The 144,179-nt window shown below is 37.7% G+C and overlaps 1 protein-coding gene across 4 annotated transcripts; it reads right to left on the reverse strand.

Moving 5' to 3' along the window:
* Positions 1 to 39,013: 39,013 nt before the first annotated feature.
* Pkia (cAMP-dependent protein kinase inhibitor alpha) lies at positions 39,014 to 116,086 on the reverse strand. 4 transcript variants are annotated; one of them, XM_034516722.2, is made up of 7 exons: positions 115,927 to 116,078; positions 104,249 to 104,345; positions 100,667 to 100,745; positions 67,936 to 68,050; positions 63,613 to 63,733; positions 46,444 to 46,621; positions 39,014 to 42,392 (listed from the first exon to the last, which is right to left on the reverse strand). In XM_034516722.2, exons 6-7 carry the CDS (start codon positions 46,592 to 46,594, stop codon positions 42,313 to 42,315), a joined length of 231 nt encoding a protein of 76 aa, XP_034372613.1. In that variant the 5' UTR covers positions 46,595 to 46,621; positions 63,613 to 63,733; positions 67,936 to 68,050; positions 100,667 to 100,745; positions 104,249 to 104,345; positions 115,927 to 116,078; the 3' UTR covers positions 39,014 to 42,312. The 4 variants fall into 4 exon arrangements, with proteins under 4 accessions (XP_034372613.1, XP_034372612.1, XP_034372611.1 ...); XM_034516721.2 differs by lacking the exon at positions 100,667 to 100,745; XM_034516720.2 differs by lacking the exons at positions 100,667 to 100,745; positions 104,249 to 104,345 and having other exon boundaries at positions 115,927 to 116,086.
* Positions 116,087 to 144,179: the final 28,093 nt, after the last annotated feature.

Consider the following 144,179-nt stretch of genomic DNA (forward strand, 5'->3'; position numbering starts at 1 on the left):
TGTGGTAAAATGTCTTCACCTGTGTTTTCCTGCTTGTGCTTATAAATACTCAGAATTTTCTTGTAATACATCAATAGGAGGTCAATAGTAGAAAGTGAATATAGTTTATGGGAGACAGTAAACGAGACTTGACTACAGACCCTCTGCTTTGTCTCTATTCTTCATGTCTCTTCCCCTTCTTCCCTCATTCTCTCTCTTGCTAGACCCTGACCAGAGGAGCAGAGCAGTCTGGGACATTCTGATCCCCAGAGTGGGGCAGAGTGGTCCTCAACATTTTGGCCCCCAAGCGTGGAGCAGTTGTCAACACTAGTGGTGCCCAGTGTGAAGGTCCAGTAAGCGGGATACAGTGAAGGACACCACAGGAATTGTAAGCGGCCATCCTTGCTCCTGCACTGGAGAACCAGTCGACTGACAGAGCTGGCTGAATTCAGAAGTGAAACAAAGGTGATTGCAGTGAGACCAGTAAGTTATAGTAATGAAAATGGGGCAAGAAATAAGTGAGCAGAAACAGATGAAAAGGCTTTAAAGATGCAAGGAGTAAATTGCAGGCTGCTCTAAGTCAAGAGAGCCAAACAGATAAACAGACAAATAAATAAATAGAAGGCTGCTTTAGGCAGAGAACTGAACAGAAAGATAGTGTTAATCAGTTGTATTAAATTGATTTAACTTTCAAAATGGGTGTGATTCTGAGTTGTGTAGTTATATTTTTCCTCTGGATCAAAACTCAATGTAAAGGTTTTTCTGGTTACTGGCTTAAGGAAAGGCTGATTTGGGAAAAAAGGTTTTTCTATGTGTTTTCTGAAGAGGTCATTAAGGTAGAAGTTATATCTTCCAGAATCATATGGATCAGACATGACAGAAGTAGGCCACCAGAAGACTAGATTCCAGAGAATCCAACAAAATAATTATCTTGATACTAAAATTTGTTTTGAGATTTGTATATTACAGAATACACAGCTTTGGTGAATGAATCTTCTTATCACCTGCATGTTCACTGATGCCCTGGACTTCCAGCTGGATGCAGTTAAGACAGACATCAGAGGCTTATCCATTTACCCTTCCCCTCACCTCTCTTCTAATATCTCATATTCAGCTTGAAGAAGTTAATGAAGAGTTGGCACCCCAATTCCTTGGACTTGGGGACTGAAGTGGTTAATATTAGGCTTTCTTTCTAGGGAAAAGTAATGGTTTTATTGGAGCAGGGAAGAAAAGCTAAAATCAATTACACAGCCATAAACTATTGGTAGAAATCTGTATAATTGTTCCTAAGCTGATGTAAATTCAAGGATTTCATTGGTATAATTTCTTCTATAGAAAATTTGTGGGTACAAGGCTTAGACCTTTTACTTCTCCAACAGGGGAGTTGTGTGCTGCCCTTAAAAAAGAGTGTTGTTTTTATACTGACTATTCAGGCATTGTTAAGTCTCTTGTCTCAAGGGTTCATGTTGTTCAGCAAACTGATGGCTTTTGTACAGCAACAGATAGATGCTATTCAAATGAAACCCATACAGGTTCCTATTACAGGTTGGAAGTAGGGGACTCTGAAACCTCTGTCATCAAGACTGACGAGGATTAACCCCTAACTTACAAGCTAAGCCAGATAGTCAATGATGGGTAAGAGAACATATCGAGACCCTTGCCCCTAAAAAGGAAGGCCTCACCATCCTAAGACAGGAGCTCAACCAATGGCTGTTGAGTATCCAAGGATGGGAAAGGGAGGCTGGGGTCCTTTGTTCTGACCTAAGGCAGGCAAGGTTTCTGTAAGTTTTCCCAGCCTTCCCTTTTGAAAAAAATTTAAAAGGGGGGGGGCCTCTTGGGAGCCGACTTTAAGCAGAAAGTGGCTAGAAAGCAGCTATCAACTTTGCAGCCATCTCAAACTATATACGCTGATAGAGACTTGTTTTTCAACAGCCTACAACAGCTGAAGCACACTCTGACAAACATCTTGTTTATCCCACATAGCTTGTTTTACTGTTTAGTGACCCCAGCTGCATGGTGCCTGTGGTAAAATGTCTTCACCTGTGTTTTCCTGCTTGTGCTTATAAATACCCAGAATTTCCTTGTAATATGTCAATAGGAGGTCAATAGTGTAGGAAGCCACGGTTAGCAGTGATACATTCCACCATTCCAAGATGGCGCAGGCATCCTGTCCTCCCACTAGTAAACAAAAGGCAAAAAGCGCTCCAAAAGTCACTGCCCATCCCGGGTCGTATTATGGGTAATGAGTGAACAGCCAATCAGAAGTGAACACGTCACTCTAGGGTGTATTTAAGCTGTGCCTCTTCCGGGCTTTCCGTCGTTTCCTCTTCTGCTTATACAAGAAGTAAAGCCTCACTGTGGTAACCACCCGAACACTGCCTCACGTGTCCTTTTTCGTGGGTGAAGGGGACTTGGAGGGGCTCGGAACACAATAGTAGAAGGTGAATATAATCTATGGGAGACGGTAAGTGAGACTTGGCCACATACCCTGTCTTGTCTCCATTCTTTGAGTCTCTTGCCCCTCCATCCCCACTCTCTCTCTTGACCAGAGCACTTAGCCCCAAAGCATGGGGCAGTGTGGACAGCAACATAGTAGCCCCAAAGTGTGGGGCAGTGCGGTCCTCAATAAAAAACAATAAAGAAATCACAAAGGGAGACAACCCTGGAAATACAAAACCTAGAAAAGAGATCAAGAATCATAGACGCAAGCATCACCAACAGGATAGAAGAGATAAAACAGAGAGTCTCAGGTGCAGAAGATACCATAAAAAACAATGACACAACAGTCAAAGAAAATGCAAGATGCAAAAAGCTCCTAACCCAAAACATCCAGGAAATCCAGGAAACAATGAGATGTCCAAACCTAAGGATAACAGGTATAGAAGAGAGTGAAGATTCCCAACTTAAAGGACCATTAAATGTATCCAACAAAAGTTTAAAAGAAAACTCCCCTAATCTAAAGAAAGAGATGCCTATGAACATACAAGAAGCCTGCAGAACACCAAATAGATGGGACCAGAAAAGAAATTCTTCTCATCATATAATAATCAAAACATCAAATGCACAAAACAAAGAATATTAAAATCATTAAGGGAAAAAGGTCAAGTAACATATAAAGGCATACCTATCAGAATTATACCAGACTTCTCACTAGATACTCTAAAAGCCAGAAGATCCTGGGTAGAGGTCATATAGACTCTAAGAGAACACAAATGCCAGCCTAGGCTGATATACCCAGCAAAACTCCCAATTACCATGATGGAGATACCAAGATATTCCATGACAAAATTAAATTGGAACAATATTTTTTCACAAGTCCAGACCTACAAAGATTAATAGATAGAAAAATCCAACACAAGGAGGGAAACTATACCCTAGAAAAAGCAAGAAATTAATCTTCTTTCAACAAACCCAAAAGAAGATAGCCACAGAAACATAATTTCACCTCTAATAATAAAAATAACAGGAAGCAACAATCACTGGTCCTTAATATCTCTTAACACCAAGGGACTCAATTCCCCAATAAAAAGACATAGACTAGCAGACTGGATACGTAAACAGGACCCAGCATTTTGCTGAATATAGGAAATGCACCTCAGTGACAAACACAAACACTACCTTGAAGTAAATGGCTGGAAAAAATCCAAGCAAATGTTTCCAGGAAATAAGCTGGAGTAACCATTCCAATATCGAATAAAATTGACTTTCTACCAAAAGTTATCAAAAAAAAAAAAAATGAGGAAGGACACTTCAAACTTATCAAAGGAAAAATCTACCAAGATGAACTCTCAATAATGAACATCTATGCTCCAAATGCAAAGGCACCCACATTCATAAAAGAAACTGTACTAAAACTCAAAGCACACATTAATTCTCATACAATAATAGTAGGGGGCTTCAACACCCCATTCTCACCATTGGACAAATCATGGAAACAGAAACTAAACAGAAACTCAGTCAAACTAACAGAAGTTATAAATCAAATGGATTTAACAGATATTTATAGAATACCTCATTCTAAAAAAAAAAAAAAAAAAAAAAAAAAAAAAAGAATATACCTTCTTCTTGGCACCTCATGGTACCTTCTCCACAATAAACCATATAATTGGTCATAGAACAAGCCTTGATAAATACAAGAAGACTGAAATAATCCAATGCATCCTATCAGATCACCACAGACTAAGGCTGGTCTTCAATAACTAAAAAATAACAGAAAGCCCACATACACATGGAAGCTGAACAATATTCTACTCAATGATAACTTAGTCATAGAAGAAATAAAGTAATAAATTAAAGACTTTTTAGAATTTAATAAAAATGAAGACACAACATATCCAAACTTATGGAACACAGTGAAAGCAGTGCTAAGAGGAAAACTCATACCTCTGAGTGCCTCAAAAAAAAAAAAAAAAAAAAAAAAAACTGGAGACAGCATACACTAGCAGCTTGACAGCGCATCTGAAAGCTCTAGGACAAAAAAAAGGCAAGTATTCCCAAGAGGAGTAGATGGCAAGAAATGCTCAAACTCAAGGCTGAAATCAACCAAGTAGAAACAAAGAGAACTATACAAAGAATAATAATAATAAAATAACCAGGAGAAGGTTCTTTGAGAAAATCAATAAGATAGATAAACCCTTAGCCAGACTAACCAGAAAGCATAGAGACAGTATCCAAATTAGCAAAATCAAAAATGAAAAGCGGGACATAACAACATAAAATAAAGAAATTCAAATAATCATCAGATCATACTACAAAAGCATATACTCAACCAAACTGGAAAATCTAGATGAAATGAATAAATTTCTAAATAGGTTACAAAGTTAAATCAGGATCATATAAACCATCAAAGGTCCCAAAATCCTTAGGAAATAGAAGCACTCATTAAAAGTCTCCCAACCACAAAAACACCCAGTTCCAGATGGTTTTAGTGCACAATTATATCAAACATTAAAAGAAGACCTAATTGTAGGTTGCTGACCCGACTCGGCTGGTCAAGATGGCGCCCGCTTCTGGTATGATCTACTGGTAAACAAGTGCACTGCGCATTCGATCACCCTTGGGCCAACTCAGTTTGGCACCAACCCCTCCCAAGCGGGATATGTTAATGAAGCACTGCAATTCCGACCAATCGAGCACCTCCATGTGCATCCCCCACCACCACTACCAGGGCTATGTATATAAGCAGCTTGCTCAGGGTGTTCGGGGTCCCCTGCAAGAATGATGAAGCGCTTCTGCAATAAAGGCTGTTGAGAAGGATTCGGTTGTTCGCGTCTTCCTTGCTGGTCGAGTGGGGTGCGACACCTAATACCAATACTCTTCAAACTATTGCACAAAATAGAAACAGAAGGAACACTGTCCAATTCATTCTATAAAGCCACAGTTACGCTAATACCAAAACTACACAAAGATCCAACAAGGAAAAAGAACTTCAGACCAATCTCTCTTATGAATATCAATGCAAATATACTCAACAAGATTCTCATAAACAGAATCAAGAACACATCAAAACGATCATTCACCATGATCAAGTAGGCTTTATTTCAAGGATGCAGGGTGGTTCAATACATGGAAATCCATCAACATAATTCACTACATAAACAAACTCAAAGGAAAAAAAAACACATGATCATTTCATTAGATGCTGAAAAAGCATTTGACAAAATTCAACATCCTGTCATGTTAAAAGTCTTGGAAAGCCGGGCAGTGGTGGCGCACGCCTTTAATCCCAGCACTTGGGAGGCAGAGGAAGGCAGATTTCTGAGTTCGAGGCCAGCCTGGTCTACAGAGTGAGTTCCAGGACAGCCAAAGCTATACAGAGAAACCCTGTCTCGAAAAAAACAAAAAACAAACAAACAAACAAAAAGTCTTGGAAAGATCAGGAATTCAAGGCTTTAGTCTCACTAAAATCAGGGACTAGACAAGGCTGCCCACTTTCTCTCTGTCTACTCAACATAGCAATTGAAGTTCTCGCTAGAACAATTAGACAACAAAAGGAGATCAAGGGATACAAATAGGAAAAGAAGTCAAAATATCACAATTTGCAGATGATAGTATACTTAAGTGACCCCCAAAAAATCCACCAGAGAACTCCTTCAGCAGATAAACAACTTCAGCAAAGTGGCTGGATAGAAAATTAATTCAAACAATGAGTAGCCTGCCTTTATTCAAAGGATTAATGGGGTGAGAAAGAAATTACAGAAATGAACCCCTTCATAATAGTCACAAATAATATAAAATATATTGGTCTAACCAGACAAGTGAAAGAGCTGTATGGCAAGAACTTCAAGTCTCTGAAGAAAGAAGTCGAAGAAAACCTCAGAAGATAGTAAGATCTTCTATGCTAATCAACTGGCAGGATTAATATAGTAAAAATGGTCAATCAACAGATTCAATATAGTAAAAAAGCAATCAACAGATTCAATCCCCATCAAAATTCCAACTCAATTCTTCATAGAATTAGGAAGAACAATTCTCAAATTCATTTGGAATAACCAAAAACCTAGTATACTGAAAACTATTCTCAGCAATAAAAAACTCTGGGGCAATCACCATTCCTGACCTCAAGTTGTACTACAGAGCAATAGTGATAAAGACTACATAGTATTGGTACAGAAACAGGCATGAAGATCAATGGAATAGAATTGAAGACCAAGAAATGAACCCACACACCTATGGTCACTTGATCTTTGACAAAGAAGCTAAAACCATCCAGTGGAAAAAAGAGAGCATTTTTAACAAATGGTGCTGGTTCAACTGGTGGTCAACATGTAGAAGAATGCAAATTGATTCATTCTTATCTCCTTGTACAAAGCTCAAGTCCAAGTGGATCAAGGACCTCTACATAAAACCAGATACACTGAATTTAATAGAAGAGAAAGTTGGGAAGAGCCTCAAACACATTGGTACAGGGGCACTGGAGCAAATTTCCTGAACAGAACAATAATGGCTTATTGTTCTAAGATCAACAACTGACAAATGGGACCTTATACAGAAAAAAAAAAAAAAAAAAAAAAAGCTTGAGTAACACAAGGACACTGTCAATGGGACAAAATGGCAACCAAGAGATTGGGAAAAGATCTTTACCAACCCTACATCTGATAGAGGCCTAATATCCAATATATACAAAGAACTCAAGAAGCTAGACTCCAGAGAACCAAATAATCCTATTAACAATGTGGTACAGAGCTCAACAAAAAATTCTCAACTGAGGAATATTGAATGGCCAAGAAGCACCTAAAGAAAACATCCTTAGTCATCAGGGAAATGTAAATCAAAACAACACTGAGATTCCACCTCACACCAGTCAGAATGGCTAAGATCAAAAACTCAGGTGATAGCAAATGCTGGCATGGATGTGGAGAAAGAGGAATATTCCTTCATTACTGGTGGGATTGTAAGCTGGTACCACCACCACTCCGGAAATCAGTCTGGAGGTTCCTCAGAAAATTGGACATAGCACTACATGAGAACCCAGCTATACCACTCCTGGGTACATACCCAAAAGGTGCTTCAACATATAACAAGGACATATGCTCCACTATGTTCATAGCAGTCTTATATGTAATAGCCAGAAGGTGGAAAGAACCCAGATATCCCTCAACAGAGAAATGGATACAGAAAATGTGGTACATTTACACAATGGAGTACTTCTCACCTATTAAAAACAATGAATTCATGAAATTCTTAGGCAAATGGATGAAAACTAGAAAATATCATCCTGAGTAAGGCACCCAGTCACAAAAGAACACACATAGTCTGTAAACACTGATATTAGACAAGAAGCGCAGAGTACCCACAATACAGTTCACAGACCACATGAAGCTCAAGAAGAAAGAAGACCAAAGTGCGGATGCTTCAGTCCTGCTTAGAAGGGGGATCAAAATAATTATAGAAGGTATAGGGTAGGTAGAACTTGAGGGGAAGTGAGGATGGGAGGGGAAAGGGGGTACCATCAGGCAGGGAAAGAGACATGGGAGACTTAACAGATGGTCAGGAAATTGAAGAGAGGTGTGTAGCAATGGAGGATGGGGAACTGGGGTTAGCTACCCAAAAGTCCCAGATGCCAGGAAAGCAAGAATCTCCCAGGACACAATAGGGATGACATTAGCTGAAATACCCAGCAAAGGGGAGAAAGAACCCGTAGAGACCATATCCAGAGGTTTGGCACAACCCCTATTTGAGGGATGAAGCCTCCCATTCATCTGAAAATATTTAACCTCAAATTCCTCCTATTTAAAGGAAATACAGAGACAAAGAGTGGAGCAGAGACTGAAGGAAAGAACATCCAGAGACTGTCCTACCCGGGGATCCAACCTATTTGCAGACACCAAACCCAGACAGTATTGTTGATGTCAAGAAGTGCTTGCTGACAGAAGCCCGATATAGCTGTCTCCTGAGAGGCTCCAAGCCTGACCAATACAGATGTTGATGCTGGCAGCCAACCATAGGACTGAGTTCAGGAACCTCAATGACAGAGTTAGGAGAATTACTGAAAGAGCTGAAGGAAGTTGCAACCTCATAGGAAGAACAACAATATCAACCAACCCCAGAGTTCCCAGGGACTTAAACCACCAACCAAGAATGCACATGGTGGAGCCAATAGCTCCAGCTCCATATGTAGCACAGGATGGCCTTATCTGGAATCAATGGGAGGGGAGGCCCTTGGTCCTGTGAAGGCTCGATGCTCCCATGTAGAGGAATGCTACGCCCATGAGGGGGAGTGGGTGCATGGGGTCGGGGAGTACCCTCATAGAAGTGGGGGGTGGGAGGATGGGATAGGGGGTTTTCAGAATGGAAACCAGGAAAGGGGATATTATTTGAAATGTAAATAATAAAATGTCCAATTGAAAAAAAAGAAAATGAAGGAAATAATAACATATTTTCTAGTGTTTTTTTAATATTGGTGGTTAAGTAACCACTTGAATAGGTACCAATACCCAAACTGATTTGAAATTGTGAATCTTGACTTTATCTCACTTTGTTCCCTGTCTTTTAGAAAAGTTTTTAAATATTCTTTTACTACCAATATAAAAAGGAAACAGGGAAAAAGAGAAAAATCTACACACTCCTCTTTATGTGCTATTATTAATCATAATGTCTTTCTATAGCCTATAAAACTTGCTTGTCAGAAGGATTAAGTGATGGTGCTGCTGCTGATGGTGCTGCTGCTGATGGTGCTGATGATGACGGTGCTGATGGATGATGGTGCTGCTGCTGATGGTGCTGATGATGATGGTGCTGCTGCTGATGGTGCTGATGATGATGGTGCTGATGGATGACGGTGCTGATGGATGATGGTGCTGATGATGGTGGTGCTGATGATGATGGTGCTGATGATGATGGTGCTGATGATGATGGTGCTGATGGATGATGGTGGGTCTTTTTTTTTAAACTAATGCCAAAGAAGCAAAGCTCTCTGTAGTTAAACCATTTAAATAAACAGGCATGTCTTTGTGATTTTAAAAATCTGTGACTCTTTTGTAAAAAGGACAACTCTTTTTATTTTGTTTTTGTTTTTGTTTTTTTTCGAGACAGGGTTTCTCTGTGTAGCCCTGGCTGTCCTAGAACTCACTCTGTAGACCAGGCTAGCCTCGAACTCAGAAATCTGCCTGCCTCTACCTCCCAAATGCTGGGATTAAAGGTGTGTGCCACCTCCGCCCGGCTAAAAAGGACAACTCTTAAATAACATAGTTTTAGTAGCTGTTTTTTTAATAGAAATGAATATGTGAAAATTCACCCTAAAAACATATGAGAATTTCTAATATAAATGATTACTTGGATTTGCTTCAGATTAGAATAAGTGAAAGTGAAAAGTCTATATTTAAATAAAAGCATATGCCATTAAATAGCTACACAAATGTTACCATCTGAAGCCCATGGTTGTAAGAAACTTGTCGGCTGCATTTTACCATAACAATACCCTGCTCTATTTACTTATTTCTGATTTAGAAGTATACCGCAAGTAAGCATTTGGCACATTGCCTGTTTTAGATCACATGAATCAGTTGTTTGTTGTTTCTAAGAAACCTGAGATTCCTTGAGCCCATGTATATTTGTGTTTCTTAGGAGCTAAAAGATAAACAAAGCAGAAATAAAAAAATCTTTATCTATGTGCTCTGAATACATGAGTATCAACACAAGAAAGAATTCTAGATAATAGACATTGTTACAGAAATTTAATTTACCCATAACTTATTGAACAAACATCAATTTTCAAAACTAAATTAGAATAATTTTCAAGTTTTGAAAATTAGTTGAAATTTTTTGATAGTGAGAATGCCTCTGTTATTATGAGAATCAATTACCTTTAGTAGTCAAGGTTATTATCGCCTCTAATGCCCCTGACTCAAAGGTGTAACCTCAGTTTTGATTAATGATCAATGGCTGCCTTTTCGCTAAAGAGCTGTCCTTGTCATAAAGTGTAGAGCCAAGCTGGGAGGGCATTGCACCCCAATGAAATTGAAGTCATCGAGCAATGGCTAACTGACTAGCTAGTTACCCAGACTCAGGTGGATTGAACACAGTCTTTAAGAAGGCTACATCCTCACACATTTTTCTCCTACGCTAATGACTGAACTTACTGTTAACTTTCACAAGAAAGTGGTCTGGTAACTATTACCAAACACGTATGTGCACGCGCGCACACACACACACAAAAGCATGCACACACACACACACACACACACACAGAAGCATGTACGAACACACACATGCATGCATGCAATTAGGATGGTGAAGTGTCCACCATTCGTTTTTGCTTGCTTGTTTGACAGCATCTTATTATCCTAAAATTACTGAGACCATCCTTGACTCACTGTTCTCATCCCTCAGCTTTCCAAGTGCTAGGAAGAGATGTGTTGCGATGTTATTACATGCTATTATGGCCTATGAGCAGCTTTTGTCTGGGCATTAGATGGACAAAGTTTGCTGTAATGTGTGATGATACTTTGCATTATAACCTTTTGCTCCTAGATTTTTCATTACTGGTTGACTGTATGTAATATACCAGCTCTCTATTCAATCATGATTGACAAGACTTCTCCACTTATTTAGGTCCATTATGATTGGTGAATTTCAGTTCATGACAGTAAATATTTGCTAAAATGATGAATAAATATGAATAAATTGCATTCCTTTTAAACTTTTTTTAAGCAATGAGATTTTATTTAATACATAATGGCTAAAGTATATATAACGTCATGTATGCCATACCCTACATAATTTCACACAATTCTTACAACCTATTATCAGTCTCATTCTTTTTTTAAGAGTTAAAGAAAATGATCTTATTACAATTTTTTTTCACTTGAATTCCACATTTTTTATTATATATTAGAAACAGATTTATTTTTTACATAATATATCCTACCCACAGTTTCCCCTCCCAATTCTTCCCCACCTCAACACCTGTTTAGATCCACTCCTTCATTAGAAAATAATATGATTCTATGGAATAATAACAAAACATAATAAGACAAAGCAAAATCTATCACAATGGAATTGGAGAAGACAAGCAAACAGAAGAAAAAGAGACCAACAGAAGGCACAAGAATCAGAGACCTCCTCATTTGCACATGCAGAGATCCCATTAAAAACACTGAACTGGAACCCATAATATATTCTCAGAGGACTTGCTGAAGACACATGCAGGGCCCATGCATGCTGCTTCTGTCTTTGTTAGTTCATACAATCTTTGATTGTGTTGATTTAGAAGGCATTTTTTTCTTGGTGTTCTCCATCCCTTCCGGCTTTTACACTCTGCCTCTCATCAACTGAGCCCTAAGCAAAGGGATTTAATAGAGAAATCTCATTCGGGGATGAGTGTTTCAAGGTCTCTCACTATTTGCATAATGTCTGGCTGTGAGTCTCTGTATTTTTTCCCATCTTCTGGAGGAGAAAGCTTCTCTCATGCTGGAGGAGAAGGGCACTGATCTATGATCATAGCAGAATGTCATCAGGAATCATTTTATTGCTACATTTTCTAGACCAGTTTTATTTGGGTTTACCTCAGGTTCATGGGCTATCTAGTCTCTGGTTCTTGGCCACCCAAGCACTGTTCGGTATGGATTCTATCACAGAGTGGACATTGAGTCAAGTTGGATATTGGTTACTTATTCCCACTCTTGTGCCACCATTGTCCTAGCTTATCTTGTAGGGAGGACACACTGAAGTTCACAGGGTTTTTGGCTGGGTTAGTGTCTGTTTTTCTTTTAGCAACATGCAGATTACCTCTCTGTACCAAAGACAAAAACATCTAGGGATGAAGGCTCTATGTGGGCACCAGCTAGACTTCTTCATGTTTAGTGTGCTGCTTAGGTATTATCTTTATCAACAGAACTTGTCGACAGTTTGTCGAGCAACTTCCACAACGTGTGTTGCCAACCAGTCTTGGCAACAGCTTGGGTTGTTTGGGGGATTTCTATGGAACCCTGTTGGCCAACAACTCAATTAGATGTAACCCAATTCCAGCAGTGGAAGCTTATTTTGGTGACAACAAATGGCAAGTTGGGAGTTGGTCTTTCTCAGTATTTGATGATTTCATTAGCTCGACTTCACATATGCATATATTTTAGGAAGCTTCTATTTGGTTTGCATACCAGCCCTCAAATGGTCCTTAATTTTAGTTGTCTTTACCCATATTTCAAAGACCTCAATCAAGATCTTCAAAATTTTTCATCATATGGGTCTTTCACTTGCTTGGTTTGCAATTCCCCAAGATATTTTTTTAATACTATTTGACACTATTGTGAAAGGTACTGTTTTCCTGAATTTTTTGTCTTGTTTCTCTACACAAGGTTTCTCCATGTAGCCCTGACTGTCCTGGAACTTGCTCTGTAGTCCAGACTGGCCTGGAACTGAGATATCCACCTTCCTCTGCTTTCCAGGTACTTCGATTAAAGGTGTGTGCCACTGCCACCCTGTATTTTCCTAATTTCTTTTTCAGGATGTTTGTTTGTTTGTTTTGTATATAGGAGAGTTATTTGTCTTGTGAGTTAATTTTGTACCCAGCTCCGTTGTAGAGTGTTTATCAGCTGGAGGAGTTTGGAGTAGACTATTTAGGATCACTTATGTATACTATCACTTCATCTGCAAACCAAGGGACTTTGATTTCTTCCTTTAAAGTTCCCTTCCTTTGATCCCTTGCACTTGTCTTATCGTTCTAGCTAACATGTCAAGAACTACGCTGATTAGGTATATGAATCAAAAACTGTACATATCAGAGATTACATAATAAAGAAAATAATACTGCAATACATATTATGAGATTCGTAGGAAAAATTATTTACATGTCACAATATGTGACTTGAAACAGGAGCATTCAAAACAAAAATATTTACCTAAAATTAATTCTCATGGCTACAAAGTTAGCAGTGAAAGCTAGTTAGAACTTTAAGCAGTAGCTTTGTTTTATTTGTTTCTTTAAAATAAAAGCCATTTCATTTGATTAACAAAAAGTAAATATATATATGTATAAATATACATACACAAACAGACACACACACACATACACACACACACATATGTATACACATTAGTGGTTAAAGTCTTAAACAGAGATGAGGCAAGTGTGACCACAAAAAGTAATGGTTAGAGGGTTGATTAACCAAAACTATGAATGTATTAAAAAATCCTTATGGATCAAGCCAATAAAATCATTCAACATTCCAACAGGCAGCACTGATTGGACTTTGTATGTTAAAAAAAAAATAAACCTGTTCTTCCTGCATGTAGAAGAGTGCAAACAGAACCATCTTTATCACCCTGTACAAAGCTCAAGTTCAAGTGGATCAAGAACCTCAACATAAAACTGGATACACTGAATCCAATAGAAGAGAAAGTGGGAAATAGCCTTGAATGCATTGGTACAGGAGAGAATTTCCTGTCAGGACAGCAATGACTCAGGGATAGGGGCATGGGCGGAATCTCTAGGAAGTCCCAGTGACCTGGGTTGGGGGAGGCTCCCAGGAGTCAATGTGGATGATCTTAGCCAAGTTGCTTAACTATGGGGACATAAAATCCTAAGAGGCCACCTTCTGTAGCCAGGTAGGACCCCCAGTGGAGTGATAAGGACACCAACCAACCAACCCACAAAACCTTTGACCCCAAATTTGTGCTGTCTAGAAAGAATGACAGAGATGAAGCAGAGACTGAAGGAACAGCCAACCATTAACACCCCCCCCCCTTGAGACCCATCCCATGGGCAAGCACCAATCTCTGATGCTATTAATGATACTCTGTTATGCAGGCAGATAAGAGCCTAGCACAACTGTCTTCTGAGAGGCTCCACCCAGCATCTGACTGAAACAGATGCAGAGAGCAAACATTGGATGGAGGTTGAGGACACTCATGGGAGGGTTGAAGGAAGGATGGCGACACCTGAAAGGAATTGAAACTCCACAGGAAGACCAACAGAGTCAACTAACCTGAGATCTCTCATAGACTGAGCCACCAACCGAAGAGCATACATGGGCTGGACTGAGGTCTGCAGCCATGCAGCTCCATTTCCATGGCTTCCTTGTCTAGCCCCAGTCGGAGAGGATTCGCAAAGGTGGGGGATAACCATGGAGGACCCACCATCTCAGAGTAGAAAAAGAGGGGGTGGGGGAGGGACTCTGTGAGGGGAGAACAGGAAGAGGGTAGCATTGGGGGTGTAAACAAATAAATAAGTGAATTTTTCAAAAAGTAATATAGGCCAAAAGGGAGGAAAGGCATGAAGGTGAGAGGGAGGTTGTCCTGGGAAGTAAGAAGGGTATGTGTGGATGATAGATATGGTCAATGTGTATATATCTGTATAGATATGAACTATCAAAATAAATAGTTAAGTCAGGATTAAAAGATAATCTAAATATTTTGTTTGAGTATTTAGTCTATAAACTTTTCTTATCAGTTTGACAAGATGTGTTAGCTCAAGGCTCTCTACCTCCCTGCCACCTCTTCTCCTGAAACATTTACTGAAATAGTCTCTCATTTTTTCCCAATTGCTCATTACATTCTTTGCCGAGGCTTGTTGATTCTGGCAGCAAAAGTATTTTTAAGTAGAGTTCAAATAGTATAACATTAACATTTTCTGTTTTCAGATTGCAAAAGAGTAATCATGCTTGGATCTAGGCTAGGGTGCGGAGAATGTTTACCCAGAGTCTTAATATCAGGAACTTCAAGCACTTCATCTATTCCTAAAATACCTTAATCCTTCTAACATAGGAAGAAATTTAAAGTGAGTTAAATTTTTATATCAAATTAAAAAAATATTTATCACATACATGTGGACATAAAAAAAGCTAAATTGGAAAGCTATTAACTTCTAACTTCTGTTATTAATATCTAACTTCTGTTAGAGTATGTGCTTTATTTCTTCATATGGAGTGAAGCTGTTCTAAGCACTTCATGGTTCTTTATAATCAACAGGAGGAAATAAAATTGCTTTCACTTTCCAGCTGAGTAATAGTGTTCTCTCTTTTACAACTTGTTCTCTCAAATGCTATCTTGTGGGCTGGAGAAATGCCTTAGGGGTTAAAAGCACTTGCTTGCAACATGCTTCTACAAAGGACCAGAATTTAGTTTCCAGCATCCATACTTGGTGACTCTCAACTGCTTAATTCAGTTCCAGAGACTCCAACACCATCTCTCTTCCATCCTTCATAAGCATCTGTATGCCGGTAGTTGACATAGAGACACATTATGTCTGAAATGTAAAGCATCAGCTTGTTTAGAAGCAAAAGCCTGTGAAGTAGGCAGAGGGCTGGGAGGATCAACAGGGTACTCAGTGCTTTTGCTCTTTTCTTTGCTTAAATTATTCTTTCTCTTGTCAGTGACAAATATTTCATTCTGTTTTGTAAACAAAATTCAATTCAGGAAGCTATCTTTCCTCCTCCTCCTCCTCCTCCTTCTTCATCTAGTGTTGGGGGTGGGGACCAGGAGGGATAAAGGGTGGAAAAAAGAACTTCACAATGGTAAGAAATGCCAGGTGGCCTTCTGGTTGGATTCCCTACCCAGGACAGATCAGCCAACCCAATACCCTCCCACACCCTGCATTTTGTGTGCCTCCCAGGAGGTCCACGGTAACCAGGGACACAGCCTGCCTGCCTCCCAGGAGGTATGAAGTAACCAGGCACACAGGTGGCCTGCTCTAACTAACATCACAGGAGGCTCACCCTAACCAGAGACATTGCCCGCCTCCTAGGAGATCAGCTCTAACCCAGGTCACACAGCTCTACCTGACTCAAAGGAGGCCAGTTCCAGTCAGAAACACCAAATCCAGTTAACATCAGAGATAACCAGTTAGCAAGAGGCAAGCTCAAGATCACAAGCTGAAATGGTTTGGCCCCATGGGGAGAGCAACAATACCAACCAACCAGAGCTCCCAGGGTCTAAACCATCAGCCTGGGACCCATGTATAGGTAGGGGAGGATGGCATTGTCAGGCATAGATGGGAGAGAAATTCCTTGATACAGTGAAGGCTGGATGCCCCAGCTTGGGGAAATTCCTTGGTGGGGAGGTGAGAGTGGGAGGGTGAGTGGGGGCACATCCTCATAGAAGCAGGACTAGGGGGAATGGGATGGGGAATTCCTGGGCGGGGGTGGGGTGGGGTGGGGTGGGGAAAGGGGATCACATCTGAAATGTAAATAAAATATCCAATTAAAAAAAAAAAAGACAGAAAAAAAAGTTCATAACCAAGAGAACCCAATGCGATTTGTCACCACCGAGTTCTACCACCACAGCAATTCCTGGATACCCTAACATGCCTAAAAAGCAGGACAATGACCTAAACTACCATCTCATGAAGATGATAAAGGCCTTTATGGAGAATATAAATAACTTTCTCTCAAAAAATAAAATACAGGAAAACACAAGCAAACAGGTAGAAGCCCTTAAAGAGGAAACAAAGAATTACAGGAAAATACAGTCAAACAGATGAAGGAATTGGAACAAAATAGTTCAAGAACTAAAAATGTAAATAAAAACAAAAAGAAAACACAAATAGAGATAAAACTTGGGGATGTATAACTTAGGAAAAAGGTCAGAAGCTACAGATACAAGCATTACCAAACAGAATAAAAGAGATAGAAGAGAGAATCTCAGGCATAGAGAATACCATAGAAAATATTGACAAGTCAATCAAAGAAAACACAAAGTGTAAAAAGCTCCTAACCCAAAATATTCAGGAATTTCAGGACACAGTGAAAACATCAAACCTAAGAATGATAGGAATAGAAGAGGGTTAAGAAACCCAGCTCAAGGAGACAGAAAACATCTTCAACAAAATCATAAAAGGAAACTTTTCTAACCTAAAGAAAGATGTGGCCATAAATATACAAGAAGCATACAGCACACCTAATAGATTGGACCAGAAAAGAAAATAGTCTCACTACATAATAATTAAAATGCTAACTGCACAGAACAGGAAAGAATATTAAAAGCTGTATGGGAAAAAGGCCAGGTAATATATGAATGCTAACCTGTCAGAATTACACCAGACTTCTCAAGAAAGATATAAAAGCCAGAAGATCCTGAAGAGATGTCATCCAGACCCTAAGAGAACACAAATCCCAGCCCAGGATACTATAACCAGAAAAATTCTCAATTACCATAGATGGAGAAACCAAAATATTCCATGACAAAATCAAATATAATCAATATCTTTCTACTAATCCAGCTGTACAGAGGATACTGTAAAGAAATCTCCAATGCAGAGAGAGCAACTAGACCAAAGAAAACACAAAAAAATTAAATATTTCACCACAAACCCCAAAGAAGAGAATTACACAATATAATAACACCAGCAACAAAAATAACAAGGACTAACCATCATGTCTTGAATATTTCTCAACATCAATGAACTCAATTCCCCAATAAAAAGATACATGATAATAAACTGGCTATATAAACAGGATTCATCATTCTGCTGCATGCAAGAAACACACCTCAGTGACAAAAATAGAGTAAAATGCTGGAAAAAAGCTTTCCAAGCAAATGGTCCCAAGAAACAAGCTGGAGCTGCCATTCTAATATCTGATAAAATAGACTTTTAACCAAAAGTTATCAAATGAGATAGGGAAGTACACTTCATATTCATCAAAGGAAACATCCACCAAGAGGAATTCTCAATTTTGAACATCTATGTCTCAAATATAAGGGCACCTACATTTGTAAAAGAAAGTTTACTAAACCTCAAACCACACATTCAACCTCACACATTAATAAGTGGGAGACTTTAACACCTCACTCTCACCAATGGATAGGCCATTGAACAAGAACTTTGATGCAAAAATACTCAATAAAATTCTCGAAAACCAAATCCAAGAACACATCAAAAGCATCATTCACCATGATCAAATAGGCTTCATTCCAGGAATGCAGGGATGCTTCAATATACAAAAATCTATCAATGTAATACACTATATAAACAAACTCAAGGAAAAAAGCAACATGATCATTTCATTAGATGCTGAAAAAGCATTTGACAAAATACAACACCCCTTCATGTTAAAAGTCATGGAGAGATCAGGAATTCATGGCACATACCTAAACATAATAAAAGCAATACATAGCAAGCCAATAGCCAACATCAAATTAAATGGAGAGAAACTAGAAGCAATCTCACTAAAATCAGGGACAAGACAAGTTTGCCTACTCTCCATCTATTCAGTATAGTACTTGAAGTTCTTGTTAGAGAAATTAGACATTAAAAGGAGATCAAGGGGGCACAAGCTGAAAAGGAAAAAGTCTAAGTATCACTATTTGCAGATGATATGATAGTATACAGAAACAACCTGCAAAATTTCAACAGAGAACTCTTTTTTTTTTTTTTTAAGATTTATTTTATATATTTGAGTACACTGTTGCTGTCCTCAGATCCCATTACAGATGGTTGTGAGCCACTATGTGGTTGCTGGGAATTGAACTCAGGACCTCTGGAAGAACAGTCAGTGCTCTTAACCGCTGAGCCATCTCTCCAGCCCCCAGAGAACTCTTACAGCTGATAAACCACTTCAGCAAGTGGTGGGATACAAAATTAAACAAATCAGTAGCCTATACAAATGGTAAATAGTCTGAGAAAGAAGTTAGGGAAACAACACCCTTCACAATAGCCACAAATAGTCTAAAACATCTTGGTGTAACTTTTACCAAACAAGTAAAATGTTTGTATGACAAAGACTTTAAATCTCTGAAGAAAGAAAACAAAAAAGACCTCAAAAGATGGAAAGATCTCCCATATCTCTCATGTTCATGGATTGGTAGGATTAACATATTACCAAAAACAATCTACAGATTCAATGCGATCCCCATCAAAATTCCAACACAATTCTTTACAGACATGGAAAGAACAATTCTCAACTTCATGTGGAAAACACAAAACCCAGGATAGCTAAAACAATTATCAACAATAAAAGATCTAGGGAAATCACCATCTCTGACCTCAAGCTGTATTTCAAAGTAGTAGTGGTAAAGACAGTATGGTGTTGGTACACAGACAGGTTGATCAATGGAATACAATCAAAAACCCAGAAATAAACCTACACATCTGTGGACACTTAATCTTTGACAAAGAAGCCAAAATATACTGCGGATAAAAGAAAGCATCTTCAGTAAGTGGTGCTGCTCTAATTGGCAGTCTGTGTGTAGAAGAATGAAAATAGATCCATATTTATCACCTTGCACAAAGCTCAGGTCTCAGTGGATCAAGGACCTCAACATAAAACCAGATACACTGAATCTAATAGAAGATAAAATGGGAAATAGCCTCAAACTCATTGGTACAGGGGGAAATTTCCTGAACAGAAAACCAATGGCCTAGGTTCTAAGATGAACAATTGATAAATGGGACCTCATGAAAATGAAAAGCTTCTGTAAGGCAAAAGACACTGTCAATAGGACAAATCAGCAATCTTTACTAACTCTACATCCAATAGAGGGCTAATAACCAAAATATGTAAAGAACTCACAAAGTTAACCTCCAAAACCACCGAACAATCCAATTAAAAATCGGGCACAGAGCTAAACAGAATTCACAACAGAGGAATTTCGAATGACTCAGTAGCATTTAAATGTTCAAAGTCCTTAGTGATCAGGGGAATCAAAACTCTACCTTACACCAATCAGAATGCCTCAGGTGACAGCACATGTTGATGAGGATGTGAAGAAAGAGGAATACTCCTCTATTGCTGGTGGGATTGTAAATTGGTACAACCACTTTGAAAATTAACCTGGAGATTACTCAGAAAGTTGATAATAGATCTACTTGAAGACCCAGCAATACCACTCTTGGGCATATACCCAAAAGATGCCTCACCATATCACAGGGGCATGTGTTCCACTATGTTCATTGTGGTCTTGCTTGTGATAGCCAGAAGCTGGAAACAACCCAGATGTCCCTCAACCAGAGAATGGATACGGAAAATGTGGTTCATTTACACAACAGAGTACTATTCAGCTATTTAAAATGAGGACACCATGAATTTTGTAGGCACTAGAAAACATCATCCTGAGGTAACCCAGATACCAAATGAGACATATGGTATGTACTCACTGATAACTGCATATTAGCCAAAAAGTACATAAAACTAGGATACTAACTAAACTAGAGACCATAAGAAGTATAGCAAACAGAAGGGCCCAAGTGAAGATGCTTCAATCCCACTTAGAAGGGGGAAGAAAATAATCATGGGAGGCAGAGGGAGGAAGGGACCTGGGTGGGAGTGGAGAAGAGGAGGAGAAAAAGATCAGGTATGAAGGCAGGGAACTGCAGAGAATCCCAGAGGGCCAGGAGAATAAATGGAAATAAGCAGCCTGGGGGAGTGGGGTGGGGAGGGATGTGGGAGGACCCTCTAGAATATTCTAGAAACCTCTAGGGAGGTGAGAGATTCTCAGGATTTAGTGGGGGTGACCTTAGCCAAAATGCCCAACATTAAGGAGAGTTCACCTCCAGTAGGTAGACAGGACCTCAAATATAAGGATGGGGTTACCAACACACAGTCAAAATTACCGATCTAGAATTGTTCCCTTCTAAAAGAACTGTAGGGACAAAAATGGAGAAGAGATTGAAGAAAAAACATTCTAATGGCTGGTCCAACTTGGGATACATCTCATGGGGGGACACTAAACTATGATGTGATTACAGATGCTTGGCATGGCAGTCATCTGAGAGGTCCAACCAGCAGCTGACTGAGACAGATGCAAATACCTAAACCCAACCATTGGACTGGAGTCAGGGACCCTTATGGTTGAATTAGGAGAAGAACTGAAGAAGCTGAAGGGCTGAGGGACCCCATAGGAAGATTAACAGTGTCAACTAATCTGGACCCCACAAAGCTCCCAGAGACTGAGCCACCAACCAGGAGTATACTTGCTGGTCTGAGGACCCCAGCACATATATAGCAGATGACTGGTCTGGCCTCAGTGGGAAAAGATGTGGTTAATCCTAGAGAGACTTGAGACCCCAGTGAAGAGGGAGGCCTGGTTGGGAGGCACCCCCTTGGAGGCAAGAGGGAGGAGAAATGAGATGAGAAATTGCTGGAGGGGGTCCAAGAAGATGGGGCAATGGCTGGAATGTAAATAATTTAAAGAAAGAAAGGAAGGAAGGAAGGAAAGAAGGAAGGAAGGAAGGAAGGAAGGAAGGAAGGAAGGAAGGAAGGAAGGAAGGAAGGAAGGGGAGGGGAGGAAAAAATGCCAGGTCAAGCACTGTCTCTGAAAATCAGATTCCTCCCAACCTGAGAGATCAACATCACAGTTATCACCACCATCTTCTTCATCACTAAGTTCAAAGGGGGCAGAATAAGTCAGTACCAACAGAAAAAGAAGAACCCACCACTCTTCTCCTGTGCCTTATTGCTGAGCAGGAGATATCTGCATTCTCCTGCTCTTAATGTTCCTCAGACTTCATGGGAATAACATCAGTGGTGTTCCTGGAAAATATCCAGTTTACAGAGGGCAGATTCTATATAGAAAAACCAATTTTGTATGACAAATTTTATTGAAAAAAACATGTCCTATTGGCTCTGTTTTTCTGAAGAAAACAATTCATATTTCACATTTGAACTTTACTCAGATTTAAAAGTATTTAATAAAATGCTTCATGAAATATCAAGTAAAATGTGGGACTTAGGATTATTTCTGCAATTTATTTGTTCTTAATCTAATTTTATGAAAATATAAATCTTTAAGAAATCATATGATTATCATACATTATTTATATTCTGTAGGGGAAGAAACATAAGTGATGCTTGGTCTCCCTCTAGTGTATTCTGTTAAGAATTAACTAGGAGAAATTCCAGTTGTATAACAAGTATACGAAAGAACACTTAGATGGAAACTTCCATTAATTAAAATAGTTAAAGTTGGTCCTGTGTGTCTACATCTCAGCCTTTATCATACTCCGGGATCTAAATAATCATTCTATAAATAAAAAAATAGATGTTTAAAAGAGAATTTCATTAATTTAATTTACTTTTCCATTATATAAAAAGAATACAATGCCACTGTATGACATGTAACAGTATGACTCTGTCTTTTTGATCATCATTAAGTTTTTCCTCCTAGAAATCAACACATTTAGTAATAGTGTCTTTTCATCCTAATAATGTAACTAACCAATAATGATAGTGCATTTTCTGATTTTGTGTGTGATGATGTTTTTGATGAACAATTTACTCTGTCATTTTATCTATGTATACTTACATTTCTCATATATTCTATATACAATCACACTTAAAATATATTAGATTCTCTGCCATGTACAGGATTTGAAGGTTAAGTAAGCAATTGTAGTTCCATAGTTGAATTTTGTTTGCATATTTATTGGATGTAATTAAGTTGCATGATTTGAATTTTAAAGAATTTCATATACCTCCATATGTTTAAATTTACCTAAAAGACAAAATAACTTCTGAGAAACAAAGAAAATCAACATGCAATTGTATGCACCTGCAGATAATAATATTAAGATAATGAAGCCAATCACTGAAAGCAATATATTATAAACTTTCCCTTACTTGCGGTTCCTAGATTTTATATAGATACATGAAATCATGCAAATATTATGATATGAACATATAAGTAAAATTGATTAGGGAAGAAAGGGGGTTGATGAGAGACAGAATAGCAGGTAGGGGCGTATGAAAGTGAGTATGCTCAACAAACAACATATGCTAGTACACAAGCTTTGAAAATACATTTTATAAAAGATAATAATGGGATTGACATTTCCAAAAAGGCTTTCTATCCATATTGCCACCAACTAAGTGGTTTTTTTTTTTTTTTTTTCCCCAGAAAGTTCTGTTTTGTTCTTTGGAATTTCTTATTGTTTTTGTCTTGATGTTCAAAGCACTCTTGCTTTCCTTGTGTTCCAAAACTGCCACACCAAATGCATATAAAGTAAACAAATGGATCTGGATCTCATTATTCTATTTTCCAAGGCAAATAAACAATGCGCTATTCAGAACACAAGAATAATCTATGAAAAAGACACTTGATAAGGTGGGAGAGGAGGTCCTTGGTCCAGTGTGATTTCGAAGGTGGGGAGATGGGAGTGGGAGGGGTAGGGGCACATCCTCATAGAAGCAGGAGGAGGGGGGATGGGATGGGGGATTTCTGGGTGGGGAAAAATGGGGAAAGGGGATAACATCTGAAATGTAAATATAATATATATTTAAAAAAAACAAACAAACTCCAAATCCACCCCAATTGACAAACTTCTTCCAACAGGGACAACCCCTCTAATCCTTCTAATCCTACCAAACAGGTTTGACTCTCTGGTGACTAACCTTTTAAATATATGGCTTTACAGACCTTTTTGTTTGTTTGTTTGTTTTTTGTTTTAAATCACTTTACATCTTCCCATTTGCTGCCCCTCCCCGATTCCCCATCCCCTTCTCCTCTGAGAGGGTGATACCTCCAATCCTCCCACCCTGGCACAACAAACCTCTCCAAGGCTAAGTGTATCTTCTCCCACAGTTGCTAGACAAGGCAGCCCAGTTATGAGTCCATATTACACAGACAGGAAACAGTTTTAGGGATAGCCCTGTTCTACTTGTTTGGGAACGAAACATGAAGTGAAGACTGGACTGCACATCTGCTACATATGTGTGTGTTAGGGGGTGGGGCATAGGTATGCTCTCTGGTTGGTAGTTTAATCTCTGCGAGTTCCCAAGTTCCAGGTTATTTGATTCTGTTGGTCTTCCTGTGGACTTTCCTGTTCAGGCTCTCAATTCTTCCACCATAAGAGTCCCTGAGATCCAGCCAATGTTTGGCTGAGGGTCTCTGCATCTGTTTTCTTCAGGTGCTGGGTGGAGCTTCTTACAGTTATGCTAGGCTCCTATCTCAAGCATAACAGAGCATTAACAGGGCCAGGGATAGGTGCTTGCTCATGGAATGGGTCTCTAGATGGGCTGGTGATTAGTTGACCATTCTCTCGGTGTATGCCTGGAGACTCTGGAGAGTCTTAGCTACCGGGGTCCTCTGAGTGAATCACATGAAGATGGAGATCGATGCAAAAACAAGAGGAGTTTATTGTTCCAGAATGCTGTGTTTGTCCTGCATCCAAAGGGAGAGGCAGAAACAGGCAGCTAATTCGGAGAGCTTTTATACAGTTTCCAGGGGCAGAATAGAGAAACAGTAACTAGGTACAATATGATTGGCAGAACAGTATGACTTTTAAACTGATTGGTCCTTAGGGAATGAGGTGGCAAGAGTTTTCCTTGTCTGCGGGGATAGGGGCCAACAGTCCACAGCCCTGAGGAATATGTCTATGTGCTGTCCACCCCCCTGCGCCTGCATTCCCCACACCGTGGTCTGTGGAATGTAATTCAGCCTCTTCCTTCTGGAAGGGAGAGGTGCCTACCTGTTCTCCGACCTCTCTCTCAGGAAGGGAGTAGCTGGAATTTTCCAAAGCCTGACCTGACCTCTTCATGCTCCATCCTACATTGTGTCTATCATGTAGACATGATAAATTTTGGGTGGAACATTTTATGGTTGTGTTGGTATTCTTATTGTTCCAGTGGGGTTGTTGCCTTGTTACAGGGTGTGGCCTCTTCAGGTTCCATATCCCCATTGCTGTGAGTCTCAGCTAAGGTCACCGTCATTCCTAGGAATCTCCCCATTCCCCCCCCCCCCCCCCAGTTATGACATGACCTCAAGGTTCTTCTAATCCCCCACCCCTGTCAGCTGCAGATTCTCTGCCAGGAAATCTTTCTGGTTGTGGAATCCATCACCAGATCTAACAGTCTCCAGTCTACAGTTTGCTTCCTTTCCTTCTTGCCTTGCTGTCCAAAAAAGGCCATTCTTTTCTCTTCCATCCCTCTTCCTCTCTCAGACCTGGAAGTCCCGCCACCTCCTTGCCCAGTGATTGGTTTCTTTATTATCCAATCAGTTAATTAGGGAGAATTCCATTACATTTTCTAAGTGAGATTCAAGCATCCTCGCTTGTGCCTTCCTTTGTGTTCAGTTTCTGTGGGTCTGTAAAGTGTGGTGTGGGTATCCTGTATTTTATGACTAATATCCACTTATAAGGGAGTACATGCTATGCATATCATTTGGGGTCTGAGTTATTTCACTCAGGATGACATTCTCAATTTCCATCCATTTGTCTACAAGTTCCATGATGCTCTTGTTTTTAATTGCTGAATAGTATTCCATTGTGTTGACATACCACATTGTCTATCCACTCTTCAGTTGAGAAACATTTAAGTTGTTTCCAGTTTCTGGCTATTAAAAATAAAGCTGCTATGAACATAGCTGAGCAAGTGTACCTGTGGTATAGTGGGACATCTTTTGGATATCTTTTCAGGAGTAGTATAGCTAGGTCTTGAGGTAGAACTACTTTCAGTTTTCTGAAAAATCACAAACTTCACTTCCACAGTGGTTGTACAAGTTTCCACTCCCATTGCGGTGGAGAAGTGTTACCTTTGTCCCACATCCTCTCCAGTATGTTCTCTTCCTTGAGTTTTTGACCTTAGCCATTCTGATGGGTGTAAGATGAAACTTCAGAGTTGTTTGACTTCCATTTCCATCAAGTGCTTCTTGGCCTTTCGAGATTCCTGTGTTGAGAATTTTTTTGTTTAGTTTTGTACACCATTTTTAATTGGATTGTTGGAGTCTAATTTCCTAAGTTTATATATATATATATATATATATATATATATATATAATCAGCTGTATGTTAAATGTAGGGTTAGTCAATATTTTTTTTACCAATCTGCAGGCAATTATTTTGTCCTAATGATGTCCTTCAGTTTCATGAGGTCCCATTTACCATTTCTTCACCTTAGTGCTTCAGCCATTGGTGTTCTGTTCAACAAGTTTTCTCCTGTACTGATGAGTTAAAGGCTATTTCCGATTTTCTGTTCTATTAGATTTAGTGTGTCTGGTTTTACATTGAGGTCTTAGATCCATTTGTACTTGAGTTTTGTGCACAGTGATAAATATGGATCCATTTCAGTAATATTTTCAATGGAATGGCCTGTCATAAAGGGATGGAATCATACCATCTGTGACAACATGAATGCAACTAGAAATCATTCTGTCAAGCAAAATTAGCCAGGCTAAAAAAAGAAAGCATAATTTTATAAATTAAGGTAAGAAATTAAGCATTTACAAATTACTTTTATTGTATACCAAGAAATATTTTCTTGCAGAACGAATTAAGGTTATTTAGAGTAGTGGCTACTCTCAAAGGAACGGTTGAAAGACAGATGAATATACAGATGCATGAAGGGGTTAATCACAGACTAGCAGTAGGAAGCAGAGTGTACCTATTCCTTTGGATTGTCAAAGCATAACACTTCTACTTCAAATGCCTGGATTCTTTACAAATAAAAAGTACAGCATAAATTGGATATCATATTAGCTTTTTTGTCAAAATTATTGTTCTGTTACTTCATTTTTAAGATTTTTCCTTGCATTCTAAATCTGTTGTAGAGATACATTGATAGAATTAATGGAATGACTAGAGAAAATGAAGGCCACAGTTGCCTCTATCATGCCTCATGTGTATAACATAGGTAGAACAATGGCAAAGAATAGATCTGTTGAAATTCTTTCTGTGGGTTGCATAAAAGTACATTTCCACTGCAATAAATTAAACATGCAATATACTATTCACTTTTGGTAGTTTTGTAAAAAAATAAACTAATATCTTTTTTTTCTCCAACTCCTGATCTCATGAAAAGGTATGAGAGCATACAATAGTCAAGGCTGTCATCAGAGTCAAGGGCAGAGAACATTAACACACAAATCTCTCAGGTCTCCACATTTTCTACATTATCTATTTGGAATATACTTAATATCCTCTCTGCTACTTCAGTGCAGCCTCATGTTATCTCTAACAATTAGTAGATTAAAAAGTAAATCATTCATCACAGTTTATCAAATAAACATAGTTAAGGGTGCTTTTTATAGCCAAAATTTGCAGTTTATAAGACTCAACAAAATATTTAGATTCAGGCAATTGCAGAGAAGAATGACAGGATATGTTCAATCAGAATTCAAACTAAAATAACTTCTAGACTTTTAATATTATTTTACATCAAGATTAAATACTCAAGATGATAAATCTTTTAAAATAATATGAACATTAATCCCTGCTCCCCAAAAAGGTGTGTGTGTATGTGTGTGTGTGTGTTTTTTTGTGACATATTTCTGTCACTAATCCCATGCTACTTTCAGTCACAGATTTTTGATGCTATTATTTTCTTATAAAATCAATGTTGTTCTTTCTTTGTAGCTATTATTCCTTCCTTCCTTCCTTCCTTCCTTCCTTCCTTCCTTCCTTCCTTCCTTCCTTCCTTAAAAATAAACCCTTCTTGACACTCAATCTGGGATACAAAGCTGACACTTGGTGTCTTATTTAATAGACACGACAGATGTAGAACAATCAAGAGACATATTTAAGTTCTGTTAAGAATTGTAGGAGGGATTCTGCTCTTCAGAAATGCAGTACCACTGTGGGTTTCCATAAGCACACAAGACAAGTTAGCTCAAGCCTGAGGGCGGTTTTTTTCTTGTTTTCTTTCTTTTTTTTTAATAAATGAAAAACAATTCTGCCTGGACAGAATTTGTGCAGTGCTTACACATGTAGATTCTTTTATTGGAATTGGTCAGACCTCTGATATGGTAGATATCCATTGGTTATCATCTATCAAGCATTTATATAAATAAAGATTTGAAGATAGACATGTGAAAGTATAGAGAAAATATGTGTATATTACACAGTTTTACTTGAGATGTATGAATGCTGGCTTAATTATTGTTAAGTAACTTTCTATTCTTACCTGAACACAAAAATATTTACTCCAGGGAAATTACAAACACTATTTGATGGACCAGGATGTCTGCTGTATAAAATTTGTGTACAGCTAAACAAGACATGCTTTTTATTTTACTACTGCTATAAATAAATATAAGAAGATAGATTTTCTACTTGAGTAAACAGTTTGATAAGCATTATGTTTTAGTTTTGTATTGCTATCAAGAAACATCAAGAGCAAAGCAACTTATGGAGGAAAGGGTTTATTTGTCCTACGTACCACAGGCAATTGAAGGGAGCTAAGGCAGAACCTCAAACAGAGCAGGATCCTGGAGATGATGCACAGACCACCGAGGAGTGCTGCTTACTGGCTTGCTCTTCACGACTTGCTCAGTCTGTTATTGTACATAAACCAGGACCACCAGCCCAGGGATGACACTACCCACAATGGACAGAGCCCTTCCCCTTCAATCACTAATGAAGACAATTCACTACTGGTTTTATCATAGCCCAATCTTACAGGGGCATTTTTCTCAATTGAGCCTCCCTCCTTTTTGCTGACTATGGCTTGTGTTGAATTAACATAAAACTAGCCAGCACACACCATAATCCCTGTAAATGGTGGGTGAGAAATAGACTTTAGGATTATTTTCTCCTATTTGTTTAATATCCAAGAAAACATTTCCTCAGTGTACATGATTACTATGTGTTATGTTAGTTGTATAAATAATGATATATTTAAAGACAGACTTTATGATATTTTAATTCAGTGAAAAAAAATGCCAGTCTAGAATTCAAGTAGATCTCCCTGAAAACAAAAGAAAGGTTTCTCATTTTCCTTTGGAGAATACTTTAAGTGGAAATCCCAGAGATCTGGGATCCAGTGAAATAGAGGACAACAGAAAATCTCTTTAGTTGGACAGGAATTTACAGTCTCGCTTTTGTTCCAATTCTTCCAAGACTGAGTCTTGTCTCAGGTTTACTAAGGGGGACCAAGAGTGTGGGTTATTTAGCTGGGCTGTGGTGGTGCAAGCCTTTAATTCCAGCACTTTGGAGACAGATGTCTGAATTCAAAGCCAGCCTGGTCCAGAGTAAGTTCCAGGACAGCCAAGAGAAATAGAGAAATCCTGATTCAAGCAAGCAAGTAAGCAAGCAAGCAAGCAAGCAAGCAAGCAAGCAAGCAAGCAAGCAAGCAAGCAAACGGACAGAAAATAAAAAACAGAAAAAAATTGAAAAAAGTGTTTGAAGTTTGAGAGGAAAGGAAATGTTATCAAATTAAACTGTCCATTGATTTTTTCCTCTTCCTTCCAATGCCAGTGTGCAAGAGGAGAAATTAGATATCCTCTGCTAACTACTGATATTGTGAACCTGAAAAGATAAGACCTGCTAAGAAGAGATTGAGCTGAACTTGCATTAGTCTTAGATAGTTCTGGTATTATGTACCCCTTCTGTCTCTGAAGTCAAATACTCCTTCACCATTGGCCTTCTTATGACAGACAAGAGGACATTTCTAACTTAATTCACTCGTTTCCCTGAATTCCATCTAAATCAGTTTCAGGCTTTAATGGTTGGATAGCCAACATTTTGAAAATGTAGTACTTAGAATAAAATCAGTTACGTTTGTTCAATAACTGCAGTTGGGCAGTCTTACTTCTTAAGAGATAAAAGCCATTTTCTGTGCCAGTCATTTAAAGTTATAAGCTGCATGTGGACACAATGATTAAATGTTAGTAACTGATGTTTGTGTTGTGAGTTAAGCACTGTGTGTTGTGTTTAACATGAATAAACTAATGTCAAATTTCTTCTTAAAAGTTCAGCTTTTAGTATTCTTAGAGACTTTCATCAGCATTCCAAAGTAATGCTATTACTAATTTTTGTTTGCAAGACGGAATCAGAATAGTTCATTGTCCAAAGTCATATATTGAGTTAATTAGCAGTCAGTGTTCTGAGCACATGCTTTAAAATCAGCTGTGCAGTTCCTAAATCCTAAAGGCAGGATTTAATAGAGATCTGGTGCTAATCTTTTATTTATTTATTTATTTATTTATTTATTTATTTATATTTTCCCCTTTTATTAAAAATAGATTCTTTTTTCATCTAATACTTCCTGATTACAATCTCCTCTTTCCTCAGCTCCTGCCAGTTTCTCCTCATCTCCCCCCCCCATCCAGATCCATTTTCTTTCTGTCTCTCATTACAAAAGAAGAGGCTTCTGAGAGACAACAATGAAACATAACAAAATAAAATAAAACAAAAACTATCACATTGAAGTTGGACAAGGAAGAACAAAAGAAAGAAAGACATTCCAATAACAGACACAAGAATCAGAGACCCAGTCCTTCACACACTCAGGAGGCCCATACAAATGTGACATTGAAAACTATGAATCTGGTATGCGTCACTGTCAGCTCTGCATGATGTCTCAGTCTCTACGAGTTTGTATGAATTTTGCTCAGCTGATTCAGACAACCTTCTTTTCTTAGTGTCTCCATCCTCTCTGGCTCTTATACTCTTTCATATCCTATGTAGAGCTGTGTGTTCCAAAGAGTCTCTCTGTGTAATGTATGGATGTGGGTCTATGTATTTGTTCCCATCTGCTGCAGGAGGATGCTTTGCTGATGACAGCTGAGCATGGCACTGATCTTGGATTATAGCAGAATATCACCAGGAGTCATTTTATTGTTTTTGCTGTTATTTGATTTCTTATTTAATTATTTATTAATTTATTTTGGCCAACAGTATTTGGTTTTACCATATGTCTCTGGCCTATCTAATCACTGGTTCTTGGTCACCCAAGCAGTGTCATGTATGTGTTCCATCTCATGGAGTGGACCTTAAGTCAGTTCAAATCAGACATATCACCAGGTCTGTAACTCTATTGTACTAGAATAGTTTTCAGGCAGGAAAGACTTAGAAGAAAAGTTTTGAAGTTGTATTTGTGTTTATGTTTTTCTTTAGCATGCAGAGTATTCTTCCATACCAAAGACACTAGAACATGGGATGAATATCTATGTAGGCGCCAGCTCTCCCTTTCCATGTTCAATGAGTTGCATGGGTGTTGTCCTCAGTAGTAAGCCTTGCTGTCAGTTTGTTAAGAACAATCTATTGTCTTTGCAATAGCCTGCATTGTTTGCGGAGTTTTCCATGGAACCCCTTCTGCAAACAACTCAATTAGATGTAACCCAGTTCCAGTACTAAAAGCTTTGCTTGGTGACAAGAGACGTTCAGTTGGAACTCTGTCTCCCTTGCTATATAAAGTCCTCATTAGGATCACCTTTATATATTTTAGAATGTTTCTATTATACTGGGTTTCCAAATGCCCCCCAAATGCCTCAAATTTTTCAAAGATCTCTCAATTCCATCTGTCTCTCTCTCTCTCCTTCTGTTTCTCTCTGTCTCTGCATTCCCCTGCCTACCTCCCTACTTGATCCTCTCATTCTTACACCTCTGGCCCTGGTCCACCCATAAAATCTATTTGCCCCTGCCCGTGAGAGAACCATGCCTTCCCATAGTCGCTTTCTTTATACCTAATCTTTCTGGGCCTATGGAGTGTAGCTTGGTTATCATTTATTTAATGAGGAATATTCACATACATACACATTATATTTATCTTTCTAGGTCTGTATTACCTCACTCAAGATGATTATTTTCTAGTTTGCTTGCAAGTTTCATGATTTCATTTTTATTTTTAACATCTGAGTAATACTTCATTATGTAACACCCAACATTTTCTTTATCCATTCTTCTGTTGAGGAACACCTATGTTGTTTTCAGTTCCTGGCTATTATGAATAAAGCAGCAACAAATATGGTTAAGCAAGTGTGTGACACTAATTTTGGGGGCACTTATACTAGTTTGAATTTGTGGTGGCAGTTGGTGGTGACTACCTTGACGACTCTGTCATAGCTAATGGATGGTTCAGAGGAATTCTTTGCTAACTGAGGTGAGGAAGACTCTGAACAACATCACTACTTCTTTATCATCTGCCTGAGACAACACTGGCTCTCCAGTGACTCAGTATTTGCATACATGGAACAAACTCGATATTGAATCACATCTTTGCAAATTAAGATTGGTGTCCCTTTTCTGTTTCTTTTCTTACAAAAACTGAGTAGCCATTGGGAAGAATGTAGCCACTGTTCGCAACATGATAAACAAAAAGACTGGAAGAAAACTGGGTTTGGAGGACAGAGTTCAGCATGCAGCTGTGTACTTTTGACTGTAAGAACAATGAAGAGATCAAATGAGGGAGAGTGGTGGTGTTAGAGTAGGAAGAAAGGAATGTGGAAGCACAGCATATGAGAGGAGGCCTGGTGGAGAAGCTGGGCAGTGAGGCAAGTGTGCTGGGTGGAAAGAAGACAAACCAAGAAAGAAGGCAATGACCAGTGGATAGTGTCAGATTGAACCAAGAAGGGAGGGAACAGATGACCATGTTTTCTCTTTCTCAATTGTAAATTCTGTCTTTGCAGAATCAGAATCGTTCACAATATTCTTTTATGGGCTAGAGACACAACAGAATGCTGTCTGAGAGCAGAGGAATGAAACTCCATTGTAAAGCAATTCCAATAAGTGATGGCTCAATATCTCTGTGTATTCAGTACGTCTAAAATGTGTTTGCTTGGAATTTATTATAGCAAGGGGCTCTCAAATTTAAGTTATTTTTTTTTCTGTTTTATCTTGTTGACTACAGTTATGATTCATTATAATGGATGATTATGTCCTAAATTTGCTACTGGGAAAACATCCATTGAAAACACTGAGCTTGAATTTGCTTAGTGAATGTTTTTCAATGCCTTGAATGTGACAAAGGCAGATAGTCAACAAGATAAGCAAATGCTTTTTCTTCAGAGCACAATTGATGGAAGCAAAAAATTGAATAATAATAAAGGTGGAGTGAATGTTGCAAAACTAAAATAAGGAAAAATAAGTATACTTAAGAATTCTATTTAATCTTGTACAGTAAAAAATTAAAGTCTGAGCAGGGGTCCTCATTAGGACGTTTATACAGTTCACTGAATGTAAAAGTTCAAGCCGATGCCTGCATGTTGACTTCATCTCTATACTACTGTCCTGTGGTTCTCAGCCTTACTCATGCTGTGAGCCTTTAATATTGTTTCTTATTTTGTTGTAACCCCCAGCCATACAATTATTTTTGTTACTGCTTGGAACTGTAGTTTTGCTACTGTTATGAGTCATAATTACATATCAAATATGTGTACATGGGTCTGCACCAGGTCATCTATGGATATGTTGTGGCTGTTAACTTGGCATGTTTCTGAGACCCCTAACAATGGGAGTGGGGATCTCTGATTCTTTTGCCTGCTCCTGAGACTCTTTTCCTCCTGTGTTTTTAGAATTATTTCCCAAAGCTTTAAGGGCTGCCCTGAAGATCACGGCATTTACCATTTTGCTAAGATACACACTTGCCTAACAGACTTGTTGGTGCTTCTAATTATCACGGAGTCATTAACCTTGGCTTGGAAAACATCTCTTGAAGGAGGAACATAAAAATTATTTATATTGTTTTACAAATAAGCCTCATGCCAAGAACTATCAACACCCATGGAGTGGGCCTTTGCTGGCTCTGCTCCAGAGGTGTGAACCATGTCACACTGTCTATTCCATGGCCATGAAGGACTCAGCATGAGATAGAATGAGAATTAAATCTGGATGGACCAGCATGTGGAATACTCTGAAGGGCCTATGCTCTCTGGAGCGTATGCGTACAGGGTAGTGGGATGTAATTAAGAGGTGGGTCATGTTGACCCAAAATCATGTTAGTAAGACTCTACAGAAGGACCATCTAAAATAAACACTGCTGTGTTAGGTGATGGGATATACTAATTTAACATTGGAAGGACAGATGGGTATGAATCATTTTATCAGTCAAATATGATATAGCTTTTTCCAGAGGTAGCTAATATAAAGAAATGTGTTAAGCATTCTAGGTGTTGGCATATTTAGATCCTTGATCTCAATGATGTTGTACCTGACTGTGTTTAGTTTAGAAAAATACAGATGCCTATGAACATATACTCACTTTCAAATATTCATTATACTTTAATACAAAATTTAAAAGTCTTGATACCTGGGATTCACACTACAACTAAATTAAAATCTGTACAGACTGATTTCAGTTCTTCATATGTCTAAAAGTTTTCTAAAAGATTTTGAGGTAAAGTAAGTCTTTAGGGTCACTGAGAACTGTATAACCATACATAGCTTCTCTCCCTCAAAGTGAACATTTTCCATTTTGAATTCATACAAAGTAAAGCAAGACCTGTGATAATATACTGTGAATGGTGGCACCTAGATCACATTTGGATGGAGTGGTTTAACATATAATGTCTGTGAAATACATACTGGAGTTGAGGACTCAGTAATGAGAAACATAAATTTTAATAAATGAGAATTTAAAATATATCAGGTTATTTTAAAGTTTTCTTTCTATTTTTAATTTAAACTCTAGTGAATGTAAAGTTATATGTTTGGCTTTTATTGTTGTTCTTTCTATCATATGAATTCGTGGGTTGGAACTCAGGTGTTGTCTTGGCACCAAGTATCTTAACTTGCTAAGTAACTTTGCTATATGTATGTGCATTTGCATGTGTGTGTATATGTATGTGATATATATATATGTGTGTGTGTGTATGTATATATATTGCTCTCTCTATATATGGATATATGTTTATTTTTATTTTATGGTTATTTTGAGAAAATAAACGTAATAAAATAAGAGCCTCTTAGCCACAGTCAAAATATTCAACAATTACCCAAAGGAAAGGCCCAAGACTTCTACTTTATTTCTATAGGGAAAGTAATTCTTTTGAAATACATGTTGTTAGCAGAAGAATATGTTCCCTCTAAAGAATGTATGGATTAGGGCATGGATAGAAAATAAGGAAGTCCCATCTTCTGTAACCAAGTAAGACTTCCAATGAAGGAACTGGGACACCAACCCAACCACAAAATCTTTGTCCTTTGTATTGTATGTATGGAATTGTATCCAATTCCATAGCTGAATTGTTTCCATTCTTCCATTGTGGAGCATCTGGGTTATTTCCAGCTTTTGGCTATCACAAATAAGGCTGCTATAAACATAGTGGAGCACATGTCCTTGTGCTCCACCTTGAATGGTGGGGCATCTCTTGGGTATATGCCCAAGGGTGGTATAGCTGGGTCTTCAGGTAGAACTATTTCCAATTTTCTAAGAAACTACCACATTAATTTCCAGATTGGTCATACCAGTTTGCAATCCCAAGCAATGGAGGAGTGTTTCTCTTTCTCCACATCCTCACCAGCATGTGCTGTCACTTGAGCTTTTGATCTTAGCCATTCTGATTGGTGTAAGGTGGAATCTCAGGGTGGTTTTGATTTACATTTCCCTGATGATTAAGTTAGGACTTTGAACATTTCTTTAAGTGCTTCTCAGTCATTTGAGATCCCTTTGTTGTGCTTCTCTGTTTAGGGCAGAGGAAGGGAGGGAAATAGGTATAAGATGAGGTGGGGGAAGGGGCAGGAGAAAAGGGAAAGATGGTCAGGGTTTGGGGGGACCAGGAGTGGAGCCCCAAGGGCCAGCAAAATAAATGGAAATATACAATCTCAGAAGATGGGAGGTTGGGGGACCCTATAGAATGTACCAGAGACATGGGAGGTGAAAGAATCTGAAGACTCAAAGGGAGGGACCTTAGATGAAATGCCCAACAGTGAGGAGAGAGAACTTGTTGAAACTACCTCCAATACAATGATTGGACATCAAGTGGAATGATGGGGTTGCCATCCCATAGTAAAAACTCTGACCCAGAATTGTTCCTGTCTAAAAGAACTGCAGGGACAAAAATGTAGAAGAGAGTGAGGAAAAGGAGGTCCAATGACTGGCTCAAATTGGGACTCATCTCCAGGGGAGGCTCTAAGGCCCGACACTATTATTGATGCTATGATGTATTTACAGACAGGAGTCTAGCATGGCTGCCCTCCAAGAGGCCCATCAAGCAGCTCACTGAGACAGAAGCAGATACTTACCCCCAATGAATGGTCGGAAGTCAAGGACCTCTGTGGTTGAATTAGGGAAAGGCTGGAAGAAGCTGAGGAGGAGGGTGACTCCATAGGAAGACCAGCAGTCTTAACTAACTTGGACCTCAAGATCTCTGCAACACTGAGCCACCAACCAGACAGCATACACTAGCTGGTCCAAGGCCCCCGACACATGTATTCCAGAGGACTGTCTGATCTGAACTCAATGAGAGAAGATGCACCTAACCTTTGAGAGACCTGAGGCCCCAGGGAATGCAGAGGCTTGATAGGGTGTGGAAGGTGTGTGTGGGTATGAGGACATCCTCTTGGAGATGAGGGAGGAGGAATGGGATGAGGAACTTTTGGAGGGTGGACTGGGAGGGGGATAATGACTAGATTGTAAAAAAAAAGATTAAAGATAATAGTAAAAAGAAAGAAAGAAAGAAAAGAAGAAGCTGCAATCAGGATGTAAATAAATACCTTATGAAAGAAAGAATGAAGGGAAGGAAGACAGAAAGAAAGAAAGGAAGAAAGAAAAGAGAAGAGGCGAGGTGAGGCGAAGAGAAGAGAAGCTGCTGCTCCATTTCCTTCTAAAAATGTTTTGGCTTTTTCAACTGTGAATTCCTATTCTTGGAACATGTCTTAAGACAACTTCTGCCTGTAGCACTTTACCGTACCTGGAAAAAATTTAACACCCACAAGTAGACTTCTTTCTTGACTGTTGAGGACTTGGTGTTGGTTTTTCTGTGTGCCAGAAATGCTATGTTGGCATATGCCCTGACTTCTGTGCTCTCTCCTTTGACCTGTCTCCTGGAGAGACCATCTCAGACACATTCTCAATCTGCCAAGTTTAACTGCTTTTTGGTCTTCTCGGTTTCTTTACTAGGGTCTTATGCTTTACTTCTCCACTTGGCACAGTTCCTCTCCCCATACTTAACAAGTACACATTGTGATCGAGCCCCACTTTCCTACCTGTGAACATTACTGTAAATCTTTTGTAATCTTGAAATAGAAACAACTAACTTTCTTTCAATGAAATCTTCTCTTAGGAAATAATTCTAGCACATAGATCTCATTTTGTTTTCTTTCGAGTAAAATTTCTCTTTAGGATTCTACTTTGTATATTCCACATTTCTCTCTTATTTTTACAATAGTTACCCACTTTTGTTCTCATTTGGTGTAACTGAATTTATTTTAATGAACCTTAGGATTCCATGGTGTATTGCAGAACATATATATATATATATATATTCTAAAACCCAGGAATTATTGAAAATTATCGCTAATGTTTATTACATTTAGTAATATTAAAAAATGTTTAGTTCAGAACACAAAGAATTTCTTTGCCTCCTTTTCTAGTCTTTAAAGAAAATCTATTTACTAAAGCTTTTGTCACCTCATTTAGAAACCCATTCAGCACATGTATAATCCTCTTTCTTTATTAACTCTCAATACATGTTGACTAAAATACCATAGTAAGGACATATTGTCACCAACTTCAAGATCTACCTCATATCTGATGGAGAACAATTATGACACTGAGCTTTCAAACATGAGAGTTGCTTTTTCTTCCATTATTCTGATCTCCATAATAATTCTCTCAAATTATGCATTTAAAATGGGAATTAGATCCACACAGAAGTAAATTCCATAAAGAAGAAAAAAGCAGAATGGGAGAAAAAACTTCTTAAGTAGGGATAGAGGAGGGATGTGGGAAGGTTGGTAACTTCAGTGGGGAAAATGGTAATTTTCATGTCTCCCAATTTGTGTAATTCAAATGTCCATAATTATGCCTCTCCATTGTATAATTTCAAATTGTGTTGCCTACTGAATTCTGAGGGATTTTGTTTCTAATTGTGCCTATTAGGGAGACTTACATCTCAATAACGGTTGCAGTTATTCTTAATCTTTATCCAGTTTGAAGTTATATTACGTTTCCATACCTAACATTCTAAATTAGAAAGACATAAGAAGTACACAGGAGAATGTTTCCCAGGTGCGTTTTGGTTCTGTGGCTTAAATAAGACAAATTTAAATATTTATAAGGCCCTTTGGCCTAGGGACTTTGGACCCTGACTGATGGATGGTTAATTTCACTTGAATCCCACATTCATTTCTTCTTGGTCTTTTCTACCTGCATGTGATAAGACTATTATAACTACAAGAGAATACCACAAAAAAGGTCTCTTCAAATACCTACAATCAAATGTCATCTACAATGTAGTGAAATGGGAGTATCTGTGACATTCCCTGCCATTGTTGATTCATCTGAAATCCTGACAGTGGGGCAGGCAATGTGGATGCCTCAGGCCTTGAAGTTCTAACTGGAGAAATTCCCACATGAGGGTGTAGGTAGGAGGAAAGAAAGCTAGCAAAATTATATAAGAAGTTAATTTAGGGAAAACTGTTATAGTGGATTATGTATGTGTGTGTGAGAGATGGGGGTTACTGGAGAATGTTTTAAATAAAACTTTTAGCATGTTTGAATACTCTCCTCAAATAATGAAATCAGAAGCACAGGTGTGATGCTGACATTTCAGCTCTGTGTGCGCACGTTTACAGCAGACGCCTACAGTGAGGAGCTGGGCTACTAGACCACAGTAGATTGGGATCATCAGGATAAAGGACAGGGAAGTGAAACCAAGAGACTTGAGGACATGCATCAAATGGTGGCTCAGACTTTGAGTTCCCCTTTCACATCCTGTTTTACAGTCTTTTTTTTTTTTTTTTTCCCTCAGCAGCAATACATAGCGTGCCGGAAATAATTACTCTTGAGAGACTGCATTTCAGAAAACAAGTGCTGCTTTTAATATCAATTATGTAAGCATGCAATATTGCTAAATACAAAAGTCACAGAAGCTCACAGATGACTTCCCAGGCTGCCACTAGTCAGTGAAAGAACAGTACCAGCCTTCTAAGACACCATCAGTTATGGATCCTTTCTTTGTTTAATTTAAAAACTATACATTTTTTTCTTTACTACTGCAGAACTCATTCAGAAGCTTGCTGCCCAACAATTACACTTTTTCTTATTCCTCTGAGAAGAGATAAAAATGTCATTTGTTTTACATTGATTCCTTGCTGTCACATCTGAGGAAGACTCAGTGTTAGGGTATGGACAATGGGCTACTATGTTAGAATTCCCTGAAATATGAAGGTCATAATTTCTGTTACAGAACAGAAAGCATTTTTTTTTTAATTCATCACGAATATATACTGACATAAAATATTCTCAGTTAAAAAAAAAGTTAAATTTGACAAATTTAAAAGCTTCTCATTCATTGTTAATGTGTTAAAAATGAAAAAGTTTGTGTTTCTGGGTAATTAAATCAAAAGCAAGAATATTTGTTCACATATATTGCATAAACATAAGCATGTAAATTTACAGTTTACATGTCAGAAGTAAGCTTTCAAGATAAGTATAATTGAATATTAAAACAAAAAACCACAAAGGTAGGCTTAGCCACATGTGTCTTTGCACCAAAGACATGTGTACAAACCCAAGAAAGGCTAGTTCGTTTAGAAAATTATTCTCCTTCTCTGTAAAATGCAAGCTGAATGAGCGTACATATGAAATTTTCTGTGCAGAGAAGCATACTTGCAATTAGCTTTAATTTTATGACATGTGGATTCAAAATTCTGTTGATAGATAAACATGGGCTCAAATTAGCTTTTTTAATCTTGCAAAAATTAGTCCTTATGTCCACATCCTCATTTGTGAAAGGAGAACAAGATCAAACTCTAAATGGCGTGTTTGAAGAAGTGGGAAAAAAGTGCTCTGAAGTGACCTAGTTGGGATAGTTAACACCCTCTGCCTGGATTGCCTACTCTTCCATCTTTCTTTATAGATTGATTCCCTATGTATTATCATTACTTGCAAATAACAGGTATTAAATGAAAATCAGGAGATCCTATGCACTTTTGCCAGTCAAAATTTATGCAATGTGACAAATTCAGAATGTTGATCTTTTTTCCCTTCCCAGCCAGAGAATCCCTCTGGGATTGAATACGGGACACAAAGTAGTAGTAAGAGGTCAAACGAAATCAAAAGCTCCATGTGACTTCTCCATTTAGCACTGCTTATATATTTAAAGACGAGCATGGCACCACATGCAGTAGTAATAGTATATCACACAGGGATATAAGATAACCTCCCACACGGACTCAGCACTGGTTCAACACTTTACAAAACGCACGTGAGACACCAGTTTGGAATTCCACAACTTTAAGAATGAACTTCCTATTCACAAGAAAGCTATCAGGATAGTTAAACAAGGACATCAAAACTGTTGGATGTTGTAAATAGATTATTGGAGATTGTCTCAAACAGGCCATAGTTCCACAGATTTGAGTCTATCAATAGGTAGATTTGTTTCAATTTTTTCTAGCCTCTAATGAGTTAGATCAAAGCAAGGCCTCTTATATTGAATGTATTTACTGTTTTATATCCAGAAAGACATATTAGCATTGCTTGTTTTTCTGGAAAACATCCAGTTGGGGACTAAATGAGATTGATGTACTCCCAGTCAGTAATGAAAGTTCTCTGTAGGAAGATATAGGCAGACTTCCTGTCTACCTTGTCTGTAACTACAGATTCAAGTTGAGTTACTACCATACTCAGGTCTGCCTGTTGAAACACCTCTTCCTATTTAACCTGGAACTGTAGCTATGCCGGCACTCCAGGACACTTAGGCTTTTTTGCTGGGAAGGTCTTCTGTTATCTGTTATTTGCCCCATATTGATGCCCCAGATGAACCCTGTGCATCTAACTGGATCCTTATTTATTATCAAAGATAGTTGGTTTCATAATACTGACCAGAGGGCTTTTACACAGGCCACAGACATTCCCCATACAAGAATCGTGATGTTAAAATACAGCATAGTCCATCAACAACATCAGTAAAAGTGTGGTTGGGTGATAATTATTATATCTGAATGCAATTCACACCAATTATTAGTAAAATTTTACAAACATTAAAAAGTGCATAATAACATTTGGGTATGAAAGGGCTGAGAGAGGACATGGAAAACACAGCACGAGAGCTTGACCTTTTTAGATGGGTACCCACAGGCTTTGAGGAGAACGCTTTTTCACACGCTGTCCTCCCGAGTTAAACAGTGGTACCCATCAGTGTGAGGGAAGTGATCTCCAGAGCACAACACGTCCAGTTCTTTGCATTATCTGGATTTCTTTGTCTATTTTGTCAATTCTTAAAATTCTTATAAATGAAAAATTAAAGTATTAGTTGAAAGAACTTATTTGGAAATAAAATCAATATTGACAGAATGCTGGTCTGTGTAGATACTAAGACTGAACTCAGGCAATATTCACATTCATGGATATTTCCACATGCCTGTATAATGAAGCAAAGTGGGCTCAGTGAGTCTGTTGGATGTACCCTTCAGCAGCTATCAAGAGGAAAGTTGTGGTTTACAAAAGTATGTTCTGCCCCGTGCACGCCACAACACTATGGAAAATTAAAAAGGCAGCCCTTTAAAAAAATGAGTGGTATAAAAATTCACAGTCATGTACATCATTTTGTTTTACATAAGCAATCAAAGGGCAGTGCTGAGCGGGTATACTGTATGATACAAAACGGTGTAAATAACACAGCACTCACACACAGGGACATAATGCTAACTGTGCTCTCTGGATGGTTCTGTTTTTTTGAGTCAATACTCCAGCCAGAGATATTGAAACTCTGGGGTTCAACCCACCCTTTTCAATTAGACACAATTAAATCCTCTGACATCATGAGGGGCCAGATGCTACAGGAATCATCAGCTAGGTCAGTGCTACTCTCTACAAGCATTTCAATATACGGTCAAGTGAAAGGACCCATACACAAATGATATCCAAGCACAGGCCAGGTGACCTCAACCATTGCTAATGACAGAGGTGGGGAAAAGGCTGTGTGCAGACACAGGCTCTGTCCCCACTTGTGACGTGGCAACCGACAGCATCTTGCTGTGCAGAGCAGCCATTTCCTTCCCCTCCGTTTCACCCATGGCCGCAAATACATCTGAGCAACGCCAGGAGATTTGCCACATTGTCAGGTGTTGATGCCCGTCAGAACGGAGTGTTAGCTTTCTGACTTGGATGCTTCTCCTTGGGCTTCCCCACTTTGTTCTTTGGAGCTTCTCTGTCCATCATCTTCACCTTCTGTAAGAGACAATAAGGAGAGGGGGCGAAGAAAAGCTCGTGGTTACTGACTCTCAGAATGCTGGCGACTTCCAACTCTGAAAAGGTTATAGACAAGTGTTTGCTTAGAAGTGTACGATCAACAAAATTGTGTGTCTTCAACAAAATTGCGTGTCTTCAAGCCTGGCATTTTCTGAGACATCAGAATGAAAGTAAAATCAAGTGACCTGTGAAATGCCTAGAGTTGTTAATGACTAGCTATGCTTCTGATAAAGGAAATTGTTGGGCCTAACACGAGGTCTAATCTCCATTCCACCTTCACCCTTCAGTCAGGTACACATGTGGAGGGCGCAAACAGGCCCTAGAGAGATTTACATACTAATGAGGTACCTGAAGGCCAGAGGTGGAGCCATTAAACATTCCTCCCCAGCCCCTCCCCTTTCTCCCCTCCCCTTTTAACTCAGGTCGATCCTGGGTTCAGGGGGTATGCATCCAGATCCATCCACCATCCGCCATGTGAATAAACCAGTTTTGGAAACCCAAGGGCTTCTTCGTGTGTTGGGGCCTTGCCGCTATGAGGAACCGTGAGAAGCCAGGGAGAGGCTTTTAGTTAATGAGCAGCAGGGCCCAACTTCCAGCTGGAGGAACCCAGAGGGTTCCTAGCGGAGTACCCACAGCATGACAGGAGGAACCCTGGGATCCCCAGCCTTTTTTCCCAACAGGAAATCTCAGGGCCGAGTTAATCAGTCTTAAATGTTGTTATATGATTTATAGACCAGAGGTAGGATTGTTTCCTGACTCTTTAATTTGAAGAAACATTTGAAATTTACCTTTCCCATTACTTATAGAACTTTAGAATAATTCACCTGATTTCTCAAAAATTGTATTAATTAATACTCGATAGTAACAACAGAAGATAAAAGGATTTTTTGCTATTTGGTCAGCCTCTTGTCCAACAGTTTGCTTGTCTCTGATCTGTCCTCAGTTCAGTGTCAAGTCAATATTCTTCAATCATTATACCCACTGTAATCTCAGCTAGTGCCTTCACAAATACTAAAATTGAACAATATTTTCACTCTGTCTTGGGGCAATTAACACATGTGCAAACTCTGGTCAGTCCTTCAGATGTCCACATTTGTCATTTGACTACTGCAACCAATATGACTTGGCAGACAAAATATTCTATAGTGTTGCAGCAACATGAATCCTGTCCATATTTTATGAAAGTTTATCATAATTAAATGGGTAAAGGTGGACTGGCCACACTGCCCTCACTTGTATATAATACTAAAAAAAGATTATCATTTATTTTTTCTTGAAACAGATTTTATTGTGTAGTCCAGGTTGACCTCTAACTTCTTACCTTTGACTTCATCACTTAAAAGCTACAATTAGAATTGTACATCACCATACCTGGCTCTATCCTTCATTATTTTAAAATGAGTAAATGAATGAATGAATGAATGAATGAATTTAGGCTGTGTGTGTGTGTGTGTGTGTGTGTGTGTGTGTATGTGAGTGTGCATGTATCTGAGTGTCTTGTCTGTCTTCCAGTACACACTCACCACAATGTGAATGTGGCAGTCAGAGGACAACTTTCAGAAGTGAATTCTTTCCTCTGACTGTGGGATCTGGGATAGAACTATAGTTATCAGGTTTGTGTAGCAAGTGTGCTTACTCATGGAGTCATTTTGTTTTCTCTCTATCTTCTATTCTTAAAATTTGCAAACTAAATATCTCATTGTACTCCAGTAATTCTCAGTATTTAAAGAAATTAATCTTTATACGTAGAGTTTTATCAAAGCACAACCAGGCAATGCTTATGATTTTTCATACACTAGTTTTTATTACTAGAGGCCTGGAGAAGCCTTCAAAATGTGCAGAAGGCCTGGATGTGGGGTCCATAGGTAAGCACAGAATAAGGAGTCCATATATGGGAGACATGTTTGATAACTAAATGAAGGGAGTCCCATCTGGGCAGATGAAGGAAAGTAGAATACTAAAGGATGAAAATGACTGTATAAATACAATATGGGAAACCCAACTCCCATGAGGGTTGGAGCATCCTGGTGCTTGAGGACACTTTTTTAGGGTTTAGCATCACACTACAGAGATGTGGTTAAATGATGCTTATAAACTAATTAGGGCCAATGACGTTGCTAAATATGTATTATAAGAAGATGGAGACAAGTGTATTAAGATTGCTTTTAGATGTCATATATTTTATAGTTTAGACATTCATATTGATTATTATTATTTGTTCTGTGCATGGACAATGGTAAAGTCAACGATGTTAACAGTTTGCCTAGTTCTAGACTTTATGGTTTGAAGAGAAACTAAAAAATTTGCAAGGGCTTAGAGAACTGTAATTAGAATCCAGAGTTCTTTAGAAAACAAGATATGTTATAACCAGCAATGTATTTAAATTTTTTAAAAACTATATAACTAAATTATATTTAATGCAATATTTTAATTTTTATATTTATGAACATAAACATCAATTTTACTGAAATTACTTATAGCAATCTAATAAGTTCTCTTGTATTAAAAATGTCTTAAATCTAACAGTTCTCATTGACAGACAAAACAGAAGAAAGTACTCTATGGCTCAAAATTCCCAATTTTAAGACTTCTTGAAATTCATGTAATCACTTGAATATTTATGTAAGGATTAAAATATAAATCTATTAAAAGAAATCAGCAAATATTTTATATCACAAGAAAAATATATTTTCTCATTTCCTGGCAGTAAAATGAAATAATGCCCTATAGTCTTTCTCCAAAGTCTATTGAGAGTTAAGTATATACAAAAATGGTGGAGAAACAATGAGCCCTAGAATATGCAGGTCAGTGCAGTTCAAAGCCATGCTATCAACATTTGTATTAATCTAAAATTGAAGTGGTGTCTATGCCTACTGTCCTTTAGTAATTGAAGAAAATTGTGCCCTTTAAAAATCATGTACATGATCGTACTCACTTCCCAACAATCGGAAGACTTTCTCAATGCATTCTTAGAGAGAAGCCATATTAAATGTTGCAAACAGACTCAGAAATAGTGAGTTCTTATGTGTATAGCACTGTGGTTTCTTGATGATGAATTCTCTTTTCTACTTAATAATTATTTTGTACTTGTCTTCTTAATAAACTTAAAGAAGCTATGGTTGGGCTAACTACTAAAGAACTTATTTTAATACTGAAAATTAAGACAACCAAATATTTTAATGTATTGATATTTTTCTTTTTCACTAGTAATGCCACGTGACTAAACACATTTTTTTCACAAAACCTCCAATCATGGAAATTTAAAATCCACTTTATCTAAGAAGCACTTATATAACAAACTTTTTGATTTCTGGTCTCAATAAAAATTGTTCCAGGATACCTCTTTTTGAAATGCCTCTTTGATTGTGGTCTGCCTGCCTCAATTCTGAATCTTTATAAGTATGTAAGAAATGGAAGAGACAACTGGTGTTATCCATGGCAGGAGTCCTAACTCTGTTAAAGGTTTTCCATAAGTAATTTCAAAGTTTTTGTAGGTATTGAATTTTTTTGATCATGGCTTTAATTTTTGAATGAGAAGTCACTGAAACATGGAGGGATTGGAGAACTAATCAGACTTTCATTTTGCCTGAACTGTTTTTAACTGCATCATCTAATTTCAAAGGAAACATTTTTGGTTGTTATTGTTTTGGTATTTTGTTTGTTTGTTTCTTTTTTTTTTCTTTTTTCTTTTTTTTTGGTTTTTTGAGACAGGGTTTCTCTGTGTATCCCTGGCTGTCCTGGAACTCACTCTGTAGACCAGGCTTGCCTCGAACTCAGAAATCCGCCTAAACTTTTTTTTTTTTTCCCATTAAACTCAGGCGGAGTCACATGGGGAAAGCGGGATTTGAACCGGGAGAGAGCACGGGCTCGCCCTCTGCAGGCGGCTACCTTAACCGCTGCGCCACCGCTGGCTTGCTATGTTTGTTTGTTTCTTGTATGTTTGTTTTTTTTTGTTTTTGTGCCCTAATCTCAGGTAGAAAAATATCAAATCGTTCCATTTTCCTAGAAAAGTGTACGCTGAGTGACTCACCTGTCTTGTTGATATCAAGACCTGCTAGTTTCAAGGCTAATTCATTGCTGTTGCCACTTGCAGAGGAAACCAGGATATCATGTATTGCATTTCTTCTACCTGTTCTTCCTGAAGCAATAAAATCTGCATATGTAGTTTCCACATCAGTCATTGCTAACAAATATCCACATAGCAGGGACTACAAAAGAAAGAACAGTTAATAGTTGAAGGCAATGATAGTCAATGGTGAACATTTCACACAGAAAGATTAATGAATGGCTTATAAAGTGAACAAGAAACAATTGTTTAGAAGTAGTGTTTTGATTCTTGTCTAAAACATATCAAATCATAAGAATGACCAGCATGGCAGAAATACCCATGGGAGCAATAGTGGTTGGTACTCATACCCTGGCAGTAAACAACACCTCTCTAAACTGCCGCTTTACTAAACCAGCATAATTCTTAACTACATTCTAAATGCAAACGCTTACATTCATAGACAAATATAATTCTTGACTCTTATTATAGAAATTTCCTTTTGCATGCCATTACAGACAAACAAAAGTAACCAAAATGCAAAAATGTTCTGGTACTTAGTCCCAACTGATATAAACACAACCCAATTCCTGAACTTAAGTCTCAAGGATCAGTACTGAAGAGATTGGAAGTAGGGTTGTAAGAACCAGAGGAACATCACGTTTGGTTTGAGACTAGTCTACCAGCATGTCAGAAAAGTTATATTTTGATGAAGTCTCATCAACATGGCTTCATTTTTTAAATCACTGTTTTATTGCTGTGAAGAGACACCATGACCAAAGCCACTCATAAAGAAAACGTTTAATTTAAGGTTTGCTTACAGTTTGAGAGGTTAAACTAATATCATCAGAGTGGGGAACACGGTGGCATGCTGGTAGACATGGTACTAGAGAAGTAGCTGAGAAACCTACATCCTATTCTATAGTTAGAGAGAAGAGACACTGAGCTTAGTGTTGGGTTGTGAAAACTCAAAGCCCACTCTCACTCCAACAAGGTCATACCTCCCAATCTCTAATAATTTCAAATGGTTCCATTCACTGGTGATTAAATATTCAAATCTGAACCTAGGGAGCCATTCTTATTCAAACCACCGCAAATGCCTAAGCAAGACCTGAACAATAAGGAGACCAATGGATATGGTAACAAAGAAAGGGGAAATTTCATGGGGCCTCATCCCTAGACAAAGAACTATTGGCAGCTGGGGAGTGCCAAGAGTAGGAAAAATAGTCTTTTTCAGGGAAGATCCTTTCAACTGGCTATCCAATTTCAAGTGGCTCTCTTCCTAAGATAATATAAATACAGGTAACATTACACAGCTGAGCAGGCTGTATTTATTCACTTTTGTATGTATGTAACAATTAAAGAAAAGAGGCCATGAATTTGAGAGAGCTGGATGACATATAGGAGGAGTTTCAGGGAAGAAATGTGAGGGAAAATGATGTAATTATATTATAGTTACAAAACTACATAAAAATTATTTTGAAAAATCAAAATTCTAATGGGTTAAAGTTAGAGCCCTGTGGTAGCACATATATTTGGGATGCACTATGTCCTGTTTTTTACCCCAGGGCCACATAAAGTAAAAGTAAGCACTTTAGCAGAGGAAGGCAGGACCCTGTTTGTGCTCATGACTCAGCATCTAGTACTCTGATCTCTAATCCAACTACTCAGTGTTCACAGAGTCTAAAAGAGTCGCAAACAATAAATTTAACAAACACGGTAAGAGCTTCATGAAAAGGGCATAGGACCAGATTTAGCCCATATGCCACACCTTTATACATTATTTATATTTTAAAATTCTCCTTAGAGAACTTTATTTTAAAATTATATTTTAAAATTCTGCCATAGGGCTAAATTAGAAATAAGGCAGGGGTTGAATGAAGTGGCCTAGTACATAGGTGTGCATTCAGCAAGTGTATTATTACTATTGGATGTAACAAGATCTAATAGAAGAGTTACATCCTTAAAGCATAAACCTGGGCCCTCTTCTTCCTCTTTTTTTTAGCTTTCTGGCTACCAGGAAGTGTATATCTTCTTACTCCATATGGGACTACCATAAAACCATGGGCCAAATGAATCTTTCTCTTTCTTTGTGGCCTGTGCTGCACATTTTGGGGTGTGGCTGTTGATCTGCCATTCAGTCATGGAGTGAATTGTAGAGAAAGCTTTAACCATTTTGTTTTTAATTATTGATTAGTAAGGAAGTGCCCTGGACAATGTGATAATTAATATGCTTCAAGTGAGAATATGGTAATAATGGTTAATCAAAATTACTTTATTTCCAAAATCTGGTATTTGGAAATCCCCTACTCTGGTCATCTTCCCCTCTACCTTTCCTTTCATCTCATACTTTATGAATCAATTCTCTCACATGGAGCCTGTCTTTAATTTCTTCAGCACCTTGTACTTCGATCTCACTAGGTGCAGTCCCATGGGAATCAGCTGCCCACTGGTTCATGTCTCTCATCCAAGCATCAGGAAGTCCCTTTGCTCTGTTATGATCTTTGCCTTTCTACCTTTGCTTCATGCTGAGAAAAGAGCCCAGCACACTTTCTTTGATCTCATTACCAGGTGGCTGTTCCCAGAAAATATCACACAATTGTGCCAATTGGCTCAACTAGGCATTTCTGGCTATTATTAGTCTGCACTTAGAGTTGCACAGATTCTCTTATTCACCTCTAGGTGACTCTTCCTTGAGCTCTGATCAGAGTGAACGATTCCCAGCCCTTTCAAGACTACACATTAAATATTGTCTGTTTTCAGTGGTGGCTCCATCTCTGTTTCCCAAAAGGATACAGGACATTGCCTTTATGTTTTCTCAAAATTCTTTTCCTAACTATATTCTCAGTGTTGTCTTTCTTTGCTGGTGAATTATTTTTCTTCCCACCTTCCCTCCCTCCTTCTGACCTGCCTGCCTACTTTCCTTCCTTCTTTCCTTCTTTTCTTTTTGAGACATGCTATTGATTTTCTTTTATAACATCTCCTATGCCATCACCCGCTTCCTATAACATTATGCACCATGTTTAGTACATTTTTGTTTATCTCTTACCCTTGAAATAAGTATCTAATTATTTCTCAATAAATATTGATTTTTTTTTTTTATCACTTACACTTTCATTCTATTTTAAATGCTGCTTCCAGAACAATCTTAGGCCATTCTGAAAATCCTCCAAAGCCTCAACCATAGTCTATAAATTCTAAAAATTAGAATTCCATTTAAGGCTGAATGGCTCCTGCTTCTTCGGATTTTACTTTGCCATGCTTGGTATGTTGCAGAATATAGCACAGTGTTCTTCAGAGATCTGTGATGGTACATTTACTCAAATCTGTTGCCCTACCTGGAATTCAGTTTCCAAATAAATCTGCTTGGTGAAACAGGCTGAGCCCTGGGAATTCACCAGAAACTCATCTCTTTTATCACTTTCCCGTTCAGACAGCACTTTATAAGTCAGTATTTTGTCTGTTCAAAGCACTGACAGCACTATGGTGACCTCTCTTTCTAGACAGATAGCAAGCTATGACAAGTCGAGAAATTATTAATGAGATGGAAAATATTGTATATACACTCTCAATTCTAGAATATGAGAAAAAGCAGAAGTGGAATCCACTGGAGATAAAGGGCAGAAAGGGGGGGGGGGGAGTGGGAGGAATGTGGAGGGTAGTGGAGTGACAGATGTGAGGGAAACCAAGTGCTGTATACATAACAATGTCAACAATCAGTTCTATCATTTGTATGCTAACTAAAACTCTCATTTTAAAAATATGTTTTGTTAATATTTTTACAATATGCATTTCTAACATAGTTACATGCATAGTGTCAGTCTTAAATCAAAGTATAGACACAGCGAATTTCCTTTCATCATCAGCCACAGAGACTGTCTCTGATTCCTGATGATGACAAGTGAACAAAATGGACCCACTCCAACTTGGATGATTCTGTTTATGCAGAGTCTGAGGACCGTGTGATTCCACCTTCCACCCATCTTTACCTTGTTACTTAAATTTTTGGAATATAAGTTCATAAACTCCTTACACACGCCTCTTACACTTTTATGAGGCTGTTTCTGAGTCAGAAATAATGTTTCGACCTTGCAATAATTAAATTCTATTAGCTACAAGGATGCTGTCTTTAGCTAGAGCACCACTAGCAACGTGATATGTAGTTTCTACATTAACCTGAAAGTTTGGAACTGAATAAAAAGATCAGGCTGCTGAATACACCTGAAAGTATTTAAGGGAAATGGAGCGAGAGAACTACACACTTTTTATAGTTTCTATTCTCAGTGAGTGTCTTTTACAATTGTTTTTCAAAGCATGAATTAAAAGAAAGAAGACTCCTTCTATTATTCATCATCTGGCAAAAGAAAATAATAAGATAAAAATCAATACCTCATTTTCAGTTTAAAAAATGTCTCATGTCTTAAATGACCCCTAAATCATTTGCAGACCATGCCTTAAAAGCCAGGTCTTGTTTTAGAAAAGAAGTTCCTTGTTTTCTTCTTCTTACTCTTTTTCTCTGCAGACTGTCACGGCATGTGGGGTTTGTCTAACTCACTCTGTTGCTGCTGAGCTTAAGAAGATCTGCAGTATCAAAACGAAGCACATAATTGGTTATACTTCTAACAAAAGGTATGAATTAAAAGACACTCAACAAGAATCTTGAAAGTCTAGCTGTGAACAGAACTGACAGCTTTAAATTTTCATTTAGTTCACTCTTAGCTAATGCTGGGACAAACAGGAATATGGACATTCTGAAGGGTTGTTGTAATTGTCCTCAACTGGCTATACACAGATTGGATTTGAACTGAGTCTACAACAGTAAGAACTGATGAAGAAGCACTGTTCTTGTAGCAGTCTCTCCTCTTAAATACTGTTGTATGCATTTATTAGATTTATGTGTAGACTATACATCTAAATAAAGTAAGCTGTAAACTAGACAGTAGGTATTTCATTATGGTTTTCATCTTAATAATTATATTAGCTATTAATAGAAAATTAATATTTTAAAAATATTTTATTTGGATAAACAATAGATTTATGATTAAAAAAGAGATTACAGATAGCACAAGATGAACATATGCAAGACAGAAGAAATGCAATTGTATTTATGAACAACCATGCATAGCTGGTTTGAACTCTATGCATATCTTTCCATTGTTATTTTTATTATTACTCTTAGGTTCCCCAAAGTGCACGTTTTCCCAAACACAATGCCTTCCCCAACCAAATCAAGTATCAGGCATGGGTCTCCTTATTGATTCAGCTACCAAAGATCTTTCACAAAAAAACATATTACCTCATGGAGAACAAACTTTTGCTATGAAATTCTGTTGAATTGTCACCAAAAGTTATAACTAACATATCTAGAAACTGGAATGAAAGGAGGGAGGAAGGAAGGAAGGAAGAAAGGAGGAAAGAAAAGAAGGAAAGAAGGAAGGAAGGAAGGAAGGAAGGAAGGAAGGAAGGAAGGAAGGAAGGAAGGAAAGAAGGAATGGAGGTAGGAGGAAAAAAGGAAGAAAGACAACATCATCAAACAAATTCCAGCAGCTGACAGATGGTTAGCAGAGAAGCAATCATCATTTATTCTAACTGTATAAAGAGAAAACCCTTGAAAAATATAGTAATAGTGAACTTTAGTTCCTATTTGCGTTGCAATATTTAGAATTTTCTAGACATTAATGATAATTCATTGTATACAGACATAGAATATGGTACGTTTCTGAACCCAGTTGTGCAAATATAAAGTTACATTAATTAAAGTCTAGAATGGGGGAGGGAAGATATTTTATTTTTAAATATTGAGCTACCAAATAATATATTAAATTTTAAAATTTAAATTTCAGAAAATGATACTTAATGCAATTCAGTCACCATCTATAAAAAAAGTAATAATCATTGTCTTCTACCTTGAGCAAGTCCCCTCCCTCTCATTGTAAAGGAAGTGACCAGGATTGCCCTCAGGATTAAATGTAAGGGCACATTCTGAACTAACACACAGGAGTGGTTTGAGGACTTTCATAGTTTACGCCCTTTTTTCTTCTAATATCACAGTGCAACTATTCACAGACAGAAAGCAGACTTTCCTCTAGCAGAAATTATAGATTTAGTTAGGTTTCAAGAGTCTCATAACCGCATGTACTTACGCCTCTTATCTTAAATTGAAGCTTTTCACATCGGTGTATCCTAGAAGAAGCTGAGCTTCTAAAGCTGCTAAGATGATTTTTATAGTGACATTGAGTCATGAGCCAAATGGTGACTGAAGAACATGCTAATTTTACTTTTGTAAATGGGACACATGAAATGGGAGTCGCACACTTGGAAGGGAGGGTGGAGAGACTGCCTCCAACACACAGTGAAGAGTCTAGCATGAACAAGGAAGGTTTTAAAATGAAGTTTAAATGCTCCACTCTTAAACTCAATGGCAAAATTCCTCAAATGCTAAAAGAATGAAATCATGTGCAGTTTCCAGTGTGCTCAGTACGCAATACACATCAGCATTTCCTGTCCAAGACTCCCTGTATTATGAGCAGTGGAAAAGATTTCCAATGAGCTTTCATTTATGTGGAACAAATCTGCTAATGGTAAACAAATTTACAATGTGAAAAATGAAAGAACTGGTCAAATTTAAGTATTTATTAAGTCCCTGAAAGGTACCACTAAACCTAATACATATTTACATAAACATTTGCATTGGAAAGGAAATATGTTTTCAAAAGGAAAAAAAAATGATGACAGAAATTCTGTATAGTTTTATGTTTATAACTCTGACTTTTATAAATGTCTGGCTTAATAAGGGACATCTGGTTTCTTAAATCTGCATCTGCACTAGATCTATTACAATATGTTGCTTCCATTGATTTACATGAAGAAATCTGTCCTCATAAAGATTTTTCTTTTAGGTTTACAAAAATGAAGAGAATTTTAATAGCCTTCTCAGATAATTGTAAAGTTTTGGTTTTTTACAATGTGGACTGTAAAAGCATAAGAAAATGCTTTCCACCCCTGTCTGCTAATGTCTCTAACATCTGCCTTGTGTCATGAGTGGCTCTTTTGTTCTTGCAAGCACATATGTGAATGCACACACACAATATTGAGCATCAGTCTTTTGGCATATATTTTTTTCACTGGGCATTGGGTCATGTAAATTTTTCAAATAGTTATATTTTCTATTATACAACCTAAAATTGTTATTAATTCTACCCATGTCCTCATAAAGTTTTTTGGAAACAGATATGGGGCCAGATACGACATTTTCCAAAAATTAACATTTTCCTCTGAAAGCTTGGATATTGAGATCACAAAGCCCATCATTCACTTTCAAGAAAACGTTTGCAGAACAGCCAGGCACAAACAACCTGAGTTTGCTTTCTGTAGAGGCTATCAGGAATGATGATCCTCCAGTCTGCAATCCAACTCAGCAACTGGACAGGTAGTTACTAGAAACAACCAAGCATTTTGATACTTGACAACAGTGCATCATGAGAGTCCCTCTTTTAGCCCATGAAATACTGAAAAAAAAAAAAAACATGCACTCCAAGAGCGAGATGCAGAAAATTTAACACTCTCTTATTGATTTGTCAAATACAGTTTAAGCAATTGGTGGTGACAGTGTGTGAATTCTTAGGAAAGTTCCATGTCGCTAGTTTGATTCGTTTAATGTCAGCAACAGTTTTCCCACTATTAGTATAAATGTCAGCCTATCATTTGCTTTTGTGAATATATTTTATTCTGTTTTTACCAGTTCTGATGTTGGTTGATTATGCCACTATTTAATTGTTTTAGTGTCCTCATATTGTTGAACCAATCAAAAGTTTAAAATAAGCAAATGTAGTTTACAACTGTTAACAAAACCAGAGGCCCTATCTATTTTGCAAACTATTTTCAGTCTATTTATGTATCCAGTGGCTTCAAAAGCACTTACTCATAAACACTTCAGGTCACCTAACACTTCCCCCTTTGCCCTTATTCCTAGTGATAATTTCTGTGTTGTTTTTATTTTTTGTCTCTTAAACCATATTTATATCATCTTGTCTTACTTTCTCCAGAGAATCTTGCCAGCTTAGAGGGAGAAGATCAGGTCCTCCTTTATTAATTTCTTAAATTCCCTATCTCTAGCACCACATGAACAGTTATCATGAATACTTGCTTCTCTGTGCTCCTACTTACAACAGGATTTAAACAATAGCCTCAGCAACAGGAAGTTCTGGCCAATTCCTAGCAGTCTGAGTTAAGTTCTTTTTATTAACACTCATCTGTTTCTAAGATTCTTATTTTTATCAAATATTTTTGACTACTGTTGTAAAGGAATACACATGGCTTATAGGTTCAACACATGTGAAGACACCTCAGTTAGGTAAAGGGAGAAATGACAAGAACAGGAACATGTTATTGGTGGAGAATGTTCCAGCAAGATGGACAGTTCTTGTCTCAGCTGCACCCATGGAAGAGAAGTCATCTCACAAACGGCTTGTTGACAATGTCTTTTGTAAAACAGAGTTGACTGGTCCCAGTGATTTATTTTGTACTCGTGATAAAGATTTCTACGTAATTTATTCAGTATACCAAAGGCCTGTAATATAACCCCTGTAATATTGCTGCTGCAATGGTTAATTAGCAGAAGAAGCACTGCTGGTTTATCTATAGGTAATATTTATTGTGCATTACAAATGAAGACATTAAAGCAGAGTGGTTAACTGAGTTCACTAGTATCTCATACAGTCAGTAGAAACACTGCCATAAGGATGGAAGCCTGGGTTTACCCACTTCAAAACTAACAGCTTTTAGAGCCTGAGGCTAGCAATGGTTTTCCTTATGTAAGTCTTTCTAAATGATTGCCTTATTTCTTTCACCAGCTCGGTATTATTTTGAGTATTACAGATATTTTTAAAATAGATACTTTCTTGTTAAACTAAAGTGTTACCCAATATGTATTTCTTATAAACATTTAGCTTTTGAAAATCGGGAGCCAGAAAGATGGTTCACTGTTTCAGGGCAGTTGCCAGCAAGCCGGCTGTCTTACCGGAGCTGCATTCCTGAGTTCTATGTGGTGGAAGGAGAGAATCTATTTTACAAGCTATCCTCTGGAATCCATGTGTATACGCACTCATACAATAACTGCGGATACAATCATGTGTATATACATATACATAAGAAAATGATAAAATATGGTTTTAAAAATAGAAAAGTAGGTTATGATACTGACACATTTTAAAAATTGTTTTATTATTTACTTTTCCATTTTAAAATCACCAGAGGAGTCAAATAAGAACAAATTTATTGGATAGAGCTAATGTAATGGGCATAAAAATAAAATAGCTAGGACGTTTATGAACTTGAGTGCTTCGAGGATATTTAAAAGTTAAAACAGTGCACCACATTCATTAGAGAGTATACAACTATAATCTAAATGTCTTAATGACTTTATCAATGATAAAGTCAATTTATTTCTATGATAACAGGTTAACATTCTTAAGTTATATAATTAGAAGGGATAATTTTCTAATGATGCTTTTGGGACATGGTAAGCTAAGCTTATTTCATTTTATACTTAGAGCTTGCCTTCAATATTTCTTTATAAATATGTAGCCATTTCCATACTATATTGAGACATCTATTTAAATCATTTAAATCACTAAGGAATGTGACTTTTCAAACATACCATTTGATTACCCATGTTAATTAGAAACTCTATGTCATCTTTGATTTCTATATTTGGTCTATAAAACCTTCTTATCCAAACCTCACATTTATGGTCTAAATATTTTGGATACTCTTTATATTCAAGGTGCATTGTCATGAAGGTGGTTTAGCTTTAAGAGACTAAAAACATAATTAACAGTAACTATGAATTTGAGAAGGATCTATGAGAAAATTAAATAATACCTGAGAAAATGGTTCTGAAATATAAACAAAACATGCAAAAGTAAGAAAATGTTTAATAATTTCAACACTAATATTAATGTGGTTCATCTAATGGGTTGCCTGTTGGTTCTCATGTAGAGTTGGTTAGTCTTAGTTGTAGTTACTATTACAGTGATGAAACACTATGACCAAAAAGCAAGTTGGTGATGAAATGTTTTATTTGGTTTACATTTCCACATTGTAGTCCATCACTGAAGAAAGTCAGGACAGGAACTCAAACATGGCAGGAAACGGAAGCAGGAATTGATGCAGAGGCCATTAAGGGATAATGCTTACTGGCTTGCTCCACATGATTTGTTCAGCCTGCTTTCCATTAGAACCACGGACCTCCAGGCCAGGGGTGGCCTTGTACAAAATGGGCTGGCCCATCCTCCATCAGTCACCAAAGAAAATGTCCTACAGGCTTGCCTCCAGCCCAGCCTTTTGAGGCATTTCTCGGTCTCAACTCCTCCCTATCCCATGATTAACTTGTTTCAAGTTGACATGGAGATAAACCAGTACCATTATTTATAAAGGATGCTTGCTGTATTTGGTACATGTTTATAACGTGTTGTTTGGAACCTCCAATAGTCAAGTTGTCTGTGACTAAGAAAGGCTTGGAAAAAGAAAAGGAAAAGAAAAAATAAAGGATGATGAGAATCAGGTAATAAAGATTAATTTGTAGAGAATGTAACGGAAAGAGAGCTAAAGACAGAGAGAATCTCATTATGTTAGTTCATGAAAATATGGTGCTTATGACATTTACATGTTATGAATTATCATAACTAACTGAATATATACTTTTCCTTCAAAATGTTGCTGCTGCTGCTGTTAAAGAATTTGAGTCTGTTCTTGAGAAAAATGCTTCAACAGATCCCTGCTCTCATGAACTAGACTCTACCAGTCTGCCTGAGGTTGAGCTGCCAGGCCCTGAGGCTTAAAGAGCAAGGCACTGTGAGAAGAAGCATCTGCTACAGAGAGCACGATTAGTGTCTGCCATAGTGGGATGCTTGAAATTGCTGGCTTTGGAATGAGAAACTTGGACTGTGTCTGGAGTTTTAACTAGGATAAATAAGCAGATGGCAGTATTTGGTAAATGGGGAAGGAACAGCAGTTTTAGGTCTAAGAATGGCACTGCATGACATCGCAATGCTAGATCTTCTCTTTTCTGAATGAGTGGAACTGCATTAATTAAAATCATACACATTTCACACATCAGTATGAGCTTCTTTACTGCAAGCAGCACTTTTGTGTGCTATCTGAATATTCCAGTTGAAATTGTGCTTATACATTTCAATGTGCTGTTTTTCAGCCAAAGCTAACACTTTCAATGACTGTGTTTATTTTAAATAAGTGTATAATCTCTGTAAATTATGTGCTTTGCAGATGCTGCTTTGCATACAGTGTCACGATCCCACTTCATCACTCATGACTATGATAAATTGCTTCACTTCAATGTATATTTTAATATTTCTATGTTTCTAAAATCCTTTTATTAACGACATACACACAATATAGATAGTACCTCTTTTTCTATATTTTAGCCTTTCTGAACTCTAGTGCCTTGTCTAAGTGTGACAAAAAGAGAAAGAACATTTCCTGAAGAATAGCAGAATTATCTAAACTACTTAAAGTTAGCAGAATATTAAAAACAAAAATAGACAAAAAGGAATTAATGTGGCCCTTGAGAATGTATCCACTATATAAGATATTGGTATGTAAATCAATAGACTCTGTGTTGCTCTCTCTATTTAACCTTTGTGTCTCTCTTCCTTACTCCCTTTCATCTTCCTACAGGATTAACTATAGTCCAGCACAGCTGTTCTGTGACCACAACAGAGCAGAAAGTGACACTGAACTCATATAGTCCCTGCCTTTACCTCCCAAGTACTGGGATTGGAGGTGTGTGTCCAGTTCAAAAGATACTTTCAAATGAGAGATTTCACTAAACAAAATACTTAAAAGGTAAGATTAAAATTATCCTATTAGTAATATAAGAAGGTTTATATTGAGAAAAAAAATAAGTAACAAATAACACATGAACTTTGTTAAACTGACAATTGACTGGACAATGATGTTTCATACAGTGTCACAATCACTTGACTAAATATCCACATACTTTTTGCAGTACTGGTGATTGAACATAAGGATTTGTATATGTTATGTCAGAACTCTATTACTGATCTATAGCCATAGGACTTCTTTTTGATTTTATTGTGAGTTAAGAATTCAGTCTAGGATGGACTTGAACATTTTTGGTAGACTGTAGCCCTTGAATTTGCAATTCTCCTTCCTCTGTATCTATCTATCTATCTATCTATCTATCTATCTATCTATCTATCATCTATCTATCATGTATGTATATCTATCATCTATCTATCCATTTAGCAATCATGTATATGTGTCATAACTATCTGTCATCTATTTATCACCTATCTATCAATCATGTATGTATGTATGCATCATATATATCATCTATTATATATGTATGTGTCCTATCTATTTATCTATCTTCTATCTATCATCTATCTATCTATCTATCTATCTATCATTATTCTTTATTGGTTTTTTTGAATAGTATAGAAAAAACATTCCTATTATCACCATGATCATATGGAAGTCAGATGTCAACTTTCAGAAATTTAGGTTCCAAGGATTAAACTCAGACTGTCTGATTTGGAAGCAAGCTTTTTATCTACTGAGATATCTGGAAGTGCCCAAGCCTCTCTTATAGCTGCATTACAGGACTGCATGGCAAAGTTGGCTTTATTGTGTATACTGAGTACCTTATTTTCAAGGGATCTTTGTAGAAACTTTTAGAACAGACCTACATGCAAATTCTGGGACATTGTCTCCTCTCTACTTCTGTGTTAATGCCAACAACAGAAATTTCTTTGCAATTGAAGTTGAAATGTGTTGGACTATACTGATGAATAACTAACTAGATATTCATTTTTGAAGCCACGTTGGCTTTCCTCAGCATGGCATCTCTGCTGCCCAGCTTGCGGCCTTCCACTCTTGGCTCTCTTACTGGAATGTATTTCTGTACTTAGTGCTGTTCAGCAGCTCAGCCATCAAACACCAGGCAGAATAATTTACAAAAAGGAAAAGTTTTAGATATTTTAAACATGGAGATAGCATTTCTGGAGTGAATTGTTCAAGAATGAACAATTTAGAAAACTGGTGACAGCTAAGGCTGGCAGATTGTATCATTCCTCCAAAAGTGTCACACACTCAGTATACACAGAGTCGGGACCTACCTCTTCCCTGAGTACAGTGGCAACGAGTACTTCTTGCTGTCTATTTTATGTCATGTTCAGTGGATGGCAAGACACGGGCTTAAGTGTTATTATTGCTTGTGTATCATTTAACACTGGGTAAAATAATTAATTTAGTCTGGCTTTAGCTTTTATGCCTCCAAATTATGGGTTCTCAGACTAAGAAAATATTTCAAATATTTTCTTGGTGTAACAGTCTCTGAACTTAGCCTCCATGTGCTCTTTATAAAGGCCATGTTTTCACAAAAGATTGCATTCTTCTCAAAGCCTTTGGAGGAAGGGTAAGTTATATTTAGAAGGCCCATTTGGCATGCCGGGTGTTCTCATGTCTTACTGCTATTTATAACCAGGTGTAGGCCAGTAGGACAACAGATTTGTTTTAACTAATAGCTGCCCAGGCTTCTTCAGGGAATTGAAAGGTTGTTTGTTATCTATTTATTGTAAGTCTTGATTTAAGAAAGAATTGTAAGCAGGATATGTATATGTGTATATATGTATATATATATATATATATACATATATATATATGCATGGTATTGTAGTGTATATGTGTGTATATATGAATGCATGTTACACACATTAAAATATTGCTTATTTCTCAATATTACATTATATATATATGCACATATGCGGTATATGTATACATGTATGTATGTATGTATGCACATGTGCACACAGACACACCAACCTACCCCTCCCCCACATTAAGTACCTGCTGGTTTCTCAATAGTTTCATGGTTGGATGCCTTATACAATTAAAAAAACTTATAATCATCTTTGGACATGCAGTTTTATCATTTGCTAGACATGTTCAACTGTCTTGAGGTTTTCTGAGTGTAGATTCCTAATAATTTATTTCTCTTCTCAATTTTATTCCAACTAACTCCAATTTGAATGTCAATAAATCTTTATGAATTCTATGAGTATTTACTTTAATCCTTATGAATCTTGTTGCATTTATAAAAGATAACTTCACCATTCCATAAATGATTGACAAATCAAAGGCAAGCCAAAATGAGAATACCATTAGAAAAAAACATATAGACCCTTATGAAAATGAAATAATACCAGAATTATAAGATGTCAACAAGAGATGAGCAGGCCCACACCAGACCTTCAAGTCAGAATGCCCATGAGACCCATTGATCCAGTGCCATGATGCAGCCCTCAGCGTACTTTCAAGGGTTGTCACTTAATCAAATAACACCCTTCACATAAAAAAGTTCATCTCAGGATGCAGATGCAGGATGTAATACTTTTTCCTGCAAACTTTTTTTAATCCAAAAACTTTTTATTTGTGGAGAGAGATTCTTTACAGTGGCCTGGCCATGAACCCTTTCAGGATCACAATTCAGTTTTGTTTTCAGAATTCAGTTTAAATTTGTCAATGAGTGGAAAATGTCACACTGTGAAACTTCATTTTTACCATGACAGCTGAGTACTTGATACTGGCAAATCTTTGAGTTTTATTGTATTTGGACATTAACTTAACTAATAATTTTACCTGCCTTTCTCACTATAAAGTTATTTGTTTCTTCATCACTTTTGTTTTTGTACAAATATAAGGATTATACGTACTTAGCTCAGTGTAGACTTAAACTTTTATGAAAGGTGTCTTAAGTTTGGCATTACTTATTTTGAGACCTGTCTTGAATGTGACTTAACTTGCATACAATTGTATACATAATTGTACATAATTTACCTTTAGACAGATGCTTCAGTGTTGCCAATATGCTTTGATATTTACCAATCACTGACATCATCTATCTCTCTTGGAACAACAGTATATTCTAGAATCATTTTACATTTTTCTTTATCTGGCTTTGAATCACACATTTCCTTAAAGATCCCTGGTTCTTGCAAATGAAAAGCTGTTTTAGAAACTAGGACTGGGATATTATGTGTAGTCACCGCTGCTGGGAAGAAACTGCCAGACTCTGACTGACAGATCTTTGAGATGTGTGTGTGTGTGTGTGTGTGTGTGTGTGTGTGTGTGTGTGTGTGTGTGTAAACACATATGCTTATTCTCACATATTTTATGTCTTTATTCCTCATCAATTTACATTGAAAAATACAATTCACTTTAATATCCATTGATGTACAACACCACATAGTTCATTGTAGGTTATTTTTTTTTTCTTTTCACACTTTATTCCTCAGGTAGAGAGAAACACTGACTGCCACAATCCCCGGTATCCTTCCTTAATGAATCAGTAATCATATAAGCAAATTTTTACTGTGGCCACTCTTACTTCAATACAAACTTTTCCTTATCTTGCTAAAGACTCTGAATATCTATAAGTGTTGCCTACTATGGTGACTTCCACAGGTAATGCTTTTATCTCTCCCGAATGCCCTTACCATCTCCCCTAGTCACCTAAATATTTAATACTCAATAGCTTAAAAATTCCATTGTGCCACTTGGCTGCTATCCACTCTCTGATTTGATCTACATAATTACTCTTCATAGTGCTTGAGATAGTATCTGTGCCCATTCATATTTTATCCTCTTCCCTTTGCCATTTAGACTATAAATCATCGTTTGTTCTTCAATGCAGGCTACTAATCAACTGTCAATACGTTATACATGTCATATACATTATACAGTGCCCATGTCTGTAATCCCACATAGTTCAATGTTTAAAACACATGGATTTATCATTTGTACCTCTCATTTGAGATGTAAGTTCACACTTCTAATCTAACCAACTGATGAATGCCTAGAAGTGTGAATAATGTACAAATATATCTTTAGCTTCCCCAAATTTCTTATCACAAATGTTTTCACAAAATAAAATGCAAATGCTTTCTGAAATCTAGTTTGTTGGAACCTTACAGATCTTCTAGGCTTCAGCCAAAGAAAGTACAAAGATCATAATCATGAAAAAAAAAAACCCTTCCAGGAGGAAAATATACTAGGTCTGAGGAAGCAGGAAGCAATACGAAATGAATTTGGAGACTGGGGCAAAAGAAACACTGAATGAGGCCATATACATCATAAAAAAGTGTAAACTTTGTATTTTAACTCTGAAGACAGGCAGCTTTGGAACAATGATGTTACCAGTTTCCATATTTCTTCAGATTATTGTAGATCTTCCAATAGTGACAGAGCACAAGATAAGTATAGGGGCAAGAGAGGAAAGTGGGTGAGCATGGAAGATATTGCCTATTGCCCTAGGTGAGCAATGATGGCCTGCACTTCAGGTAGGTAAGAAGTAGAAGGCTTCAGGCTAGATGGTGATTCTACAGTCTTTCCAAGTTGATAAACCACATGTGGGAACTTTGACTTAGTGACATGTTAAGGACAAAGTCAAGGGTTTTTGTCTCAGTAATTTGTCTCAGAGAGAGGAAACACTAAAGAGAAAACGATAGATAAATGTAAAACAGTCAGCAGATGTGATGGTATGTGCTTTTATCGCCAGAAACTTTGGAGGCTGAGGCAGGAGGATTGTCAGTTAAAGGCCAACTTAGCTAACTAAGTAAGACCCTATTTCAAAACAGTGTTTTTCAACCTTCCTAATACAGACCTTTATACAGTTCCTCGTGTTGTGGTAACCCACCAATGCCCAAAGTATTTTCATTGTTACTTCATAACTGTAATTTTTGTTGTTGTTATAAACCATAAATATCAATATCTGTGCTTTCCAATGGTCTCAGATAACCCATATGAAAGGGTTGTTTGACCCCCAAAGGAGTCATGACCCACTGGTTGAGAACCACTGTACTAAAAGGAAGTTTGAAAAAGTAAAATGCATAGTGTGTTTGTTAACTTTGATGTAAATGATATGTATAACAGAGACACAGTCGAAAATAGTTATGAGTCTGAGATGTGGTGAGCAGTCGAATCTGGAAGGATAAATTTACTATCCATAAGTATCTTCACTTTAATATAATGAAATCACAGTAAAATAAAACTCATGAACAATGAGCACAGATAGAGAACTGTGTTCCAGAAATGCTCTTTAGAGACGTTTACCTCTAGCCCGAGGAATAGTGTTCTTTCCAGGGACAGTCTCTGATGGGAGGAAATGGTTTGAGATCTGGGGTCCTGTTCCAATGGAAGCAAAGGTGAAAGAGTGATACCACAGTGGCAGCACCTGAAATGAGAAAAAGCCAGACTGAGTGCTGCTTTGGTGCTCTGTCAACCGATAAAGTCCCCTGCATGGGAAATGAAATGGCCAGCGACAGTGAATTATCCCAACAGATGGTACAACTGAGGAAACAGATAACTCAGAAAAAGTTTAAAGGATTCAGACAGTTATTCTGTGCCATCTGGTCCCTCTAGATCAGACCTTCAACTGGCCAAATAAAGGAAGGAATTCTCTTGCCCTTCCTGAAAGTCAATAAAGTGCTGTGTACATATTTTTGATACTTCTGCTAATATTTGCTTTGATTGTATTTCAAAATTAGACTGAGACCATGCCAAATACTATCCTCCTAACAAATTGTCTTTGGAATAGGATCTTTGCATTTTATGGGGGACATGGCTCATAGCTATTATAACATTAATTAAAATCTATTCAGCTTTGCACTGCTATTACTTACCTGCACTTTTAACTTCCCATTTTTTTTTACATAGTCAGACAGTCCTATGGCAACCTAATTCCATTTATGTGTGTTTGCTCAGTTGTCCCTTTCCTATCTACATTTGTTTGTTACACAAATGCAACTACATATCTATGCACTTTTGAGTGCTTTTAGATAGGCTTACTAGAGAGTTGTAACAACCACCACAGGCAATGACCTCTTTCAACAGGAAGAAGTCAGATCAGGCCTCACCCAAATTCCCTAACAGCAGTCAGGGTCACATCTTCAGAGAGATAGCTGCTGATGTCAACAAATAGAACCCAGCAGGCAATTTAGGGATGGGAGATCTTGATCACTGTCCTTGGCCACAAACCAGAAGTTTTCTTGAACCTCTACTTGGTGGATATGAGAAATATTATAAGAATTTGTGCATTTGGTCCCTCATCTGGTTCCTCAATGATTTTATGGTCTTAACTCCTGAGAAGCCAATGTTGCTGGGATCAGAAGCCTTGTATACATCTGAGGATGGATCACCACCTCCTGTTTTCCTGATCCCACTAAAAAGGAAGTACCTTCTTCAGATTTAGATTTCTATATGGAATGTTTATGATATCTGGGCTTTGTTGAGGTTCATTAGTCAAAGAAAATTCCTTGGGGTCAAAAGAATAGGATCTAAACTTTATCCCTCACCCAGAGTGATGAGTTCACAGTCTAAACTACTAAAAATAGAACTAATTTTAAGAGTTAATCCTCTTGAACATGTAGATCAGTTGGCCAGGAGTTAATCCACAAGAAATAATCTCCCACAGACAAATTAAGAACTGATTAGCCCCTGAATGAAACAGGTACTCATCCTTTGCCAAAGCCCCCCTCTCAGGACAGAGGCTCCCAGAGCTACAAAGCACTTGTCACAAAGCACTTTGGACCTGTGCACTTTCTTCTGTTATTCAGAAAAGCATAATTTTCTTTCTTTCTTTTTTTCTTTCATCTCTTTTTTCTTTCATATCAGGGTCAAAGCATAGGCATGTACTCTGGGCTCCTCACTCTTGCTTCAAAGATCTTCTCGTATACAATGTGTCCACAGTGTGGCTGTTTGTCCACAGTGTGGCTGTTTATCCACAGTGTGGCTGTTTGTCCACAGTGTGGCTGTTTGTCCACAGTGTGGCTGCTTGCCCACAGTGTGGATGGTTGTCCATACCGTGGCTGCGTGGAAATCTCAATCAAAGAGCCGAATTTCTTGACTGCTAAGTCAAGGTTGTAGCTGTCTCTCTTCTTTTCTTTCCCACCCCTTTTTGTCAGCTGCTGAGATTTACCCACTTGACACACATAAACATAATTCAAATGAACTCTTGAAAATTACTGGATGGTGAATGGCTTGGTTTCAAAAAGCTTAATGATTCATAAAACTGAATCAAACATAATTGTTTTGCACAGATGACCTATCTTCAAAACAACTGAACAAATAAACAAACAATCAAACAAATAAACAAACACAACACTAGAACTTGAAGAATAGACCAAAAATAATGGTATCTTCTCAACACAATATCAGAGAAATGCACTTTAGTTTAAAAAGCTACAATACTAAAAGATAAATTTGGTTTCTAATGTTATTGTAACTTGTTTTAATGTAATTTGTTTTTTTTTTTTTTTAATGTTTTTATCTCAAGACACTATTTTTCTACTTAAGAGTAGCCCAGGTGAAGTTATTTGTACCATAGATTATTGGTGTATCTATATTTGAAAACAGTAAGGAGTAAATATAATACAATGCAAACACTGAGAGAAGTATTTCCTGAGCTATCACACACTGGAAAGTACGTTGACAATGAAGCCAATGAGGAATTTTTCTCCTCATTGGAGGTGAAGTTACAATAGCTTGTAATGGACTGAATTGTTTACTATAAATTTGCATGCTGAAGCTGCTGAATCAATGTGAAATGTGATAATACTTAGAGCTCTGTCCTTGAAGAGGTACTTAAGGTTAAATTAAGTCATAATGGTAAGATACTCATCTGTTCAGAGTGGCTTCCATGGAAGGATATCCCCACACAGGAAAGGATTAAAAGCCATAGTGATAGCCATGTAAGAGCCACAGAAAAAGTTATCAGATTTTTTCTTGTTTCTAGAACTATAAAACTATGAATTGTTATTTAAGCTAAACTAACATTTTTGAAGCAATGCCAGCCAACTAATGCAAAATGAATTGCCACCTACTTTGCAAAGCCTAAAGCTATAGAGACTATATCTATATGCAAACATGTAATTTATGTAATGCATGTGTAGTGTGTGTATGTATATGTGTGTATGTATTATATATAAACATATATAATGTGTGTATTAGGGCATACTGACAAAAATAATCATTAAGTATTATTTAAAGTAGGACCAAAATAATGCTAAAATTTTCAGCACAGTCATAAATATGTTTATCTCTACATAAGGAAATATTATAACATTAATGGGAAAATAGAAGTTGAAATGTATGAATTTTAGAAATACAATATTGACTTTAAAATGTACATCACAGTATTTAAAATATGGCGGTAGGTCTATAAGACTAAGACCGACCACCCATATAATAAAATAATTCATGCTGCTCATGTGACCAAGAATACTCTCCTCTTTGCTGTTAGAATTGGCTTAGGAATGTCATGGAACACTGAGGCAAGCTCTGTGGACTTCACTCTAGTTCTTAACTTTGGAGAAGTTTATTTAGTTCTCATGTTTCAAAATTATATACTTTTCCAGAATTAAATATTATAAAAGATTATTTTTAAAAATCTTTACATAGCTAATATTGCTGGTAAGCCTTAATTCTGGAGATAAAAATCTTTGCTTCTAAAGACTATTTACATCCATGTATAAACCTCTGTGGACCATTTGACTATGAAATTTTTTTCATATGAGGAATTTAGTATTATAATGAAACATCTTACTTTTAACATGTATCATCTTTACTTAAAGTGGTACTATTCTTTTGGCTGTCTGGAAGCTTTGAAAACATCAGAGAGGTACAATTTCTGTTACCAAGGTAATATAGGGGAGAAAAAAAGGAGTGTGGGAGATGAACTTGAAATGTGGACAAATATATACAGAACAAACATGCAGCACAGTTAATGCCTGACCTTAGATAATTCAGACATACAATTAGCAAGTTTATTAAGTGCCATCCACCAGCAAAGGAATACGATGAAAACAGGGGACTATTTTCATATCTTTAGAAATAAGTTTTAGTATGCTATTTTAGATCATTTGTGCTTTTTATTTGTTTGCTTTTGGTTTGGTGACTGCAACCTATGAAGTTTACATTTCTTTAATTAATTAAGCAACCTTTGTTTCTTTCCTGGGACCACCAAAGATAAGAACAACAGCCTACAGAAGTATCTCTGTTTCAGTACTATAGCTGTTCTACCTATCACCTGATTTTATCAGGGCCCTTGATTTTGGTAAAGAACTGTAGGGTCATGGAGATAACATATGAAAATGACTTGTCTTATGAGAGAACATGGAAGGGGTTAATCTACCACTCGGCATTTGCAGCCTCCTGAGATAAAAGTCCTGAGATCCCTAAGCACACATAGTAACAATGAGCTAAAAATGGAAAAAAAAAATCATGCTGTTGTTGTGTTTGCTTCCCTCCAAGGAGCTCTCTGGTAAACACTTCCACCTCCAAGGGAATTGAAAGCAAACCCTCCTAGGATAACTCAGACACCCATCTTTTTCAAAAAGCTGAGGTATCTGTACACATGAGCTGATCATGTGTTCCTACCTGATTGGTAACTTTCTTGTTCTCAATTCACTGAATTATTTTTTTCTTAGAGATGTTCTTCAGATTTCTACCAGAAATTGCCTCTTGGGTACATCTGTCCTTGGTATTCAGGAAGCTGAAAAAAATAAGGTGTTAAGTGAAATATTAATGATCTGTATCTATAGATTTCATTTTCTTATCATTTTAGGTAAGCATCTTCAATATCTTCTAAAATAAAAGAAATGCTATATTTTATAAATTTGAACTACTCTACAATAAAGCCACAGATTACATTTTGAGACTTTAAGCCAAGCAAAGTGTTTCTAGACAACTCAGTATCCCTTGTGATTTAGGAAACAACAATATGAGCACAAAGGTTTAAGTTTTCTAATTAGTTTTAAATTTTATTTTACTTACTTCGCTTCTACACTGGATTTCCATGTAGCATTCTTCATTTACAATTTCTGAAATTAGTTTTGATAAGTTTAACTATTCATAAAATATGCATAAGAACCCATTTGGAGGCCATTTCACAGACACCTTTTATGTCTTTTCAAGCTTTGTCACACACAAAGTATGTGTATGTGTGTGCATGTGTGTAGATTTTTTTTAAAAAGGTGGTGGAGAATAAGTCCATTAACTATTAGTGACCAAGGCTGATGAATATTACAGTAAGATGAAACAAATGAAACACTGTCTTGAGGTCAATACTGCAAACTAATAATAGCAACTTCCTGATGCGTAATGGAACATGCTTCTTAAATTATAGTCACACCTGTTAGGCACCACCTGCCTCCAAGAGTAGAAAACAAGTGACATTATCTCTACTTTGTTCTACCCATAGGTCATTCCCATTAAAAAAAGAAATGTAGTTTTTGTTGTTGTTTTTGTAAATTTATGTTAGTTTTGATTTGTGGTTCATATGATCTACAAAATAATGACATATATTATATCATCCCTTTGCAATACTGCCATTTATTGTCCTGTAGGAAGCACAGCACAATTAGGTCAAAAGGAGTTTGGGTTTTCTTGGTTTGAATTCCCAGCAGCTGAATCTGAGATAAAGCATCAAATGTGAATACTCTCTATGGAGTAGGTTATTCCACTAAAGAGTAGGCTAGGAAATTGGAGAAAGGATCTGGAAGAAAGCAAATAGAGTTATGAAACTGAATGAGTTACTGGATGAGTAGGTAACTGTTAGTCCTTCACAGGAGTTCTGAGAGTCTTTAGAATATGACTCAGTGTTATTCCAATAAATGGGAAGAAAGCTGACAGGAATATATCTCCAGTCACCTCTGCAATTGGTTTAAATCTACACTAGAAACATTAATTGTCAAGCTTTCTAGCCTTCCTTCAATTATGAATATCATTATGATGCAATGAGAATGTTTTGAAAGGTCACATGCTATAAGATGTTCATAAGACACCAACAGCATCAAAATGTTTTGTGACTGGCTCTCAAGCCAGAAGGATAATCTTACACCCTTTGAGAAATATTTAAATATTGATGTATCATTAAACATTTTCTCTATTGAATCAAGTGTAAAATCCTAATATGTTAATATTTTATAAAGTCACAAGTATCTTTGATATAATCATCATGAAGAGATTGAAACAAGATTTTAAATGGACCATCTACTCATATTCAATATATATTAACTAACCCCCTGCCACATGTGCCCATTACTTAGTTACATAGCATTATTATAGTAAGTATTTTAATTTCATGTATTGAAGACCCAATTTAAATCAATAATTGCAGAACAAATTATTGTGGAGTGAACAAGGGCAGGTAGATTTTAATTCATAAAATTGTTATAAATCTATAAAATATAAGGAATGCTAACAGATTCTTTTATACATGCAGTCTTACTAAGAGTGTGAAGTAGGAAGGAGTAATGAGTTTCTGAAGCCAAGAGAATTCTCTTGGCATATATATATATATATATATATATATATATATATATATATATTCTCTTATTCTCATATATATATGAGAATATATATAAGAGAATATATATAATATATTATATATTATTAATATATATTATTAATATATATATATATATATATATATATATATATATATATATATGATAGCAGGATAAATAATAAGATGGTACAGGACAGAAAAGAAGGTTATACATACAAGGTCTAACGAGTGTTCAGAATGGTGTGAAAAAAGGAGAAGCATGCGAAGACAACAAAGGATGAGGAATGGTTTATGCCTGTGTGGTAAAGGCATTGAGGTTTAGTTCTCAAGAATATGATCGCCCATTGACTGGTGTTTAACTGAAACCATTAAGTTACACTAGATAAAATTTGGTTTATGTATTAATACTACTGTACATTACTTGTGTGCAATTTAGTAATGTTACTGTTACTCTGAAAATTAATTTTGTAGTTTGTTTTAAAAATGTGATTGCCATCTTGGATATAGAAAAAGTAGCTGATGACATATTAATAAAAGTCAAACGAGGTCAAATTAGAAATAAAATTATAAGTGACAATTTCTTACATTCCTTCCACCTCTCTCCCCCTTCCTTTCTTTTTTGGGCTCTCCTCCCTTCCTCCCTCCTTTTTGTCTTCCCTCACTCTCTCCTTCCTTCTCTTTCTTTCTTTCATTCTTTCTCTTTCCTTCCTTGCTTCCTTCCTTCCTTCCTTCCTTCCTTCCTTCCTTCCTTCCTTCCTTCCTTCCTTCCTTCCTTCCTTTCTGCCTTCTTTATTTCCTTCCTTCCTTATTTCTTTCTTTTCTTTCTCCTTTCCTCCCTTCTTCCCTCCCTCCCTCTCTTTATTTTTTCTTTTCTTTCTCCACTCTCTTTGGATAGGGGCTGTTGTAGTGCAGGCTGGTCTCACAATTTTTTAGGTAGTCAGGGATAACTATAGCTCCTTTTAACTTCTCAAGTGTTGGGGTTACAAGTATGAAGTACTACACCTAAGTTTATGTGGTTCTTGCTGGACACTCTTAATGAATAAGCTGAATCCCTAGGCATTCCTTCTTTTCAAGACTTCATGAGTTCTTTGTATATATTGTATATTAGTCCTCTATCGGATGTAGGATTGGTAATGATCTTTGCCCAATCTGTTGGTTGCTGTTTTGTCCTATTGACAGTGTCCTTTGCCTTACAGAAGCATTGCAATTTTATGAGGTCTCATTTGTCAAGTTTTGATCTTAGAGCATAAGTTATTTGTGTTCTCTTCAGGAACTTTCCCCCTGTGCCTAGGTATTCGAGGGTCTTCCTCACCTTCTCATCTATTAGTTTCAGTGTATCTGGTTTTATGTGAAAGTCTTTTATCCACTTGGACTTGAGCTTTGTACAAGGAGATAAGAATTTCATTCTTTTACATGCTGACCTCCAGTTGAGCCAGCACTATTTGTTGAAAATGCTGTCCTTTTCCCACTGGATGGTTGTAGCTCCTTTGTCAAAGATCAGGTGACCATAGGTGTGTGGGTTCATTTCTGGAGCTTCAATTCTATTCCACTGATCTTCTGCCTGTCTCTTTACCAATACCATGCAGTTTTTATCACTATTGCTCTGTAGTATAGTTTGAGGTCAGGGATGGTGATTCCCCCAGAACTTCTTTTATTGTTGAGAATAGTTCTCACTCTCCTGGGTTTTTTGTTATCCCAAATGAATTTACAAATTGCTCTTTCTATCTCTATGAAGAATTGATTTGGAATTCTGATGGGGATTGCATTGAATCTGTAGATTGCTTTTGGCAAGATGGCCATTTTTTGCTATGTTAATCCTGCCATCCATGAGCATGGGAGATCTTTCCATCTTCTGAGATCTTCTTCGATTTCTTTCTTCAGAGATTTGAAGTTCTTGTCATACGGATCTTTCACTTGCTTGGTTAGATTCACTCCAAGATATTTTATATTATTTGTGACTATTGTGAAGGGTGTCATTTCCCTAATTTCTTTCTCAGCCTGTTTATCTTTTGAGTAGAGGAAGGCTACTGATTTGTTTGAGTTGATTTTATATCCAGCCACTTTGCTGAAGTTGTCTATCAGGTTTAGGAGTTCTCTGGTGGAAGTTTTAGGGTCACTTAAGTGTACTATCATATCATCTGCAAATAGTGAAATTTTGACTTCTTTTTCTATTTGTATCCCTTTTACTTCCTTTTGTTGTCTAATTGCTCTGGCTAGGACTTCCAGTATTATATTAAATAGGTAAGGTGAGAGTGGGCAGCCTTGTCTAGTCCCTGATCTTAGTGGAATTGCTTCAAGTTTTTCTCCATTTAGTTTGATGTTGGCTACTGGCTTGCTGTATATTGCTTTTACTATGTTTAGGTATGGGCCTTGAATTCCTGATCTTTCCAAGACTTTTACCATGAAGAGATGTTGAATTTTGTCAAATGCTATCTCTGTATCTAGTGAGATGATCATGTGTTTTTTTTCTTTGAGTTTGTTTATATAGTGGATTACATTGATGGATTTCCGAATATTGAACCATCCCTGCATTCCTGGGATAAAGCCTACTTGATCATGATGGACCAGGCAACCAAATAACCCTATTAAAAATGGGGTACAGAGCTAAACAAAAAATTTTCAACTGAGGAAACTCAAATGGCCGAGAAGCACCTTAAGAAATGCTTAGCATCCTTAGTCATCAGGGAAATGCAAATCAAAACAACCCTGAGATACCACCTCACACCAGTCAGAATGGGTAAGATCAAAAATTCAGGTGATAGTAGATATTTGCAAGGATGTGAAGAAAGAGGAACACTCCTCCATTATTGGTGGGATCGCAAGATGGTGCAACCAATCTGGAAATCAGTCTGGTGGTTCCTCATAAAATTGGACATAGCATTACCTGAGGACCCAGCTATACCACTCCTGGGCATATACCCAGAAGATGCTCCAACATGTAATAAGGACACATGTTCCACTATGATCATAGCAACCTTATTTATAATAGCCAGAAGCTGGAAAGAACCCATATGTCCTTCAACAAAGAATGGATATAAAAATGTGGTACATTTACACAATGGAGTATTACTCAACTATTAAAAATAATGAATTCAAGAAATTCTTAGGTAAATAGATGGAACTAGAAAATATCATCCTGAGTGAGGTAATCCAATCACAAAAGAACACACATGGTATTTATTCACTGATAAGTGGATATTAGCCCAAAAGCTTTAAATAGACAAAATTCAGCTCACAGACTACATGAAGCTCCTGAAGAAAGAAGACTAAGTGTGGATGCCTCGGTCCTACTTTGAAGGAGTAACAAAATACTCAAGGGAGCAAATATGAAGACAAAGTGTGGGGGCAATAACTGAAGGAGGGGCCATCTGGAGATCATTCCACCTGAGTATCCATTTTATGTGTAGTCATCGAAGGTAGATGCTGATGTGGATGTCAGGAAGTGCATGCTGACAAGAGCCTGATATAGCTGTCTCCTTAGAGGTCTGCCAGAGTCTGACATAGTCAGAGGCAGATGCTCACAGCTAACCATTGATCTGATCAAGGGGTTCCCAATGGAGGAGTTGGAGAGAAAACTGAAGGAGCTGAAAGGGTTTTTGGCCCCATGAGGAGAGCAACAATACCAACCAACCAGAGCTCCCAGGGTCTAAACCACCAGCCTGGGAGCACATAGGGAGGGACCCATGACTCCTTCTGTATATGTAGGGGAGGATGGCCTTGTCGGGCTTTGGAGGTAGAGGAGATCCTTGGTCCCATGAAGGCCGAACACTGAGTGGGGGAGAATTCAGGGATGGGGATGTTGTAGTGGAGGCGTAAATGGGGACACATCCTCATAGAAGCATGAGGAGGGGGGATGGGATAGGAGGTTCCTGGGTGGTGGGAGGAATGGGGTAAGGGGATAAAATCTGAAATGCAAATAAAATATCCAAAAAAGAAAAGACTTCAAATACATTCTGCCAACACTTATGGCTTATGTAGTTTCTGATTTGAGATCTGTTGTCAATTGAATTGATAAAATGTGTAACTTCTATCTTCTTTCTAAGTCTTTCCTTTTGTGCATTTCCCATGAGAATTTTAACAGTTATGTCCATTTGCACAGCTATCATGTGCTTGGGACTCATGTTAGTTCTTGGGTCTCTATTTTATTTCTTTTGGCAAATTGAACGAACGTGTTGTCTACTATTTCCTAAACCTTTTTGTGTCTTACTTGCTCCTTTTTTACACTAAAAGTCTAATGATACAAATTTTAGCACTTTTTATATTGTTCCATGGGCCTCTGTGATTATGAGATCCTTGGTCTATTTTTCTCTTCAGTATTCAGTTGTGGTAAATTCTGTTCTTTTGTTCTCAAATATGACAAATTGGTTATGTCATAACTACTTTACACTTGATGTTCAATGAGTATTTAAATTGTTGTTATTGTGATTTTATTTTTATCTTGTCTGCTGGGCTTTATTTTTGATAACTTTATTTTTGTTTACATGTTCTTTTCTCATGTATTTTAAGAAATACATACCCATATTAAACATTTATCAGATTTGTTGTTTAGAATCTGAATTGTAAACTAAACAGCTGTTTTTAAACGCCTGGTTTACTTGGCCATCTTTACACTGTTCAGGTATACAGGACATCCTGGTTTGGAGCATGATGAATGATTTTCAAGTGTATTTTGAATTAAGTTTTGAGTATTGTAAGATCCTACATTCTGCTTTATCTTCTCATTATATTTTTAGCAAGAAGTTACTCTATATTGAGTGAGGGTTGAATGGGAAAATATATACAGATTTCCATTGTGTCCTACAGAAATCAACCTAAAAAATTTGGTCAATGAGTCACATTAACTGTCTACATAGAAGAGACGTTGAGCTCATCTTTTGTCCTTGCCAGCACCTCTTTGAGTGGAGTGGTACCATACATAAACTTGGGTTTTGTCCAAATGGAGCAACAGTTAAGATTCTTAATAGGATTCCTGACAGAGAAGGGAGATGTGAAGTATCAGGTATGTCTTTTCACAGTGTTTTATTACATTTGGAGTCTTCCTGTAGACACAAGACCTCACAGCACAGAGATATAACTCAGAACATCTTGCTTTTGATGTGAAGTAGAAATGATGCTAAGCTTCTTGTTGGACTCTATGCTGCATGTGTTGTGCCCAGCTTACATGGCCACATTCAACTTTGTTTTTAGTGTCCTGGATGACAAAGGGAAGATTTGCTAAGCAGAGGACCTCACTATAGTAATCCTTCTGAAGAGTTGACTTTGGCTAGTGCTTAGGTAGGAGAGAAGTGATCTGGGTTACAAAATCAATTACTTACTTAATGTGACTGAAATAGAAGCATGAATAATGGCTAACTTTTTACTTTAATATTTTTTGGAAGCGTAAGAACATTGACAAGTTACAGCTGTTAATAAGCCCCTGCTATACACTTTGGCTATGAGAAATATATTTTTCTTAACCTTTTCTTTTGTGTGTGGTCAACAGGTAGGAAATGCCTATACAAACCTTTCTGGAATATAAAGGAGACAATAAGAAACTATGAATCATATAATATTATATACCTCCAACCCTCAAGGTCCTGATAATGTGCACCTTGCATTGCTGTATCTCCTGTAATTCCTGGTAAGTTCATGATTTAGTGGGAATACCTTGGAAGAATGTGGCTGCATGGTTTTGTCACAACCAGAATCTGGAGTTCTACTGATATGAAAAAGTTCTGCTTTCAGATCATAAAGTGAAGTTCAGTAATATTCAATATGCCCTTTATGAATTATTCTATTGGACACGATCCTCTGATCTCTTAACCTCTAATGTAAAGATAAGCTAGAGCAGTCTGTGTGGTTATTTTTCTCTCAATCAATGGATATTTAGATGCGCCAACCTTTCAGGGATACAACATAACTAGTACAGAGACTTTGGTATGTCTAATTCCCTTTGCTAAGAGGAATCAAGATTCTTGAAGAAGTGGCCAAGTCTACAATAGGCAGACTATAGCAAAAAATACAAAAGATGATCTTGGCATTTTTGCAAACTAAGGCATTAATACAGTGATTTAAAAACAAAACTAAGCTGAGTGATTGCTCAGAAGTAAAGCTTTTGCTCTTCGACCATGAAGACCTGATTTTTGACCTCTTGAACTCTTGTAAACCCAACTCAGTACATGAGTATGTAATCTCTTAAGTTCTGTACTAAGATTAGAGCAAAAGACACAATTCTCAGAAGCTCAATATACACTGAACCTGAGGTATCCATGAGCAAACAAGAGACTTGTTAAACAGAGTGGAAGGTAAAGCCTGATTCTCACAATTTTTCTCTTACCTTTATACATGCTTCATGATATGCACGAGAAAATATCACACACACACACACACACACACACACACACACACACACAAACATACACACACTGATTCAGTTATACCACCAATAAATTGAATTAAAATAGTTTGCTATTGATAAGCCTGATCAAATTAACAAAAGAAATACAATAATATTAGATTATAACTCAAACAACAAACAAAATACCACAAGGTCTTACTGTGTGTACAACTGATTAAAATAAAATGTTAAACAGGGAAAAATACAAGTCTATAGTGATGAACACCAAAGCTACTCAACTCTTCAAAGACAGAATATAACTGCTTCTTCTTCCCATTCCACACCCCGTCCTTGAGTTGTCAACCAAGCATGGTGCCTTTATTTTTCTGCTGTGTATCTTGCAGAAAAAGTGAGAATCAATATAACTTTTGTGGAAAAACTGGTCAACCACTGCTTCAGCTAAATGACCAAGGCCATGCATCATGAGCAGTTCCACCATGGTGACAATATGTATCCTTGGCTTTATGTAACAAATCTTCCTTACCTCAGCAGCCTTTCTCCTTAAAAGCATAGTTTATCAGTTCCCATTGCATCACTTTAAGAAAAAAACATGAGCAAGGCAACTTGTAGGAGGAAGAGTTTATTTAGGGCTTACAGTTCCAGAGGAAGGTGAGCCAATTAGCATCATGGGGAGGAGATTGGCAACAGGCAGGCAGGTGTGGAATAACACCCTGGAGCTCACACCTCACTCACAAAAAAAGGAAGCAAACACAGATAACTAACTGCAAATGGCTAGAGCCTTTTCAAAATTCCGTTTTCAGTTAGCTGTCTTTGCTGAAAGTCAGTTAAGAATCAGTCTGCAGAAGACCTGGTTGTGGTGGGGCACACCTGTAATCCAGATATCAACTTCTTTTTAGCAAGGCCACACCTTCTAAATGTCCCCCAACAGCTATCAAATGAGAATCAAGAATTCCAATGCTCAAGAGTTATGGAGGGCATCTCCATTCATCACATGGAATCCCATCTAATCATAAGGAAAGTGTCAGACAAATTCCAGCCGTGGGGCAGCCAGCAAACTATCCAACCATCATTGTCCAAAACTTTCAAAGTCTTTAAATAAGGAAAGTCTAAGAAAATATGAGATGTAAGGATAAATGTTGTGCGATGAGCTAATGGATTGATGCAGAAACACACATGGATAGTAGCATAACTATTGACTTGTAATAACAATGTATTGATATATGTAGTCTTCTTATGCTTATAACGGATGTGTTCTTTTCTATTGAGTAATAGATCAACTAAGTAGATAAAGTTTACTAAATCACTTTCTTATTGATTAAATGTATTTTTAAAATTTTTGTTATGAATCATATGACAAAGGACATGTCTAATGATTTAATACTTTTAAACATAATTCACTCATTAGAGTAGACTTCCAGAATTAGAATTACTTTATGAAATGCTATGTAATTTTTTATTGCTTTAAACTTGGCTAAAGTGCTTTGCATGGACTCATTTCAACTCGGGTTATAAAGACCTTGGTCAACATAGGACACTATACTTTTTATTTTAATAAATTCATGAACTGCAATTTTATATTCTACATTTTAAATTTTTGATAACTACAGAGATTAAATATTACATAAACACACATTCAAAATATTAACTGTATTTTTCTTTTTAAAAATTGTATTTTCTCACTCTTTACTACTTCTCTTTGTGAGTTCTGCCCAGGTATCTGAAGAAAAACTAACAGGGTAAATTGATAGCTCAATAAGTTAACAATTACCTGTCTCCAGTAGACTTTGAAGCCTGGTACTGCCCTTCTGACTCACCGGTTAGCTTTCTCTTGTTGCCTTTAAAGATTAAAAAAACCATTTATCCTGTGCTCACGGTTCCCTTGGTCCACGGCTCTTTGCACTCTCACAGATAAAGAGTTGCCTCAGCTCTCATCCAAAAAAAAAAAAAAAAAAAAAAAAAAGAAAGAAAGAAAGAAAAGAAAAGAAAGAAAGACAAAAAAAAAAAAAAACAGATTCGAGCAAATGACCTACTGACAACTCTTTTTTTTGTTTGTTTGTTTTGTTTTGTTTGAGACAGGGTTTCTCTGTATAGCCCTGGCTGTCCTGGAACTCACTCTGTAGACCAGGCTAGCCTCGAACTCAGAAATCCGCCTGCCTCTGCCTCCCAAGTGCTGGGATTAAAGGCGTGGGCCACCACCGCCCGGCCTGCTACTGACAACTCTTATCAGCATCCGCACTGATCTTTGAATTTCCTTCACTCTCAGAGTTAACTGTGAAGGGCTACAATGCACACTGTGTACATTTCTTTTCTCCATATCTTTCACCTCACCAATGACTGAACAATTCTTCCTTATGCATTTTTCCTATGCCTTATGAATGAGTCTCATCAAAATGTAGGTTTTGTCCTAAATGAGTAACTTCTCCCATATAATAAAAATGGCACGAGTGACATTGAACGTTCTCTTCCTCCTCATACAGCAGCCTTTTCTGTTTCACTGCCGGGCTTCTTGATTTTACCTGCACATACTGCCTCCACACCCTCCCATCTCCATTACTCTATAGTGTACTTCCATCTGGCTTGCCCACCCCAGACACTACACTGTGCTCTGAAATTTCACTTGTGAAGGTCACCAGGGATCTTGTGTAATCAGAGACAATAAAAAGTTGTATGCTCTCACACTACGCTTCTCGTTTCTCAAAAAAGGAAGTAAGCGAAATTCCAAAATGGTAGTGTGGTGTATTGCTTTCATACTTGCATAATTATCTACAGCAGTGTGCTTTGCCCAATCTCTCTTAATCTGACTTCTAAATATTCTCCCAGCTTCACTGACCTTCAGTGAAATGTGTGACTCTGAAAGATTATTGTTAACATTTAACTCTCATTAGAGTGATGCCTGAGTCAGTAAGTTTGTAATATTTGTCAAGTGTCTGAAACTAATGCAAGAGTTTTATGTTCAATAAAGTGTTTGTTCGCCTCATCATTCTATGTCTTATTGTTATTTCCACATCACAGATGAGACTGAGGCATTAAAAGGTTATATAAAAATACATCAAAGGTCACGTGACCAGTAATTTCTCATGTATCTGGGCTGAGTTAGTGCTGGAATTTTTGAACTGACAAGAAAAAGTATGTCTTTAAGTGAGTAAACTTAGCAAGTTACTTCAAAAGCATCAGTGTACTTCAAAAGCAATGGGATCCTTTATACTGAATTTTACACTTTGGCAACATGATTGATTCTTATTGGATCAACACATTTTATGATTATTCTGTTTCTTTAAAGGAGACGTGACTATAGCATGTGTAAATCACTTTGTTTATACATTTCCATATTTATTCACTGGTGCAAAATGAGTCGGCTGAGCATCCTGGACCTGCACGGCTTTGATGTGTTAGAAGGCACAGTTGTAAAGAAGGAAGGACCAGGCCTGTCCTTGGAAGTAGATATCCAATGAGAGGCACAAAGTAAACTAGAAAGTAAATGTCTGCCACTCAGGAAAATAACATTGCGTACCAACAGAGGGCAAAGAGGCGCTGAGGCTCTATGTGCATAGGGTAAATTCAAAATAACAGCAACCCTTCATTATTACTGCCATTCTCAACGGAGCAGGTGAGTCCGAATTCCTGGGCCACATTAGGTTAGGGTAAACCAACCATTTTCCGATGACAATTGTTTAAAAAGGAGAGAACTCAGTAACATTATTTTACAACTAAGGGATGGACAAGATGTTCAGAGCAAAAGCAGAGGTCTGATGTGTGGCTTCTCCCTTTGGTGGGAGAAGTAATTGGCAAGGGGACCAACTGCCCTATTACGGTGCATTGCCTAAATCCCTCAGCAAACTCAGTACAATAAAGACTTTCTGAAAAAGTACTGTGTATTGAGACAAAGTACCGAGCTGAGAGCAGGGAGCAAAGAACAATAGAAGTAACTGTTCTCATAGGAGCCATGGATTCTGTTAAAACTAATCATAATTATCTTACTTTACTATTCAGAAATATATGAGAGAGGAATACTTGCTATCCCATTTTCCAGATAAGTAATCTGATACTTTAAAAGGGTTTAAATGATTTCTCCTGGGTCAGACAGCAGATCAGTACTGTGAAGTGTTCTGACTCACAAGGTTGGCTAGGTCTCACAAGGTGCTAGGTCTTTTAATGCTAATGTTTTACCAATCTCAAGAAGCTTGTTTGTGGAGTTGAAAATTATACAAACATGGGTTCAAGGAACAAAGTTGCCCAGTACGTACTGACAACATGATGAAGGCTGAGTTTATACAGAATACTCTTAGTTTGATAGGGTCCACATCAATTATAGAAGTCATATCAATTCTATTGATAGTGGAGGGCACAGTTCACTTAGGACAGTACCACCCATGGGACAGTGGGCCAGTCCTGGATGATAAAAGGAAGCAGACTCCGTAAATTATTAGGAGAACCCCAGTAGGCACCACTCCTCCATAGGCTCATGAGTTCCTGCCTCCAGTCCCCATCCTGACTTCTCTAGATCATGAATTGCAAGTTGCAAAGTGATATAAACCTTTTTATTTCCACGATGGCTTGTGTCATGGAGTACTAACAGAGCAAAGTCACCCAGATCAAGTATATTCAAGAGACTATACTTGCTCATTCTTATATAGATAAGCAAATGTTAGCAAAACATTAGGTACTTAGAGACTTAGAGCATACTCAACATTTTTTGGAGTTTATGATATTTTTGTTTTGCATAGTCACTAATTCTGAGAATCCTATTTCATATAAATATGTGGCCTAAAATGACAGGAGCATGGTTAGGATTATTTTAGAAATTGCTGAAAATTCTAGCTTAATCCAAAGACGAAGTCTGTGCACCTTTAGATTTATTTTGAACCTCTAGCCAGTAAGTTACATTATTTTAAAGTTGAGCAATTTAACATAACACAATTCAGGACACCCTACTAATGTGGTGCTTTCATGCATAAAAATGACTGTAGGAAAGCATGGATAATCAGTTTTCTGCAGTTAAGCCACTGTGTTTCTAACAGATCAGAAAAGTTCCTATGTACAGAAAAGACTGTAATCCATAGCATAGAATGCTCCTGAATCTAAGGGGCACAGGCACTGTTTGCTGATCCTGTGCAGTGTGACATCATGCATAGTGCACATTGCTCAGACTGTGTGTTCCGCTTGCATTGATGCTTTGTGAGGAAACATGGAGATGTCCTGCTGGAAAACCTTTGGATTCATTCAACATTTGATGTTGAATTAAATTTTAGGTGTTGTTCATTTCAAACCCTACTATACTGTTACGTGTCTCTTCGGTTGGGTAGTCCTATAGTTTAAGAACCTGGGACCGAAGGCTGTGAGGTCGCCAAGTGAAGCAGCATGAGAATGTAGTATAAGACTGTTTCTTTCCTAAGGTTTTGCTTTGTTTTGCCTCATGCTTATTAAGCTTTCTACTTTAACTATTAAAAATGTTCTTAGTAGGTTTAGAAGCTATGCTTTGTGCTTCCCACAATTATAGTTAACTCGGTCATTCTGGATTTCTGACGGGGTTGAAAACTTATAGCCTCATAGTCAATACTGGCTATATACTATGAGAGAAAAGATTTGAGTGGATGGTTTTCAGCTGACATTCATTCTAATGCCAAGAAAAAAGCCAGGTCCAGAACTAAGTGTTTTAGTTAGGATAGATGACAGAGGTTCTGGTTAGACAACAAAATGATGGACTGGGTATTAGGACTATCTTGTACCTCACTGGTCCAAATTGGCATAATTATGCTCTAAATGTATTTTGAGAGAAAAGTTTCATTTTAACAGGAAGAGTGATATGTAGGAGGAGCGAAGGTGGGAGGAGTACTGAGAGGAAGAGAAGGAGTAAGAAGAGGAGGAGAAGAAGGAGAGGAGAAGCTAGGTGATGAGAGAGAGAAAGATGGGGGAGACAGGGAGGCAGATGTTCATGTATCTCCACCAGTCAAAGATAGTTGATATATCTAGGTTGGGTAGTGGGTTACACCTCTGATTGAGGATTACCAAACTTATAAAGCCTTTGATTAACATTTTTTTAAAAAAGTGTATAAATGCGAAAAGGAAAAGGGGGCATGGGATAGGGGTTTTCTAAGGGGGGGAATGGGGAAAGGGGATGGCATCTGAAGTGTAAATAAAATATCCAATAAAAAATGGAAAAAAAAAGAAAATAATAAATAAAGCTAATGCATTGGCCATAAGAAAATGTTCTTAGTAGAACAGAGACTGTGGCATCTATCGGCTTTCCTTGACCTATGTAAATACAGTATATCCTATAATACTGGCATTAAGATATAGTAAATTATAATTTTATTTATTTTGGTCTTAAGCCAAAATAGTTTTGATAAGTACAATTTAAAAACATCATCAGAGAAAATATTTAAAGCCCATTCACGAAGGGGAACATAAAATTTCAGAAGATTTTCCAGCAGAAGCAAGTGCAACAATGGCCATATTTAGAAAGTTTGTCATGAGATAGTACATCATCTCATGGGATTCGTGCACTTTTCTGGCTGAGATAGCTTATCAGTTTTCAGTGTGATAAAGTCACATTCAGAAGGCGGAGAAAGGCTGCCTCTGGAATCAGATTGGCTTAAGTCTTTCTACTTATTCTAATTTTGCAGCATTCATAATTTTTCTGAGCCAGATTCCTATCTACAATAAGAGACAGCAATATGACAAAGAGATATGCTTGAACTACACATACAAATTTTACATGTCTTCCAGATGATCAGAGCACCATTTCTAAGTGATTCATGATCTGTGCATTCTGTGATTCCTTGATAAGAATAATGGTTATTTTTCACATTTTGATGGTTTTTCTTCACAATTGTATTAGACAACTTTATGGTTTCTTATACATTGTTCATTTTCTTTCACTTTGAGTTGCCTTCCCAGTGTCTTGTCTTTGATTAACTGAGTTCCATGTTAGTAAGTAATCTATCACTTCAGTTATTACTGTTCATATGCTTGAGATTTTTTATTGTGAGCTCAGTCATTCATTCACAAAAGAACAGTAAAAGTAGCTTTGTCAAAGATTCAAGAAGATCTAAATATATCTTAATTAGACATCAAAAATTAAAACAGTGACTCAAGAATACTGAAGCTTTCGTTTTGAACCCAATGCTACTGTCACTAGTTGTATTAACAAGACAGTTTATATTTGTGTAATTTATATTTAATGATTGCTTTAGAAGCAAGTATGACTTAGATTTATAATGATAAAAATCATTTTTTATTAAAAAGTAATGTAGATATATATTATTTTTTATAAAACTAAGAAAATAATTGTTTAATCAGCAGTCTCCTGAACACTGTTAAGGGGTCAAAGGCTAGTAACCCTGAAGTAGAAAGACAGCCAGTATTCCAGTAGTAGCAAATAGAAAATAATCCATGTGCCAGTTATTTCAGTGAGAGTTTAACATGCACAGCAAGTTTAGCTGAGAATGATATCATGGAGTGAGACAACCAATCAGGCAGACTATCTGAGGTAAGGGGAACCAATGAACTATTGATTATTTACAGCAGGAAGCAGTTCAGGGAATGGAATAAGGGACTCTGCTCCTGACCTGGCCTTGGCTTATGTTCTTCTCCCTCACCAATTGCTCAGAGCTCCCCAGTTCTCAATATCCTTCCTAATAATTGAAGATGTCTGTAAAAATATTAAGCAATTAAAATAATCTTTGGGTGGGAAAGATGCATGTATTATTTCCTGATGAAATGTAAAAATTGGCTTTTTCTCTGAACATCTGACCGAGCTCTATAATTTCTCATTTTACTGCAAACTGGGTATGACACTTGGACTGTTTTCTGGTCTGTATCTGTTGATACCAAATCAATCAAAATCTACAATTGGCATGAATGACACAATAAAAAATGTATAGAGGAAAATTCATAATTCCTCCTGAAATATGGACCATTATCCTGGAATAGGATAAGTGACTATTTAATGTGGTCACAATATGTGATTTGAAAAGACATAAATGTGGGGAAGGCATCTGGAGGAGGAGGGGTAGTGACTGAAGTTGGAGGAGGATGAGGGAGATCATATATGCATATGTTTATGTATTATATATGCATAATATGTGTATATGTATATAATGCATATATGTATATACATATACATATATGTATATATTATGCGTATACATGTATGATATAGTCAAAACGCAAGTGCAATTTTTAAGAATCTTATTTACTTCAACAATGGAGACTCTACTGGTTTTAGTTTCATTAAAGTTGAACTTTCTGATGTCCCAGCTGTGAGAATCTGACACATAAACCAGCATTGGAAGAGACAGATTTCTCCACAAAATTGGAATGACAAGAGCGGTGTCCAGATAATTACCCCACCCCACTTAAAATTGAGCTGCCTTTCAACCTTTTCCTGTCCCCAGTCCCCTGTCCCGTTTATTTTCTCCATTGTTTTGAGTTCTTATTTAATTAACATGGCACAGTTACTGCAATGCTTTTACTTAGACAATCATGTAACTTTCAGCATCATGAATAAAGAAAAGAAAGACCTATAAATGGATTTTTAATGGACAACCTGGCTTGTCCAAATGTAACTTTTTGACGTATCTTTGTTATTAGCCACTTATTAGTGTTCGTGATCTGTGTATGCATCACATGTTAAATTAAGTACCTGGAAAGTTGGTGTGGGGTCCTATTGGGTTAATTAATGTGCAGGTTTCTAAAGCTGAAGTATCATTTCTGTCCTTTGTTTATTATGTCTCCAGAATGATTTCAGCTGCAACACTAATAACCATCATAGTCCGTTTCTCTTCCCCCCTTTCCCCTGATAATAGCAAGTAGTATCTGATTCTAACATGAGTAAAAAGGGTGTTCTGCATATGAGGTAAATTTGAATGGGAAAAAATATAATATGTGAAAGTTATGATACACACATCTAAAAGGAGTAGTCACATTGGCAGTAACACAACCAGTAAACTGGAGTCAGTTCGTAGTTGGGACAATTTTCTAATGCGCTGTTATTAATGAGTCAACCAAAGTAATCATTGAAACAGCTAACGGAGAGCAGCTGCTGGCAAAGCCTTTGTCTCTCCCAGGGCATTTTTGTTAAATGACAATATTCTAGCTGACAAAGAAATAAATTTCAGTGCCCATATTTAAATGTTATCAACATAAAACATAGAAATACATGAACGTTATTTATTTATTTATTTTTGGTTTTTAGAGACAGGATTTCTCTGTGTAGCCCTGGCTGTCCTGGAACTCACTCTGTAGACCGGGCTGGCCTCGAACTCAGAAATCCACCTGCCCCTGCCTCCCAAGTGCTGGGATTAAAGGCGTGCGCCACCACTGCCCGGCCAGTATTTTATTTTTTAATCAAGCATTGCCAATATTCTTGACAGGTAATATTACCTGTATGAGGATTGTGAAACCAATTCCTTCCACATCAGAGTCATACTATGAGATGGACAGATTTGGACAATGTTTTAATGGAGCCATTCCTATTGACTCAAACAAGACCATTTTTTCCAACTGAATCTCATAGAAGGTACTGGTTCTTCTCAATGTGTAAGTAATATTAGTGAGCCTACATGTCCTCTTGGGACAGAAGTGGTTTCTGTGTAAATACGGACTTACATGTCATCCTGATACTCACTAACCTTACACTATTCTTCCTTTCTACTCACCGTATGGCGGTTGCTTTCTCTACTTTCTTTTCTCTGCCCAGGTTTTGAAAAATACAGTGGCTACATTGTTTGTTTGTTTGTTTGTTTGTTTTTGTAATCCTAGCTTGTAAGTATGACATAAAGATGATTTTTTTCCTTGATATCTTGAGGCTTTTATACGATTAATTTTCTCACTCCCACTATATGACTTCATTTGATTAGAGTTAAACTGGGTAAGGCAGAGAAGTCCTGGGACCTAATGGGTCTTCTGTCCTACTCAGTTACCGGAGGCTTGGTAGACATCCCTTTACAAGAGAACCTCGGTTCTTTAGCTTATAACTTCCTGTCTTTTGAAATCCAAATGTCTGCACCTTCAGTTACTAGTAATTTTTATCTTAGCCTAAATGAATCAAAAGCAAGTGTTGATGTTGAGGAGAGAAAATCAGCACACCAAGTGTGTGCAGTGGGAAAAGGTAACAGAGAAACTATTCATTAAAAAACACAGAGGCTGCACAAAGTGATGTGTGCTTTTAATCCCAGTAGTGAAGAAGGTTGAGCCAGAGGCTTCAATCTGATTCTGATGTCAACTATAAAGCATCTCAGAAACTTAATAAAAGTCATTCACTACAAAAATTAGTCGTCCAACCAACAGAGTCAACTAACCTGGACCTTTGGGTCTCCTAGAGACTGAACCACCAATTAAAAGGTATACAAGGGCTGGACTTGGGCTCCCCACACATATATAGCAGACGTGAAGCTTGGTGTTCATGAAGATCCCCCAACAACAGGAGTGGGGGCTGTCTCTCATTCTGTTGCCTGCCTTTGGATCTTATTCCCCTAGCTGGGTCACCTTGTCTGGCCTCAATGGTAGAGGAGGATGCTCCTAGTTTTGCAGTGATTTGAGGTGCCAAGTGGGGGTTGTTCCCAGGGGAAGGACTACCCTTTTCTCAGAGGGGCCTTGGGGGAGGAGTTGTGAGGGTGGGACCAGAAGGAGAAGTGGACTGCAATCAGAATGTAAAGTGAATGAATAAATTAATGAATAAAAAAAAGACCAACGTCAAAAAAAAAAAAAAAAAAAAATCAGTCTTCCTGGTATTCTCATGTTTCTTCTGAGTAGCACTACCCTGCCGCAGGCAGGATAGTTTTCATCCTGGTACACTTCTAATAGGCTGTTTACTTAAATCATAGCTAAGCACAAACTGCAAAAAAAAATCTCTATTTTTTTGTTCATCACTTTGAAAGTTTCAGCCAGAAGCACAAAATGTTCATCAATGATCCACACCCTCAAATTTAAATACCCCTGTCTTTCTGCAAAGGTGCAATATTTTTAAAACATTTATTTACTTCATAATCTTTGTTAAAATGACATTTGGCAAAGGAAGAATGTACTCTGCAAGTCTAGCTGTTAGGATTTCAGACCTATATCACAGATCATAGTCAACATGGACTAAACCCAGGTAAAAACAAGTACTTTCTCACTCTTGTGCAATTAAAATATTTTTATGACTGTGTACATGTATCAAAAATAGAATTTAAATACTGAATGTGGTGGCACATGTTCTTAACCTTAGCACACAGGAGGCAGAAAGGTAGAGAGAGACAGAGAGAGAGACAGAGAGAGAGAGACAGAGAGACAGAGACAGAGACAGAGAGACAGAGACAGAGAGACAGAGACAGAGAAACAACAGAGAGGGGAACAGCATAGGGTGAGCACAGGGGTCATGGACCCTACAAGAAGACATACAGATTCAAATATCCTGGCCCATGGTAGCTAACAGAGAGTGAACCACCAGCCAAAGAACATGCAGGGGCTGGACCTAGGCCCCATTACACATTTGAAGCAGATGTGCAACTTGGTCTTCATATGGGTCTCCCTAACAATTGGAGCAAGGCATGTCTATGACTATGTTGCCTGCCATTGAGAGAAAATTTCAATCCATATTATTTTAAAATAAGTTGACAGAAATCATAAATTGGTGTGTGTCACTTATGAACTTTCAGGTGACAAAACTAAAATGCAACATGTAAATGTCTGCTTGCCCATATCCTAGTTGTCCATCCTCAATTCACGCACTTTGTATGTTTATCTGAATGGGACTATTACCTGCAGCCTTAATATTCCCTGACCCTATATACATAATCATCTCCATCAACACAGGAGTCAACAGACTGCTCAATATATGTCTGAAAAAACACTTTTAATCATTGGGAACAAATTGAAATACTCAGATATATTTTTCCGTGTCCATTCAACCAGATTCAGGCTGATGATGATCTGCCAAGAGACAGATTCTCACCTTGGTCTCATCTTCCAAACTTTGGAACAACCGTTTATTCCCATCCTTTAAATGTATGCGTAGTAGTAACATCCTGATTTTGCTTATATTTTGAGGATGGTCATTTCTTTAGGGCCTCACTTAGAATTTAAATTTAGAAGTTGTCTCCAAGGAATCCAGGTACATAGTAACAGAAGTTAAAAGTTATGATTGATATTTTTCCTATTTTCTACAAATTTAATTGCAATGTAGGTTTAGGATAGCCACATTTGGTGGCTTTACTCATCAATCTCATAAAGGTGACAGTGCTTTTCCCGGTGGCTACTCCAAATATCAGTTTCCTCACTTAAAATGTAGAAATTTCAGAGTATCTTTCCCCAGATACCTTTTCCTAAACATACAACATAGGTGTGTGTGTGTGTGTAGAAACACTTTTTTCAACTTTTCTTTTTCAAAATTTATTTTCAGTTTTTATAAGTGCTCATTTACTTCATATGATTTATTATGCTTTCATTGTTGACTATAGTTTTTCAAAATTTTTATCAGCTAAAAATGATGACATTTTAATATTTTAATGTGGAAAAAAAAAGTAGAAATCTCAGTATTTTCCTCACCAGTCAAGGATTAAATTGTACATTCTAACATGGCTTTGTTCGCACAGCATAAATTAAAAATGAACCTTCCATTTCTGAGTTTGATTGCCCTTTACTCCCTAGTATTTGCTGGGAAATTCACCTTCCAAGAAAATACAACCTCTGCTCATATTGCTTAAAGAGCCCATCTTTCCAAACTAAGTTTTAAGTTATTTTCTAGATTCCATATTGATATTTCGATATTAATAGATAGTGCCTACCATGTTCTTTGTCTTTCTAAAGTTCTGTTTATTTCAGCACTAGTTGACTTGCTAAGGGTCATTACTAACAATCCTGAGTTTACAAATTTGAACTGGATCATTACTCTAATGAAGTCTGTGGTTCAAGGTCAAGCATAAGGAATCATCTGGGTGTGGTTGGCTCACATTAGTTGTGCTGGGGTAGGAGGCTGAGACACATGAGCTGATTTCCAGGAAAGTTTGAACTTTATAGTAAGGCTTATCTCGATCAGTAAATATTTTAAAATATGTCCTTCAACATGGTAAGATCACCTGGTTCTCTTAGTTAGGATTTCTGCTGCTGTCTTAAAACACCATGAACAAAAATCAAGTTAGAGAGAAAAGGATTTATTTGGATTACACTTCCACATTGTAGTCTATCATTGAAGCAAGCCAGTACAGGAATTCAAATAGGGTGCGAACCTGGAGGCAGAAATGACAAAGGGCTTGGAGAAGGGCTGCTTACTGGCAGGATCCCCACAGCTTACCCACCCTGCTTCCTTATAGAACCTAAGACCACCAGCCCAGGATGGTGCCATGCAAGAGCATCTGGGCCCCTCTGCTTTCAATCACTAATTAATAAAATGTCCTACAGAGTTTCCTACAGCTCCGTCTTACAGAGGCATTTTATTGAATGAGGATCCCGCCTCTCTCTCTCTCTCTTTTTTTTTGGATATTGTATTATATTTCAGATTTTATCCCCTTACCCCCATTCCCCCCACCACCCAGGAACCTCCTATCCCATCCCTTCTCCTCATGCTTCTATGAGGATGTGCCTCCATGTACCTCCCCCGCACTGCCACCTCCCCACCCTCAAATTCCTGCCCCCCCCCCCCACTCAGTGTACAGGCTTCATGGGACCAAGGATCTCCTCTCTCACCTATGCCTGACAAGGCTTAGGGGAGGATCCCTTTTCTTAAATGAATTGAACTGGTGACTTAAACTATCCAGCACAGTAGTCTCATCCTGTGCACCACAGTAAGCAATGATTGAAATATCTAAATCAAAATAAGAAGCATGTGGCTCTGGGGTGGGTGGGTGAGGGACCTTTTGTCTTCTCCAACTTCTCTCCATAGTTAGCAATCAGATATATATTTGTAGTCCACATTTTAATGACAAAAAGAGACTTGAAGTTTCTTTCTCATTCAGATTAATTAGTTAAATATCTTTCCCCACAGAGTGTTGGCCCTAATTTCCCACTTTCTGTAGCACTCACATTAGAAAAACTTTGAATTGTGATTTCTTTTGCTGGCCCTAAGTATTTTTTAAATGAGTTGATTGCAAGTACTTTAAAAAGGTACCAATCAGGAGTACTCATATTATAGAACTTATAAAATATTGACCCAGTGCCCAATTTTCTAATCTCTATGGAACAGAGAAGCCCAATTTAGATTGAGGCAATTAAGAAAGATGAGCTGATTACATAACAGAGCCTCTCTCTGCCCTACTGGTGTCTTCCAGCACTTCTCCACCAGGTACCTGACAAAACCTTTTCACTCAGTAGTGTAGTTGAGTCCAACAAGTCTCTCCTACTGAAATGGTCTCCATTAAATCAACTCTCTTTTATTTTTGCCTTAGATAGAGCACATCCATGTTCACTCAAAGAAAAAAAATAGCTTTTGCTGAATAGCCCACTCCCATGGTAGATTATAAAATGATAGCAATTAGTAAGTCAGTTTCTAAAATTAGGCCACCCCCAAGAAAGACTGCCTAGAGAAAACATCCTATGAAGCCAAGCTAAAGAAGAAACCTGAATCTTTAATAAAAATGTTCCTTCATTTTCATTGATTATAAAAGTTATGGCCAGATGTTTTTCTTTTTATTGTGCACAGGGGCTACTGGCAATTTCTCATCATGAAAATGCTTTCCAATTCATGTCAAATATGTCATGTCACCTTTAGAGCTAAGGAAATATAAGAACAACTATCTCTACATGCCAATGAAAACGATTGCTTCAAAATTCTCTGGAAGGAACTATAAAAGGAAATTTTCAATATATTTATGGATTTAGTAAATCAACCCAAAATTTTGAGTTGAACTAGTGTCAAGGTGACTTAAACTATCCAGCACAGTAGTCTCATCCTGTGCACCACAGTAAGCAATGATTGAACTATCTAAATCAAAATAAGAAGCATATGGCTCTGGGGTGGGTGAGTGAGGGACCTTTTGTCCCTCCAGTTAAAATAACTGTCATCAAAAAAAAAAAAAAAATAGCAAAAAAGGCCAGGGAGTATTTGAGGAAAGAAGAATAGTTGAAAATTTTTAGTGAATGGTTGTGGGTGTTGCTTGGGGTTTAAAATGCTTGCTACTCAAGGGTATGGGTAGAGTTTGGATCTCCAGAAGCCAAATAAATGCCAAATAAATGTGTGTTATCAATATTTTCACATTTCTGGCAGTAAGTTATCTTTAAACAGAGTATATTACATATTTTACTCTTGGAGTTTAATCCTTCTCACTTAATACATGTTTTTAGAAATAATACCAGGTACTACGGTATTTTTAAAAATGTCATTTATTTCATAATAATGTCTTATAACATAATTTCAAAGACACTTATGGATTTACTTTCATTCTTAAAATAATGTTAGGAAATAAAAGGACTTAAAAATGTACTTCTGATTTTAATGATGTTCGAGGACATTCTGAGCTTAAGTAAGCTGGAGGAAATGGAGACATTTGTAGGTAAAAGATATAAAGCTAACCTTAATTCTTCTCATTTTAATTGCATTCACATTAACAAGGAAATCCTCCAGCAAGGGGACTCTTACTATTTGGGGCTGGAGGATTGGCTGGTTTTCAAAAGGATGACGAAACAAAAGTTATGTGAAGCAAATTAGAATAAACATCATGCTAAGGAATGCCCACTAGTCACTTCCCTAATTAAATTTCAAGGTAATTAGTTACTTAAATTATGACTTTAAATTTAGAAAACCTTAAATTAGCAACAAGCTTCCATAGGGCTTAAGGCCAGAGATTTTACAGGGCCATTTTGGTACATTAATATTTTTCTCAGTTGTACTGTAGATACAATGTATCTTTCTTAGAGTTAAATCACATATTTTTCAATGGACAAAGCCTTCTCATATTTAAGGAGGCTATTTGTTGCCAAATCTTTACATTTCTTGTTGGCAGATTTTACTTTCTTTTCTGAGTCAAAACTTAACTGTGAGTGATGATTAGTTTTATATCTAACTAGGCAGTATATCGTCTAACTTAAAAAAATATCTATTAGAACTGTCGTATTAAATCATAAATCAATATTGAAGTGTGAATTTGAATAGACAGATGGGCACATTCCATTTAGAGTACCATATTCCCTGAATTTTCCTTTTAAAAACTGAACTCATTAGCACAGAAAGGACTTTCTGAAAAAGACACTTATAGTACAGTCCTTAAGACTAACAAATAGGAATTGGAACACCATGAAGCTGAAGAGCTTCTATATGGTAAAGGAGATCAACATTTGTAGAAAGCACTAGCCTTAGTCACAAGGAAACCTCTTTACTAACTATAGATGCACCAGAAAGAGGAATAGCATCTAGATTACATAAATGAATAAAACATAAATATTCAGAAAATTAATAATCCGATTATAAATGAGATACAAAACTCAGCAGAATTTTCTCAAAAGATGTAACACAAATGACTGAGAAACACTTAAGGAAATGTTCAACATCCTTAGCAAATTAAAACTACTTTGAAATTTCAATCACAGCTTTGGGAAACTCGTATAGTCAGTACAGACATCATTGTGGAGGGTCCTTAGGAAGCTTAGGATAGATCTTCGTCAATGTCCAGGTATACCACTCCTGAGAATATAGCCACAGACTCTACATCCTACCACAGCGATACTTGCTGATTCACATTTAGTTCTGCTCTACTTACAATAGCCAGAAAACAGCCTATATGTCCACCAACCGATGAATTAATTATTAAAATGTCATACATAATATGTAATATTATTCAGCTGTTAAGAAAAATGAAATTTACTAGAAAATATCTGGGGCTAGAAACCATTCTGAGTGAGATCAACCATAACCCCAGAGGACAAAAGACAAATATTGGATATTTCTGTATATGTGGATGCTAGCTTCTAGGCTTTCTATATGTGACCTACTATTCAAATAACCAGAGGTTATGTATATAGTGAGGAACCTGGAAGTGGGATGGACACTCTCAAGTAGGATAGTAGTAACAGAATATAGTGTTGTGGAATGATAACGGGAAATTAGAATAGGGGGATTAAGTGGAGGAGATAAAAAAGCAGGGTAAAGAGGGACAAGTAACACTAAAGGTCTTTTGCAAAAATATATGTAAATCTACTACTCTAAAAGCTTCCTAAAGTATATTCATATGTGGAGTGGTGGGCTGTGAGAAGCAGCTGGATGCTTGGTCAAGCATGAGCTTTGAACCCTGGAACCTTACTGGACAGCAGGAGTTCAGCTCTGCTCCCAGGCCCTGGTTCTTTTCATTTAGCTTCAGCCCTCCAACCACCAACCCCTCCCACAGAGAGGTTTATGACCATCAGTCAGAGGAACAGTCCCTCAGGCTCTCCCACATACAAATGAGGTATCTCCAAGCTCTCAGACCAAGCCAATAGGCATTATCTGCTGCCAGACACTAACTCACCCTGAAACTGTATATAAGGGCTCTATTTAGGGGGAAGTGCTTAAGAATCATCCTGGTGTCTCAGAGTTTCTGTCACAAGAGCTGTAACACTTGGGGAGAGATCTGCTCTCCCGGAACTGCCTGGGACAACAAGCTGCCTCCTTGCCAGCTAGCCAGCTTCTTATCGCCCAGCCCAGGCCTGGACCAGCTCAGCGCTGAGAGTCAGGTGCAGCACCTGGGAGAGACCGGCAGAGGCAGCAGTGGGGGTAGGCAATCTCCCCTCCTGCTTGCACTCTGTGTCCTTTGGCCCAGACCTCTCAGATCAGGCCAGGCCGGAGACCTACAGACAGTGGAGACATCTACAGGCCGGAGGCAGCGAGGCACAGTAGCGAACCCTCCCTGGTCTTACTCTGTCCCCAGCCCGGAGATCGTCGTGGGACACCCTCCAGAAAAAGGGACCAACATTCATATATGAGAGAAATTTAAATGGAGTCACTCCATAATGGAGGAGGCAATGTCCCACCTAGATATCTTATGACACCAAGTAAAACCTCTAGTGCCAAGAAAGGGTTACGTCTTGTTGGCCAAATGAGTCTAACTGATGCCTCGATCACTGCAAGCTATTTTCAAGGTTACCGACTCTCTTCCACAATCTAATGGTAAAGCCTAATTGCTAAAGACAACACTTATGCTATTGAACCAAAGAAGTCAAGCAGGTGTTCAGGTAGAAGCTTCACCCCTACTGACTATCTTTTATGTGCTGTATGGTATTTTGTACACTACTGGAGGATAAAGGCAATGATCCGTATCACCCAGGTACAAAATCTGAAATACAAGAGTGACAGGCCTGCATGATACACTCATACAGTTGTGGCACAAGTATTGAGAGCCACCAACCACTTTCTGATTGGATTTAAGGCTCACTCCATGAAACAAATCCCATATCTGACATTAATACAGTGATGAACAAGTTGAGATAGAGAGGACATAGGCTTAGAGAAAACCGACTACTATTATTCTGCTAAAGGAACATAGCAAAAAACAAAACAAAAACAAGACTCCTAATGACATATTTCTCTACCCATTGATCAGAGCATCTTTCAACCCTTATCAGAGAAATTTCTTCTTTCAGTGGATGGTAATTAACATAGAGACCCACAGCTGGATAATCTGTAGAGAGACTTTGGAGCATCCAGTCCTAAATGAGATGTCTTTATCAAATCTCTTCCCTGGAGACTCAAGGATCTATGAAGACGAAGAGGTACAAAGATTCTAAGAGTCAAAGGTAATGGATGACTCTAACAAAGTAGTTGTTCCAGGTACAAGGGGACTGGTACAGATAGGAGCTCACAGAGACTATGGTAGGGTGTCCAAGAACCAGGCAGTGTCAAGCCAGATCTAGTCCCAGCACAGAGGGGAAGGGGACAGGGTTCCATCCATAAAGAAGAAGCTATTCGTAATTGTTATCTTCCAGTAAAAGGAAAAGGAAAAGGAAAATCAGGTTTTTCCAAGGATATATCAACCATACTCTAGCTCACACCCATCCCCACGAGTAATTGGTCAAAAAAAAAAAAAAAAAAGTGAGCTTTGTGATTTTTGTTTGTGGGCTTTTGTTGTTGCTGTTGTTTTTATTTTGCCATTTTTGTCATATTGGATTTTTGTGCAGTTTTTTTATGATTTTTTGTCTGTATTCTATTTTGGAGTCTTTTTTGAGAGAAAGATGAAGAGACACAGATAGAGATAGTACATGAAGTTAAGTGGGCATGAGGGTGAAGAGGATGTGGGAGAGGAGTTGAGGGAGGCAGAAACATAATAAAATATGCATACATTTTTTAAATAAAGAAATCTGAGATTACCTTTGTTGTCACATGCTTTCAAAGAGTAATTTGAAAGGCAAAAATTCTGTTTGACTAATAACATGAGCATCTGTGTTCATTCCCAGTAGTTACAGTGAACAAACAAAACAAAGCGAAATGAATGAAAGACCCATAAGATACATGGGGGACTTTATTTGATGTGGAAGCCAAATGACAGGGAATTACTTATAACAACAAGAAGGTGCTGGCTTCAGTGAAGAGATCTCTCCTGCACTGTTCATATTTAGTCCCCTTCCCATTTCAATTTCAGTGAGCTTCATACAACCTCCTGATAAAGGGTTGGAGCTTCCTACTTCAAGGCCCTAGGACTCTACTGTTTCATTCCTTTGCTTCCCTTGTTACACTGAAGGTTTGTACATAACATAAGCAAATCCACTATTTTAGATATATAGCTATTTGTGAAAAATTCACATCTATAAAAGTTGACCTCAAGCTAACAATAATTCTAGTAATAATTAGTGACACTCTCTTCATCTTTGTTTTTAGGACACAAATTTGTACATGATGATAAGTATCACCCTTTGAATATACTGGCAAAGAAGCACATTTTCTCAGACAAGGCAGCTCTTGCAAGTGGTTTCCAAGGAAACCAATTATGGTTTTAGCATAATCATAAAATTAGCAGTTTTAGTTTATTGGTTACTATAGCAGAAAAAAAATGTAGATTTCCACTTTGAAGAAACTCTCAGAATATCACAAGAAGCATCCTGGGGCTGGTTAGTAGTATAGACTTTATAAACCATAGCAAATCTAGGTTCCTGAAATAACCTACATTCTTGGCCTTAGTGCTAACAGAGTAGGACTGAACACAGGAGCCCCTGTGGGAAGTTTGGACACAAAGCCAATTTTCATGTAGGATGGCAATTCAATTTAACAAACAAAAATAATGGAGCCGACTCAATAGAAAGGCTTATCAATTCTGAGTTAACAATAATTAAAGTTTTTTATTTGTAATAAACTTTGTTTATTTATTAAACATTATTAAATCTTACACCGTGCCAGAACTATTTCAAAAAGGTATCTTTCTACTCATCTTTTAAAAAGAAAAAGTAAATGAAAAGAAGACCAAGCTTTTCCTTTTCTATGAAATCTTTGGTGGTTGCTATGACAATGGTATTTCTACCACAGCCCACAATTAATATTCTACAGCAATTACCCAAAGTAATCTGGTTTTGCTTGTTAGGTGTCATCTTCTAAGGGCCTCAAAGATTTTTCTAAAATGTTCTCCAGAGTTGGGAAACACCTAGGATTTCTCAGTGCTAAACTAGAGAAGACTCACATTATAGGAACACTTTAATATGGCTGCTTCCATTTCATAGATGCATGAAGATATTCCTTCCTCCCATCTCTCCCCCTCCCTCTTTTTTCTCCACTTGTCATTCCCTCTCTCCTTTCTTTCTCTCTCCCAGTGATGCATGCTTCTAGGTAACAGCAGTGGTGGGATATCCTTGTCCTATTGTTTGTTTACTGAACTCAACTGGGAAAGCATTTTCCACACAGTACAACTATAGAGATTAACATTAAAGAATACGTAATGTGCAGTGGATACAATTTAAGTTAATCTGGTCCCTATTACTAACTACTTAACTTGAATTTATATTTTGATTGTAAATAAATCTACAAGTCAGATTTGTATAAAATTTTTTTTCTTATTCTTCTTTATAGTTTTGCCACAAGGTCTAATAAGTAATTAATGGCTGTTTAGCTTAGATGACATTTATGAGTAAAAAATTAGAATGTGTATAAGTGGAGGTCATAGCACTAGCTGACGTCTTGTCCTAGTACCACAATACGTGTTTACTTTGCCAGCCCAAGCACTGAGTGCAATGGATGGTTTGATATCTGGGCTAGTATATTTAAAAAAATAAGTATTTCAGTAGATTTTCAATACTTATTCCCATGTAATTCTTCAAGGTCAATTTGCTTTATCAATTTCAGAAACATTCATCCATTTGTAACTTTTACATGCTGTATGTGAGAGAGTGGCCAGGGAGCTCAGTGTACTGTCCTACATCACGATAAAAACATGTAAAGCATAAAATATTGACTTCTTCAATTTTAGGCTTTATCTGTGGAGAGAGTATGAAGAGTAGGAGAAGAGAATTCCTCGGGAAGGGATCACTTGCATGCAATGACCTTGAAAGTTCAAAGGTAAGTTCATTTAAGAAATCTTAAGTGTCATGAAGACACTGAATCAACTCTAGAAGACTGTAGTATCTATATCCTTTCTTTTAAATATCACAGGAATGATTAAAATAATTTAGTAATGTTTAACTTATCTATTAGCTGTTAAAGCATATTACAGTAAAGTGAGTTTGCTGTGCTTTCTACTTGAGAAATCAAACACATGACAGAGTCCATGGCCTGAATATCATCCTAAAAATCAGAACTAATACCAGCTCATGAGGAGGCTTGTGCATCTATTAGAACAGGGCAACTAAAAGAGAGAAAGATGACATAGATGTGGCAAGTTTAGAATAGTAAGAATGTCTGGATAGCCAAGACATGGTTTATTTAACAGACAATACAATAACAGTGATTTGAGTAGAAACAAAGACATAATGAAACAAAGCAGCAATTCCCTTAAGACATTCATATCTATTTTTACAGTGAAAAACAATTTCCAGGTGGATGGTAGAGGAATGTCATGATAGAGAAGTTCTTTGGCTTTGACTTTTGTTAGCACTTCACATCAGCTTCTGAACATCCAGAAGAAGAGGTGGAAAGACTGTAAGCCAACAAATCCAAGCATTGCCTGTCAAATTGTAACTTCTGTATTGACTAGGAAAGCTAAATTCTCAAAATCTCAAAAGTGTGATAGCCTAAGCAAGAGTCCAATGATGACAACACCAGTTGAAATGACAATTGGATGGGAGAAATCTTCCAGGACTCAAACCCCTAGTGCAAAGCTATAGGTAATTAATAGCTACCGAGAGAGGCAGAATCAGTCTTCCCCCAGAGATGAGTCTCCTTCATGGTTGCCCCAAAACATAAATGTCATGAGCTGAGCAACATTAAAAGGACTGAGCAGGTTGTATTTATATGTTTATATACATGTATACATGTATACATGTCAACTATAGAAAAAGAGAAGATGGATATTAGAATTGATCTGGGAGGAATGGGAGAAGTAGCACAGAGGGTAAATCTGATCAAAACACACTGCATGAAATTCTCAAAAGAATTAATAGGCATCTCTTTAAACCAAGGTGGTTTTCATTTTTTTAACTTAGATTTTAGCACTATATAAAGAAATTATTGTAGTCAAAGTGCTGCCATTTGCTGCTATTTTTGGTATACATTTTTTGGTATACATATATTTTTGCTCCTATTTTTGGTAAACAGCAGATATTACTGTTTATAGAGATGATTTCTGTTGCCTATTAAGATAGAGCTTATTGCCTTTTTTTTCCCATGTTGTATTTAATTAATTTATTTACAGTTGATTTCTTGGCTTAATATTTGTTTCTTTATACTGATGTTGTTTCTTCAGTGCTTAAAAATATTTGAGGCCTGTTATTTTTAGTTAACATACCTTATCTAATGAAACATTCAATTCATTCATAGATTGGCAGAAACAAACATACTACCTGTCTGCCCCAGCAATCACTGTCATTCACAAGACTCCACTGGTTTTCTCAGTTCTGAGTTAGATCTTCCTGCCGGGATGATTCAGTATCAACCTAACTCACGCATGACTGAGCCATATATTTTATAGTAATGTCTCCAGATTTTGCCTGTCTCATAGGCGACAAGCTTTCAAGCAAGCTTTGACTCAACTATCTTTGTCACAAGCAAAGAAAGATTAAGATGATATGCTAGATGACACCACAGGAAGTGAATTTCAGCAACAAATGATGTAAAGATTTTATCATGATATGCTACCAAATGGACCACAGATTCTTGACACTTCATTAACATGAGACATTTAATGATTTTTTTTTCACAGCAGTATGGAAGCAAGATTCAGTGTAAGACCCCATAGTGAGCTTGAAACACTCTTTCCTTCCTTAAAAGTTATTCCAGTTAGCTATGACTTGGTTGATTATTTCAGTTCATTCAGTTGAATATGTTTGGATTATAATCATTCTCCTTCCAAAACCCCTTCCAGATCTATCCTCCCTTCCCATCCATCTAACTTTACAAAAAAGCCACCAAGAATAATGTGTGCTGACACTCATTAATATGTGGTTTTCAACTACAGTGTGCTTGACTTACCAAGCGTCTAGATGTTTAGAGAAAACTGTCTCCTTTGGCAGCTAACAGTCACTCATAGCTTTATCACTAGCTGTGGGATTTTGTGTCCAACGCCCATTTGCAGGCTGGAATTTGGTCTAGCCTGGGCTTTGCATATTTTGTACTTCTTTCTTTCCAGTGCTTGATGATAAGACCATATTGCTGAAAATGCCACATACATGAATCAGAGACTACATGAGAACATAAAGAAATCAAGCTGGGATTGGCCTGGAAGCTTCATCCCTACCAGTTACCATTCAGAGTGCTGAAAAGTGTTATTTATGCTATTGGAGGAGACAGTTATCATTAGCCGTAGCTTGTAGAACCTGTAAGCTACAGTGATGAATAATGGCAAGACATGCCTACTGGTGCGATAGCACAAACTTCATGGGAACAACCAAACCCTCTCTGAATGTACTTATGTCCTGCCCCACTGATGAAACCCATATGTGGCACCATTGTCAGGCTATGAACCCGTGGTTAGAAAAGCCAGCTGGCCTAGGGAAGCACCTACCACCATTATTCTGCTAGACACTTTTAAAACGCTTCCTAGTGATTTTTCCATATACCCATAGACCTATGCATCTCCCAGCCTCATCTCAGGAGCTGTTATTTGTAGAAGATGGTGATTAACACAGACATATAAGCAGTCAAGATGCAGGCCATAAGAAGAGACTGTAGAATGATCATATCTAATGAGGCTTCTACCTCACACTCTTGCTTCATAGGCTCAGGGAGTACTTGGGAAGGGAGGGTAGAAACTGTGTAAGAGCCAAGGCAGTGGCTGACTCCATGAGCACAGTGTCTTCTGGACACAGCAAGGAGGCTGCGGAGCAGCTGGAACAGCATACATAAAAACCGCAAATGGCAAGCCATTGATACTTATTCTGACTAAGTGCCCTTGCTTTTGACTTTTAAGAGCATTCACTATTGTATTTTTTTTAGTTTTGTAGATTGTTAAAGAAATTCAGAATACCTTGTCTTGTAGGGAAGAGTGGATGGTTGTTCATTGATTCAGTGTTTGTGAACAGCTGCCACATGCAAGTCATTTGATGCTAAAAAGAGGAAACAGTTGTTGACTCTGAGTTCTCCACAGTAGAACTGTGATTACATATTTACCAGATACAATAATATAGAGAGTGGGTTCAGTGGCAACATGATGATCAGGGCAGGAAGGGTACACAGAGAAAGAAGAAGTTTATCTAAAGAAATTCTTTAGAATAGGACTTCTCATTTATGTTTTGAAGCAACTGTAAGATTGCAAAAGGCAGTGCAAAATTTCAGAAAGATTAACTCAAGGCAGAGACAGCAGTAAAATGGAAGTAAAGGGGTGCAATGTTTTGGAAGACTTGGTTATGGGAATTATGATGACAGCCTAATGAATGCCCATCTAAGGGGAGTGCGGGAAATACATACTATCGAGTAAAATTTGTACTTTATGATATAATAAGAACATTTCACTGTTTCTCCTTACACCTCTCTTTCTTCTCTTCATTTCCTTCATCCTTCTTTCTCTCCTCCTCCTGGTCCTTCCTCACTCGTCATCTCTCACATCTAATCAGTGCTTACTGTCAATAGCATCTGTGGACACACACATGTGAGCAGGTACTGCAGTTAAAAACTAGTCATAAAAACACATATGTTGTCCACATGGAATTTGCATGCTATTTGTGAAGAAGAAAAATAAATTTCAAAATATATTATTTATTTGGTGAGGTCAATATACAAAGAAAAGAGTATCAGAGGTGCGATACAGCATGCATATGTGAAACAGCAGGTCATTCATCATGAGTGAGAAAAAAATTAGACTTGCATCAGCACTACGCGGGGTTGAATGTTATATGTGGTTCTTCAGATATTCTCTCTTTGTGGGTATCTACTCTGTAGAGTCAGGGGTATATTTAATTTTCTGATAATAGACATCAGGTATTTGATCATTTTAGACAAAAGGCTAACCTTCTAAGCCTAAAATTTTCACAAAAGAGATTTCACTGAAGTTATGTGGCTATCTTATTTATTTATTTATTTATTTATTTATTTATTTATTTATTTCTACTCCATCAAAACAACAAATGGGTGAATGCAGAGAATTTTCCACTTCAGGCATCACTTCAGGAATGACATTCCCAGTGAGGATGACCAAGGGGCTTGAAGAAAACTAAGTTGTTGTATTCTGAGTGATCAGGAGAAGGGACAGCACCATGGTAGTGGTGAGCCATGTTCTGTGGGCCGCCCAGGTCTCACATGACTAGACTTCATGCATGGAACCTCCACTTTATCATGTACCAGGACACTGGTATAAAGAACAAAAGACAAAGACAGCATCTACAAGTATTGTCAGAAAGAATTGATTTGTAGGGTTAGATGAAATCTCAGGGTTGGGCTAAGTTGTGTGTGTGTGTGTGTGTGTGTGAGAGAGAGAGAGAGAGAGAGAGAGAGAGAGAGAGAGAGAGAGAGAGAGAGAGAGAGGAAGTATTTCCTAGATACCTAGCTATGATGAGTTAAATAATGGAGTGTTTTCTTCACACTGTAAAGTAGCAATATTTTTTGTAATCATCTATCAGTATACCATATAAATATTTGTGGATGAGTAAAAATAAAGTTTAGGTCAATACAATCCACTTCAATTGTTTCAAAGTTCAAAACAGATATGGGGGATAATTTACTGCATTCAGCTTCCTCTTCTCTGTTCTTTGATCTTTTCCACTTCAGAATCACATTCATTTCTAACTCTTTTAAAGCAACCCATTTTCATCATCTCTAGCATCTGAATCAGACAGCCTGGCTTCCCGTGTGACTTTAATATCCTATCATGCTCCTGGTGGTAGATGAACTTATACCACAATGTATTTTTATCACATATTGCATGCACTAGTTTCTTTTAAATTCATTTCTAATTATAACTAACATATAAATACCAGTGGAAAGATGTCATGTGGCAATTATACATACTACATAACAATTTATAGAAAAATAAATACTCTTATTTTTTGCTATGTAATATGAAAACTCATGTAAATTAAAACTATGTGGGATTTAATATTATCAGTTTCCACTGGCTTTTCTGTTTCTTGATATTATTTAGTGAGCGAACTAAAATGACCATCTGTTTTGTGTAGAAAAATAATCAAGCAGAAAGTGGTCAAAGGTTGAAGTTGGCTTGAAGGTTAAGAGTGATACTGTAGTACAATCTCGTATCTCATTTACACAGGGTGGTAGCACTGCACTGTGCTAATTGTAGCATAGCCTCGAGGCTCCCAGTAAGCAGTTAAGATCTTCTAGAGAGATTGCATGGACAGCGCCAAGAGGGAGACTTGGACCTGTGTCCGTGTTCTGCATCTCTCCAACAATGCTCTCCTTCCAACAGTCTCACTCTACCACTGTCAGCCAGACTTTACAGATTGTCAGCAAAATTACTTTATAGGAAATCATCAGAAAAGTGAGGTGTGGACTCAGTCACTCCCACAAATCCTGCTCTCACAATCTCTCATCATGGCTGAGATTCACACTAAAGTTGACGCCTAGCTCTTTTCTTTCATGCCCAAGAAAGGCGAGACAAAGCAAGAAAATGCTGAGAATATTCAGGAAAATAAATTCAAATAGATTTTTATATTGGACACTTACCCTCGGTATTTTACAATGGACTGAAGTCAACCACAGTTTGAAGCATACAGTGACTATTAAAGACTGTTTAGCAGAAATCAATCTGATGTCTTGGCAGCTCTCCTATACACTGCTTTTTTACTTGATGGATTATTTCTCATAAGGACAACTAATAAAACAAAATGCTCATCATTTCAAACAGTATATTTTTTTTTGTCGTAAGATGTTAAGTGCCTGATAAGCAATGAAAATGAAATTCACAATTATGTTTTTTTTTTAAAGAGTAACTAGCCCACACTCGTCATCAGTAATGTCTACTGATGATCTTTCGACAGAAATTTTACTTATGTTGGCTATGACTATCGAATTATGACTATAGAACTATAGACCATGACCTTCCCTGTGGCTCCCACAGGCATGTGTTTGATGAGGTCCTCTCTGACTTCACTGTTCCCACTCAAGGCTGGATAATGATGCTCAGTAAGACAAATCCCAAAGAATGCTCTCAGGAAAGGCAGAATCATTTTGCCTAATCATGTACAGTTGCGTTTAGTGATGTTGCTTAAGTCTCTATTAGTTCTAGTCATACAGGATTGACATCATTTGAAAAGTAAAACATAAAAGCAGAACACTGAAGGCCCAGTAAGGACTAAGACAATTTTCCAATTCTCTGAATCCAAGTTAACCATACCCTGCCAGAAAAAATGTGATTAGTAATCACTTCCTTTTAATTTTTTATTAGATATTTTTCTTACAATATATTCTGATCATGATTTCTCCTCCCTAGAATCCTCCCATAGCCTTCTCAGGTGTATGGTGAGTGTACTTTTAGAGTTGAAAGCAACTTGTGAATGTGCTGGAGAATATGTCCTTTAAATAAGATGAACTTCCTCAAGCTCACTACTGATAGCAACGTGACCACGTTCCCAGTCATGGCAGACAGTGCAGCACTAACCTTTCCCGACCACTGAGAAGAAACAGCTGCAGAATCACAATTGAAATGTGCATTCAATCTGGGGATCCTACTCAGCCACTCTTCCTGGTGACAAAACCTGGAAATACAGAATCAAGACTTTCCTGATTTTCATGGACTTCCTAAGAAGCTGCACACACAGTTTTAGGGTCATGAAACAAAACTGAAATTCAGACATGAAAACATCTATTGATGAAAGAATTCCCATCATGCTGAAGCTTAGTTTCTCAAATCTTTTGTATTGTTACACTACAAGAAATTCTCACAATGCCAAGATACAACTCACAGAGCACATGAAGCTCATGAAGAAGAAAGACAAAGTGTGGGTGCTTTGGTCCTCCTTAGAAGGAGTAACAAAATACTCATAAGCGCAAATATGGAGAAAAAGTGTGAGACAGAAACTGAAGGAAGGGCCATCTAGAGACTGTTCTACCTGGGTATCCATCCCATGTGCAGTCAACAAAGGCAGACGATGATGCCAGAAAATGCATGCTGACAGGAGCCTGATATAGCCGTCTCCTTAGAGGTCTGCCAGAGTCTGACATATACAGAGGTGAATGCTCACAGCTAACCATTGAACTGATCATGGAGTTCCCAATGGAGGAGAGAGAGAGAGAAGACTGAAGGAGCTGAAAGGGTTTGCAGCCCCATGGGGAGAGCAACAATACCAACCAACCAGAGCTCCCAGGGACTAAACCACCAGCCTAGGAGCACATAGGAAGGAATCCATGGCTCCAGTTGTATATATAGGGGAGGATGGCCTTGTTAGCCATAGGCGGGAGAAGAGATCTTTGATCCTGTGAAGGCTGGATGCCCCAGTGTGGGGGAATTTGTGGGTGAGGAGGTGGGAGTGGGTGGGTGGTTGGGTGGAGGCACATCTTCATAGAAGCAGGAGGAGGAGGGATGGGATAGGGGCTTTTTGGGTGGTGGGGGGAATGAGAAAAGGGGATAACATCTGAAATGTAAATAAAATATCCAATAAAAAAGAAAGAAAGAAAGAGGAAGAAAGAAGGAAAGAAAGAAAGAAAGAAAAAAGAAAGAAAGAAAGAAAGAAAGAAAGAAAGAAAGAAAGAAAGAAAGAAAGAAAGAAGAAATTCTAGCTTGAAATTGGATGGTTCCTATGGTGGCCCTATTTTTTTTTTTACTTGAAAAATAAAAGTAGTGCTTGTTTTTAATACAATAAAGCTCAGATAAAGAGTTCCTGCATCAGGAACTTAGTAGTTTTTTTCTGGAAGATTTTTCTTCTACACCCAAAATGTCAAACATGGTCTGGAGAATTGGCACTGGTTAAGAGCACTTGTTGCTCTTGCAAAGGACCCAAGTTTGATTATTAGCACTGCATGGTGGCTCATAACCATCTATATTTCCAGTTCCAGGGGTTCAGATGTCCAGTGCTGACTCCACAGGCACCAGACATGCATGTGGTTCACATACAGACATATAAAATAACAAAGTAAAATTTAAGCAAACATATTCAAATGAGATTTCTTTTGTACTTATTTCTCTACCGTTTTCCTGGTTGACTCTTGTTCTGAGAACACTTCCCTAAACATCTTGCTGGAAAACTAAAGTGCAGCGTGTATAATACTAGCAACAGTTTATTGTGAGCTATCCGTATGTGGAGTTCCCGATGCCTAACATAAGAAAACTCTTAAGTTATCTTGAATAAAGCCCACAACTGTTTTAGGCTGCAGCACAGGAAGACAAAACAGGCTCAAACTGCAAATAACAGGAGACTAGTCCTGAGTAAATGCTAAGATAACTGCAGTTACTTCCTGAAAGCATGAACTGCCAAGCCCTGCCATCTTAGTAACCAGTGTGCACCCTGGGTTATCAATATCAGACATTAAAGAAACTATGAAATAGTAGGTAGTAAAGTTTTGCCTCAGTGACTAATGATGGTACATACAAAACCACTGCAGAAATCTGATACAGAAAAAAAAAATTAAGTACTAAGAACACATTTGAAATCTCAGTTACACCAAGTGACTAATTTTTAAATAAAAAACTCTTGACTAAAGTTAAAAATCTTAATGTATTCATTTTCTTGTTTTCTTGTAGGAGTTGAAAGAATACCCAGCAGGTATCCACCTATTTTAAAAATTGCATTATAGTGGTGATGTTTCAAAAGCCTTAAACAATACAAATCTCATAAACAAGTTGCTTAACTATTGTGGGTTCTAAAGAAGCTTAATCAAAATAAATTAAATTTGTGTAATATAGGAGAGAATTCTCTGTTCTATTTGAATACCTTTTAAAATAGGACATTATACAGTTTTAAGTTGCAATTAGGTTCAAAAATAATATTATAGTAGGGAAAACTAATCTTAAGTTGGATCTAGAGGATGTGCATATATATAAGTAAACTAATAAGATTTCAGTAATGGAAGAATTATACAAATGCAAACTACATTGGAATTTTATTCAAATCAGAACCATCATTAGTGTCCATGTTTGCTCATTCAAATTGCAGTCTTCAACTACTATGTGTGGTATATTCTAAAGAAGTAGTTCATAGTCACAAGGCACACCAGCTAGGATATTTTGGGGGGTGGGATAGAAGAGTGAACCACAACTGAGAGGATGCCAAACAGGTCCTTCCTTGGCTTGAAATACCTGCAGAGAGGTTTTCCTGGTACAATTTGCAGTGAGAATTGCCAAGGAATTTGTAATCAGTAGCAGATTGAACCTGCTCACTTTTATGTTCATATCTTACATACTATAAGAGAGAGGAGAGCATGCCTCACTCATGTGAGTTTGAATTTTGCTGTGCTGTTCATATAGATACTCCTTAAAGTGGCATGTCACTCACCTTCCTGAGTTTCAAGTTTTCTCTCGGAAACACGAGCGTGATTCATGTTCTTCTTCCAGCATTAGAGTTGGTATGGTCCAATGAGAAAGTGGACACTGAAATGCTTTGAGGATTATATAATTCTTCTAAAACATAACTGATTTTATTTGTTCGGGGATGAGGAGTGATTCACTTTCCCCTGTTATGTTCACTGTTTTCAGCCTCATTATTCAAGACATGTATGAAAACATTCTCCTGTTAGCATCTTCCCCTTACTTTTAATAATGGTCAGCTATTAAATGCATCTGAACAAGTAAATTCTCTCTTTGTTCTAGAAGCAATGTATGGATGTTAAATCTATTTGGTAAAGCAGATGAGAGTACACTGACCCTTTCTTTGCTGAAGCATGGACAAGTAGCAATTCTGAGAAATCGTTACAGTAACACCAGTAACCTTCAAATTTATCTAACCCTAAAGCTGTAGCACTTTCAGTATGTTAATACTTTACACTTGAACTAAAATTCCTAAACTACCATTGCTTATTGATGAGATTCAGTGTCCACGTCTGTGTCTGGGTTCTAAAACATGCTCTTCTGATGAATTAGGACTCAAAGCGGCACCATGTAAAATGTCTCGAAACACAGACACACAGGAAAGATTCCTTGGATTACACAGAGAAGAAAGTCTGATGACAGGGGCTGAAACACTAACTTGATGAAAAAAAAAATAAATTAAATTGGTGTGCTGTTCAAGCTGAGAAACCACACTGTTTGGGCCTTTTCATCCCATAATTGAATGTTTGGTTAAACATTTAAATAAATACCTACAATTAAAAGAAGATATAGTATATGTGATCTTAAAATGCAAGGAAGGTTTTGTTTTGCTTTTTTGTAAGATTTAATTCTGAAAATATGTATTACCCAGATTCTAAATGAAATTAACTTTGTAGTAATCAAATATGTGAAATAGTAAGACTATGAATACATACACATACATAATCTATAAATATCTATTTACATATAACTGACTAAAAATTAGCTTACAAAACACTTCTATTTATCTGCAGTAAACGTACAAATGCAGAAATGTGTGTCTCCTTCACAGAGATATTTTCATTGTTCTCAATACAATATTTTAGAATGAGACCAGGCCGCACTTCAAGCCTTTGATGAGTAGTTTACTGTGCCCATTTATTAGCTTTAAATTGAGGAGATACTCACTAATGACTTATGCTTTTCATGTAAGGTAATGATATTCTAGCCGCAGATAAACTCAAAGAGACCATCAATCACAATGAGCCACTGCAAATATGGCTGGAACTGCCAACCACCACAGACATCTCACTTAAATTTTTATTTTTAATAAATCATATGTATATGATTCTGAATGTGGATATATGAGGTGAGTATATATGAGGTGTCTGTGGACTCTGGAAGAGAACATCTGCTCTTCTGAAGCTGGGAAACAAATTCGGGCCCTCTCAAAGAGCAAGACACAGTCTTAACAGTTGAGCCTTCTCTCAAGCTGCAACATATTAATTTTGAGCAATTATTTGCATATTATACAATACTTAAAGCTCTTGGTGGTTTTTTATACTTGTTTTATTAAGCAAAAATAAATTATCCCTGTAATTAAAAAAAAGAGCCATGCAACAGCAACAAAAATTGAAGTTTGCCTTTCAAGATTCCTTTAATAGTCATCATTATTTTTGTGTTAAGTTTGTGCTTCAGGTATTGCATTTTCAAAATACTAGTTTAAAGTTGTTGTTCATTAAATCTAATTAGCTGCACCAAGTAATGAACCACTCTGAGAAGATTAAATTTTGTGAGCTTCAAATACTAAACTACGTAACACATGAAAACTGCACTGAGTGGTGTACCATAAAGTTATGGGTTAATTTCCCCTACTGATAACTTAACTATGTTGATTAGCTATATAAAATTCCAACAATTTCTACACATTTAAGAGATGTGTTCAAAGAGCACTATAGAAAATTCTCAAGAAAAATTAAATAAAAATTCGTTTGAGAAAAGATCCGTCTCTTCCCTAGAGATGAGCAGCGGTCTTAGTCTCTTCGAGAGCAGAAGGGGAAGAGACGGGCATTAGGAGCAGCGTTTATGGATTAAAGCTGTTCTTCTTTCCCTTGGGGATTCAACACTGTCACTAGAAAAAAGCAAGCAGCAACTGGGATTGTCCACGGAAGAGGCACTTTCATTACTTCACGGTGCTTGGCTTCTGAAATCAGCACCCTGACATCGCACTCTTGCTGCCACTTCTGATAATGAGTCACGGAGAAGTGTGAGGAGACATGCAATATAACTCGGAGAGCAAAGAAGATGCCAATCACTCGTGTCAGGTTATCCAATCAGCTGTTCGAAAGTCAAAAATAGAAGCTAAGACTAATTCCCACAGCACTGTCGGATCAGAGCCCATTGCTTTGAAATAGCATCCAGGGAGGTTCAGGCATTTTCAAAGCTCGGTTTGGCTTATGTTGGGGCGACACTCAGGAAGAGATGCAGTAACAAGGTATTATTATAAAGATCTCACAAAAATAGTAAAAATGGAAAATATTTACTCATTGTCTCTACTACAGATATAAGAAATTACAGTGATTTTTTTTATTGTTTCTTTTTTGCTTTGGAGACCAGATCACTCAGTATGAAGAGGCAACAAGCATTCCGCTTGCCCCAGTCTCTTGAATATGTGGTTTATAAGCATACACCACCACACCTGGCTTATTATGTTATTTTTAAAATAATAAAATTAATTGTAGAAAAAAAAGTTGACGGAGGAAAAGCAACTTATCGCCGCTCATTTTGCCAGCAAATGAGTTAAAAACCAAATTTCTTTTAACAAAGTCAGACCCTAAGTGGTAGCAGAAAGAAGGGAAAGCATTCACCATGGTACATGTCTAGGGGCAACAACATTGTGATTTTGCTCATTAAATGCAAACTCTTGCCCTGCACATGACAAGGGAAACATCCTTATGCATTGAGTAGCTACATCCCATATTTCCACTATGCCTCCCATATTCCAAACACTAGATAAGTCAGCTTAAGCAATAGCTGCTGGATTTTTAAAAATTGTGCTTTAAGATAAACTAAAAGGATTCACCAGAGAGGAACAAAGACAAGGCCCATGAGTCCCCATAAAGCAGACACATATGTTTGAACCTAGAAATGGAGCTTGCTTTAGATTAGGGTGTATACAGTGATCCATTTCCAGAACTTAAAACAAAAGTGCTCCAAATCATTTTCCATCAATTCCCCCCTTCTACAAGATGCGACATCTGTGATGCACTGGCACTATTTTGAAATGACAAAATATGTGAGACTTCAAATCTCCCAATATTTATATGGAGTGTGTCTCTTTGCAAACTACAAATGATAAAATGTGAGGCTATTTCCTTATTCAGACTGTGCTAGGTCAACCCTTTTATTCCTTGGGTTGACTTGCAAGATTTCTTGAACTGGCTCAGAAGTAAACATAAGCACCAATTACAGAATGTCAGAATTTTTATAATTAGCTTAGATCGTCAACATAAATGTTTAGGCATTCTTCCACTAAATATAAAAATCATTAACTTTTATGTTATATACACATAAGCCACTGTGTCCATAACCAAATGACCATGGCTTGGGAAACCATAACCATGGCTTGCAATCACAAGACAGTTTTGGATTTAATACACACTTATCAACTTTTTTGACTGAATAAATTATAGTCTACACATAGAAATTTAGTAAACATTCCTAGACTGCTTGCTGTAAAACATAATGCAAGCTAGCAATACAGTGTACTGAAAGTGTCCTGCATAGATAAAATATTGGAATGAAACCGTGACACATAATGGTATGGATGAATTTTGAAAGCATCATATTCAGTGTAAAAGCCAGACATAATAAGACAACTAGTGTAATATTTCCACTTTTTTTCTGACACAAAATAGACAAATTGATGGGCACAGAACACAGAGTTTGCTAGGTACAGAGAATAATGGATTACTATTTAATACAAAAAAAGTCTGTTCAGGATGAGAAAAATTTCTGAAAATGGATAGCATGCCATTTGTATAACATCGTGAATGTATGCATTTAAATTAGTTTAAAAGGGTAAATCGATGTGTTATATTGATTTCAAATTTTATGTAATTAAATTGTTATATTAATTGTAAAATACATAAAACATATACCCATGTTCTAGTTTCCTACATTTGTGTAGAGTTTACAACATTTTAAAAAATTATAAAATATACTATAAAATAAAAATTTATCTCCTAGGTGCAGATATTATAAAGATTTAAAAATTCCAATCATTTTTTTGTGCTTATGCAATTATTATATTTTGGCTAGAAACCAAAAGATTTAGGGGGAATGTAAGAGAAGTGACAGATGACAGTGTCCTTTTGAGAATTAACCTCTATTCTTGAATTTTCTTCTAAGTTACTATTGTTCTTATCACACCTGTTTGAATCAAGAGCAGCTATGCCAGCTGGTTTCAGCCTGTTTACAATACAGCTAAGATTTTCAGTACATTTCTATTCAAGGTGGTATGCAGCTCCTTAGACTGGGAAGTGATTGGCAGATGAATGTAATTTATCATCATTTCCTTCACTGACAAAGACAAATTCCTGCACGTGGCAATATTAAGAATAAATTACACATGAAGAAGATATACAGGCTTTTTTTTTAAATGATAAACTAATGTGTTTCAAAGCAGACTACAGCTGTCAGCTCTGGCCATGCTCAACTGCACACTTGTCAGCACAGAATTCTGAATCCTTTCATCATGAAAATTCCATGAACATTTGCCATAGATGCACATAGAAGGGCGCTGCACAGTTGGTTGAGGTAATGCACTGATATCAGCCACTGCCTTTGTTGTTGTTCTTTGTTCCTTTCTTTTTCCCTTCCTTCCTTCCTTCCTTCCTTCCTTCCTTCCTTCCTTCCTTCCTTTCTTCCTTCTTTCCCTCCCTCCCTCCCTCCCTCCCTCCCTCCCTCCCTCCCTCCCTTCCTTCCTTCCTTCCTTCCTTCCTTCCTTCCTGTCTGCTCTTGATAAAGAGGCAGTGCACATTCACACCATGGATCAAGACAGAAAGAACTATAGGAATTTAGACAAAGGAAAAGAAAGCTTATCCCATCAGAGAAGGCTTCACACAAAACGCGGTGGCAGCTATGGACCTATATCAAGGCATGCAGGAAGGCTAAACCGACAAAGATATAGAGGCCTGGTATCCCTGATATTAGGAGGCATGCACTGGAAGTGAGCTTATGTTGGCTGGCGTGGCTGAGTTTCAGAGGGCTAGAGAGAAGCTGGATGAGTTACCACCCTCCGCGGTAGGAATTATTTATCATAACTACAGAAAAGAGGGTAGTATTGGAGAACTCTATCAATCAAGGCACCGCTGGTTATATTCAAGTAGCATTTGGTGTCTAAGACAGGGTCTCCTGCTTCCACCTAGAGTGGCCCAGAACTCCAGTATGATCCCGTTTTCCTACTCAGTCTCAATGGAGTCACTGGATAACAGTAAGAATGACATTTCTTTCTCTGTCTTTTCTGTTCTTTGTCATCTCTATGTAAGGCTATCTCAGTGGCAGTTACTGGCAGCAGTGCAACACCACTCATCTTCCTTTGTAATGAGGAATCACCTCTGACCTCTCAGTTGGCGCCTGCTAAGCTCATAATGCTGCCTGTCCAACACACAATGCTCGTGTAGTTGGAAAGCCGCTGGCCGGCGTCAATTCCATCTTGTCAAACACACACGGACACTCACCGCTCATTCAGCACTTGATCCTGTGACACATTCCGTTCTCTACTCCTTTATTTCTGTACACCAGCTAACCAAGTCTCTCTCTCTCTCTCTCTCTCTCTCTCTCTCTCAACATGTGTAGTAAAGGAAAAACAGTAATAACTCAATCTCAGTGAAAGCACCCTCTATGAGAGTGTGTGTGTATGTGTGTGTATCTGTGTGTGTTCATTTCTATGTGTGTGCATGTGTGAGTGTGTGTTCATATGTATACGTGTGCATGTGTGTGTGTCTGTGTGTATTCATGTGTATGTGTGTGCATGTATTTGTGTCTGTGTATAAGTATACATATGTGTATGTGTGTGCATGTGTATATGTGTATAGTGTACATGTGTGTGCATCTATGTATAAGTATACGTGTGTATAAGTGCACATGTGTGTATGTGTATGCATGTGTGTGTGTCTATGTATAAGTGCACATGTGTGTATCTGTGTACATATGGGTATGTGTGTTTCTCTGTGTGTGTATGTTTCTGTGTATATGTGTGTATGTTCTTTGTGTATGTGTGTGCATGTGTGTAATATGTGTGTTCCCATATATATGCGTGTTTGTGTGGGTATGCAGGTGTATGTGTGTATGTATGTATGTGTATTTGTGTGTATGTGGATATGTGCACATATATGTGTGTGCATGGATGTGTGTATGTGTATGTACATGTGAGAGTATACATGTGTGCATGTATGTGTATGTTTGTGTGTATGTGTGTACATGTGTATGTGTGTGTATACATATACACATCTCTGTTTAGAGCTCTGAACTTATAAATATTTCTCAAAATAGTTTAACCACAAGTTGCATAACATATGAGTTCTTATGTGCTGTGTTCTCCTCAGATGTGCCTGAATGAAGATTACATTGTTAGTTGTTTTCTTCCTTCCCTGTAAAGTGCCTTTAACTGCAGGCTTTCACATGGTGGATTAGTTCCACCTGTGAAAACATTGGCAGACATGCTGCCAGCTCACTGAGCAACAGCCCCTTAATCCTAAAGCAATTTTCTTGCTAAATATTTCAGTTTCCTCAGAAAGCAAATAACACAGCTTTTGAATTTTTAGTCAAATGCTCCGGGATGCTCCCAGGCATCTCTGTCTTAACCAAAACATATAGCTCTTAACATCATAGGAATTGTTTTTGTTCCTGTAGGATTAAGTAATCATTATATAATTGGACTTTGATTTAGAAGTCCAATTTATTAAAATATTATATATACACATGTATATAGTTATTTTTCAGAAAAATAATTGATTCGTCAAGTATTTTAAAATTAGGGAAGGTGAGGAAGTGAGGACTTTTACAATCTTATTCTTTGCTTCCTTCATTAGAAAAATCTCAAGTGTTTAAAATGTGAAATAAAAACATATTCAAGACACAGTAACAACAATAAACAAACGAAAATAACCCTAGTTCCTGAAAACCCCAGAGAGAGTTCCTGGAGTGTGCTATTTAGTGTTGGGCAACCCCTCCTTCTGCCCAAATACTGCAGGTGGAGACAAAGGAGCAAACTCAGATCTTCCTAGAGAGAATTTCTCCAAAGAGAGTCTGTAATTAGAAGAGTAATTCTAGCAAACCTAGTAAACACACTAGAATTAGGCTGACAGAGAATTGGTAACACTGGAAAGGGAACTAGGCAGACGTGTCATTTCTAGGTTAAAGTCTCCCCTGGTTTTCATGGCTTTACCTTTTCACTGAATAAAATGGCATGGCTGTTGAGTCGAACAGTCTTTCCAATTTCAAGTATGGAGGTGACAGCTCTCCTTATATACGGAATGTTGGCTCACAGACTCCACACAATCCAGTTTACTACAACTGCTCTGTTGTTGAGGTACATATTTGCGGCACCCACAACAGCCATCTTACCTGCTTCATATCTTACTCAGACTTATGTCCCCGGCTGGCCTTCAGCTGGGGAGTTGGGAGTAGCGGGTGGGGAAAGCTCATGTTGTGTGTGAGGGTATGAGGAGCCTGTACATGAGGAGACAAATCTGGGGACGTTCATATAACCTAAGCCTAGAATTAGGATAGACCCCCTGGCTTTCAGTCTGCCAATGGGAAAGCCCCAGACTGGGCTTACTGAGGAATCCTGGGGTAAACACTACTTGGTTTTTGGAATGGCTGCTCTAAACTCTGACAACTAATTTTCTTACACCCCAGCTGAACTAGAAATATTTTAAGAGAATTGGAAAGACTGCCATTCCGTTTTCCTGAGCCTATGTATGCAGGAAGAAGAGCATATTCTGTTATTCCACTCAAGCAAGCCTTTCCGTAGCCAACCAGGGTGATGGCAAGAAAAGCACTTAGAAAAAACCATGTCGGTCCTGAGCCGAAAGGGTAACATTTTATTCTATGTGTACACCTATAGAGATCTGTTAAGGGAATGCCCAATAAGGAATTCTGTGTGTGGCAATGCCCTTCTTGGGTCCTTGATGAACTCAGTCATGGAACTGAAAAAGGGAAAGAGATATAGCATTTCTGAAAATCAATGAGCTGATTGACAGAAAAAAAAATGGAAAATAAAGGGAGAAGTTGCCAAGTGCAGCCCACATCACGCAAAACTCGGAAAGGGAGCAAAGTTTTTCCTACACCCTGACTCCCAAAGGCACTGCATTGAAGCAAGCAGGTGTCATGACATTGAGATGAGAGAAGAAACACCCTGGTATCACACCAGGATGACAGAGAAGCTAGGAGGACTTGCAGAGATCGCTTATTACTGCCCCAACAGCTTCCAAGGACACGCGCCTCCCAAGCCAGATTGAGGGAAAGTAGAAGACACAAAGGTTAAATGGGCATTCAGACGATTTTACATTTCTAATAGTCATCAGTATTTAAACCAACCTGCTACGGAAATGGCTGATCACCTTTAAGAGCTGGGGGCTGAAAAGTCCCTTTGTTTGCTGGAACACCTCTTTTCCCATCTCAATTTAAGGCTAGTCAACCTTTCCCTTCCTTGCTCCATTTCCCACTGCAGAATGCAGCCGGGTTAGACCTTCTTTACCCAGTCCTACAAAGCTAGTCCCCAACCAAGCGGAAAGCCGGCTCGGATCGGAGAGCGCGGGCCAGCGGCTTACCTTTGGGATGGAGTGGAGCGTCCCGGCTGCCCCCAGCAGCGGTCCTGCCCGCCTGGCCGCTTGTGCAGGGCTACCGGCTCTCAAGGCCCCCGCCCCACCTGCAGCTGCAGCCGCCGCTGGCTACTCCGGGCGGGCTGCATGAAGTCATCGCCCGCCGGAGCAGCGCATTCGGTGCGAGCCGCGGGGGGAGACTCGCCGCTCTGGGTTCCAGGAATCGCGTCTGCCAGCTGCACCCGAAAGACGCTGTTCCCCGGGGTGGAGGCTGATTTTCTCTGACCGATTTTACAGCCGCGACATAGCCGGATTGTGCAACAAAACAGAAGGGGCAGACAGATTTTTTTTTGCAGAGCGTCCTTGCTCTCCACGCTCCCCTGTCACGGCGGCTGTTTGGATAGCTCCATCTGACTGTGGGTTTCCCACCTTCTCCATCTTCCTTATCAATACTGTTCATTTCGCCGAATTTGAGGGATGATTGTCTATTGAAATAAACAGTCAAATACCCCGAAAACACTAAAATGGGCAATCGATCTTTTAAAGAACCTTCACAACACGATTCATTTGCTTTTAACACACAAACACACTCACACACACACAAACACACTCACACACACACAAACACACACACACACACACAAACACACACACACACACACACACACACACACACACGAACATACATGCACGCAAACAGTTAAAAACAGTTATGAAAGCTGAACGCTGTGGATCTTTCATTTTCTTGTTATTATGATAGAATGGAGTTCTTCCAACCCAGTGAAGAGGGGGAGAACAGATAAATCACCCAAGGACAGGGAGGGGGTCATTCCAGGATTTTAGTGCTGTTTGCTAGTGGGCAGACACATGTACTTCCCAGGTCTCTCCCAGTGCTCCTTGTACCCCGCAGTCCTTGCTTTCTGGCCATACTACCTTGGTGAAAGCTATGATATTTGAAAAACCAAGAGGCAGATTTCTCATCTGCAGATGGCTGAAACTCCCAACGGATTTCTCAGAATTTCCCTTGGGGATAATCTAAGCATGAATGCACACAAGCCTCTTGTCCTTGCTACTTTAAATTGGCACGAGCTATTAAGGTTGTTATCTCTCCCTCCAAGCTCCCCCTTTTGCTTCCTTCCAGGTTACGTATTGTAAGGGGCAAAAGGCAGCCTAGGATTCTCGGTTTGGTACTTGGCCAGGGTTTCTTTTCCAAGCAGGGAGTTTCCTTATGGCTCGCATTCTGCAGGGTGGATGTTCCTCATTCCTCATATCTTGGCCTTCCTCATGAGCATCATTGGAGGTTGCCAGTATTACCCTGGGAATCTGTCCAGCATCTTACACTGAATTGCATAAGGGCAAGGAAGAAACTAAAAGAAAAAACTTCCTACCACATCCATCAATGCCAGAGCAGAGGCAGTAGTGGAGCCACCAGAGTTTGGGTGCGGAATGTATGCACTTGAAATTTGGGACAGCTGAGTGCATCTCTGAGACTCATTCTCATAAGATAAGCCCTTTATCCTATCACAGACTGCTGAATTCTTAACTCGCATCATAGAAGTACTGCCTCTAGTTCACAAATGCAGAATAAGGCTGAGGAATAACATCTTTAGTTTCACAAATATGAAGATGGCATTAGCATTGAATGTGTGCTTTAAACACAAATGTGGGAAGAAACCACAACAGTGGTGGTTTAAATAGGTACAACCTCCATAGTCTCATCTATTTGAGTGAGAGTAGAGAGTTTATGTGTGTGAATGTAGAGAATGGCGCTATTAGGAGGTGTGTCCTTGTTGGAGTGGGTGTGTCCTTGTTGGAGTGGGTGTGTCCTTGTTGGAGTGGGTGTGTCCTTGTTGGAGTGGGTGTGTCCTTGTTGGAGTGGGAGTGGCATGGTTGGAGGGAGTGCTTCAATATGGAAGCCATCTTTGGGATCCTATATATGCTCAAGCTTCACCTGGTGTGGAATCCAGTCACCTTCTGATTTCAGATCAAGATATAGAACCTCTGCCCCTCCAGCACCGTGTCTGCCTGCACAGTGCTATGCATCCCACCATGATGATAACAGACTAAACCTCTGAAACTGTAAGCCAGCCCTAATGTTTTCCTTTATAAGAATTGCCTTGGTCATGGGTCTCTTCACAGCAATGAAACCCTAAGTAAGACAAACAGTGAACATACTATAATGTTGTCACTAGCAGAAATAATAATTTATCCATCAATGTGTTTTTACAGCTATATCAACATATTGGTACTTTTCAGTCTTTAATAGATGCCATTTTTAGCACAGTGTTTGATGTATAGGTTTATTGAGAAATTAGTACAGATTTCCATACATCCTACTCCCAAGATCCTTTACCATGAACATCACACAGGATTACAGAAGTTTCTTTACAATTAGTAAGGACCCTCAGGGATTAACTGAAGCTGTCTTTGTACAGGCTTCTCTCGTTTTCAGAGTGACTTCAACTCTTTACTACACTCCTGTCCAAGATTCCACATTCTATTCAACTGTTAAATCTCTGATCATCAGTCCCAGCTAACTCTCAGTTTTCTTGTATTATGGAGACCATGACCACAGAGGTGAAGTGTCTGTTAGCACTGTTATCTCAAGATTACATATCACCACAATGGTATGGTTGGTGCTGACTGATGAACTGACAGAGACAGTCAGTTTTCTGTTGTAAAGCTGTAAAGCCCATCACTACTGTTGGAAACGAGTCACTGTGTGAAGCCCAACCCTGTAGGGAGCTGTGTGCAACTAGTGTGCATAAATAACAGTGTGGAGTAAGTGGAATTCTCCACATTAGCTTTGTCTACATGCCCCATGTATCATTTACCTCAATTGATTAATATAGATTTGGATTTTATACTTTTGGTAATAGTCTAATGTTTCCTTATTTTACTGTTTAAAATATTCCATTCAGAGCTCTGTCAGCTGGTAGCTGCATTCAGCTGTCCTACACCCTCCTGTGCCCTGGTGTTTAACAATTCTTTACTATTATCTATGTTCTATGTGTGAAACAATTCCGTGAGTTTTCAAAATGTTCTGGGCTCAGAACTGCCTAGAACTGCAACTGGTCATTTCTTCAAGGAGACCTATTTCCATTTACTGGAAAATGGTAACAGAGACTAAGCTATAGACACCAGGTTTGTTTCCAGGCAAGGGAATCTTAATTAGGCCTTCCATATAAAAGAGTAAAGCCTGTATATGTGTACTGTCTGTGTGTATACATACCAATAAACATTTCTGTATGTACCATGTATGTGTGCCTAAATTTCTGTAAACTAATAGAGACATAGAGGCCTCAGATTACGCTGTTCTCATAAAGACCATTTGAGCCTATTTCCTTGCTTTCCTGTGAGTGTCCACTCCAACACTGAGAGATATGACTCTACTATCTACTATTATATACTCAACTGTTGAACTCCAGTGTCTTATAACACATAGAAGAATTAGAATTATTAATTTATACCTCTAATAATCATGTTTTAATGTGTCTAATTTAATACACTTTCATATAACTCAATACACTTAAAAGATACTACTATATGTGGGATATTTTGTTTATTTTTAGACACAGCCTCTCTTTTCCCCAGGAACCCTTTATGTAGACAATGCTGGCATTGAACTCTCAAAGATCTGTTTGCCTCAGCCTTCTTAATGCTAGGATTAAAGGTGCACATTGTCATCCCTGACTCTACTAAATGCTACTAACAGAGACTCAATATCTGCTCATTTCTCTGTCTTGATATTGGTTCATAAATACTTTGATTACTGTACATAAAAGTTAGTAGCTTTCTCTATAATTGTATAATTTATAACTGAGAAGAAAGCTTTGCTGGACATAAAACACAACATACACTCAAATGGAGAAAAAGGGTATGTGTAATGAGATCCAGAAATCAGAGATGACTTCTTCAAGGCTTTGTAACTCTATTGTCATATAGCCTGACTTCATGCTCTTTTGTTGTCCCCCACTCTCCTTTCCACATCTCTCTGTTCCTCTATGTGAATGAAGGTGCTTTTTGTGTTATACACATGGAAGTCTAGAAAGAAATTTCTGGTTTTGTCTTCAACCTCCACCTTTTTCTGAGGCAGTGGGATTTTGTTATTCTCTGTTGGATACTAGCCTGTAAGGAAGCTTCTTGGGATATTGCCATTTCTGCTTCCCATCTTGCTTATGAGAGCTGGGGTCAGGTATAATATCCTGCCCTTTATTATCTGGCTCCTGGGGACTTGCATTGTGATCCTTACTTTTGGAAGGCAAGAACAAACTATCTCCATAGGATCAGACACTTGTTTATTTATTTATTTATTTATCTATCCATTTATTCATTTAATTAAATGAAATCAGTGTGCAAATGCTGCCAGAGAAAACACAGAAGTAGGCATGAAGCGGTAGGATTTAATGCTTCTGTGCAACAACATGGTGAGAGGTTCAGGGAAATAGAGTTAAAAAGGAAAAATAAATACCGATATTTTATTTCAACACAGTGTTAACATCTGTGTTCTTGAAGTCCATACAAACCAACCAATAAACAGGAACAACATCAAACAGTCCTCTTCTCAAAAGAGTAGGAGAAATTTACTTTGGGACCAAATACACTGTAGCTTAGGAACACAGATGTAGGCTGCTCAACACTCCACTTAAACATGGTAACAATTTAATGACGTTGTCTAGTAACAAGACAAAAAGTCAATGTACTTTTCAAATACATCAGTAAAAACATTAAATAGATGAGTATGATGTTTATGCTTTATCAACCTGACAGAGTCCACTGAGAAGCAGGGGCTTCAGATGAAGAATTCCTTCCCTCAGAATGGTCTGTCCCTGTCTGTGAGCATTTCTTTGTTTGCTGATTGATGTGGGGAGGGCCTAGCTCACCATGGGTAGTATCAGTTTGGACAGGTGGCCCCAGGGCAAATGAAAAAGCAAGCTGAGCAAGTCAGTCAGAGTAAGCCAGTGAACAGTGTCCACCAGGATCTTTGCTTCAGTTCCTGACTCAGGGTTCTTGCCATGAGCTCCTGCCTTCTCTGTTCTCCGTGATGGACTTTTAGCTGATGGTGTACACAGACATAGTCCTTTCCTTTGATTTTGGTCACTGTGTTTATCACAGCAACACTAAAGTAATTAGAACACATTGGCTAAAGCAAAGTAGAGAAGCATCCGCTACAGGGCCTCAAATGGTATCTTGATGACATTCTTAGTCCTTTAGTTGAAAGTAGGTGTGTGACTGTAAATTTCAAAGGATTTGCCTAATTGTCACCAAGATGTTAGGTCACATTTATTGGAAGACAATGTGATAGCTAAAGACTCCCTATTGCAACATTTACATCATAGAAGTTCTGGTCAGTTAATCAGGGCCTATAGAAGCTCAGCAGAAGGCACACTGCAATTCTGTTCATGCCAGCATGCCAGGTAGTTTCATCTGGTAAGAGGAGTGAAAGAGTTCTTTTCCTTTGTTTTTACTCTCAATTTTCGGTGAACTTCACTCTGTAGAAGCAGAACTCCAGCTCTTGATTTAGTGGTCAAGGGCCTTCACTTCCTTTATGATGTCCCAAAATGAGAGATCAAACAGCCTATTGATATCAGCAAGACACAGTGAGGAAGCAGACCTGCAGCTTCACCAGCATTCAGAACATCTCCTGGGGGTGAAAGGAGTCCATCCAGAAAGATTCATTTATATGCAAATGTTTTATCAAAAGGGTAACTGAGTATTTCATTAGCAGCCATTAACAATTTAGCAGAGATTAGTTTCTCAGATTTATAATTGAGAGGGACTTGGTCCCAACATCTGTCACCCCATTGACAGCCAGATCTCCTGTTCTCCACCCTCCACAGGGGTCCAGGACATGTCAGAGACCTGGGGCGGGGATGGCTCCCAAGGGTCTATGGGGGTGACTTTAGATGAGACTCACAGTAGTGGGGATTTGTAACCTGAAGTGGCCACCTCCTGCAGCCACCATGATCCCCAGTGGGGAAAAAGGGCACTAACTCACCCACAAAACTTTCAACCCCAATTTTTCCTGTGTATAGGAAATGCAGAGACAAACAAAGATGAAGCAGAGACTGAGGGAACGGCCAACCAGTAACAGGCTCAATTTGAGTCCCACTTCACGGGCGGGCGCCAATCACTGACACTATGAATGATGATGTTATGCTTGCTAACAGGAGCCTAGCATGACTGTTCTGAGAGGTTCCAGACAGCAGTTGACTGAACCAGATGCAGAGATCCAAAACCAAACATTGGATGGAGCTCGGGGACTTTTACAGAAATGGTTGAAAGCCACAAGAGGGGTAGGAACTCCACAGGAAGACCAACAGAGTACACTAACCTGAGCCCATGGGTGATCTTGTGAGAATAAATTGTAAAAATGAAATTTTAGGTCTCAACATGAATCCCTTACGTCTGGCAGAGGGAATATATAGCTCTACCTGTGGCACCTATCGGCACTATTAAAACTCATGCTCGCCTGAAGGCTCCCTCAGCATCACAAGTACCCGTTAGTTATATCTTTATCATCCTAGCCCTTCTTACCTCCCCCTTTACCCTACACTCTATCCAGTTCACAGGATTTCCTCTCAGCAGCCACACACTGTGGTGGTTTGAATATGCTTGGCCCAGGGAATGGCACTATAAGGAGGTGTGGCCTTGCAGGAGTAGAAGTGGGCTTGCTGGAGGAAGTGTGTCACTGTGGGTGTGGGCTTTGAGGCCTTCCTCCTGGCTGCCTGGAAGGCAGTCTCTCTTGGTTGCCTTCTAATCAAGATAGAGAACTCTCAGCTCCTTCTCCAGCACCGTGTCTGCTTGCATGCTGCTGTGCTTCCTGCCTTGATGATAATGGACTGAACCTCTGAACCTGTAAGCCAGCCCCAATTAAATGTTGTCCTTACAAGAGTTGCTTTGGTTATGGTGTCTGCTCTCAGCAATGGAAACCTTAACTAAGACACTCATAACCTGGCCATACCCTTCTCGTGTTCCCTTACTCTCTCTTGCTTGCTCCATTCTCTCTCTTGTTCTCTAACTCTCTGTACCATTCCCTCCCAGCTTCCCACTTTCCTGGCCCTGAACATATCTAATCTGTTGTTCTCTCTTTTTACTCTGGATTCTTCCAGCTGCTCTTCTTCTTCTCTCTCATGTCTACAATAAAAGCTTTAGCAACACTGTGGAGTAGTTATGTTGGCAGTTTTCTTTACTGGTCCCTCTCACGTATGCTTAGAAATGGGATTGGTTGCATAGAAGAGAAAAATTCTCAAATAAGCTTTAAAAATCATTATAAAGTCAGGAGTCAAACACTTTTTGCTTTTTAAAAAAATAAGTTATTTAAGGAAAAGTATACTTTAATAAAAAGTTTTCTTTCATAATAAGCAAACTTTTAAATTATATATCTAAAATTTTTAGTTTTAATATTTTCCATTTCATATATAATATATATATACATAATATATATATACATAATACATATATATACATATACATATAATATATATACATAATGCATTCCAGTTACTTTCAATAACCTCCTTATTTCCCTTCCATCCCTAGCAACACCATCATTCTATAAAGTCATCTTCTCATATGCATGTTTTGTTTTGCTTTGTGACTCATTGAGTTTAACTTGGGCTGCTTGTGGAAACATGGAACTGTCCATTGCTCATTGTCGGCTCACCTGTAGATGTTGAGCTGAAGACAATGGTCACTCCTCCCCAGAATCTACCAGTAACCAACAGTTTATCTGAGCAAGCTAAGGCCCTGTGCACCTTATCTGTGGTTCCTTAATCCTCAGTTAAAGCTGAGAGTAGTGTTTGGTTTGATTGGAATGTCCCATATATGTAATTCATAAGTGACTTTGGCTGCTTCAGAGACATTAACTATCTGGAATCTTAGCATATCTCCCCTAACTTTACTGTTGCTTATAGTTTTAAAACACTCTACTGCCTTAGCCCGGAACTGCGGCTGTGCTAGCATAAAAAGGACCAGAGGAGTGGAGTCATAATTAAAATCAGAAGTGGAAACAAAAAAAGTTTTTTACTTGTTTGTTTGGAGGTGGACATTTTTGCATGCTAATAAGAACATCTAGTGGAGAGGAAAGCATTAACTCAGCAGGGAAAAGAGCACACTCGAGAAAAGAAGCCTTTGTGTATCTCTCTCTTTCTCTCTCTCTCCCTTTCTCTGTCTCTCTCTCCCTTTCTCTGTCTGTCTCTGTCTCTCTGTCTCTCTGTCTCTCTGTCTCTGTCTGTCTGTCTGTCTGTCTGTCTGTCTCTCTCTCTCTCTCTCTCTCTCTCTCTCTCTCTCTCTCTGTGTGTGTGTGTGTGTGTGTGTGTGTGTGTGTAGCAGGAAAAGTCATGAGTCATGGAGAGAGATCCAGTGAATAGAACTGGATTTGGCTTCGGATCAGTGGACAAACATTCATTTTCCCAAGGAAGGAAGGACTCCAGAGCAGTCAGCATCCTATGGGCCCAGGCATGTCGGTGGACTTGATGCTTGTGAAAGTTGGAGTCTGTGTGCTGGCCTCACCTTTGTTCTCTGGCTGAAACTTCTGAGGGTGAAATATTTGTGAGCCAAGAGGAGATCTAGTTTGTCAGGGTTGGTGATTGTAAATCTAGACACTACCAGTTGGCAAAAGTACCAACCAGGGTTTCTCCAGCTCTACTTGTCTGTTTAGCACAGCTAACAGACGTAGGCTTAGACTTGTTGGCTTAGGGTCTCTTCCACGGAGTTTGCCTGTCCAGTCCAGCTGAGCCGAGCGTGATGACCGTTGTATTCAGTCAGTGTAACAAATTTTTCCCAAGGTGGACAACAGACTCTTATTCTAGTAAAGAGGGAATTGAAGACTTTGGGTCATTCTTAAGTGCCATACGAGTCTTTCCCTTGTCCTTATTTTATGTAAGATCACAAAAGCTGACAATTTTGGCACCTAATGACATGCCAAAACCAATTAGTTCACCCATGGTTTAGCTGCCTCTAAGTATGGACTTGACACAGCCTGGAGTCAGATTGCCTGCTGGTATATCTGTCCTGTTGATTGTTCCTTATTGCAGGAGAGCTCAGCTCTCAGAGGCGATGCCATCCCCTGGGGAGGTGGATCTGCTGAATCAGAAAGGTTAAGTATGCAGTTTCAAGTGAGCCTGCAAGCACTGCTCTAAATAGATTTCGCTACAGATTCTTACAAAAGATCTGCTTTGATTTCCTTTGGTGATGAAATATAACCTGTGAGGAAGATCCTTTCATCCCCTAATTTGCTTTGTGTCTTAGTTTTACCAAATGAAAGCCAGAACACCCCGTTACCTAGGAATTTCTCATGATGACTTCTTAAACTAATGATTTTGTATTAGGGGAAGGATGACTTCTTAGTAAAATCTTTCTGAAATGTTTTATTTAACAACTTTTAGTGATAGATATATTAATACTCTAATTTGGTAATTATAACTGTATACATACACTGAAATATCACAGTATTTCAGTATACCCATAAATATGCACAATTAAAGCTAACTTTTAAAGGTCATTCCAAGAAATAAGCATAGCAGGACCATTGTGCTCCTCGGATTCTATCCATGAGTTTTTCACATGTGATGACTGATTTTCTGTGAATTTTCTGTGGTTCTGGAAATAGAGATATAAAATTAAGTTAAACAAACATTTAATCTTCAAAGATCTGCACTGCCATCACTTTCTTTCTAATGTATATTCAGTGCTCTTTCTGGCTCCACCCTTGTTCACTCACATGAACCTGGCTTATTGTGTTGGGTGGGTCTGCATTCTATATGTAATCCAACTTCGCCCTCTTGTGACTAAATCTCGAAACATCAACATGAACGATAACATCCCCTTCAGCTCAGACCCCGACCCTCTCCATGCCCTCTTAATATAGGTTTTTAAAATGTGGAAATGTTGTGTTCAATGTTAGTGATAAAGAAATGCTGCAACCAATAATATAGATGTTTATCTCTTAACAGTCTACCCTGTTCCTTAGTTTGAAATTATGTTAAGGACCACACTTTGGCTGAGTGTAGAAGATGACACTCAGAGTCATTCATATTTTTTTGTTGTTATATTATTTTGATCTGTCCTGTTCTGCTTTGTCTTAACCTTTCATGTTCAGGCCCATCCTGTCCTGTCCTGTCCTGTCCTGTCCTGCCCTATCCTATCCTAACCTATCCTATCCTATTCATTGTATTCTATTCCATTCTATTCATATTGTAACTTAGAACTTTACACATATTAAGTAACTGCTTATTCCTGATATGAACTTCAAATATGAGAAGGCAGAATGTCAGAAGAGAGTTTGTCTCAACATCATTTAAAAACTAAAACAAGAGGAAGATTATCATTGGTTAATGTTCACTTGTTAGGGATGCCTGTAGATATGGGAAGCCATTAAAAGATAGTGCACATATCAGCACACCCATCGGCATCTGACCTTGTATTAATCAATCTCTATACCACTGAAGGAAAGGAAAAACTTCATTATGCTTACCTACACCTTTATGACTTAGTTTCTAGAAAACATGTTAAGAAATACCATAACAACTTTTCCTTCTCTACCCACTAACACACTTATTTCAAAAAGTCTCCTGAGCATATCCCATGTGATTGGCACTATTTTCAGTTGTAGGGGGTGACACTTACTGTCTTTAACAGAAGACTTGTAGTCTGACATGGAGACAAGCATTGATGTAGATTTATAGATTGCCGACAACATGAATACATGGTGATATTGTAAGTTCTCTCAGAAGAGAGCAACTGGCCTGTTTTTTAAATATATTTATGCAGAAGAGGTGTGGTGGTGGAAGAGCAAAGAAGCTGAGCCCAGAAAGCCAAGTTCAGATGCGTATTTGACACACTCTATATTGTTCTTAGAGGTAATTGTTGGCAATCTGTTCATCATTAATACTGAAATTATCGCACTGATGACGAATACTTATTGCTATGTGATCTAAAAACTCTTAGTATAGTTTATCTACACTCTTCTATCATCAATTTTAGGAATTCAGTATTGGAATTGTTCTCATTTTGCATGTAAGAAAACTAAACTGTAGAAATGCTGTTACTCGTCAGGGGATTTCAGTGTCATGGTCATGTTGGATATCTGCAGTTTCTTGGCAAGAGCTAAATATTGACAAAGTATAGTAATCTCTTTAAGAGTAGCCCACAAAGTGGCTTGTAGGTTGCTGAATGCGCTTATGCAACCTTGAGTGTAAAAAACAGAGAAATGTGCAGCTATTTATTATATATAAATATTGCCTTAGAAAGCCCTTTTAAAAAATTCAAATAGCTTACTTCATAGCAATTTCCTAAATATTATGGCTAGCAGCAGTGAAGATTCTCTCATAGAACATGGAGAGGTAAAGGATGCAGAGAAAGAAACTGCCGCTGGTGTCAAACCATGATGAAGAACTATCAGGAGACTGGAAATAGAGTTTGAATTTTCTACACATAAAACCACAAATGGTGCTTTCTACGTTTAAACATAGACATTTGACAAATGAACTATGGTACGGAGATAAATCAAATTTATATGGCTATAATTTAAAATGCCAGAAATAAATAAATAAACTGGCAAGAGATAAGATAATGCACGATAACACTGAAGGGAACCAGGGTCAGCTAAGGGATACGTTGCATGATAAAGGATAAGGTTGCTTCACAGGCAATGTATATATCAGTGAGCATATTTAATCTGATAAAACAATCAACATTTAAACAATTAGAAAATTTCAACATAAAATACACTGGGTGTTTAGGTAGAAATTGTTTATAAACTTGAAAATGTACACTCTTAGGGCCTTCCCAGTGAGAATGGTCTATAGTGTTATTGATTTCCAGCTTCATGTAAGCTTGCATCTCACTTGCAAAAAAATCACATGTTGCCTGAACTAGTCTGGCTTTATTGTTTGCTAGCCCACACATTATGAATGAGAGAAGCGATCATTCCTAATTCTTATCCTTCATATCAAGTTTCTAATATTCCTAAACCAAGTGTTTTTCTTTCTAAGGGAATTCAAGAGGCTCTGAAGATGATGACCACACAAGACTCAGGAAGCCTTTACCTAATTTCCCCGAGTGGTAACATTTTATATAACTATGGTAAATTATTGAAGTCAAATTGGGGCAAGGCAACAGCGTGAAAATATCCCTTCCATTACAAGAGACTGAAGATGTTGTTGGCCCTAACAGCCAGTTAAAAATACAACTTGAGTCACTTGAGGCTTGCTTTGCTATCCTATGGTATACTTGGGTCTTTTGTTTAATCTGACTTTGGGAGAACAAGGTGACTGCTGACTTTACTTGCCTTGGTCTTCCCATGTACGCAATTTGTACAATTGACGCTAACATACATTTGTAACCTTAACCTATATGCACTTTTCCATGCAAGAAGTAACACATGCATACAATTTACTAAAAATAGTAAAAATAGAAGTTGAAACAATTTTATAAAATGACTTTCCACCGAAAATGATGAACATGACATTTGGAATGTTTTTAATATTGTTTGTTACCTGGGTTAGTTGAACTTGGTGCCTTAATCCAGGGTAAAATTCTGATTTTAAGATTTCTGTACAATTTTCTTCTATCGTCCCTCCATTTAATGCTTTATGGGCTGTTCAAAGAGTAAAGCCCTTTGTTAGGGACAGACTCACACACACACACATACACAGACAGATTCAGAGCACAGCCTTCAGGCAGGTGTAAATTCACACAACAGAAAAGAACATGGATTACAGATTTCCAATTTGGTTTCACTTTTGGTTTAATGACACCAGGGGGAAGTGCTTTGATTTCTTTGTTTAATTCAACACTTAATCATTATTGCTAACTTGGAGCTTAATATTAATTCCTTCAAACTGGCTATATTTTGGTGCCTCTTGTGAGAAATATGGGAGGAATGTTTGAGGCTGTGTGAAGAATCTTTAATGTGTTTAATCCATAGACCAAAAGATTACATTGGTATGATATTAGTAGCTAATTTATGATCATATTAATACACTGTGAATTGTTTCCCAATACCAATCCAGGATCACTTACTGTAGTGACTTGATTTATTTCTTTATGGTTTCTTATCTAGGATCCTTTATCATTTTATGACATTTTACTTGTGGAGTATGCAGTACGCCCTTCAGGTTTAGGCTTTGGAATTCTTGCTGTGAGCCAAGGTTATACAGCTGAGATTATTTGAACAGCACTGTAGCCTCTTATGCTTCTTAGTATGCCATGAAACTGAGTATGGGAAACCGGTCCTTCTATTCAGCGACACTAACTTCGATAGTTGCAAAATAACTGTATTTGCATGCAGTTGGCATTTCAGGAGTCTGTAATTTCACATTGCTCAATAGTCCATTTTAACCTTCATTTTCTCCACACCAATTTTAGCTCTATCAATAACGTCTGTCTTCAGGAGCTGCTGTGATGTATCACAGATGTTCCATTATTATCCAAGTCACTCCTCTTACAGCTATTAATCACTATTTAACTCCTAGGAGGAGCTGTCTCTCTTCTCATCACTATTATTTAATTATAGCAGTGTGGAGGTATGCATACTATCTAATTGACTGGGACCTACTTCACTAGCATCATCGATCACGTTGTTGCTTATATTGTTCATCATTCATCCGTTTCTTCCCATTTACTTCAGTCTAATCTTAAGATTTATCTGAAGTAAAGTTGAGCTCATTGGTAAAATGTGTAATACATTTTATATGTGTTAGACTCTTGTTCTGTTTTATTGGTTATGTAAACATTTCCATTTAGTTTTCATCTTTTCCTGTAACTAATTATTCTCATAAGTCTTAGGTTTATTCTTTGTGCATGCCTCTCTGTACAAATGAGCAGACACACATGCATTTTGTTGTATTCTCCTGGTCATTACATAACAGTGAAGGTACATATGCATTCTTATTTGATGTTACCTTTATGGCATTTTACAAATTATCCTATATCAGTTGCTAGTTATTTTCTTTAATACATTAAAACAATTTAATCGAAATTCACCTTGGCGTGACAAAGCATGGATTCCTGCCGGGTGGTGGTGGCACACGCCTTTAATCCCAGCACTTGGGAGGCAGAGGCAGGCAGATTTCTGAGTTCGAGGCCAGCCTGGTTTACAGAGTGAGTTCCAGAACAGACAGGGCTACACAGAGAAACCCTATCTCGAAAAACAAAACAAAACAAACAAACAAACAAACAAACAATCAAAAAAAGAGCATGGATTCCTATTAGATTCCTTCTGTTCCTGTTTCTTTTGTATTTTTCCAGTGCTAGGATATAACACAAAGCTTTGCACACAGTAGACACATGTGTTGCCATTGGATTGCAGTTTCAATTACTTGGCATCGTAGGTATAGATAAGTGACTTTGCACATCAGGTTGGTGATGCTGGCCCACAGCTGTTGATTCAGATGCACGCTCACCATAGAGCTGCACCTCCTCATATACACTCAGTAACCAAGGTTCATGAACCTCTCAGCACTCAATGCTTTTGTGTATAGTGGCTGCTTGCAAAGCAAACTGGGAGGACCAGGAATTGGAGGTCAAATTGGGTTATATAGGAAACAGACGCAAACAGTCATTGCTGTGATTCTGAGTGCTAAGAAAACTACTCTGAAATCCTCTCTCCACACTGTTAAGACATCAGAAATCTTTAGGCGTTTGCTTCCATGGAAAAATAGCCAGAGGTACTTTTCTTTCTATCAGAGACTATAACACTGATAGGTTAAAGCATTCACTCTGCTGGTTGTTAGCTTTAGAAATAGGTTTTGGCTATTCTATTGAAATAATATAAACATCCATTTTATATTATAGATGAGTTGCTTCATTACTTAGGTTTAATAGATCAAATATAATATTTCTGAGAGACATTTAATTTGAATATTTAAGACCAACACAAGCTCTCGATTTGCCATTTTGAGTAAGAATTTTCTGTAAAGACATCACTACAGTGAAAATGTATTTGTTGCATTCCATTGTAACCTAGCCATTGAAAGCCATGCCCTAGGAAAATATTCTCATGTAGTGTGGCATTTCATACCTTATGAGAGCCAAAACAATGGCTGTTTGATTTTTATTTTTTCATTTACTTCTTAACCTACAAAGTATGAGTGCTTTGAGTGAGACAAACTATCCCATGAATTAAGAAGGCACAAACAACAGAAACTGAGGAAATTCAAAAAATCATCAGATCCTACTACAAAAGCCTATACTCAACAAAACTGGAAAATCTGGATGAAATGAACAATTTTCTAGACAGATACCAGGTACTAAAGTTAAACCAGGAGCAGATGAATGATCCAAACTGTCCCATAAAACCTAAAGAAACAGAAACAGTCATTAAAAGTCTCCCAACCAAAAAAATCCCAGGACCAGATGGTTTTAGTGCAGAATTCTATCAGACCTTCAAAGAAGACCTAATACCAGTTCGCTTTAAACTATTCCACAAGATAGGAACAGAAGGAACACTACCCAACACATTCTATGAAGCCACAATTACACTTATACCTAAAAAACACAAAGACCCAACAAAGAAAGAGAACTTCAGACCAATTTCCCTTATGAATATTGATGCAAAAATGCTCAATAAAATTCTTGCAAACTGAATCCAAGAACACATCAAAACCATCATCCATCATGATCAAGTAGATTTCATTCCAGAGATGCAGGGATGTTTCAATATATAAAAATTTAACCATGTAATCCACTATATAAACTAAAGAAAAAAACCCCACATAATCTTCTCATTCGATGCTGAGAAAGCATTTGACAAAATTAAACACCCTTTCATGGTAAAAGTCTTAGAAAGATCATGAATTCAAGGCCCATACCTAAACATAGTAAAAGCAATATTCAGCAAACCAGTAGCCAACATCAAACTAAGTGGAGAGAAACTTGCAATCCCATAAAAACCGGGGACTAGACAAGGATGCCCACTGTCTCCCTACCTATTCAGTATAGTACTCAAAGGCCTAGCCAGAGCAATTAGACAACAAAAGAAGGCCAAAGGAAATTGGAAATAAATTGGAAAGGAAGAAACAAAAATATCACAGTTTTCAGATGATATGATAGTATATAAAAGTGACCCTAAATATTCCACCAGAGAACGTCTATACCTGATAAACAACTTCAGCAAAGTGGCTGGATATAAAATTAACTCAAAAAATCAGTAGCCTTTCTCTACTCAAAGAATAAACAGGCTGAGAAGAAAATTAAGGAAACAACACCTTCATAATAGTCACAGATAATATAAAATAACTTAGTGTGACTCTAACTAAGCAAGTTAATGATCTGCATGACAAGAACTTCAGGTCTCTGAAGAAAGAAATCAAAGATCTCAGAAGATGGAAAAAAATCTCCCATGCTAATTGGAAGGATTAATATAGTAAAAATGGCCATCTTGCTGAAAGCAATCTACAGACTCAGTGCAATCCCCATCAAAAGTCTAACTCAATTTTTCATAGAGTTAAAAAGAGCAATTCTTAAATTCATGTGGAATAATCAAAAACCCAGGGTAGCGAAAAATATTTTCAACAATAAAAGAACATCTGGGGGACTCACCATCCTTGAACTCAAGCTGTATTACAAAGCAATAGGGATAATAACTGCATGGTATTGGTACAGAGACAGGCAGGAAGATCAGTTGGAATAGATTTGAAGATCCAGAAATGAATCCACACACCTATAGCCACTTGATCTTTGACAAAGGATCTAAAACCATGCAGTGGAAAAAAGACAGCATTTTCAACAAATGGTGCAGGTTCAGCTGGAGGTCAGCATGTAGAAGAATGCAAATTGATCCATTCTTTTCGCCTTGTACAAAGCTCAAGTACAAGTGGGTCAAGGACCTCCACATAAAACCAGATACACTGAAACTAATAGAAGAGAAAGTGGAGAAGAGCCTCAAACACAGGGTACAGGGGAAAATTTTCTGAACAGAACACCAATGGCTTATGCTCTAAGATCAAGAATTGACAAATGGGACCTCATAAAATTGCAAAGCTTCTGTAAGGTAAAGGATACTGTCAATAGGACAAAGCAGCAATCAATAGTTTGTGAAAAGACCTTTATCAATCCTATGTCCAGTAGAGGGCTAATATCCAATGTATAGAAAGAACTCAATAAGTTAGACTCCAGAGAATCAAATGATCCTATTAAAAGTGGGGTACAGAGCTAAAAAAGAATTCTCAACTGAGGAATATCAAATGGTTGAGAAGCACCTAAAGAAATGTTCAACATCCTTAGTCATCAGGGAAACGCAAATCAAAATCACCCTGAGATTCCACCTCACACCAGTCATTATGGCTAAGATCAAGAACTCAGGTGACAGCAGATGTTGAGAAAGTGGAACACTCCTCCATTGTTGGTGGGATTTCAAGCTGGTACAACCACTCTGGAAATCAGTTTGGCGGTTCCTCAGAAAATTGGACATAATATTACCTGAGAACTTAGTTATACTACTCCTGTGTGTATAACCAAAAGTTGCTCCAATACATAACAAGGACACACGCTCCAGTTTGTTCATAGCAGCCTTATTTATAACCAGAAGCTGGAAAGAACCCAGACAGAAAGTCCTTCAACAGGAGAATGCATACAGAACATGTGGTACATTTACCCAATGGAGTACTACTCAGCTATTAAAAACAATGATTTCATGAAATTCTTAGGCAAATGGATGAAAGTAGAAAATATCATCCTGAGTAAGGTTACACAATCATAAAAGAACACACATCATATGCACTCACTGATAAGTGGATATTAACTCAAAAGCTCAGAATACCCAAGATACAATTCACAGACCACATGAAGCTTGAAAGAAGGAAGAACAAAGTGTGGGTGTTTCTGTCCCTCTGAGAAAGGGGAACAAGATAAACATGGGATCAAATAAGTAGACAAAATGTGGAACTGAAGGAAAGGCCATTCAGAGAGTGCCCCACCTGGGGATCCATCCTATATACAGTCACCAAACCCAGACACTATTCTGGATGTTAAGAAGTGCATGATGACAGGAGCTTAATATAGCTGTCTTCTGAGAGTCTCTACCAGAGCTTGACAAATACAGAGGCAGATGCTCACAGCCAAGCATTGGACTGAGCATGGAGTCCTCAATGGGGTCCCCAATGGAGGAGTTAGTGAAAGGACTGAAGGAGCTGAAGGGATTTGCAACCCCATAGTAAGAACAACAATATCAACTAACCAGATACCCCAGAGCTCCCAGGAAACAACCAACCAAAGAGAACACATGGAGGGACCCATGGCTGCAGCTGCATATTTAGCAGATGATGGCCTTGTCAGGCATCAATGGGAGGAGTGGCCCTTGGTCCTGTGAAGGCTAGATGCAGCAGTATAGGGGAATGCCAGGGCAGGAAGTAGTGGGTGGGTGGAAGAACATCCTCATAGAAGTATGGAAAGGGGGATAGGATAGGGGGCTTCCTGGGGGGCTATTAACCAGGATAAGGCATAACATTTGAAATGTAAATAAAGAAAATATCTAATAAAAAAGAAAAAGAAAAAAAAAACAATGAACAAACACTGACTTCTGTTTCATAACCTGCATATAAATACCTAGGGAAGGGATACATCAAAAACACAAGGGGTAAACATTTGGAAAACAGGGAGGAGGAAATACATGAAGAGAAATATTAATGGGTCAGAGAGTGGTAGATCTATGGTTTCTCATCATTATATTCCTACCTCTTTACAGTACTTTGAAAGTTTTAATAGTGAAATGTTAGAAAAGACCATTACTCCCCCCCAATTTTATTCATTCCTCATTCATCTGTTAAATCTTACCCGGTTACATTGTAATGTTGTCTAGCACAAGATGTTCAACTCTAATCCCTCTGATTGTGAGTGTCTTCACATACAGAAAAACTGTGAGTGTCTCATGGGCTTCATGTGAGGATATAACACAATCTAGTGCCTGTTACATAAAAATATTCCATAAACACTGTTGAGGTTTGGTTTGTTGCTATATATTGTAATAGAAAAAACTGGCCCTGCAAGGTCTGGTTGCCCCCCAGGGATGAGGAAATCTTCATGTACACCAACTGATGCTATGTTACCTTGTTCCTAAATTTTATACACTTGATTGAAAAAAAAAAAAGATGCCAATAGCCTACAGCTTGGCAGAAGAGCTTGGGGCCTGAGGCAGGATCATGCATAAAGGAAGAGAGAGAGAGATGGTAGAGAGAAGAAAAGAAGCCATGGGGTAAACAATTGTGAGAATTGGCTATGAAGGCTGGCCAGTCTGAGTGGCCCAGACAGAATATAGCAAGTCATATCTCAGGGCTATTGGCAGGGAAGTAGACATCACAGCATAGAAGGTAAATACCTCCTTAGCTCTAGTGCTGATATTAAGGCTTGTTATAAATCTAAAAGTTTGCAGAGGGGAAACAGGGAAAGAAGATAACACTTGAAATGTAAATAAATAAAATATCTAATTAAAAAAAAAAAAAGAAGGCACAAAGGCGCTCAATGTTGATGGCAGGAAGAAGAGGAAGAATAGAGAAAGCAGGACTGATGCCCCTTCAAAGGGCCCATGTTTCAGAGATTCCCTGAGAGTCTGACGCATGCTTTCATTCCAAGTGGTAGAGAGCGGCCATGCAGTACATTTAAATGTCTATGGTGCCCATTTAAAAATGAAGCCTGAGAGTAACCTAGAACAGAAGAGGGTAAAACTGTCTGCTAAAACTGTGCCATTAAAATGAGGCCAATTATAATGACTACCTCTAATGAACTTCCCCCTCCCCCGAAAACTACTCTCTGTGTTTTACAAGAGGAGATAGGGACCATATGTGTATTTACAGCTCTTCTAGCTGCTCATCTCACACGTTTTCAAAGGCTCTGCTCAGCATCATGAGTTTTGTGTCTGTAAGTATGTAAAGGTATCACGTGGCAATACATGTATATTGTATCAGCAGGAGATCCTATAATACTTATTAGATCAGGTTCCTGCAAGTTGAATATTTCTCCCTTATTTAAAATTATCATAATTATTTTAATAAAAATATTCTTTTATTTGTTATGTGAGAGTTTCACACACTTCTATCCTCAGATGCAAATATTTTTTCTTTTCCTACCAGATTATTCCTTCATACTCATACAAGGTTAGTTATATCCTCTGGTAAACAAATGATTTTAATTTGATGAACTCCATGTTGACTCTTAGCTTTTTCTTTTCTTACTTTTGTGTTTGGTGTGTCTAAGAATCTGTTGCTAAACCAATATTCACAACAATTTCCTTTTTATGTGCTTCAAGAGTTTTTCACCTTTATATTTCGGTTCCTGATCAATTTGGGATTGATGTTTGTTGTGTACAGTATTAGTTGTACAATTGGAATATCCGGAGCAATACTGAAGAGTGATAGTGGATGTGGGCATCTTTGTTGATGGTGTGATCTTAGGATAGACTTTCAGTCCTTTACAATTAAACAACTCTGCATTTTCTGTAAATGTCATTTATCATGTTGAACATGATACCTTATTTTCTGAATAGACTTTTAAACATGAGAGACTGTAAAGATTTACCAATGACTTATGTTTTCACCACTTGAAATAACCACATTTACTTCTTTCTAACAGTGTGATAGATTTCACTGACTGCTAACCTTCAGCTGAACAACTCTAACGTTTCTGTGATACACATTACACAGTCTATAGTGTTCCGACTCTAAGGTTTCTGTGATACACATTACACAGTCTATAGTGTTCCTGTGATACACATCACACAGTCTATAGTGTTCCTGTGATACACATTACACAGTCTATAGTGTTCCTGTGATACACATCACACAGTCTATAGTGTTCCTGTGATACACATTACACGGTCTATAGTGTTCCGACTCTAAGGTTTCTGTGATACACATTACACAGTCTATAGTGTTCCTGTGATACACATTACACAGTCTATAGTGTTCCTGTGATACACATTACACAGTCTATAGTGTTCCTGTGATACACATCACACAGTCTATAGTGTTCCTGTGATACACATTACATGGTCTATAGTGTTCTGACTCTAAGGTTTCTGTGATACACATTACACAGTCTATAGTGTTCCTGTGATACACATCACACAGTCTATAGTGTTCCTGTGATACACATTACACAGTCTATAGTGTTCCTGTGATACACATTACACAGTCTATAGTGTTCCTGTGATACACATCACACAGTCTATAGTGTTCCTGTGATACACATTACACGGTCTATAGTGTTCTGACTCTAAGGTTTCTGTGATACACATTACACAGTCTATAGTGTTCCGACTCTAAGGTTTCTGTGATACACATTACACAGTCTATAGTGTTCCTGTGATACACATTACACAGTCTTTAGTGTTCCTGTGATACACATCACACAGTCTATAGTGTTCCTGTGATACACATTACACAGTCTTTAGTGTTCCGACTCTAAGGTTTCTGTGATACACATTACACACTCTATAGTGTTCCGACTCTAAGGTTTCTGTGATACACATTACACAGTCTATAGTGTTCCTGTGATACACATTACACAGTCTATAGTATTCCGATCATACTGTTTGTTAACAGCAACTGCAGATTGTACAGCACCAGGCATCTTTGAAATGCCCACCATTTTTTTTTATTTTACTTTAATAAAACACCTTACACTGCTTCTCCACTTAGCCACAATACAGAAGGCACATGTAATTTTGAAACACAAGGTCTATACTCCCTCTAAAACCAGAGTCCTATTTCTTGTAGAGTCTGCCATACTGGAAAGGAGATTTGTACAAGGCACAAAGATAAATGTGTTTTCTCTGGTTGTTTCTTTTTGAACACTGAGTACCAATTGTGGAGAGGAGACCTTAAATATCAAATTACAAGGCAAGAATAGTTGGAGCTACATTGGAATAACTGAAATGTTTCTAAGGACATTTTATAGAAATTATTTAAAAGAAAGTTAATGAGAAATTTCTAAAAAGAATATCAAAGATGAAAATGGTGTAAATGTATAAAAAATGTACTTATAGACACAAATGCATATAATTAAAAAGGGAACACTTGCGGTGTGTTCCAAAAGTAGGAAATACAATGATTTGGGAAATGGTTGCTGGTGTAAAGTCTAACTCTGTCATTGCTGTGGATTGGGATCCTCAAGCCGCTTAATTAATGGCACCTTCTCAGTATTTGTGACTTTGAAAGGTTGAATTTAGTGATACTTCAGGTGGTTAAAATTCTCAATTCCATGAATTTGTTTGACCATCTAGTCTTTGCATTCACTTACAGTGTAAGAAGCAGAAGGACCCCAAGCTGTTATGATGTAGTAAAAGTAATTTCCTCTGGACTCAGACAGAGGTGTTTCTGGACACTCTTTCATGCAGGGCCTGTCTCTGGGGTAGGGAGGCTTCAGAGTGTCTAGGAAGATTTACTACTATGCATTTTATTGATTAATTGTTTTTCAACTTGGAAAACATGGGTGGGAGAAAGATGATTGTCCATTCAGATTAGGAGGAACTAAATACACATTGGAAAAGAGAGATTAATATGAACAGGGTTACAATACTTAAGACTTCATGTAAGTACAACAATCTTGATTAAAATAATGTCTTTTATAAAATTCTTGTTATATTTTTTCATAGTTTATATGAACCATGAAAACTATACATATACATCATGTACATCTACATCTACATATAGGTTCCAGAATGTCATCTGAGTATAAACATAAATATTTAGAAGGTACTTTGACACTATGTCAATTTAGCTAAATGAAAGTATTCAGGAGTTTCCTTTTATCAGGGCCTAGGACTTTTCATGCAATGCGTTTTGGAAATGCATGTATTTCCTTTTGAGGAACAAATATTAAATCTAATCAGAGTGGTTGGTTTCTTCCCTACTTTTAGTGCCACTACTGCACATTAGATGTATTACACCTAGAAGGTTGGTCTAATTCATAGTATTCAGTATTCATAGTTGGGTAAGACAATTTATGTCTTTTCCAGAAGCTACATAGTACCTTCCATGACTATAAAAATAGCCACCAGGAAAGAAGATTCCAGGGCAGGGAGATAATGATGGAGTAAAAGTGTGTGGAAATATTTAATAATAATCTCTCCATGCACGAAGGACTTCCAGCTGCATAGGCATAAGCAACAGAGAAAAATTTATAGCACCTTTTATATTTATTTATCTGTATTTATCACTCCTTTATGAGACAAACACTTGCATGTAGCTCACTCTGGTCTCTAACTTGCTATCCTCCTGCCTTTACTACCATATTCTAGTCATCTGGGAATATAGAAAGCTTGAACGTCTTACTTTCCTCTTATGAATAATTAAATATAGAGTAATATGAGGAAGTACAAGAGCTCTAAAAGTCATTGAATGAAACTAAACTTTATAGTGAACAGTGGTAGTTAAAAGACAGCATAGGAGGTAATAGTCGATCTGAGTCTTGAAGAAGAGAAACTGAAGAAATCACCAAGCATAGAGAGAAATAGTTTCATGGGCTAAAAGTAAATCCAGTTAGTATTGTGTACCTTAATAAAAAAGAAATGGTGTTTTGTTAAGAGTTTTTTAAGAAGTCACATTAGATGAATTAGATTTTTTCCTGCACTCTTTCTTAAAGAATGAACTCAGAAGGAATGGTTCCAAGTCTCAACTGGAGTGTAGGTGGCTTTTGTTTAACATTCAGAGCCCGTTTAGAGGTGACCTAGATTTGATGAAACCTTCCAGTCTCAGGATTACATTTTCCTTAAAGAGAGACTAGCACTTAGAGCCAGTCAGCTAGTAATGCCAGTGTCCACACAGAAGGGCTGTTTGAAGCTAACGAAAGAAAACTTTCCAGAGAAATCCTTGTTTGGATCTAGCCCAGTGTTAGAAGTGTGTGTAAAAGCTAAACCTAACGGCATTTAGGCAATGGCAAGTTCCATGTACGTTGAATCTACTGACAGACCTTCTCACAAATGCATTTATATGGACTATGGGGAAGATTGTTTTCTTCTCAAGAGATAACTGGAAAATCTTTTTTTCTGTTCTTAGAGATCACATTGTGAACCAATACATTAAGAGTCAATCAGAAAAATTTTCTATCACTCTGGGTCAGGGTTTACTTAAGTCTAAATACACCGGGACCATTGAAACTGTTCTTGTCTCTAACCTAACAGTCTTACAAATCTGTGTTAATATCTCTGTCTTTCTGCTTTTCTGTTTCCCGTAATTTTTCTCATTTTATCTCTTGGTAACATTACTTAAAGCATTCTGAGATTCTGCTATTGTTTATGCACATTTCCTCTCCCTTTATGTTTTCAAAAGTAGGACTTTGATTCACAAAGAACAGCTTATCATAAAAACAGTGCCATGTGAGTTTCCGTTTACATACTGTTTCCTCTGTAACTTATTTTGAAATGAGAATTTAATAATACCTATTAAGGTTTTTCTCTTTGCAGGGGTTCAAGAAAGATTTTCTCTTTGTAGTTCTGGCTGTTCTGGAACTCGGTCTATAGAACAGGCTGGCATCACACTCAGAGATCCACCTACTTCTGCCTCCTGAGTGCTGAGATTAAAGGTGTGTGCCCACAGAGTGGCTTTGTTAATTTTATTAAAAACTGTTTATATCAGCACAGCAACACAGCTGTCGCCTTCAGTCTTCTTCTAATTCACTCCATTACATCCTCAGCAATCATGTGAAAATATGTCTCTGGGTTTATTTTGTTAACAAATGGTTCTGGAAAGTCTTGTCTCATTCCCTGACAATGTATGCATTGTAAGACAGGGCATTCATTGTTACAATGTGCCCATTGTAACCACTGTCAATGCTTGAATATTACTACTTGTCAGCATTTCTAATTTGATGCTGATTTACAGAGAAAATTGAACAGCAATTTTCCATCATAGTTCCAAAATACAGATCAATATTCAAATCTGATTTAAAGTTTAAAATATTATTGATATTAAAAAATGTAAATGTGTTTATCACTAGGGCTTTGCATCAGGTTGTGATGAGGAACCAATATCCTTGGCAATAGCTGATGTTTGCAGGCATCCCTTGGACCCTTTGGCCAATGATTCAGCAACATACAACCCATTCCTGGCACTGGAAGTCTTACCAAGTGGCTTAAGGTTCTTAATGGGGCATTATCTTTCATTATATGGTGACTCTATTTAAATGAATTTCATATATGTATATATTTTATTAATCCTTTACAGTAGTTGGATTCCATGTGGTTTCTCCAAAGGTGTTTAGTGGTAGTTGTTCTTCTTCATGTTTTTTCTTTACCCAGCCTTTCCTTCTCCCTTTAATGCACTTTTCCTATTTCCTTTTCCCCTTATCTCTTTTTAAAACTATATTCTATTTCCCCTTCTTTGGAAGATTCTCTCCTCCTCTGTGATCCCTTACTAGGTACCTAGTCTCTGATTATTCAGACAGAAATGCACACTGAAAGGCTAGAAGAAAAAATATGCAGTTTTAATCTTTTGGGGTCTCGATTACCTAACTCATAATGATTGTTTCAATCTCCATTCATTTCCCTGGAAGTTTTATAACTGTATTCTCTTAAACAGGAGAAAAATATTTCATTGTACAAATGCACCATAGTTCATTTTTCACTCATGAGTTGATAGATATCTAGGCTATTCCCATATTTTCTGTGTTAGAAATAGACTATCAATGAACACGGATGAGCAAGTGTTTCTGTAAGATGTGGAGTCCTTTGGGTGTATGCATAAGGATGTTACATGCATGAGGTGTGATATTAAGCCATATTAATTTTCAGCTTATTGAGGAATCTCTACACTGATTTCTATAGTGACTGTACCAGCTTAAACATCTACTAACAAATGTTAGTGTCCCCTTTGCCAGGATGTTCACCAACATGTGCTTATATCACTGAACAATCGGAAATTGAGCTGGTTCTCAACCAGAGTCTTGTTTACTGTTCTGAACAATGTTTACAGTGCTGGAAGCCACTATGTATGCTACCAGAAGAGAAAAATAATCACCAATATTGCCAGGGGCCAGCTCCGGCTTGAGAGGGATGATCTTTTTTCTTCTTGTCCACTTTTCTTGAGGCAGCAGAGGGGGAAAAGCATTGGCGGGAGTGGGGGTGGGTGGATAAGACTTTGTCTTACAAAATATTTAGGATTGCTGTATAATAAAAGTTTACTTATCTAAGTTCCTATGCTACTGTAGTGAACCTGCCTTCTGTGATCCTCTGAGGCCAGAAACTACAGTTTCTGGCACTTAGCACCTCATCCTAAAAACAGCAAAGGATTAAGTAAATAGCTTTTGTACTATCTCAGCAGGAACTGCTGGGCTCTAATTTATGCTTGCTAGTCTGAGGTCCCAGGAAGAAAACACAGTTAGAGAAGTTATTGTAGAGTTTAATACTAAGTGTAAAAAGTTTCCTATGAAAGTTATCTAAGGGGAAAAGTGGAAAGGTCCTAAGTGGGGAAAAGGAAAAATTTCTAATAAGGGAAAAATTCTAAGGGAAAAAAGTCTTTGTCTTCAGTACTTATACATCTTTCAGACTACATGATCACATGTTACAAAGTTCATCACAAGTTCACACCAAAAATTTAATCATAAACTGAAATAGAAGTTCACAACAGAGAATGTTTACATGCATATCCATTAAGAGTAATTATCTGGCTAAACATCCATCACCTGTCTAGCTACACAGGTTCACTGAAGGTTTTAAACTATAACTAAAAAATTAGTAAAGTTTTGTATAGATAAACCCAGGCAATATTTTATCTTCTGTCCTAGCACCTATAATAAATTGTTAGTTCCCTTTTACTGACCTTTGATTAATTGTTTTACAACCTCTTGGAATGTGCTCTGAGTAGGAGAAAGTCTGGTTACTATCTAAGAGCAATTAACTGATGACATTTGGGAGACTGGAAGAGTTCTCATTGCAGTTTTTACTATCAGAAAGGGACCTAATAGCAGTCCCACTATAAAAGAGCTTAATAATTGTTGATATAATTTAGTAATTCTTATAGTATCATCATTAAGACTTAAGAAGTCATCTATTTGTCTATTTATCACTACAAGACAGTACATCTTCGTGGATCTGCAGAGATCTGCTCAAAGGGTGTGCTATTACTTAGTGATTGTTATATTTATTTAATAATAATAGGAAAAGCATATTAATAACAGGAATCTTTCCTAAAATAAGTCCCTTACAGCCTTGCTGAATGAGGGCTCTCTTGTCGCAGATTATATAATAATCCAAGGCAAGCCATTTCAGGAAATCACCTGCTACTTATTAGCTTGTCCCATTATGGCTTCTGACACAATATCTCCTAACTACAAACACTGTGGGTAAAAACAGTTGACCTTCTGATAAATTATACCCACTGATATGATTGAGGTACAAACATTATGGGATAAACAAAACACTTTTTGATTAGATTTAAGGTGTACTCCATGAGATTGAAACCTTAACTAACACTACTAAAGTGGCTAATGCTCTGTGACTAGATAGGCCAGAGACCTACAGGACAACCAAATACTACTGGTCTCCTAAACGAACATAGCAATAAAATGACATTAAAATAAATGATATAAAATGACTCCTAATGACATTCTACTTTAGTCATAGATCAGTGTCTTTCTGAGCCATCATGAGAGAAGCTTCTTCCTGCAGCAGATGGGAACAAACGCAGAGACTCACAACTGTACAGTGTGCAGAGAGTGAGAGACTTTGGACTACTTAGTCCTAAATGTGACATCTTCACAAGGCTCAGGAAACTATGTAGAAGTGAAGGCAGGGGATTCATGACACCAAAGAAATTTCTTTCAGATACAACAGAGTGAATAAATATATAAACTCACAGAGACTAGTGTGAGGTAATATTCTTTTTAAGGTAAAAGTTCATGGACTTGGAGCTGATAGACCTGCAGTTGCCCAATTCAATTATATAAATTTTTTTAACTTTAACCTCATAATCTACAAATAATCTACAAGAGTCAGACCTCAAATTCTTTAATATTTATTAATACTCCACCGTCTGTATTTTATAGTAATTGTTATGGTAAATTTTTTGTACAATCACATAAAGGTAAATGAAAATTACTTAATCTTGCACTTCATAACCAGAAAGGAGGTTGGAAAAGTGTCTTTCTCCTAAAATTGGAAAGAGTTGATTATACTTCAATTTCTCACTCTATAATTCATACACAAATGATATCCATTAGTTAAAATTTTATGTTGCGAAGACCATCTGGTCTTTATAAATGCTGTTTCTGCTTTACCAAACATTGATAAATTGTGTGGCTTTGTGCTGCCAAATACTTAGCCCTCTTTG

This window comes from Arvicanthis niloticus, chromosome 13, assembly GCF_011762505.2.
Source record: "Arvicanthis niloticus isolate mArvNil1 chromosome 13, mArvNil1.pat.X, whole genome shotgun sequence".
NCBI lineage: Eukaryota > Metazoa > Chordata > Mammalia > Rodentia > Muridae > Arvicanthis > Arvicanthis niloticus.

Coding starts and splice junctions, on each gene's coding strand:
- Pkia (XM_076911229.1), bottom strand. CDS start 52,700: ATGACTCAATGTCACTATAAAAATCATCTTAGCAGCTTTAGAAGCTCA. Junction 46,622..52,601: donor TTCAATTTAAGATAAGAGGC/GTAAGTACATGC, acceptor TTTCTTTTGTAG/TCCCTGCTATGTGGATATTT. Junction 42,393..46,443: donor TCTTGATATCAACAAGACAG/GTGAGTCACTCA, acceptor TGTCTCTTACAG/AAGGTGAAGATGATGGACAG.